This window comes from Camellia sinensis, chromosome 14, assembly GCF_055761805.1.
Source record: "Camellia sinensis isolate YWXY chromosome 14, ASM5576180v1, whole genome shotgun sequence".
In the NCBI taxonomy this organism is placed as follows: domain Eukaryota; kingdom Viridiplantae; phylum Streptophyta; class Magnoliopsida; order Ericales; family Theaceae; genus Camellia; species Camellia sinensis.
Window position 1 is genome coordinate 42,148,339 of NC_138974.1, and position 121,491 is coordinate 42,269,829.

The 121,491-nt window shown below is 37.5% G+C and overlaps 4 protein-coding genes across 6 annotated transcripts; 3 read left to right on the top strand and 1 right to left on the bottom strand.

The window, feature by feature from the left end:
* The first annotated feature begins 36,702 nt into the window (after positions 1-36,702).
* Positions 36,703-45,144, top strand: LOC114319453 (casein kinase 1-like protein 10). 3 transcript variants are annotated; one of them, XM_028266467.2, is made up of 15 exons: positions 36,732-36,998; positions 37,338-37,441; positions 37,569-37,609; positions 38,380-38,449; positions 39,216-39,364; positions 39,452-39,547; positions 40,175-40,245; positions 41,207-41,268; positions 41,362-41,425; positions 41,562-41,646; positions 42,461-42,587; positions 42,754-42,827; positions 42,905-42,968; positions 43,675-43,808; positions 44,529-45,144. In XM_028266467.2, exons 2-15 carry the CDS (start codon positions 37,366-37,368, stop codon positions 44,808-44,810), a joined length of 1,395 nt encoding a protein of 464 aa, XP_028122268.2. In that variant the 5' UTR covers positions 36,732-36,998; positions 37,338-37,365; the 3' UTR covers positions 44,811-45,144. The 3 variants fall into 3 exon arrangements, with proteins under 3 accessions (XP_082763157.1, XP_028122268.2, XP_028122267.2); XM_028266466.2 differs by having other exon boundaries at positions 36,738-37,062; XM_082907031.1 differs by having other exon boundaries at positions 36,703-37,441.
* A 2,181-nt stretch (positions 45,145-47,325) lies between these two features.
* On the bottom strand, positions 47,326-52,246 carry VPS2.3 (vacuolar protein sorting-associated protein 2.3). The gene is made up of 11 exons (XM_028266468.2): positions 51,968-52,246; positions 51,718-51,762; positions 50,362-50,396; positions 50,230-50,280; positions 49,852-49,956; positions 49,689-49,760; positions 49,367-49,438; positions 49,178-49,258; positions 48,517-48,552; positions 48,371-48,426; positions 47,326-47,684 (listed from the first exon to the last, which is right to left on the bottom strand). The coding sequence occupies exons 1-11, from the start codon at positions 51,999-52,001 to the stop codon at positions 47,633-47,635; spliced, it is 639 nt and encodes a 212-aa protein (XP_028122269.2). The 5' UTR covers positions 52,002-52,246; the 3' UTR covers positions 47,326-47,632.
* Positions 52,247-57,786: 5,540 nt separating this feature from the next.
* Positions 57,787-58,624, top strand: LOC145806940 (L10-interacting MYB domain-containing protein-like). The gene is made up of 2 exons (XM_082904803.1): positions 57,787-57,918; positions 58,046-58,624. The coding sequence occupies exons 1-2, from the start codon at positions 57,787-57,789 to the stop codon at positions 58,622-58,624; spliced, it is 711 nt and encodes a 236-aa protein (XP_082760929.1).
* Positions 58,625-66,817: 8,193 nt separating this feature from the next.
* Positions 66,818-92,026, top strand: LOC114319456 (serine/threonine protein phosphatase 2A regulatory subunit B''alpha). Its single transcript, XM_028266469.2, has 13 exons — positions 66,818-67,538; positions 72,109-72,342; positions 72,425-72,530; positions 72,666-72,765; positions 83,404-83,509; positions 83,741-83,831; positions 85,204-85,345; positions 88,402-88,549; positions 88,678-88,787; positions 90,224-90,380; positions 90,471-90,596; positions 90,710-90,854; positions 91,409-92,026. Exons 1-12 carry the CDS (start codon positions 67,389-67,391, stop codon positions 90,842-90,844), a joined length of 1,605 nt encoding a protein of 534 aa, XP_028122270.1. The 5' UTR covers positions 66,818-67,388; the 3' UTR covers positions 90,845-90,854; positions 91,409-92,026.
* Positions 92,027-121,491: the final 29,465 nt, after the last annotated feature.

Consider the following 121,491-nt stretch of genomic DNA (forward strand, 5'->3'; position numbering starts at 1 on the left):
GAATGCAATGAAAATGAGGTGCCTCGAAATGCGTGCACACGGGCACGCAAACCGAGGCAATGAAAAAATGCTATGAAAATGAGGTGCCTCGAAATGCATGCACACGGGCACGCAAACCGAGGCAATGATAAAATGCAATGAAAATGAGGTGCCTCGAAATGCGTGCACATGGGCACGCAAACCGAGGCAATGGAAAAAATGCTATGAAAATGAGGTGCCTCAAAATGCGTGCACACGGGCACGCAAACCGAGGCAATGACAGAATGCAATGAAAATGAGGTGCCTCGAAATGCGTGCACACGGGCACGCAAACCGAGGCAATAATAAAATGTGATGCAATGATATGGAAACATGATGGGGGCTTATACCAACATGAGTGAGCCTCAGCCACACTCACATAGGATGCCGGCGGATAAAAAAAGAGGTGCCTCGAAATGCGTGCACACGGGCACGCAAATCGAGGCAATGACAAAATGCGATGTAATGACATGGAAATGACAAATGGGCTTATACCAACATGAAGCATGGTAGGCTAACTAAACATGGAACGAAAACTGTAAAATGGCCAAAAACAAAAGCATGGTAGGCTAACTAAACATGCAAGAATGGGGAATAAAAAAGGGATATAACATGAAGTGACCTATGGAGGTCTCAAACCATGAAAAGACCTAAATGAAAAATGAAGTATGGACCAAAATAAGCACTTTTTCAGAACTGTAAAATGGCCAAAAACAAAAGCATGGTAGGCTGCCATTGCATGCAAGAATGGGGAAGAAAAGAGGAGTATAAAGGTAGGTACAACATGGAAGTCCCAAATGGTGTTGAGCCCTTCTTCAATGTTGAAGAGGGGCTCAAAATAAGCCTAATATCAGTTTACAACATGCTCGAAAATAAATTTCTCATGGGCCAAAAATAGCATGCAAAACTATGACATACAAGAGGGTCAATGAAGCAAGTGTGCCATGGAGGGCTCAAACAGGGTTGAGCCCTTAATGAAAAGTGAAGATGAGCTCAAAAGAGGGCCCTTTTCAGTTAGGGCCGGAGCTTGAAACAAAAAGCAAGTGGGGCTTAGAAATAGATCAAGAAAAAGGGTCAAAAGGGTAAAAGTATTACTTACCCTTGAAGACTCAAACTTTTGTTGCTTCTAGGATGAATTTACAGCTTCTTTAACCTTTGAGAAACCTTCCTTGTTGCTGGAAATGAGGTGGTGGTGGTAGAGCTTGGTGGTATAGAAGGAATGATGGTTAGGGACTTAGGGTTTTTCAAAGAATTGAGAAGGATGAAGATGGAGTTGAGTATGGAGACTTGAAGAACAATTTTTCTAACCCTTGTAAGTGAAGCCACCAGCTGGTTAAAAGGATTCAAAAGGGGGTGTAAAGGTGGGGGAAAAGGAGAGCAAAATTCCCCCACAAAATATCCCCCGGATAAATATCTTTTCTGGGGGATATTGCCCCACAGCTGTAAAGTGCACAGTGTAAGGAACACGGCCGGCCTATTGCTTTTGCTCCAGGTGGCCGGCCGGCCACACCCCTTAGCCGGCCGGCTAGGGGTCAAAAGGTTCAATCATATTTTCTGGCCGGCCAGCAACTGGTGAGGTACTCCTATGTGTGTACAACACAACCATGTGGTTAAAATTCCAAGAAAGTGGGTCCAAGGGGTTCAACATTGGCCCGGAAAGAGGGGTTCAAAAGGGTCAAGTTGAATTACTGGCCGGCCATGAACTTTTAGGGGCCTCTCATGTGTGTAGATCACAGATATGTGGTTGAAAGTTCAAGAATGTGGGCCCAAGGGGTTCAACATTAGCCCGGAAGAAAGGGGTCAAAAGGGTCAGGTAACCTTAATGGCCGGCCACCAACTTTTAGGGGCCTCTCATGTGTGTAGATCACAGATATGTGGTTGAAAGTTGGCAACATTAACTCCAAGGTGTTCAACATTAGCCCGGAAGTTGGAAAAACGGGTGCCGGGAGGCTCCGGAGGAGATATAACTGGCTGCTGCAACAATTGCTGGCCTCCCACCCTTCAGTGACCTCTCCAGTGATAAAACAGAGGTACCTGCCAAAAATGAACGAAAACCGTTGCAAAACGAAAGCTCGGGGACCAAAACACGCAGTTCGGGGTCCCGAAAATGGGCTGTTAAGCACCGAAAGTGGTATTCGACCACGAAGTGGGTTTCTCAGACCCCAGTGTCCCTCAAAAGGGACTAAATAAGATGTATGCCAAAAACCGGAGCAATAGGAGATGGTTAAGCGGTCCCGAACCGAGGCACACGGCCAACGGTCCCGAAAACCGGGAACCGGACTCCGAAATGGGCAAAATGGCCTACGGCCACCAAATGTAGCCTACAGACATTGAGAGATGGTCTACGGGACCTCTCCCTCCCCTCAGGAAAAGAAACAGAGAAAACCGAGTCTGGTTCGCAAATCGAGACAAGGCGCAGAAGAAGGTTCGGAAGTCCGGAGGCAGGGCTCACGGCCGCGACTCTGAAACTTCTGAACGAGCACATTATGCAACATCACCAAGCACTCAATCGGTGACGTCTGAGTCTTAAGGTCGGTCAAAAATGGGGTGTCTACAGTCTGCTTGATGCCGGCTCTTAACCACCATATCATCAATATAAGCCTCTATTGTCTGACCTAGCAGAAGAGCAAACATCTTGGTCACCATTCTTTGAAAAGTTATCCCGGCGTTCTTCAAACCAAAAGGTATGACTCGGTAGCAGAGGAGTCCCTTTGGTGTTATAAACGAGGTGATCTCTCAGTCGGGCCCATGCATGGCAATCTGATGGTAGCCGCGGTAGGCGTCCAAGAAACTGAGCTTGTTATGTCCAGCCGTTAAGTCCACAAGCTGGTCTATTCTAGGCAGAGGGAAGCTGTCTTTCGGACAAGCGCGGTTGACTGTCTTGTAGTCAACGCAAACTCGCCACTTTCCATTCTTCTTGGGCACCACGACCGTGTTTGAAATCCACCGGGGGTAGTGCACTTCCTGAATTGCTCGTGCCTCAAGCAAGTTCTTCACTTCCTCAGCAACTACCTCGGCGTGATATAGCGCTGATCTCCTTGTTCGCTGAATGACCGGCTTGGCTCCGGGGAAGACATTAAGATGATGGCATATAAAACTCGGATCGAGACCGGGCATGTCGTAAGGTGACCATACGAAGACTTCGACGTTGGCCATCAAAAACTCAACCATGTCGGTCCTCTCTTGGGCTGTAAGGCTTGAGTCGAGCAAGAAGAACTTGTCTAGACGCTCTATATCAATGCGCACTTCCACCAATTCCTCGACAGCTTTGTCCTCGGCCTTGGTGCCCACGTCGTCAAGGACTCTCCAGTCTTCCGGTCCCTCAATCATTTGAACGAATCCTTTGGCGGCTCGGCTCTCGTTGACCGCCATGAAACATTGCTTCGACATGACTTAATCGCCCCAAATCTCCTCGATTGCCCCCATAACCGAGGGGAATCTCACTACCTGATGATAGGTCGACGCTACGGCTTGCATAGCGTGAAGCCATCCCCTTCCAAGGATCAAATTGTAAGTGGATGGCACATGCAACACCCAGAACTCCACTTGTTTGACCACGGGATAATCTTTCCCAAAGCCCACTCCGATTGTCAGTTGAAACCAACCAGTGGCGAAGTTGTCGGGACCAGATCTATATCCCGGAGTTTGAGCTGTTTAAAGGCGTCGTAATACATGATCTCGACCGAGCTTCCCTGATCGATCAAGATCCGTTTGACATCAAACTCTTTGACGCGGAGTGTAACCACTAGGGCATCGTTGTGCGGCGTCTGGATGCGCTCTAGGTCTCTTGAGGAGAAACTGATCACATCTTTCTCTTCGGTCTTCCCCCTCTTGATCCCAGGCTGAACCGACAAAACTTTCCTCATGTGCTCTGCCTTCTTGATCATACCTCGGAGCTCGTATACACGCGCCGGTTCCACTATGTCGTGGATGACATTAATAACCCCTTGGGGAGGCACATCTCGATCATCCGGTCCCCGCGGGACAACCGGAGCTTGATTGGCCTTCACGCCGCCATCAATGTAAAGGTCCAAGTGTCCGGCTGCGACTAGCTCTTCCAAGTGTTGCCTCAAAGGTAAACAATCCTCTGTCTGATGGCCTCGCTCCCGGTGAAACGTGCAACGGTGCCGCGGATTGAAGCCCTTCTGTCCGTCGCCTAACTTAGCAGGAAACCGGACATACTCCTCGTCACGAATTTCACTAAGTATGTGATAGATTGGAATCTTAAAGACCGTGGTGATGCCCGTCCTTGCTTTCAACCTTCTGTTTGCATCGGCTACGTTATCCCAGGGGTAATCATCCCGGTCATTCCAACGTCCCCTATCCCGGTTTTTGCGATTCAAGCCACGATCCGATTCCTCAGCGCGGTCATTTGAACGGCTGGACTCTTGTCCGACCGCGTGCACTTTGCTAGCCGACCGCTTGTCTGTTGCTACCAGAGTTGCCTTCACGGTAAATGCTGACGCATCATCCTCCATTCGGATGTGCTCATTGATGCGTTGCATTAGTTGGCCCATGGATGTCGGCCGGTGCATGGTAAGCGAGTCTCGCAGTCTATGTCTGACCAGGAGACCACGCTTGTATTGTGTGATTGCAAGGTTGACCGGGTAATCCAAGATCTCGTTGAAGGTCTCCCAATATCTGGAGTTGTATGCCTTTAATGTGTCGCTCGGTTCCATCTTGACACTCAGGAGGTGATCAACTTCCTTTGGTGTTTTGGTGTTGGTTTTGAAGCGCGTCACAAAGGCTTCGGCCAACTGCTGCCACCTTTCAATGCTTCCCTCCGACAACCTCTCGAACCATTTCAAACCCATTTTGCCCAAACTCGATGGGAAGATCAAGCACATAAGAGCGTCATTCCGCCTATGTTCGGCCATGACCTGTCGGAAATGACTTACATGCATATACAGGTCGATTTTTCCGTCATAGAGCGTGAACTTTGGCTGGTGGAAGCCGGCCGGAAACGGTGCGGTCTCTATATCCACGGAGAATGGAGTAGCACTCAGCCTCACCAAGTCTGTGTCTACAAGGAGAGGCGCGGCTGGGTGGGGTGGAGGCATTCCGACCTCCTCACTGGCGTGAACCCCATAGGATAGCCGCTGGAACGCCGGCACCCTTTGAGCCTCCCGCTGGCGAGCCCGTTCCTTCAAAACTGCCCACTGTAGACGCGCCCGCGGGGGGCCCCGCTACAGTTCGGACTCGATTTTGTGTCACGGTTCTAATCTGAACCAAAGAGTCCAAATCTGGCAAATCGTTTTGAGAAACAGATTTTTGAAAAGAAGTGCCAAACATGGACTACTTTGCCAGATACAGAGTCGCCACCTAAATATTTTTTATGGGGGAATTTAGGAAACCCTGACTCGGTGCCAAAGGCCACATGTCCGTCATCACCAAAGTTGCCTCGGCTCGGGAACTTGGGTACGATCGGGGAAGGTTAGCTATGAGCACCCCCTCTCGCCCGATCCGAAGATCGGCCTCTACTAACCATGATATCCGTTTTTGAAAACGTTATGTGTTCTTATTTCGGTTATTAGCCTAGAATTACTACGTTATGCGCACAGCAAACAAGTATAGACTAGATTGTCTAATTTGGGAATAAGCATTGCATATCCGTTTGTTTTGGAAAATGTTTTGGAATTGGCTACTCGCAAGTAGGCTAAAACACAGATTTCAAAGAGTGTTTCCAACTCAGACAATCTAACCTTCACCCACAGGCATTCAAACAGTTTACCACATAAGCACCTAGCCACATGGTAAGCATGCTGTCATAATAGCATTCACACGCATGCGGTATGCTAAATCATAAAATACTTACATCGTACTCCGTGAGATGCGCAAAACCGCAAGTAATGAAATTTGAACAAACATGCGGTCTACGCAAGCAAAACATGCGGTCTACGCAAGTAATGAAATTGAACAAACATGCAAAATGCAGTGAGATGCGCAAAACCGCGCGATGCGTTTTAGACAACGCGAGCGCATAAGACAGTGCGAATGATATGCGATACGCATGGGGCAACTTTTGAGTTTTGTAAAAGCCAAAAGGATACGAAAAGGATACACCTTGCACGAATTCGAGTGCCACGCACAGAAGACACGATCTGAGGTCAAAACGGAGGCCGGCTGAGCGTCAAAGATGTACTGTTCTGCACTGTTTTGAGCAATGAAGGCCCTGAACCACGGATATAACCCAAACAAGGATGTAGGAGGATCAAAAACCATTGTAGGAGGCCACCAGATGCCCATCGGCCATCAGAATGCATCACCGGCCGTCCATCGGCCTTCATAAAATTCCATCGGCACAATATATTGCCGACCGGCAAAGAGTGTGGCCGACCGGCAAAAACTCCCTGTTCGGGGCAGTTTTGACATTTCGGCCGCAGGTCTTTAAATATAGGGCCTCTAGCCCTATATTTCTCACATCCTCTTGCTCGAAAATTGCCTCTCTCTCTCTCTAGAGTGTTTTCGTCCTTCGATCTCCTCGTTTTCTTGCGTTCTAGCTCCCATTTCGTTGTTCGATTCGCGATCTCCTTCGCGTTTCGGACATTTTCAACCGAACGAAATTTCGTTTCGGTGTTTGTTTTTTGATTTCTGCCACTCGGGGCTTGTTTCCCTCGAGTTCCTCTCGATCTCTATACCTTTTCCACACTCCGGCTTTTCCGGCCATTTTCAACCCTCTCGGGGTTTGACTTTTTGTTAACTTTTCGCATTCATGCCCGGTTTTCCATCTTCCGGCCATTATCACATTTTCTTCGAGATGGCGGATGACCTTCCACAGGGCGGGATCCCTCCAGAGCACGAGATGGATCCTGAGGCCGAGCCCTTGCCACTCCGCGTCCGGCCGTTCGATCCGGAGACCTACAGGCCCGCGGTTCACGTGATCCTTCCTGACGGACTACGCCAGTTCAGGAGCTTTGATAGGCACATGCCACCCGAGCTACTACTGCGTGAGCCTACCTCCCACTTGTCCTTCGGCGCTTCCGAGGTAACTTTCTTTCTCTGCTTTACTTTATGCAATGTAGGATACAAAACTGCCGTAGCTGGTTGTGCTCTTTAACTGCTTAGTCCGGATGCACCGATATACTGTACACTGTAGTTGATTGCACACAAACTTACAACCGTTATCTGTTTGAAACTTACACGTGCACACACACTGCACTGACCCTGAATCACCCAAACACACGGCGCGCACTGTATTCACTGCATACACACTGGTACCCGGTATCTGCTTGAGTCTGAAAACATGCACGCATGCTACGTTTGCACTGAACCATTCGAACACGCTGACACATCACACGTTGTAGTTCACTGTATGCTTCTTAGAACTGCATTTTGAATGTTGCCTCGCAATTGTTGTTTTTGGTTATAGGGGGATGCCCATACCATCCGCGGATATGGAAACACCGTTGCTCGGGACTAGTACCTAGAGCTGCCAGACGCGGTTCGTGACATCGTCGATGAGGCCGGCTTCGGCATCTTCTGCAGGGGGCTCTCTCGACTGACTACCTACAGGCCCCTGCTTGCTGCTCTAGCGGAGAGGTGGTGGGATACCACCAACTCCTTCTATTTCTCCGTCGCAGGGGACATGACGATGACCCCTTATGACTTCTCGATGCTTACTGGCATTGGGGTAGGGGGTGATCCGATCCCCTTCGACACGGATATGGATGAGTGGGACGCTGCCCAGCTGTACCTTCTCGGCACTCAGCCTCCCCTCGCTCGAGCGGGGTTCGTTAGGTATTCCTGGTTCGAGAGCCACTTTCGGGTCCAGCCGGCCTTGGCGGAGGAGGCGCAGATGACCCCAGAGGAGGTGGACCAGTATGCGTGGGGCTTCATCATGTTCCTCTTCGGGACGACTCTCTTCGCCGACCGGGCGAACACCGTGCCTCTATGCCTGTTGAGCGCACTGGTGGATGTCAGGCGGATCCGCCATTATGACTGGGGTGGCGCAGGCTTGGCCACATTGTATGGTTATATGAGTTCTTCTTCCGGCCTTAGCGGACAGCTTCTTGGCGACTACTGGCGAGCTTGGGAGGTACGTCTTCTTCCCATTTTACATTCCTGCCTTCTGCTTTCTGTATTCTGTACACTGCACATATACTGTACACTGCCCCGCACTGACTGTACACTGCACACCCTGCACACATATACTCTGCTTTACACTGACTGTATACTGCATACACTGTACACTCTGCACAATACACTGCACAACACATGGTTCTGCTATTTTGCTTCATTCTGTATTCTGCCTTATCTGATAGTCATACTGATATCTGTTCTGCAGTTGTGGGTGTATGCCTACTTTCCTAGGCTTGCTCCCGTACCCGATGAGGAGATCCCACTCGGCGTCCCCTTCTCTCATCGCTTTGATGTGCGATGCGTGCGGAGACCACGGGAGTCTCTTATTTTCTTCCGCCGATACTTCGACACCATCACCGCCGCGGAGGTATGTTCAACCTTAGAATTTGCTTAGGCTTCGCTTAGCACTGTATGTTTTCAATAACAGATAGATAATAAACTGCATTTCATTTTCAGATCACCTGGCAGCCCTGGGCTCCGTTGCCGGCCGTGGTGAGGGATCACTATGAGGGCGCAGGGGAGACTGCCCGTTGTCGGATCCTATTGGAGGGCCCGGTCTGTCGGGCTTGGTACCTGGGCGAGCGTTTCTTGCATCAGACCCTAGGTTTACCGGAGCAGATAGTGCCAGGTCCGCCTCTTGCACATATGAGGCATACAGAGAGGTTCGCCGCCCAGGAGATGAGGGACTATACCGTTGGCTGGGGAGCAGAGCATCACAGAGGCGAGGGCGACTACGCAGAGTACGTCCGGACCTACATTATGCGACCCTTGAGCGATGGTCGCCGGGCTGAGGGGGAGAGGCCAGCGAGGCCAGCGGCGCCAGTAGCTGGAGCAGGAGCTGGGGCTGGAGCAGGCACATCGAGGAGGGCTCGAGTGCATGGCAGGAGCGGAGCTCAGGGGGAACGGGGGACTGGCTGGCCCGCCCTGCCTACTGTACTGTCATATAGAGGGCAGGATGGGGCGGCCTACTAGATCCCCTTTGCTCCTCCTCCGGCTGATCATGAGTTAGCCGGTATCCCCGACTTGCCTCCGGTATATATTACTTCATTTTGCATCTTGCATTGGCATTTCATTTCAGTTTATTTGATATTCCGCAGAACACTGATGTATCTTATACTCTTGCAGGCGTCCTCCGAGTACACCCGACAGTCCGTGGAGTTGAATGCCTCCATGATGGGGATGCTACAGCGGACCTTTGACCTCCTGGCCCTCTATAGTATTCCGGTATGTTCTTCTGACAATGGCCTCAAACCATTCATAAGTTGATTCGCGTAATCTGATGCACGACACCACACCTGACACACTGATCTCACAGCATCTGATACACTACATACATTGCATTCTGCACTGACAAACTGCTCACGGCGTTCACACACTGTACTCATATACTGCATTCTGCACTGATAAACTGCTCACAGCGTTCACACTGTACCCATACACTACATTCTGCACTGATACACTGCTCACAGCATTCACACTGTACCCATATACTACATTCTGCACTGATAAACTGCTCACGGCATTATTCTGATGTATTTGCCCTTTGTGATTTTTCAGCCTCCCTTCCAGATCCCTTCGGTGAGTGGTGCTCCGGCTGGGCCCTCTATTCCTGCTCGAGGAGGGCGCGGAGACACTGCACGTCCCCGTACCAGGGGAGGGCGTACTCATGTCGGGAGTAGTTCTCGGGCGCCGACCCCTGATGATGATGACGATGACGATGATGAGTCCGAGGCAGAGGCAGAGGCCGGGTCATCTGAGGAGGCTGGAGATGACTCAGACTCAGGCTCAGACGGCGATGCTGATGACGATGCCCCCGGACCTTCGTCCAGGAAGAGGGCGAGGGCAGATCACCGGGCCCGAGACTACTGATGATGACCCACATTGCTGCTTTTCTTCTTCTTTTTCATTTTTTTTTTTTTGCTGGTAGTTAGATTACCTTGTACTGCCGTGGGCAGATTTTTGTTTTCCTCAAAACTTTGTACTTGGAAAAGATTATGAAATGAAACGAACTTTTTATCTGAAGAAGCGTTACATTTTTTTTATATTCCACTGCATTGCATCATGTTACACCTCAATGTAAATGAAATTGATCTGTGGTCTGAATGTTGAACACTTGCATTGTAATAACAAGATAACCAAACCAAGTAACGGCAAAGCAACCCATACAAACCACTGCTTAACCTGAACACACGGCCTATACTCTGCTGAGGATTAATCTTCATACAGTCAATAACCCAACATTTGGTTTATTTTGCACACGGCAAGCTTTAAACAGAACAGCCCAATCTGACAAGACGACCTTCAAAGGTGAAACCTGCTGGGGCTGAAACATGCTCGGATGCCCCAAATTTTCCCTTCCTTCTTTTGGTTCACCCCAAATGTAGAGAATGGCACGGCATTTCGAGCATAAATGATTAACTTTTGGAAAAGGGGTTTTCTTAACCGGGGTATCGAGCCCACAACTGGATACAGCGGAAAAGGACTCGACAAAGGTACCCGACCTAAACACAACGAGACACGCTCGGGAAAGACTGAAAACAAAAGGTGAGACCGACAAATCAAAAGGACACGACACACGGACGTGTTTATAAACTGAGAGACCTCAAACCTCGAGGAGCCGGTTCCTCCGGGTATACTTCCCGCCCTTTCTGATTTGTGATTCTCACATCACTCGACCCTCAAGCTCGATTTTTCTTTCAAAACCCTTTTCCTCACTTTTCTCTCAACTTACACCTCTCTATTCTTTATTCTCTCATTTTTCATCCCTCCCCAGGGCGATTGATGGATAAATAGGAATGTGTGGGTTCATGCTCAACACCGTTAGCTCACGGCTATTTCTTCTGGTGGATAGAGTGCCCTCCTGGCAAGTACGTCGATGACGGGGGAAAGACAGAACACCTGACTCAACTGTGCCCCTAGTTTATCGCTTTGACCATTTTTTGTTTTTGCTTTCTACTAAAACAACTTTGATCAAAATGAGAGTTAGATTAACACACTTGTTCGATTTTGATTTGAAGACCACGCAAGTCAGGCTGTGGGCACTGAAAATTCTCCTTTTTTTTTGGGTCCAAGAAATGGTTCAGTTTTGGAAAACGAAATAGTTTTCGAGAAAATAGTCAACCTCAGTAAAAATTTTCAAAAACTATTTTTGCAAACGGCTAATGCTCAACGAGCATGGAACCTACTCTTTGAGATACGCAACCTCGGATCGGAGGCAATGGAAAATTGCCCCTGGCTTGAAAGGGATGGATGGCAACGGAAAGTTGCCCCTGGTTTGAATGGCGTCTCGCGACGACTCGTGGCAACGGAAAGTTGCCCCTTGTTTGGATGATGCCGCAGCAGTCCGCAAACAGTCTTCATCGGTGGTGGTCGAATTCTTGGACACAAAGATGACGAAGACGGTCATAACAAATATATGGACATAGTCACCTTGGAAGGTGTTGGCGACTGGACTTTAGAATGAAGTTGAAACCATTGCATGGACCGAGACGCTATGAAAGCGTTGGGGGCTGGACTTCGAAATGAAGTTGCCTACGTATCCCAAACATGGGAATCAAGCCTTACATAGTTCCGGCTAAGGTACACTCGGGTATTTTAACCTTCACTTTCTCAGGCTCTAACTTTTGCCAAGGTGCCCAATGCGGGTTTTCGACCTTGCGAGCTTCTTTTTATTTCCCTTTTTTGTTCATTTCTTTTTCTTTTCTTTTTCGCATTTTTTTTTCTTTTCTTTTCTTTTTTGTATTTTTTGTTTTTTTGTATTTTTCTCTTGCTCTAACTTTTGCCTGGGTCGCCCTTTCGGATTTTTGGCCCAGCGAGCCTCTCAAAGGGTAAAAGTGTAACAAGTCCATGCCAAATGGTTTTTGAAGTTGAAGCCTCTCTATATCTAGGAGAACGGCTATTGCAATGTTTTGTAGGAGAATCCATCATGGCTGCTCCACGAGCTTCTTCTGGTGAGATCTAATCTTTTTGATTCGGCTTTGGTGCCTCTTGTTCGAGGGCTGCTTCTGATCTGGCCATACAGACCTCGCATGACATTTGATCGTTTGAACTTTCTGAACGGGTTCAAGGTTCGAAATGGACGGGTTGAATCTTGAGGCTGAGAGCGATCCTAGGCTGCACAATCTCAAGAGCGGTTCCACACAGGTCTTCACAGGGCCGTGTAAAACATTTATTTTTGAAAGTTTTTAAGAAAGCGACAAATCACTCGCGCTGAAGATAATGTGGAACCAATCTGGATCAAGCCAGGGTCCTTCCTAGTACTCATGCTGACAAGCATGGTTTCATTCATTAAGGGCTTAACATGCTTCTCTTTCTCTCAATTGATCAAATTTTTGCAAAACCGGAGGAATTCCTTCCTCTTTGTTTTTTATCACAATGTTTTGAAAAAAAGTTTTGGAGAACTTAGGTCAATGCGATGATTCTCAAGGCACAAAAGAGCAGGTAGAATGCAGGACCGTTCCATTCAAAACCCCTAGCACAACTAGCCCAAAACAAACAATAAGTACGGAAACATGATAGCCGCAGCTGTTTCATTCAGGTTTCTCAGATGTAACTGGCTCCTCGGCAGAAACAGAATCAAAAACAAAAACGGGTAATTACAAGACAAAACGGTGTTCGAGGCAACAACCCCGGAATCACCTGGTATTCTATACAAAGGGGACTGACTTGCTACAATAAGACAGATCCTTAAGCAAAAAGACTTACTCAAGACAAAGAGACAGACTCAAAACAAAAGGATGACTCGATACCCGAGCCAGAATTTACAAAGCTAACGTTCGCAGATGCTCAAAAATGCGTGCCAGACGCCACATCCAAAATATACTGAATGCCGCCCGCAGGTGGTTCACTTTCTGATCACATACTTGCAGTATCTGCGTCCTCAAAATCCAATAACTGGGTGGTAATGGACTTGGCTGAGGTGGGCGGGAGGATAACCTCGTTGTCAATCAAATCTTGCACCTCATGACGGAGGCGAAAACAATTGTCGGTTGCATGGCCTGTCTGCTGGTGGTACGCGCAGTACTGGGCAGCATCATGCGTGGCAGAGAGATTCTTCGGGAGAGGCCGAGGCTCCAAGGGTTTAAGGTGTCCCCTCTCGGCAAGGATCTGAAGTGCCTTAGACAGAGGCATGTAGAGAGCATGAAAGACCCTGCGCCCTCGGGGCAGGTATTTTGAAGTTTGAGCGTTCTTACTAGACGCACAAGCGAAAGGGTCGGCAGGCGCCACCTTGGCTTTCTGATCTTTCCCGGGTGCAGGGCTGGGAATAGGAGAAACTGTTCTGGCATGACGGGGCCTATCCCGATTTTCTGACTGGCTTGAACTACCCTCAGGTGGAGTGGGGAAAGCATCCTCCACAGTTTTTGCCACAACTGCAGATATCTGTTGCTTGTTCATCCCCGCGGCTTTCAAAGCCTCGACTGCCCACAGCAATTGTTCACTAGGATCGGCATCTGCCTTCACTTTGTCTTTTTCTCTGGCCTCAGCCTGATCGAGGGTTTGGTTTGATGTGGATATGTCATTACCATAGCTGGAGGCCATCTCCGGTTGGCTGAGTTCAATCACAATTCGCCCCAACAACGGGGGCTCCTGAGGTACAAAACTCCCGGCATATGGTGCGGCTGGAGGTGAAGCTGACATTCCGTAGGCGAGATCCGCCACAGACCTCTGGAGATCACCTATCATCCCCATTAGTTCAAATGTAGTAGGCTCGCGAGCTTAGTATAGCTGGGGGGCCCAGACCGGGTGCGCAACAGGCGACCTGGGTGGATGTGGCATATCAATATTGGTCTCACTTTGCAGAGTGATCCCTTGATCTAATGCAGCTGTCATAACCACGATCTCTTCCGAATTCTGCGTCATCATAAGTCCTGCCTCAATCAAAGGGGAACACTAGCTATTCTGTACCAATTCTCTGGATACTCTGAACTGAAAGGAAAAACAAACAGTATTTCAGCCCAAACAGATCAACCATAGGTGTTGCCGAACAACTGCACTCTATTGCCGATCACTGTTCCCCAGAATCACTGTTCCCAAAACTGAACCTGATACCCACAGATAACTGATTCTCATAACTGATACTGATCCCCTCAGGTCTAATACTCAATCTTGCAAACTGATGTGTACGTTCCTGTAGAGATACATTCTAAAAGCACATAGCAGGTAAAGAGAACCAAAACACCCCTATGTTGGGGTAGGGTTTCCCTGTCCTATTTTGTCAGGAGCTAGGGTTCTACTATGCACGCAGCAGTTTTCAAACAACCTAACATCGGATAAGCAACCTGTCCTAGCTTGGAATGGTCACTATGGATTTCGATATGCACTAGGTCGAATGGTCGAAAAGGGTGCCCCGGTAAAACCGGGGTTTGTGTTCCCATACTGTCAGAGCCCATAACCGGTCAGCCTTATGGTCATGCCTTGACAAGACAAGCCTCCAGCAAACCGTTCAGGAATGGCAGATGGCAAACACTGTGTCCTAGGCGCACCAATGCACATGCAATGCAAAGAGACACATAAATGGAATCAAAATAGGATATCACGAGTTCGAGTCAAGATCTCTAAACTCCCCAACAGAGTCCCCAGAAACTGTAGACGCGCCCGCGGGGGGCCCCGCTACAATTCGGACTCGATTTTGTGTCACGGTTCTAATCTGAACCAAAGAGTCCAAATCTGGCAAATCGTTTTGAGAAACAGATTTTTGAAAAGAAGTGCCAAACATGGACTACTTTTCCAGATACATAGTCGCCACCTAAATATTTTTTATAGGGGAATTTAGGAAATCCTGACTCGGTGCCAAAGGCCACGTGTCCGTCATCACCAAAGTTGCCTCGGCTCGGGAACTTGGGTACGATCGGGGAAGGTCAGCTATGAGCACCCCCTCTCACCCGATCCGAAGATCAGCCTCTACTAACCATGATATCCATTTTTGAAAACGTTATGTGTTCTTATTCCGGTTATTAGCCTAGAATTACTACGTTATGCGCACAGCAAACAAGTATAGACTAGATTGCCTAATTTGGAAATAAGCATTGCATATCCGTTTGTTTTGAAAAATGTTTTGGAATTGGCTACTCGCAAGTATGCTAAAACACGGATTTCAACGAGTGTTTCCAACTCAGACAATCCAACCTTCACCCACAAGCATTCAAACAGTTTACCACATAAGCACCTAGCCACATGGTAAGCATGCTGTCATAATAGCATTCACACGCATGCGGTATGCTAAAGCATAAAATACTTACATCGTACTCCGTGCCAAAACAATAAACTAGTTAGCCAACATGCATGGTCCTAGGTCATGTCAAATTGACTAATGCAACACATGCAGGATGCAATTTAGAGTAGGCTCGGCTAACCTAAACATGGGATGTGAAATGCAATCAATTGATGCACGTATTCAATTTGGAATTGAAGTACAAATGCAGTTAGCATGATGTACCGAGCCTGGTGCATGCGAGACAAATGTATGGATGCACGCATGCATAGTATAAGGTATGCTAATTTAAACATGCCCTAATCTACCTTCATAAGCAGGTAAATAAAAGGGAAGAAAGAAGTGGGGGTTAGGAGACATGCACACACTCACCCACACTTATTACAAATTTACCCTCGCTCGGAGGGACCGAAAGAATAATACAGTTCGAATAATGAATTAACTATCCTAGCTAATTAATTATTACAAATCACCTAATTAATTAATAAATTAACTAAGCATAAGAAAAGCAATAAAAGGGGCCTCGGGAAGAGGGTTTGATGCGCACGTGCTCGGGTCTTGCTCGGAAGTGCACTGCCATGCATAGGCTGCCTCTGTTTTCTCTGCACTGTCTCTTGGAAGGCTGCCAAAGTCTCAGAATTGATTCCCTGGACATTGGGAGACACCACCGGCTGAGTAGAATCATCACCGGCTGTGGTGTGTAATCATCGGCTGTTTATGAAGCTATCGGCCTAGGAAGGATTGCCGGTCGGCACTAAACACTGCCGGTCGGCAGAAAATTCCTGCAGAATCTGCAATTGACAGCAACAGAGGGCAAGGCATAGCATGGCAATGCAATTCAAGCAATGTATGCACCATTCCTATCCCTCATCATGTGTGTGACTCAAAGGGACATGGTTCTTAGTTCTCGGACCATCAAGCGCGCATTTCCATGCGTGATGGCCTAAGGGACCAAGTGTGCGTTTTTTATATGGAATGCAATGTACATGAACAAACCAATGGGACTCAACCTCTATCACAAGCATTTCAAGAGGCAAAGCATGCATGCGAATGGAATGCAATCCTAGGCATGTGAGCTAAGGATGTGACATGGGAATGCATGGATGCTACCAACACGCATGCAATGTGTAGTGCCAATGTGCACACATGTGAGGCATACAACAAGTTAGATAACTTGGCAAGGAATGCATGCTAAATGTACTACCACCTAAGAATGTAACAACACACCAAAGGGGCCAAATGTATTACAACATGCAAGGTAAGCATGCTACAACATATAAGAGTGGTCTTAGACTAAGTTAGGCAGCCCTAACTAGGCCCAAAAACAGTGGCCAAAGGTGCTCAAAATGAAGGACTAATGGCATGCAAACATACATGCAAATGATCTCCACCACTTCAAACATTAAAGAGCAATTCTCAAGCACACTTAAGAGGATGCAAACATGGACATATAGCATGCAAATTAAGCCTTGAAAATCATGCTATAGGAGGTGCCAAACCAACTTAAACAAGACAAACATAGCATGCAACAATGGTCTAAAACCCAAGACAAGCCAAGAGGCTTAAACCAAGACTAAGTCAACCAAGCCTCACAAGGCTAAGAGGACTTAAAATAGGTCTAAGGCAGGCCTAGACAACACCCAAGGGACACCTAGATGGCATCTAAGTGGCTCAAATTCAAAAGCATGCGCAATGACCAAAACATGGAGCATGCAAGCCAAGCTTTCAAAGCTTCAAAAAGGCATCCAAGGCAAGCATACAAGCATGTTAAAAGGACTAAAATAACATGGTGGATAGTTCCAAACCACTAAATCAATGCAAGAATGCATGCTATACATTCATACACTTAAGATCAACAAACCAAAAATGCAAAGGGGGCATATAATGCATGTCATGGCCGACCAAAATGACCAAGGACAGACCTCAAACATGGCAAAATAAGCACAAAAGCTTCACAAAGCTAAGCCTAAAACATGCTTGAACAATGGTTTACAACCTAAGGCATATTAAGACCTAAACATGGCATTACAAGGTAGGTATGCTAAGCATGCATGGTGTACCAAAACCAATTAAAAACAAAAGCATATTATGACATAATAAGCACAAAAATCAGCTAAGGCATGGTCAACATGAAGCTTAGCTAGGTGCTCCCTCAAGAGGCCAAAAATGGTCCATTTCAAGGACAACAAGGAGAGGGGGTGGCCCTCTCCTCCCTAGGACCTCAAGGCACCATCCTCACCTCTGAAATCCCTCGAGATTTCAGTGGTGAGGAGGCCCAAACACCAAGGTCCCGGAGCTCACTCAAAATAGCACAAAATGGGGCCTCTCAAGGCCTAAGAGGGGTCAAACAATCTCAAATCACAAAACACTCTAAACAAACTATTTAGAGGGCCTAAAAACAAAACTTTTTTATGTTATATACTAAACACGAAAACAGTTGCAAGGTAGACAAAAATACAATGCAAGAAAGGGGTAAAAAGGAGCAAGCTTCTTACCCTTGAAGATTTTCTTTAACAATGGAGCTCCAGCAGCTTCTTAAGCTCCAAACCAGCTCCAAAACTCTGAAAACAATCCCTTAGCACCTCAATAGCCAAGGGAAGGTGTAATAGTAGGTGTTTGTGTGCAATACTATGAACAAATACACCTAGAACACTCAAGAGAGAGAGATATAGAGATAGAATGTATATAAGTTCTAACCCTAGAACCAGAGCTTCTAACAATGTTTTTTCTCTCTAAAATGTCTAACCCTAAGGCCAAGAGATGAGGGCTCCTCTTATAGAGGAGCCAATCTTGTAAAGCTTACAAGGTAAGCTAGCAAGAAGGCCATCCCTCCATACACGTGTATGGAGGGGAACAAAATGCCATACAGCTGTATTAAAATATCTGCAAAAGCAGATGAACAGTAGTCGGTTGTTCAAAATTGCCATTTTGACAAAATGGACTGCCGACTGGCAACAAAGAATGCCGACCGGCAATATACATTGCCGATGGCAACAAAACACCAGCCGGTGGCTTCTGGCCATGGCCGGTGATGTGTAGGGATGCCTCACAAGGTATTCCCTGCCCCTCCAAGGCAAAACACAATTGTTTGGTGCAAAACCAGACACTAAACAGTCGAGTTCGGAGATCCTGAGGCAAGGCGCGTAGCCGAGACCTCCGGGAACTCCAAACGAACACAAACATGGATGATCACCGAGTGTTCAAACGGTGACGTCCCAGTCTTGAGGATGGTCAAAAATGGGGTGTTTACACCCGCAAATCCTCTGAACGAGCGGAATAGGAGCACCTCGACGTCACCACCGGACGTGAGGGCTAGTAAGTGCTATCTTGCGCGCTGGATTTCTCTACATGCACATCAGAATCTGCAACCTTGTAACTTCTGGTGATAGAAATGGAAGGAGTGTGCCGCTGACTCTGACTGCCTGAACGGCGAGGTTGGGTGCGTTCACTGTGGTCTCCCCCTCCAGCTACACCCTTCCCTTTGACATACCGCTTCAGCTCCTCCATCTCCGCCGCCATTCGCCGGATGACGGCGTCCTGGCCCCTTAGCTTGTGCTCCAGACGTTTGGCGTGCGATTCTCTCTGCCGCCGATGACCGTCTGGACTCCGTGAATGACCATAACTTCTTCCGCGCTTATCCCGCGCATCTCTTGAGTGTCCTCCTGGAGAAGTCTCTAAGTCCGCCATCGGAGGAATGATGGTGGGATGTCCTTCTCTCCGTCTGCCTAACTCCGGGGTTACTCCGTCGACGGCGGACAGCGGAATCTCTTCGTTGTTCGCCATGGATGGTGATCAGACGAGCCTAGAAGACAAGGTTTTGTTTGCAAAGTTTCCACAGACGGCGCCAATTGTACGGGGAGCAAATATTCAGGCAAGCCCGCACTCCTTTCTTCCAAGCTCCTACCAGTCTGATCGACCTGCGAGCACAACGGCGGTGAGCTACCTGACGGTGTGTGGCCGAAAAACCCCTCTGACGATCAAGTTAAACACACGCACAGGGATAGAAAGGGAGAGAGAGGAGGGTGTTGAGTGTTTATCTCACCAAATGTTTTTTTGCCTCCAGCATGGGGGATGCAGACATGCTTATATACCTTCTGCGCCCCAAATCTACCATCAGTGCTCTCTCGACACGTGGTACTCTTATCTCATCCGTCAGTACAAATCTTGCTGTACATCACCTAACCCAACTGCCAGCCCACTCTCGGCAACCGGGGTACAGCATCACGGCCGCCGACATCCAGGCTGCACTTTATGCCCAAGTGTAGCAATAGCCGAGCTCCATCCCTATCGTGCTCGACTACATTCCGGCGAAGTCGAGCTCCAGAAAGGTTACGCCGATTAACCAAAGGCTTTCCGGCCGAGCTTTGGGCACGAGCTTCACTGCCGAGCCAAAGGTGTATGCCTTCTGGCCGAGCAACTCAAGCTGTGCGGTCACCACCGGTGCAAGTAGTTCGGCCATGGGCCGAGCAGCCCCAACTCCGGGCAAATCCTAAGCTATCTCGGCCCAACACGCCCTTGGGCCTTCAACTTGCACGGCTTTTATCGCGGCCCACTTCCGGCTCATAAATCTCCCTCTCAATCGTGGTTAAACCAGCGGATCAGTTAAACCGAAAATGGTTCAACCTAATCGGCTAGGTCAAAAGACCAATCAACTTATACAAAAATCAATTAATTAAAACTTTTAAATGTTATTTTAATTTTAAAATTTGAACTATCTTGACCTGAAACATGCATAATACTATAATATCAAATAGAAATATAAAGTTCATTTTAGATAAGTGAAACAACTCAACTTTTTTATTTTTTTTTCGATGTGGGATATCGAGATAATTTTTTTCAAATATCATAATAATTGAATTATAATTATATATATATATATATATATGAAAAATAAATATTTCTCAAATAGAATCCATATAAAATTGGTTATTATAATTGAAATTGAGTTTGTGTATAAGTTTATATATAAATGAAAAATGCATGCTAATGTGGATTTAAAAAAAAAAAAAAAGTAAGCTTTTAGATTTTGCCACTTGAGTAAGAAAACAACACTACTTTTAATAATATATGAGTAATGTTAAGGACATTACTACTTTTTAATATAATATTTGATAAAACATTTAAGGGTTGTTTGGAATGAACTAAATAAGTGTATTTTTTGTCTTTTTACGAAAAGATGTGCAGAAAAGTAGAGAGGTGATGTGATGAAAAAAAGATAAAAAGATGAAAGATGGATTATTTTGTAGTAGCCAAACTTGACCTTAAGATGTCTAATATTTTTCATCATATATATATATATATATATATGATTAGCAATGGAATTTGTTGACTCATACATCTGGAGTTTAGTAAATCTGAATTTGTTGACTCAAATTTATTATAAAAAAAATAAATAGTTATTCCTAATTATTTAAGTTTTGTTTGGCAATAACTAATTAGAGAGGTGTTTTAAGAAAATGATTAAAAGTTTGCTTTTTAACTTTTTTTTTTTTTACTATTTTATGTAAGGTGATGTGATAAAAAATAAATTAAAAATTAATTTTGAACTTTTAACCCTTGTTTTCAAATGGTCCCAAAAAAAAAGTTAAGAAGTAAATTTATATTGATTTTTTTTAAAAAAAAAGAAATGTCAACTAAAAACAAAACCCCTCCCCCCAAAAAAAAAAAATAAATAAATAATTTAATTTTTTTTTAATTGCTTTTCAAATTGGTCTACCATATCAGAACGAGATTTTTATTGATAAATTTTATTTAGAAGTGTTCTAATTTAAGAAGTTTATGATTGAATTTTTTAACTCACTAGTCCCAGGTATTTATACTTTTATTCCATAAAGTTTTTTTTTCTTGATTTACACTATTTTCTTAGACTCTTATGCCCTTATATTATTTAATGTTGGGGGAGAAGAGAAAAGGGAAATGACTAAGGCATGGGAAATTTTATACCCAAATTAAATAACATTGATTTTATTATTTTATATAATTATATAATATGAATATATTTTTAATTAACAACACGTTAAAAATAATGTGAACATTTTCTCTTATCTGATGTGAATATATTTTTGAATAGTGCTATATGCACTAATTAGTATATTAGTATACCAATTGATGATGTGGTATAATTTAAGAGATTTTTGGTATTTGTAATGTGATTAATGAGTGAAGTCAATAATAATGTCATAACTAATGTTGGTACACTAATTGGTGCATATAGCACCACCGTATATTTTTAATTGACAATACATTAAAAATAATGTTAACATTCTCTCTCTCATCTGATATGAACGTTCACAATACTTTTTCGAAAAATTCTCTCTCATCTAATATAGTGATGTGAACGTTCACAACATGTGAACCTTCTTATTTTTAATTGATAACATTAAAAATAACGTTCATTATATTTTTAATTGACAACACATTCTTATTCACAACATGTGAACATTCTTTCTCATTTAATGTGGTGATGTGAACGTTCACATTCGTATTTTAAGTATGAATATTCACATCATGTAATTAACAACACAATGATAAAAATTCATTTCAAATTAATGTGAATATTCATTTCAATTACGTGATGTGAATATTCACATCATGTAATTGACAACACAATGGCAAAAATTCATTTCAAATTAATATGAATATAATGACAGTCAACATCCTAATGCATGAGAACTACCAAAACATAATGACAATCAATATTAAATATCAACATTAATAGACGGTGTTTTAGTCTTCTTGTCTCAAATGGAATCTAATGGAATAGTTAAAAAGAATATGGGTTAGATGGAATAAAATTCTTAGAAAGAGAATTTATCAAAAAAAACTCCCTATTAGAACCTAAAAGTAAAATGTTTTTTAAAAAAATTTATAAAAAAAATCAATAAAAATAAAAAATAAATCAAAAAATTACTAAAAAAGTAATTATCAAATTTAATCTCTGAATTAAAATCTTATGTGAAAATCTCACACTACTTAATAATTACTCGAAAAATTATAGTCTAATTCACATAAAATTGTTACCTTGGGAAAAGTTATCACATATATATGACACGTCAAAATCAATAGGGTGTTTTGAAAAGATAATTAAAAGTTATTTTTTGACTTTTTTTAGTTTTTTTGTAAGAGAGGGAAGTGGGTTAAAAGTTGAGAAGTGACTTTTAATTCACTTCCCAAAATAACCCAATGTCACATTTCTATATTATTAGATAAACAGTAATGATAGAGACCCCCATAAAACATAACCCCCACAACTTTTAAAATGATCTGGACCATTCATGTCACACTGTCAGAGATAGAAAAAAAAATTCAAATACATCAATAATTAATACATCAGTAGGAATCGTGAGGTGCTCCTTTGTGGGGGGTGTGAGGGCAAATGAAACCAAAAAAATAAAAAAATAAAAAATCAACAGAATACTTTACAACATACATAATAAAATTGAAGAATGCACCACCTAATATTATCTCCTAAAATACTTAATACTTACTTATAATTCACGTTTAATTTTGTCTCAAAAGAAAAATTGATTAGATGTGAGCCACACTATTTTTTTGAGATTTATGTGTGTAGATTTAAAATTGATAAATTATGAATTGCATCATAATTTTAATTGGGAGAATTACAAAAAAAATGATAATAATACAAAATAATTGTAATATTATGGAAGTTGTGTGGGTGAAAATCTGACCACACTGCCCGTTTAGTGATCTGCTGGAGAGCACAGGTAGAATAGATGGCTTTAGCAACCTGTAACAGAAAGGAAAAGCTCCGGCGGTGGTTCTTCCACCCGGGGGCACTCCGACGATCAAGTCAGTATATCTCTCAAAGATAATCAAGTATTAAACTGAATACTCAAAACATAAATTGCATACCTTAGACCCATGAGGGTGCCTCTCTTTTATAATATACTCAATCCAAGTCCCACTAGAAGTATGACTTCTATGAACTTCCAATTTACTGTTTACTCTGGACTCTTTAAGAGATAAAGATAAACTCCCTAAGAGCTTTATCCTTATCTTGGTTAAGTCCCCTCTTTGCCTTAGGACTCTTGCCCCTTATCTCGGATTCCGATATCTTCGGAGATGACCTCGGCTTCTCCGAGATTACCTCGGCTTAACTACCAGGGCACGTGGCACCTCGGCTGACACGTCGGCGTCACCATGCCACGTGCTGGTATTCAGAAAATATATCCCCACAACTGCCCCCTAGGTTCTATTACCTCGGCATTTTGAGGTGATGGAACCTATTCCGATATTTTGTCACCTCTTTTCTGAGTAATGGTTCGAAAACTGATTAGCCAAGATTATCTACTTTCAGCCGACGTGTTCTCTTCGGAGAACAAGCTTTGGTCGTACTCTCCCACGCGCATGAGCTGTCATGCATATCTAACCGTTCCTTTTCACGTGTTTTGTTCTCATTGGAGCGTTTCTGTGACGCGCCTGGAAGCTGTCTGTCCGTTCATCTGCACCGTCTGACGGGTGCGTTGCTCTAGGCGCAATAATTGCCCTATTTTTGACGCCGTTTCAAATTTTTTGACAAAACTCTTTTTTGCCTCTTCTTTTCCTTCACTTTTTCATTCTGTCTTCTTGTTCTTTCTCTCTCTGAAAGCTCTTTCTTCTCCGAATTTACCATCGCTTTAATCTCTCTTCTGGAACTGCTCTTAATCCCTTATTCTTGCGAAGCCTTCTCTGCTATTGCAACCAATTTCTGAGCTCGGCGAATATTGCCCCGGCTTCACTTGTTCCGGTAAGATTCATTCCCTTCAATGTCAATTTCTCTTACTGTGCTTTTGTCTGCCTGTTGCCATTACTGATTTTGTTCGAAGCCTTGGATTTATTTGTATCTTGAATTTGTGGTTATACCTTGAATTTCTATACTTTTTCACCATTCTCTTTGCCACTGTTCTTGATTCTCTTTTTTTTTCCTTTTCTGCCCCAGATCTGTGCCTTTAATCTTGATCTTTATAGTTCTTAGGTTTGGGATTTGTGCTTAGAACCTTCAAATTTAGGGAAAACTGAAATAAGCCTTATCAGCCGTTTCTTAGATCTTTACCGAGGTTTTTGTAACCCTTCCTAAAAACGCCCATCTTCTGAAACATATTTTAATTTGTCATAATGGGTATGTGGAGGCACAGGGTAAATACCCCAACAAAACTTGAATACTTTAGGCAGGAATTCTCTATCCCAGCCGATGTTCATCTTAAACTGGCTGGGGACAGTGATACCATCATGCCCACAGACCATACGATGCCCTTCCCTATAGTAGCTTTCACCGAATGTGGACTCCAACTCCCACTTCATCCCCTTTTCCGTCATGTTCTTTATTTCTATAAGCTGAACCCCATGCAACTTACTATTAACTCCTATAGGGTGATCAATGGTATTATAGCCTTAGCTAGGCAAGAGAACCTTAGAATTACCCTGGCCGACCTTCAATACTGCTATACCATGTGCCCTCTTGACCTGAAGGATAGGGGTTTCGTTTATTACCTTAAACCGAGATCCACTCAGTACAAAATCGTAGCCGACCTCCCAGACTCCAACAAGGGGGCTGGAGATGATTTTCTCATTGCTTCTGGAAATTGGGAATTTGGCCCAGATGAAGATGTCCACCTCTACCCTCTTCCTCGAACAATTACAGAGGGCAAGAGTAAGAGCCCTAAGTCAACACTTAGTTGTTTTTATTTAAGTCCTTAATACTTTTTTGTTTCTGACGTCTGTTTCTTTGTCCTGCAGATCTTCATCAGCCACCGAAAAATTTTCGTCAATCCTTCTTCCCAGGAACAGATCTAAAAACACTCCTCAACCTCCCAATCCACAAATGAAAGGCCCCACTGTTACTAAACTTCATCCCTACATACAAATCCACTTTACCCGACGTCCCAAGAAAAAGAAAGAAGAGTCTTTCTCCACCCACAGCCACGACCCTAACTGTTTCCACATCCCGAACAGATCAAGAGTCCACATCTGACCCAGCCGATCTTCCATCAACCTCGGTCCCCTACTTAATACCAATTCCTGAGCGTAAACGTCGACGAAGGCTTGTAAAGACTGCCGAGATGGTTCGTCCAAGGCCTGTCGTTCAAGACCTTCTCGCCGATCTTCCAACTGACGCCGAAGCCGTACCAACGCAATCAATGCTCCCACCCAAACCAAAGAGAGTTAAAAAGGCTCAACCTAAGGCCAGGGCTACAGATGCCGAGGCTGAGGATGCTCTGCCGATTTCTACACTGGCAGAAAGCAAAAAATCAGCCTCTACTTCAACCAAGAGGTCTGCTGAGGGCCAACCCTCAGGGTCTACACAATCGAAGAAGGCGAGGTCATCGTCCGCGACGACCTCGGCTTCAAAGAAGCCCGATGTCCCCTGGGCCCCTGATCTATCCCTGGAGGATAGGCCCATTATGGCTAGTGAAAGTGCTGACGACATTAACGTTGGTGTCGCCCTCAGCACTGCTCTTCTCCTTCCGAACGACTTGGAGCGAAATGCTAAGCTTAGTGAGTATGAGAATTACGCTCTCATGCTCCAACACTCCGTCCAAGTGAGTATTTCTATTTGTACTTGTGATTTTTTCTTCCGCTCTTTACTGAGAGTACTGTCTCACATTTCTGTTTTTCTGCAGGCCATTCAGCATGCCCACTCATTTTCCATGCAATCCTTTGAAAATCGTCAAAGGTTGGTTGATATGAAAAGGGAAGCATCTTCTATGAAGAGAGAGATCAAGTCTCTTGAAGCAAAAATGAAAAAACTGGAGGATCAAGCCGATGCTGCAACTAAAGTTCAAACTTTAGCTCTTGAGAAGGCCGAAGCTGCTGAGGCCGTTAGAAAAGTTGCTGAGGCCGAGAAAAGAGAGGCCGGGGTTCAGAAGGCCCAAGCGGAGAAAGAACTCCAGCAAGCTCTGGCCACCAAAGAGGCCGAAATCAAAGAGGCCGATGAAAAGGCCTATGCCCAAGGTATGGCCAATGTCGCAGAAGATTATAAGCTTCAAGTCAGGCAGGCATGCAATAGGGGATTTTCCCTAGGTTGGATGTCCCTGATAAAGAAGCTTGATCTCCCTGTTGACTCGCCCCTTCGGAATGCTGATGCCATCCCTTTGCCATTTCCTCCTCCTCCACCTGAGGGTGGATTAGAATCTGATGCTGATGCTGAGGATGAAGATGAAGATGAAGAAGCCTTGGTGAGAAAACCCAAGGATGCCGTCGTAGCCAAGTCCCCTCCTCCTGCTGAGCAGGTTATGGACTTAACCTTGGATGAGGAGGGTGATGAGGCCAAGGAGGCAACTAGGGAAACTGCTACTGGGGAGTTATCGTCCAATCTTCTCCTGATAGAAAGAAGTGTTGAAGAATCATTAGCAGAGATTGATGCCGAGATACAAGCGGAAAAAGTGGCCGACGAGGTTCCTCCAGAATCGTCCGAGGTCCCAGTCCCTGCAGTGGCTAACATTGAAGAAGCTTGACCAAATTGCTTTTTATATTTTTTCCTTCTTTTTCTGTACTTTGCACTTTGTACTTTTTTACTTTCTGGGTAATGAAAAACTCTTTCTTTTGGCCGACGTGGTTTCTTTAATATGTAACTGCAATAGTTCTTCCTCTGGATGTTTTGATCTTGTGATATTCTGTTGACTGCTTCTGCATAGTCTTGTACTTAGAAAAAATCTTTTGTATGTTGCTTCCTTTGTGCAATCTTCTCGGGGTTACATACCTCGGGTATAACCATAAAACTTTTACTTCGGCAAGGTACTGTCCTGCAATCTTTTCATAAATTTCAACAAGTATAGAACATATATTTCGGAATGTAAACTTTTGCAAGCTTCTTCTTAAGTTTCAACAAGTATTAAATGGTAATCTTAGTCTTACCTACTTGTAAATTGCTACAAATTTCAACAAGTAATGAACAATATACTTAGCCTTTATTTTAACCTGTAACTTTCTGTATACCTCAGCGGGTGATCATACGTCGGCTTAACATAAACTTGTAAATTGCTACAAATTTCAACAAGTGTTAAGCATCTTCCCTAGGGTTTAAACAACCCACATATTGCTATGAGAACTTAAGCAATAACCTCGGCCTATCTTCGACTTGTAAATTGCTACAAATTTCAACAAGTGAAGATAAGGAATCAGCTTAATTCCAACTTGTAAATTGCTACAAATTTCAACAAGTGAATTAAGGAATAACATCAGCTTAACTTCAACTTGTAAATTGCTACAAATTTCAACAAGTGAAGATAAGGAATCAGCTTAATTCCAACTTGTAAATTGCTACAAATTTCAACAAGTGAATTAAGGAATAACATCGGCTTAACTTCAACTTGTAAATTGCTACAAATTTCAACAAGTGAAGATAAGGAATCAGCTTAATTCCAACTTGTAAATTGCTACAAATTTCAACAAGTGAATTAAGGAATAACATCGGCTTAACTTCAACTTGTAAATTGCTACAAATTTCAACAAGTGAAGATAAGGAATCAGCTTAATTCTAACTTGTAAATTGCTACAAATTTCAACAAGTGAATTAAGGAATAACATCGGCTTATCTTTGCCTGAGTTTGATATGTCTTCAATAAACATCCATGCATAACTTTATCAATCATATATGTTGAAAGATTCTGAAAAGACTTTATTGATGAAATCGGCCAAACAATGATGTTTATCTAATGATAGAAAAATTTCAAATTACAAGTATTCCAAGGTCTGGGCAATGCTTTGCCCTCATTGTCCTCAAGTCGATATGCTCCATTGCCTAGTACTGAAGTAATTCTGTAGGGTCCTTCCCAGTTTGGGCCAAGCTTGCCCTCCCTGGGATCCTTCTTGTTCCCGACGACTTTTCTTAGGACTAGGTCGCCAACTTGAAAATCTCTTGGATTAACTTTCTTGTTGTAAGCTCTGGCAAGCTGTTGCTGGTATACTGCGAGCTGAATTGCAGCTTTCTCTCTTCGTTCTTCCAATAAATCCAGGTCTCGGGCTAAGAGTATGTCATTGGTGCCATTCTCTACTCCCTAGGTTCTGATCCCTGGGATGCCAATCTCTAATGGGATGACTGCTTCTGTGCCATAGGCCATGGCAAAGGGGGATTCTCCTGTTGATCTTCTCGGCGTAGTCCGATATGCCCAAAGTACGTTGGGCAACTCGTCCACCCACTTTCCTGCCTGGAGTCTCTTCTTTATTCCATCCAAGATTGCTTTGTTGGATGCCTCTGCTTGCCCATTGCTTTGAGGAAAACTTGGTGTTGAGAAATAATTCTTGATCTTGAATTTTGCACAAAAGTTTTTGATAAGTTTGCTGTCGAACTGTGTTCCGTTGTCGGCAACTATTGCTCTTGGAATCCCAAATCTTGTGATAATGTTTTTCCATATAAAATTCTTAACGTCCACATCTCGGATTTTGGCAAGAGGTTCTGCCTCTATCCATTTTGTAAAGTAGTCTGTTGCTACCAGCAAGTATTTTCTTTCCCCTATTGCCTGGGGAAGTTGTCCGACCAGATCCATGCCCCATTGGGCAAACGGCCAAGGGCTGGATACTGGGTTTAGGTCGGCAGCTGGCTGATGTATCAAAGGTGCAAACTTTTGACATTGTTCACACTTCTTTACATAATCTTCGGTATCCTTTTGCATGTAGGGCCACCAATACCCCTGGGTAATGGCCCTGTGGGCTAACGATCTGCCCCCAGCATGGCTTCCACAGATTCTTTCATGAATCTCGTAAAGAAAATCTTCAACCTGCAAAGGGTGTACGCACCTTAAAAGTGGTCCAGTGAACGACCTCCTGTAGAGATGACCTTCCGCTGTTAGACTGAATCTGGCTGATTTCAGCCTTATTTTATGTGCTTCTTTATGGTCTTCTGGCAGCTTCCCCTCTTTTAGGAATGCAATGATTGCATCCATCCAGCTTGGTCCAAAGCCCATGCACATTGCTTCTTGTTCGGTGCTCTGTTTATCTATGCTTGGGGCCGACATGTAGTCGATCATAATTGTCCTTGTTTTTCCAGTTTGAATTGAGCTGGCCAGGTTGGCTAACGCGTCGGCATGGGTATTGTTATCTCGGCTAACTTGGAGTAATCTGCAGTTCTGGAATAGGGCTGCCAGTCGGATGACTTCCTTTGCATATGCCGACATTCTTTCGTCTCTGGCTGCAAATTCTCCTGTTGACTGGTTAACAATCAGTTGTGAATCACAAAAAACAATTACCTCGTCTGCCTCTGCTGCTGCTGCTAGCTTTAGCCCTGCAATTAATGCTTCATATTCTGCTTCATTATTGGAGGCTTTGAACCCCAGACGGATGGATTGTTCTACAATTTCTCCATCTGGAGATATCAGCAGTACTCCTGCTCCTGCTCCCTGGCGGTTTGAACTTCCATCGACGAATAGTCTGAATGAATCGCCGATGTAGATGCTGCATGGTCTGAGCTTTTCTTTCTCTTGCTTTTTTGTCTTTGACTGGGATTCTTTTTGCTTGTCGGGGCAATGCTCATCCTGGCTCGACGGAGCCCGAGGTGTGATGGCTTCAGGTGTGAGTTCTGCGACGAAGTCGGCCAAAACTTGGCCCTTTATTGCTGTTCTTGGCCTAAATTCTAGGTCAAACTGGCCCAGTGTTACTGCCCATTTTGCTATCCTTCCCGTTAAGTCTCCTTGATGTAATAAGGACTTCAGCGGGTGCTCTGTTAGGACCACAATTTTGTGTGCCTGAAAGTAATGGCTTAATTTCTTTGAAGCCATTACCAAGGCTAGCATTAATTTTTCCAGTGGTAGGTATCTTGTTTCTGCGTCAGCCAAAGTCTTACTTACATAATAGACAGCCTTCTGCTCCCCTTTTTCCTCACGGATTAGCACTGCACTGACTGCGTGCTCAGAGACTACTAAGTACAAAAACAATTCCTCCCCTGGAATTGGGTTAGAAAGGACCGGGGTTGTGGTCAAGTATTTTTTTAGGTCGGCTAAGGCAGCTTCACATTCTTCTGTCCATAGGAAGTCTGTGGCTTTTTTCACCAGGTTAAAGAAGGGTCTACACTTGTCCGAGCTTCTACTGATGAATCGGTTTAGGGCTGCGGCCCTTCCAGTGAGCACTTGAACTTGTTTTGCCGATGTCGGACTCTGTAGTTCCAGGATGGCCTTGATTTGGTCTGGGCTGGCCTCAATGCCTTTTCTTGTTACCAGATATCCTAGAAATTTACCTGATCCAACTCCGAAGGCACACTTCGAGGCGTTGAGTCGGAGCCGATATCTTTTGAGTATGTCAAAGACCTCTTTTAGGTCGGCAAGATGACCTTCTGATTTCTTGGTTTTTACGACCATGTCATCGATGTAAACTTCTACCGTTTTGCCAATTAGATGTTTAAACATCTTTGTCACTAACCTCTGATAGGTTGCTCCTGCGTTTTTCAGTCCAAAAGGCATTACCTTGTAACAGTACAGGCCTTTCGGGGTGATGAATGCGGTCTTCTCCTCATCTGGTGGGTACATAGCAATCTGGTGGTACCCTCTATATGCATCTAAAAAACTCATCCTTTCATGTCCCGAAGTGGCGTCTACCAGTTGGTCGATTTTGGGCAGGGGAAAGCTGTCTTTGGGGCAAGCTTTGTTGAGGCTGGTAAAGTCTACACAAACCCTCCACTTGTCATTCTTCTTTTTTACTACTACTGTGTTGGATAGCCATGTTGGGTACTGAACTTCTCGGATGGCCCTGGCTTCAAGGAGTCTGTCTACCTCTTCCTCTACTGCTTCGACGTGCATTAATGTCGGCCTTCTGGCTCGTTGAATCACTGGCTTTGCCGATCTGTCGACATTCAGACTGTGGCAAGTGACCTCGGGGTCAATGCCAGGCATTTCATAGGGTGTCCAAGCGAACGCCTCTATGTTTGCCCTTAAAAAATCTTCTAGTTCTTTTTCTTCTTCTCTAGCTAAGCCTGAGCCGAGAAGAAAAAATCGTTCTTCGTCGCCCTCCTGGACGAGGATTTTCTTTAGCGCCTCTTCGCTCTTCTCGGCTGGTTCTTTCCCGAAGTCTTCTAGGACTTTCATGTTTTCATCTTCAACTTCTGCTTTCTTTGGCTCCCGTATACTACAGGTGGACTTTATTGCTGCCATGGAGCAATTTTTGGCTTGTAGTTGATCCCCTCTGACTCCTTCAATCCCATGCTCTGTTGGGAACCGGAGTAGTTGATGCAACGTCGAGGGAACTGCCCCCATTGCATGCAACCACGGCCTTCCCAAGATGATGTTGTATGGTGAGGGTGTATCAATTACCAGGAATTCTGTCCTGATCTTCTTAGTGCTGGCTTGTACTTCTAAGCTTGTTGCACCCAATGGCCTTGTCGGTGTTCCATTAAAGCCGACCATCGGGCCGCTTGATTGTTCTAGGTCATCGGGGTGAAGGCCTAGCTCTTTGTAACATCTGACATACATGATGTCACATGAGCTGCCTTGATCTATTAGGATGCGTTTTACTTGGCACTCCCCAACCTGGAGGGATACTACCAAGGCATCATTATGCGGATGTTGGACCAGTTCTAGGTCGGCTTCAGTAAAGGCTATCATTGGCCCTTGGCATTATTCTGGCCGATGTCTCTTTTCCCCGACTTGGTAGATATGCTGCAAATGTCTTACCCTCTGGGTTTCTCCTCTGACTTCGTTTTCGTTGACCCTTGAGTGGATCACATTAACCACCCTCGGTTCTCCTGCTTGTGGTAGCTGTGCTGGGGGAGGGGGTGCTGCTGGTGCTTGAGGCAACCTTGCCTGCTCTTCCCTTGTTCTGGCCTCATCGACCAGGTCTCTCAGAAGGCCTTGTCTTACCAGGTCCTCCAAGTGTGCTTTTAAGGCTCTGCAACCTTGAGTTGGATGCCCTTCTTCATTGTGGTAGGCACAACGTCTACCAACGTTCCTTCCCATGAATTCCCCCGGTGCTCTTGCCGGAGCCCTGAAATAAGGTTGATTTCGAATCCGATCTAAGATTTTATGGATTGGGATCCGGAATACCGTGGTTACCGCCTGTTTATTTCTTAATTCTATTTCTTGTTTGGTCGGCCCATTGTTGACTCGGCCTCGCTTTGGCGAGCCGTTTCCCTTTTCTTGTTTCACCTCTTTGTTTCCCGATGTATCTTCTTCGGCCCTGGCGTATTTCTCAATTCTTGCCATGAGTTCTTCCATGCTTTTTGACAATGTTTTTGCCAAAGACTTCCGTAGAGGGCAGTCATCTTTCAGGTCGTTCTTAAAGGACACAACTGCTACTTCCTGGTTGCATTCGGGTATTCGGTTGAACACCTCGTAATACCTCTTTGCATAGGCCCTGAGGCCTTCTTCCTTGGTGATTCGTAGAGCCATCAAAGCATCAACCCTCAGGGGTTGCAGCTTGTTGGTCACGAATCTGGCCACAAACATCTCGGCCAAGCCTTCCCATGTCTTTATGCTTCCTTTTGGTAACTTATGGAACCAATCAGATGCAATTTCCCCAAAGGATGAGGGGAATACTTTACAGAGCAACGGCTCGTTTCCGCTATATAATGCCATTGAATTCAGGTATAGCCCAACATGAAAGTTTGGATCTGACTTACCATCATAGATTTGAAACCTCGGCATACTGAATCTTTTGGGCAGTTCGAATTTGTCCAGTTCCACCGAGAAGGCTGTCTTCGGTTTTACTGGTGAGTTTACCTCGGCTTCTGCATTCTGCTGCCTTCTCTTGAGGTAGTCCCTTAAGTCTTCTTTGCTCCTCCCTGGAGCTCGGCTGTCTTTGGATTTTAGTCTTTTCGGTACACTGCTTTCGGCCTCGTGGTGGGTCCGTTTGGATCTTTCTTCATGGGTTGTGTCAAAATGGAGTACTTGCCCCTGAACATGTCGATGTTCTTTGGGGTCTGGATTCTTCATGTGGTGTGTCCTTCAGGACTCTTCTTGCCTCGGCTTTTCCCGTCCGACTTCCCTGGAAGGCCGGTGAGAATGCCTTCCGCTCTTGGTATACTGAGGGACCTCGGGGATTGTTTTTCTTCCACCCTTCTGAGTGTTGTTCGCCGGCATCAGCGTATCTTGCAGCGGGTATGGTGGCTGCATAACGTTATTCTGCATCATGAAGTTGACGACTGACTGAAGGTCCGCCAACTTGTTTGCTAGTTCTTTCACTTCCTCATCCCTCCGTAAGCACCTGTCCCTCCATACCTGGAGGTTGTCTTCATTGTAGTACTTTCCTTGGTTTGTTCTTTTTGACGTGTCGCCTTCTGGGATGACGTCGTTCTCTCTGTGACCCTGGTCACGGGCTTCTGCACTGTGGTTGTCTCCTTCTATGTCAAGGTCAATTGGTCTGCCACTCCCAGTGGGGGCGTCATCCCCAATATTTTCCTGCTGTCCGTTACTGGCCATCTATTCTTCCTTCGTTCCCACAGACGGCGCCAAATTGTGTGGGTGAAAATCTGACCACACTGCCCATTTAGTGATCTGCTGGAGAGCACAGGTAGAATAAATGGCTTTAGCAACCTGTAACAGAAAGGAAAAGCTCCGGCGGTGGTTCTTCCACCCGGGGGCACTCCGACGATCAAGTCAGTATATCTCTCAAAGATAATCAAGTATTAAACTGAATACTCAAAACATAAATTGCATACCTTAGACCCATGGGGGTGCCTCTCTTTTATAATATACTCAATCCAAGTCCCACTAGAAGTATGACTTCTATGAACTTCCAATTTACTGTTTACTCTGAACTCTTTAAGAGATAAAGATAAACTCCCTAAGAGCTTTATCCTTATCTTGGTTAAGTCCCCTCTTTGCCTTAGGACTCTTGCCCCTTATCTCGGATTCCGATATCTTCGGAGATTCTCCGAGATTACCTCGGCTTAACTACCAGGGCACGTGGCACCTCGGCTGACACGTCGGCGTCACCATGCCACGTGCTGGTATTCAGAAAATATATCCCCACAGAAGTATAAGCCATTTATATATTAGATTATGCAATTAATTCTTATACTTTTTTCTTTTTTTAGATTATGCAATTAATTCTTATACTTTTTTCTTTTTATAATTATTTTAAATTTATACCATTTTATTACATTTATTCCGTGGTAAATTCATGTACAATTTTCTTTTTAAATTACATTTATACCATTTTATTACATTTATTCCGTGGTAAATTCATGTACAATTTTCTTTTTAAATATGTAATATTGTTGGAGAGAGAGAGAGATATATATAGAGAGAGAGAGAGAGAGAGAGGGGGGATATATATATAGAGAGAGAGAGAGAGAGAAGAGAGAGAGAGAGAGAGAGAGAGGCAGGAGAGGGAGACGCGCGTTGGTAAAGTTGTAAACGTGTTCAGGTCGGCAGATACAGATAAGTGCGAAGGCATTGCTTAATCCCTCTCATCATTCACACAAACAAAATTAATTAAAAATAAAATAGTAAAACTTTAATAATAAAATAAACATAGGGGTGTTTTGGAAAGGAAAAAAAAGCTAGCTATTTATCTATTTTAGGTCATATCATATTTTATATTTTTTATTCATAAAAAATAAAATAGATTAAAAAAGTTAAAAAAATTAATTTTTTACTAACTTTTCAAAATAACATATAATATAAAAAAATAAAAATAAAAGGGTGTTTGGGAAGTCAAGTCTAGGCCTTTTTTATAATTAAAATTTATAAAAAAATAAAATAAAATAAAATAATTAATAAGACAAAATATCACATCAAATTTATAATTATTTTATTTTTCTCTCATAAATAATAAATTCAATTATAAAAAAAAATATTATAAATTTCAAATTTTCATAAAAAGTAAATTCAATTATAAAAAAAAAAATATTATAGATTTCAAATTTTCTACCAAGTGTCTTATGATGTGGATCCACAAACACCAATCATTTTGTCATTTATTTAACAAAAAATTTAATATCCTTAACATTATTTTATAAAAAAAAATCTAATCTTCTTTTCAAATATAAATATTTTAATTTATTAAAATAATTAAAAATTAAAATAACCTAATAAAATTAACAACCACCCACACCAGATCAAAAGAAAAATATTATAAATTATAAATATTTTATTAAATAAATAACTAAATGTCTCCCATCATTACGACAATTATGTACACGACGGGTGTGTTTGGTAACGTTTACGTTTTCAGTTTATATTTACAAAAATTTTATAAACTGGTTTTTGTTTATTTTTAGAAAAACATAAACTACAAACGCGTTTGGTAATTGACAAAATGTTTTAAAAAATTTAAAAATATAAAAAAGAGTGAAAAATGGCAAGTGGTGACAAGTGGCGGCAAGTGGCGGCGAAAGACGGTGGTGGAAAGTGGTGACGGTGGGTGGTGGGTAGCTGGTGGTGGGTGACGGTGGCAGGTGGGTGGGTGACGGTGGCAGGTGGTGGGTGGTAGCGAGTAGGTGGTGGCGGTGGCGGGTGGTGGGTAGTGGTGGCAGGTGGGTGGCGGATGGCCGATGGTGGTGGGTGGTGGCGGGTAGGTGGTGGGTGGTGGTAGTGGGTGGGTGGGTGACGGTGGCGGGTGGTGGTGGCAGGTGGGCGGCGGATGGCAGGTGGTGGTTGGTGGTGGGTGGTGACGGTGGTTGGGTGGGTGACGGTGGCGGGTGGTAACGAGTGGGGTAGTGGTAGTGGTGGCGACGGCGGCAGCGGGTGGCGGGTGGTGGTGGCAAGTGGGTGGCGGATGGCCCGTGGTGGCGGGTAGGTGGCGGGTGGTGGTGGTGGTGGGTGGGTGGGTGGGTGACAGTGGCAGGTGGTAGGTGGTAGCGAGTGGGTGGTGGTGAGTAGTGGTGGTAGGTAGGTGGCGGGTGGGTGATGGTGGTAGTGGTGGTGGGTGGCGGGTGGTGGTGATGGCGAGTGGGTGGGTGACAGGTGGCTGGTGGTGGTGGGTGGCTGGTGGTAGCAGGTGGTCGATGGTGGGGGTAGGTGGGTGGTGAGTGGTGATAGCAAGTAGGTGGCGGGTGGTGGCGGCGGGCGGTGGATGGTGGTGGCGGGTGGTGGGTGGTGGATGACAGGTGGGTGGTGGGTGGTGATGGCAAGTAGGTGGCGAGTAGTGGCGGCGGGCGGTGGATGGTAGTGGCGGGAGGTGGGTGGTGGATGGCAGGTAGGTGGTGGGTGGTGGTGGTGGTGGTGGTGGTGGTAGTAGTAGTGGCAAGGGGGGTGGTGGTGGCGAGTGGGTGGTGGTGGCGGGTGGTGGGTGGTGGTGGCAGGTGGGTGGTGGTGGAAAATTGTGGCGGGTGGTGGCTAGTGTTGGGTGGTAAAAAAAAAAAACTGAAAACTCAAAATGAAAACACATTTTTTGTGTTTTCATTTTTTGGCCAAATTTATAAACTGAGACTATTTATAAATCAAAAATTTTACCAAACAAATTTTTATTTGAGTTTTTAAAATTTTTATAAATATAAACAGAAAACTGAAAACGTAAGTGTTACCAAACAGCACCGACCCCTTGTTAAAAAATGACAATTATGGACCCAAACCCATGTTAGAAAATTTGATATCCTGGCATTACCCAGGTCAAAAATCACCACCTGCTCTCGGTTTATCTTTCCCAACATTGTCTTCTTTAATTTTTGTTATTAATTCCAATTCAATCAAACTCATCTCTCTCTCTCTCTCTCTCTCTCATCTGTCTCGGATATTCTCTTTTTTGTCCCCCCAAAATCTTCATAAATTTATTTGATTTTGTTATTTGAACAAATCATACGCAGATTGCTGTTCTTCTGATCAGTGAGGTTCGCCGCCACTTTTCGAATTAGGGTTTCGATTCTCAAGATTTAGGGTTTTCCTATTATCACTGTATGTAGTTAGTTCAAGAAGTTGGTATTTGATTGTGAATAAAACCCTTGTGCTCAAATTCGGAAATACTTTTTGAGTTGATCGATTCGCAATTTCTGTTGTCGGTGCAAGTTTCTTTAATTGAATGAACAGACTTTGATATTTATTGGGTTTGTCCAGTTATGTAATCGAAGTGAATTGGATGTTTTTTTATTTGGTATAGTGTTAATTTATCGAGATTTTGATCGAATTTGGGAGTTGATTGTTTGGTAAAGTTGAAGCTGTTTGGTTGCTAGGAAAGTTTTTTTGAGAGGTTGTTAGATCATGGATCATGTTATTGGTGGAAAGTTCAAGCTTGGGAGGAAAATTGGGAGTGGGTCTTTTGGAGAGCTCTATTTAGGTAAATGCCCAGTTTAGTTTAATTTCATCTTTTGTGTTTCATAGTGATAATATTCTTCAGCATTGTGTCTGTTAGTAAATTTATTTCTGAAAAGTTTGTGTAATGTGATTTTGCTTTGTTCATTTAGGTGTTAATGTACAAACTGGAGAGGAAGTGGCTATCAAGCTGGTATTCTACTCTCTCTTAGTACTTAATGAATAATTGTCTGATGATCTTTTATTGGTTATTTTGTTTTTGTATTGATTGCATTTTAATTTCCGTAGTTAGTAGATTCTGCATTTGACCTGTCTGTGAAGTTTTTTTTTTAGATAATGGAGTCTTCTAGGTTGACCGACAACTGATAGGATACAAAACCTTGCTTTGTGTTTGTTTTTCCCTTTTATATTACTACATGTGTGTATATTTTACTTTGATTTGAAAACCTCTTCAAGAAGAATGAAAATTATTGACATTGCATGATTGGTTTAAATTTTTACTACACTTATGCTCTTCAGTTCCATCAGGAAATTTTATACTTTTTGTTGATGTTGATCTATATAACTTTCTAAATTTTTGCACCTGTGGTTTTGGTTTGACTTAGATCACTCTTACCATTTTGTTGATTGAATTCTTCTTTCTTTTGTGATCCTTTAGTACCTGAACAAATATAATAGAGCACATTTTTTTGAAGTTCTGGATGAAGTAGCAATGGTTCCTTAGGCTTTATGAGTTCCATATGGTATGCAATGAAGCCTTACACACTTGGCACAAACTTTGTAAAATGTGGGATCATTCTCTCTTCACTATGTTTTTTATATGAAATGCTGGGTGCAAACTATGTTACGCTTATTAAGCTTTTTTGCTGTTTTATTTCTATTGAATTGAAGAGGTACAAGTTTCTTTGTGGTACTTCATATTTGTACTTCTCAACCTTATTTGTTTTATAATTACAATTCCAGGAATCCGTCAAGACCAAGCACCCTCAACTTCACTATGAGTCAAAAATCTATATGCTTCTCCAAGGAGGAAGTAACTCTCTCTCTCTCTCTCTCTCTCTCTCTCTGGTTCATATATTACTTGAGGTTTTAAGGTTAGATTGGAAGAAGTTTGTTATTGAGGGACTATTTTGAATTTACAGTAGTTTCTATATTTCCGTGGTCAGCATTAATATGATTTCTAATATACTCTGAAGTGAGAGGAAAGTAGGAAACAACTGTTGGTTTGATGGGTTGTAATAGTTTTCTTTTGTATCTTAGAATTTGAACACATTAAATTAACTTTGTAGCTATCTAGAAATAAGAAGAAAAGTAGGAAACAACTGTTGGTTTGATGGGTTGTAATAGTTTTCTTCTGTATCTTAGAATTTGAACACATTAAATTAACTTTGTACCTATCTAGAAATAAGAAGGAAACTATGGAGCCATATTTTTTTCTTTTCCCTTTTTTACTTTCTGCATTTTCTTTTCCAATTTTAGCTGCTTTGGGAACTTGACTCTCAAACAATCAGTTTTCAACTGCAACTCTTGTAAATGTTCAAGGACCTGACTGTGTGCCTAAAACGTACTTCAGAGAACATTTTTTCGTAGAACTTCCTCCTTTCCTTTACTTGTTTCTTTCTTCACTTCCTGTTATATGATACAATACCCGAGAATTCATTTTTAGGGTGGGAAAGGGGTTGTTGCGCATGGTGCACTTTAACTCCATCATATGTTTTAGCCTGTGCTTTTTTGCGACATAACTATATTTATCTTTTGCACGGCAAATTTTCTGACAGATCTGACTTTCTTTTATGTAGCGGGGATTTCTAGCCTCAAATGGTTTGGAGTTGAGAGCGAGTACAATGTCATGGTTATTGACCTTCTTGGACCAAGCTTGGAAGACCTATTCAACTATTGCAACAGGAAGTTCACATTGAAAACAGTATTAATGCTGGCAGATCAGTTAGTAAGTACATGTAGCCATTCTCAATCAAAAAGGTTGCCTTGAGCTTCCAAGTGACAATCTTATGATCCTTTCATTATTATGTTCTAGATTAACAGAGTGGAACACGTTCATTCAAGAGGTTTCCTTCACCGTGATATAAAGCCTGACAACTTTTTAATGGGCCTGGGGCGCAGAGCAAATCAGGTAAATGTTTGATGGCTCTCATCGGACACCGACACTCTACGGACACTCTTAAAAGTGTGTCACACACTTATACAACTTGTCTTAATTAAAATTTCAAATTCATAATATTGGACACTTTAAAGTTTATAGATACTTCTTGGACTCTTCAGTGACACTCCTTTAAACTCTCTAAAAAAGATCCATGTGATGAATCTATTCATAATAACAATAATGTTTTGCATTTGTTGGAATACAACTTGTGCACTCTAAATATGTTTTGAAATATTTGTAAGATGAATATATCATGCGTAATTTAATGTTCTACAATTGTTTTGCATTCTTTAAACTATAATTGTGAATGATATCTTGACGTTTAAATTATGAATATATGACTTTTTAAATTTTAGTTTGTATTAATATATGTCACTTTTTGGATTACATTTGAATAACAAATTCATGTATTTGACATATAATAAATTTATGTTTTAACTTGTCCCGAGCATGTTTGAATGTCGGCATGTCCATGTCTGTGCTGCATGTGTGTGGTATTCTTGAGGGAGAATATCAACATTGCAATTAGATATTGAGAAACATTTCCCCTTTTTTTTCTCCTTTTTTTTCTGTAACTGTCTTAGTTCTTTATCACAGGTATATGTCATTGACTTCGGCCTTGCAAAAAAGTACAGGGATCTTCAGACTCATAAGCACATACCATACAGGTAAGAGATCTTTATTTGGCTCAAAATTGTTGGCTTGATGCTCTTTCCATCCCTGCAGAGGAATTCCAACTTGTTGAACTTCTTTATGTAGTGTCAATGTTTCTGGATTTGTTTCTTTTATGATTGCCTACACATGCAGCCCCTGCTACACTCTCTTAAAACTCAAATTTTTCGTAGGTTTATAAAAGGGTTGGTTAGTATATGAATGACTGACCATCTTGTTGGGCCAGTGAAATAAAGATGTAGCTATCTTTCTTCACTCATCAAGCAAAAAAACCCATCACTTCCATACCCAGCCAAGTGTCGAATTCTAGTCCTATCTGTTCAATAGCCCAGCACAGCATCTCTTGAGTCCATCAACTCGAGCCGTGGCACTTATTGTCATCTCTCATCCCCTGATGATGGAGCATTCCTCAGTAGTTTAAAATTTATCTAAAATAAATTTACAAAGGAAAGTAGACTATTTGTTTTCTCTGTTTCATATAAGAGTGCCAAAAAGAATCCAAAACCAACATTAAAATATGGGTCAAGGTCATCCACCCTTGCCTGTCACTTGATGATTTTTTATTTATTTATTTGATGAGTATCACCTGGCTAAATACAACCCTAAAGAAAATGCAATCCAACTTAGTGATGGATTCCATCAGTTCTTTGAAAGAGCAGATTCCCCTTTCTTAAATGCATCACATCAAGAACAAAGGGGTGACATTCCAAGACTTCCCATCCTACTACCCATACCACCTCTCCAAGCTAGTAATTAAATTGGCCACCTACCTAGGAATACCCCAGGGCTATGAGAGGCTAATAGTCCTTTTGTTGTGCACTTTTGATTTTTTCCTTCTCTCTTATGGATATGAGTTCTACTTCTTTTGTTTTGTTTTTGAGTTTACTTTTTTATTTTTCTTCTGGTTGTTATACTTTGGTGTATTTACTATGAAATCTCCTCAATCTTTGTTTCCAGAGAAAATAAAAATCTAACAGGCACAGCTCGCTATGCCAGTGTTAACACACACCTTGGAGTTGGTGAGTGATTTACCATTTTGCTATGTGCTGTCATCTAATGACAGGAGATAGATTGTCACATATTTCATCTAATTGTGCTTAATTTGCTGGCAGAACAAAGCAGAAGGGATGATCTTGAATCTCTTGGTTACGTGCTTATGTATTTCCTAAGAGGAAGGTTGATAATATACGAGTGCTATCTTTACTTTGTTAGTTTTTCTTCGGCATTTCCTACTTCTTGTTGAATCTTTAGCACAACATTGTTCCATCTCTTGGCATTCCTTAATCTATTGCATATGATTCTTTTGCATCAGTCTTCCCTGGCAGGGGCTGAAAGCCGGCACTAAAAAACAGAAATATGACAAGATCAGTGAAAAGAAGATGTTAACCCCAATAGAGGTATTACATCCAACCACCAGGATTGCTGCATTCTTAGGAATAGGGAATTCATTATAAAACATAAATAAGTATACGAGGATTGATCAAAATGCTACATATCAAAATTGATGCTCTGACTTAAGGTGGCAGTTTCCTAGCCAAATTATATATTGGTGAGCCCAAGCATGCCGTGTAGACCTATGGGGATGGGTTGGGCTTTAGGGCCATTTAACATCTGGGCTGGTCCTGGACACGTTGAAATTTCAAACTTTGGTGCTGCCTAGCCTTGTGGTTAATGGATTTTAAGGCCTCGTATAGGAACATGCTTTTTTAGTAACTTTTTGACTTTTTGGCTAAAACATGATGTAAAAAAAACTAGTATGTTTTGGATGACTTTTTGGTTTTTTTACGAAAAAATGTGCAAAAGGAGAGGGAAAAGAGAATCTTTGACTTTTTGGTATAGGTTGTTGGTTTTTTAGTTTTTTTAGTGACTTTTTGGCTTTTAGGCTAAAAAGTGATGTTGCCAAACGAGGCCTAAATATAAATACTTAAAACTGTTCTTGACAAATATGATTACACTAAGACATAACAGGTCTGCCTTAGTGGTGCAGTCGTATTCTCTTTTTTCTCAAATTATTTGTTATTTAGCTTGGTTTAGGTTCAAAGATGTCTAATTATTCTTTTGGGCTGATCATGGGTAGTATTCATTGGCCTTTCTTTAGGCCTGTACAACACCCGGATTCAGTAATTGACATGAATCTACTACTAATAATACTGCTCTACCAGTTATATTTGCAGAATACGAATTTATTTGAGATTCAATTGTGTTCGATAGGTGCTTTGTAAATCATATCCATCAGAGTTCATATCATACTTCCACTATTGCCGATCATTACGATTTGAAGATAAACCAGATTATTCATATTTGAAGAGGCTTTTCCGTGACTTGTTTATTCGAGAAGGTGAGTAAGAACTCAAAATATGCCCTATATGATGTATGATTTTTGTGCTACTGTTAAGCCCCAATGCTTATTATTATTATTTTTTCAAACATTCTCTCCATGGGCATCTAAAACTTCTTGTGAGTATTATAGTAGTATCTTCATTTCTGTGTTGTTACTGCTGCAGGTTATCAGTTTGACCATGTGTTCGATTGGACCATATTGAAGTATCCTCAGATTGGTGCCAGTTCTAGAGGACGGGTCAGTGCTTGTAAACTTTGTGTTACAGATTTCTTTTCTTCTGAGAATGTCACTTAATTTTGTTTCCCTGTATTTAGAATCCCAGCGGGAATGTAGGCCTAAATCTTGGACCATCTGCAGAAAGACCAGAAAGGACCTCAGGTATTTTCTCAAAACACAACTAGAGGATGGCAAATTATAATGCCAAAACTCAAATATGTTGCAGCCACGGCACGTTGCTTTTATATATTGAAGGATGAAACTTGAAAGTTGAACTGAAATGAAAACAACAAACCTTCTTGTGGTATTAGTGCCACCCTGTAGGAATGAGGTGGCATGTCTGAGTAGTGACTAAGGGCCTGTTTGGTGTAGCTTCTTGCAATTTGAAAGTTAACAAATAAGAAAGCAAAAGCTAAAAACAGTCATTTCCCTGCTTCCCAGTAATTAGTTTTTTACAACTTATATAAACTATTTTTGCGTCATAAGCCCTAAGCGGAAGCTATACCAAACACTCAAAGCACAAATTTCTAAAATTTAAAAAAAAATTAAAATTAAAATTAAAAAGAAGCAGCAGCTACAAGCATATCCATAAGCTGCACCAAACAGGACCTAAGTTCAGAACATAGTGATTGCTCCCAGTAATGGATTGATCTCGTGCTTCATCTGTGGAATTTTTTTTTGGGTTCTGATCTTGGGTTTATGGGTTGAGCCAAGGTCACGTGCCCTAATTCCAACAAAGACGGATTAATTTGAAGTGGAAGGGCATTTTTTTAGAGCACTTTTTCCCTGGTGACATATTTTTGCAAAGGTGATTCTGCTCCTGATGAATCAGTCATGCTTAACTAGTAGTTTCATCTATTTTATCCAGTGGGGCAAGAGTTTAGAGAGAAATTCTCAGGTGCAGCTGAAGCTTTTTCCAGAAGACTTGCTTCGGGTTCTGGTCGACCTGGTGACCACTCCAAACAGAAGACTTCAGAGGATGTACCTTCATCCAAGGATGTGGTATTGTTTATTTTTCAAGAGAAATTTATGCATTGGTTTCAACGAATTGATTTTTCTTTTGGCTTGTCTTATTTTCTTTGAACTTCAGTGTAGGTGATTTGTCTGATTGTTTTTCCTTTTGGCCGTGTTTGTTTACTGGTGTAGAGGGTTAGGGTTGGATTGGTAATCTGTGCCCCACAAAAGTTATCTTTTGTCCCTTAGAAAGGGATGGGCTTCATAATTCCATGGGACTATGAATCCAACAAACAGCCGGATTAACAGTACCAGTGTTGACATGGGATTGGTAATCCAATCCCCAGGGGGGGATTAGGTGGTGAAAAGATTATTTTATCCCTATCCCTGTTGTATATAAATAACAAAACCACCTCTTATGTAATGGGGTCTTCTACTTAATTTTATTCATTTCCCAACCAACTAGTGCAAAACAAACATGATTGATTGGTATTGATGTAATAATCTTATGGTAAATGAATATGAGCAATTACTATTTTATCTCCAACTTACTACCATAATCCCATCACTTAATATATACCTGTTATCAAACATGGGCTTGAAGAATCACAAGTTCTTACACATGCAAGTTAATTTCACAAAGTACTGTTTTACATGGATAGTTTTTTTCACCACTCGTTGAACTTATTCATGAGAAAAATGAAGCATTAAAGTTTCATTGCTTGCACATTCCAAATTGTATGAAAGTCTCATTTGCCATTTTTACAGGAATTTGATTCTGAAAGGGGCAGAACTTCTCGAAATGGCAGCTCTTCGAGACGAGCCATCTCCACCAGCAGACCAACCTCCTCTGGCGAACCCAGTGAAATACGCTCAAGCAGGATGCCCTCAAGTGGGCTGGCCACGAGCGGTGCGCGCTTGTCAACTGCACAAAGAATCCAACCAGGGGTTGAACCAAAATCATCTTTTTCTCGTACAGCAATCATGAAGGGGAGTACCCGTGATGACCCTCTCCGCAGCTTTGAGTTTCTCTCACTGAGGAAGCAGTAAACGGGGATGGATTTGTCCACTTTAGTAGTAGTACAGTTTGTACTCATGTCGAATGGACAAAAACCCTTCTATATTAGTTGAACTGTTTGCATCATCTCATCTCACTCTTGTATATGAAAAATCATCATTTTACACGACATTTTACACCAACTTATATTAGGTGATTTGTCTGATTATGTTTTTTTTATTTTTATTTTTATTTTTTTTAAATGTGTGACGCTGGCCACTGAGTAATGATTTTATACCAATCCAAAGAGGTTGGAGTGTAGATGGTCGGGAATTTTCAATTATGTATGAGATTTACTAGCTGTAATAAATGTTGCTTGTTTATGCATCTGGTTTAATGTCCTCTTACGTATATACCCAAATCCCAATCTTGGATTGGATCCTAACAGTCAGGATATACAACTATCCAACTAGACCATCCTGTTTAGTCCACTGAGCTCATTTTGGGCTCATCTTAATAATCTAAGTTGTTCAAGTCAATCAGTGACTCGGATGTAGTGACTTTCAATGTTCAATCGGTTAGAATTTTGGTATTTAATAATCTCTTCTAAACGTTTTACAAAATAAATGATTTGATGTTGATTTGAATTATTAAAATGAACTCAAATGAACTTTACAATAGACTGGACTAGACTAGGCCGTGTAATTTGGGTAGAATCCGACTATAAACCAAATATACCGATGTGGCATCTGTCTGATTGAAATTTATTAATTACACTTTGTTTTACTTTCAAGCTATCAGAGTTAATTTTTTGGGCACTTATCAGTAAGTCCTATACATAAAGTTTAAAATTCATTCAATCTCAAAACAAAGCAATTGCACTAATTAATCTTACATATTTTTAATTGCTACTATTTTTTTTTTTATATAAATTTAAAAACGCTGTTACATTCTGCTACTGTCGGATTTTTATCAAATGGTCACCAGATACTCGTTGGAATGTTCAACATCACCGGTAAGCTGCTGGAGAATTCTGAATGTCACTGAAAGTAGCCAAAATGTCCAAAATGTTTGTTGGACGTCAAGAACATCATCAGAGACTCATTGAAATATTTAGAATATTGCCCGGAGAAAAAAAAAATAAATGGAGAAATTATAATACAAAAATATAACAAAATATTCTAAATATTGATAAACTGAAAGAGGAAAAAAAAACACAACAACAACAAACAATAACAATGGAAAAAAAACATATATTATTTTTCAATTTTGTAAGTTTTAAGCCAATTGTTTTCAATATTGATCAAATGGAAAAACAAGCTTTGAAACTGTAAAATATTACATGTTCACAGCATGATTTTATTAAACATTTATCCTTATTAATCAAACTGGAAAACGTCGTATGAAACTACAAAATTTTATAATTTTAAAGAATGATTCATTTCAGTATCAAAAAACTGAAACTGTAAAATTTTACAATTTTCATCATCTATAATCAAAACTCGAAAACAATTTGTTTAGAATTTGAAAATTTTCTTTATTAAAACAGGAAAATACAAATATGTAGCAGAGAAAAAATAAAAAAATTAAAAGATCGAAAGAGAGAAGCAGATATAGAGAGAATATTGTACTCCGACAACTATTTTTAGTTTAGAACTAGTCAGATTTCATGTAATAGATCTACATCAGATCTGAATAAATCTACTCATCTTTTTGGCACAAGGTGTAATCGCGTCAATCACCGAAAATCAAGAAGAGAAAGAAGAAAAAAACAACAAAAAAGAAAAATACATAATGGACTTTTGAGAGTATCCAAAAACTTGTAGAACTAGACCTTGTTTGGAAACAGGTTATTTTAATAACTTTTTGATTTTTTACGAAAAAATACACAGAAAAACAAAGAGAGTGATTTGACAATTTATAGTAATTTTTTAACTTTTTTACTAAAATATATTATTACCAAACAAGGCCTTAGATTTTTTCTCTTTTAAACAAGACTTCCGAATAATTTGTCCATTTTTTTGAGCTGACAGTTGTAGACTCCATAATCAGGCCCCCACCCACAATTGTTTGTGTAAACCATGAGAATCGTGACACAAAATGGCAAAAATTAAAAGATGAAGAAAAGATTTGAAGGGCCTAGTTTGTTTTAAAATCCTAATATTCGCAGTTGCTGGCCATGCTCCTCCATCCTCTAAAATTCGATCTTTGATTATTCCTTCACCAATGGCAAACCATAGCCCCTTTGTAAAAATCCTAAGCTATGCTTGATTGGGAAATTTGAGGAAAAATTTAAAAATAAAAAGAAAAAATGTAAGTGAAATGTGAATAAAATATACTTATATTTCACCTAGTTTCATACACATTTTCTCTTTCCCCTTCCAAATCTTTCCCAAAATTTCCAAACCAAACACAGCATAACAGGAAACAAAACTCAGCCCATGTGTCGAGGACTAGGCAATGTTTTTTGCAGTTCTCCGTTGGATCCTTGGAGTTGTAGAGAACAAAAGAGATGGAAAGCATTTGGTATCAGACGAGAAATATTTGGTCCTCACGGCAAATAAATCATTCAGCAACAACTGACTCATAAGATTAACTAAATTCACCCATATTGGTAGCTTGAACAAATAAAATCATCAGGTAAGCACTGATACAGGAGTAATATCGTCATTATCAAATGCACGAGAGTTGCACTTTTACTGGACAATACACAAATTAATTCCATTTAATATCATGGTTTTGGAGAAACGAAAATGCAAGCACAGACGATGGAAAAACTATGTGCAGTGTGCAACCTTCAACAAATTCACAAATTAAAAGGAGGATCCAATTATCAATTAGGCCATGAAACATGGTCTGCCCTTGAATCTTCAGTTCAAGGATTTCTAAGGGCTGCCAACCTCTTCTCCATCTCATCAATGCTAGAACTGCAAGGAAGAGAGAATAAGCTTCTTTTCTTTTTTTTCTCAAAAAAATAAAAAATAAAAAACAAAAAAAGGAGTAAAAACAGGATGTATGAATCACACAAATAATCCGAAGATGATGCCAATGAGTCCATCGTTTTTTCAGGTCAAATTTGTCTCTCCCATAGTCCCAAAATTAAGCGAATTGCGAAGACTAGCTATGTGAAAACTAATAAGATAAAAGTTAACAATGGAGCATTCCACATGAATCAATAAACAACTCTCACTCTTACATCAAACAGAAAGAAAGAAAAAAAAAAAAAAACTTCCAGATCTTATTTCCTAATTTGTAGGCACACTGAAAAGACGATGTAATTCACCATTACAAGTGTCTACATGGACATGGTACACTTAAAGTCAATTACAAAATAAAGTTATGTTGGAAGAAAACAATTATTTTAGACAACTCTTTTTTTTTTCTTTTTTTGATGACAAGCTAAGAACCCAGAGCATGGAATTTTACCCAATTATATATCTCTACTAAAATATAAAGCATTTATTTTCTAGAATTGCAATGGCTGTTAACATCCTTGACAAATTTTGTAGAATCTTCTACATGGTTGTTAATATAATGGTATGCCAGCTCAATGTGGGGTAAAACAGAGAGAGAGAATAAGGGGAAGTGATACAGCGAAGAAACAGTAAGATACCTGTTAGCATCCTCGGTCGTCTTCCCAGCAATTCTTCCTTTGGGTGCTGCTGATAACTATCAAAAGTGCAAGTTAAATTTAAAACTAATTTAATACATGAAAAATAGCATCAACTAACAACATAAAGTACTCTGACAAATACCGACCTGAGAGGCAACATCAACTCCAATTTCGTCTAGGACCTGTCAAACAAATAAATAAATAAACTACCAAACAAAGAAAAAAAAATTGAGATGACTACATAAATCTTTTAAAGTTCAAAATTCCTTTCAATTCTAACAGTGAAAAAGGAATATTGCGATCAGGTCCTTGTTTCAATCCCAATTGTCAATGACCTCCAAGAGTTCATTCACTAAATTGTGTGTGCTCAATGAAACATCTATGAAGTATGGGTGACGCAAACCAATATAAGAACAAGAAAAATTAAAGATGCGATAAAGTTTGGAAATTGAGTAATTCAAGCAAAACTCACATGGGATCAATTGGAACCATGTAAAATTAAGTTTTAGGCCAATAGACTCAAAGTATAAGATTACTCAAGGTAGGTTTAAATTTGGTCTGTTTTTTAATTGTTTTCTAGTATTTTGTATGTTAGGTATCAATTGGTAATTTCAAAAAAAAAAATTTGAGCATAGACTGTAGAGATCGTCCATGGGTCATGGTACCGGTTTTGGTTATGTAGTAGGATTTTATTTATGGTTCTTATTTGATCTTTCATCTTGGATAAGTAGCCACAATTATTCTCAGCATATATATCGACCAAGGCGATTATCACATGAAACTACAACAGAAATTTAAAAAGTGAACCTGGTTTGTCAGCTCTTCAGTTTCCTCTTCAGCCTCGTCATTATCTAAAGCATCGTCTATGACATCGGACATCATCTCAGTCTGCATTGTCGAGTGCTAACAGATTAGTTTCGGCAACTGTGCAGCTGAAGAACTGAGCTGGATCTTCTTTCTATATAATATACACAGAGAAAAAAAGTACAATCTTACAGCCATATCCATCTGTGCTGATTGCTTCTGAAATTCTTGTATCGCCTTCGCCTGCTTAGCTGGGGACATTTGCTGCAAACAAAGCAGACACATTACAGAAAGAAATAACTAAAGAAAAAATTAACAAACTATAATATTTTACAATTCATTACTATTGTTCATTAACTAAATCACGAGTTAGAAAGATAATCTTAATTGTCAAACAATCAGCTTTTTCCAAATTAAAGCATGTGAATAGAGTTCAATCTTGCAATAGAATGATTAATTTATGTGCACATGAAGAATGAATGTTAGAAGATTTATACAAGTGTTACTGACTAACTTTAGTCATAGATGCCATTGCCTTGCTGGCTCCTTGCATGCCAACAGCCACTGATGATTGGGCAGACATTGCCTGCAAAAGGAGATACTCTTGCTAAGATGAAACAGAGCAATGCAAAACATAATAACTCTAATGAGGAAACAGAATGGTTTTGACAATTCACCTGTGTGTGCGTCGCTATACCTCTCATTTGAGCTCGGCTACCTTGTAATTTTGCTATTTGTTGCCTAAGCCTGATTAGCTGACGTGCTAAAATTTTAGTTGCTGCCTGCAAAATGCAGATACAAATAAAAATAAGAAGACAAATCTTAATAATTCAAAAAGAGTGCATCTTGCATAGTTATTGACATTGAAGTTATCAATGGCTACTTCAATCAGAATATAGACCCAAACCGAATTGCTAATGGGCAAGAAAGATAAATGCAACCCAGTGTTAGTCCCACCAATGTGTAGTGCTAGGAGGGATGCACTGGGCCTTTCCCTCAATGTTCTTATAAGTAAACCCTCAACACTCTTAGGCAAATATAAAAACAGAACATACCTCGTTTCCTGTTTTAGCAGTTCTCTTTATCTCCGCAACAAGCTTCTTTTCCTATATCAACAAATAATTTATATTTAGATCAAACACCAAAAACTTACAACATAGACATTACCTATAAACTTTTCAACATACTTCCAATTGCAAGGTGGTGATTTCCTTCTCAATACCTGAAACAAGATAAAAGTCCAACAAGTGTCATTACTCAATTAAGTTGAAACTTAAAACTGACCTAGGATTTTAACAGAAATATGACACTGACAGCTTAAAGCATAAAGTGAACACAACATCCATCTAATTCTTTCTCCAACCGCACTTTTTTTTTCCTCCAACCACACTTACTGGATGCCATTAAAAAAACTAAACAAAACAAAATTCAAATGGCACAGCATTCATAAATAAATAAATAAACATTTTTTGCGCACCCAAAAAAACAAGAAACCTTACATCCTCCAAGTGTTTAAACTAAAAAAACTAAAAGCCATTATCAGTGACAAAGTTTCCATTCTGGACATAGAAATATGTTTTTCTGAATATGTTACAACAAGGAAAAGAAGCAGCCCTGGTTCTTTTGGACCATAACATTCTACTTGAATAACTCAGGTTGGAATTTAAATCTCTAGCCAAGCAACTCTAATTGCCAATATGTTTTTCTGAATATGTTACAACAAGGAAAAGCAGCACTGGTTCTTTTGGACCATAACATTCTACTTGAATAACTCAGGTTGGAATTTAAATCTCTAGCCAAGCAACTCTAATTGCCAGATCAAAAGATTAGCACAAAATACATTTTCCCATAACCCAAGCCTTGTTTAGGATCAAGCTAAAAAAGCCAGCTTTTTGGCCAAAAAAGTCAAAAAACTTCAACTTTTTCACTCACAAAAAAACAACTAATCATTGCAACTTCCCAAACACATTAGCATTTTTAGCATTCTAAAAGAGCCAAAAGACCACTAAAAAATCCAATCCCAAACAAGGCCTCAGTTCTCCATTGAATTTTCATGCCACAGTCTTTTTAATATATTGGATTTGTATTGTTTTAGTTCTTTTTTATGTATTGGAATTTGGATAACATACATACTAGTCTTTCTTCTCTATCCAACAAATTCTAGCATTCTACATTTTAATTATGACGAAAAACGTTCAAAACAATATAAAAGGTTTAAAGCACCCCAACAACTTTTTTAGTCAATTTTATAACTTCTCGTGTCAACGACCAAACTGGTACTCAGAATATCCGAATCCAAAACTTGTTTGCCATCTCAATAACCACAAAGAAAACAGTGATTAATCAATTGAATAAGCAACTTTTGCGTTTATGTATATAAGTATAGATAGAGCAATGAATCAATAAGCAATAATAAAAAGTTTCCAATTTTATTAAAATGATGAAAAAAAGGCCAAATAGTGATCTCAATCATGATGATAATGAAAACTAACGAGAAAACTCAATTGATCAAAATTAGATGCAACAAAGACAAAGAACGATACCTCTGGTCGCATTGGTCATTTCTCGCTTACTCTCTCGAAGCGCCTCTGTAATCAAAACACATATAAACAGAGCAAATCATTCTATATAAGGTTCAACATAACCAGAACGTGTTGATCGATTTTTCGAACAAGTCAAAGCAAAATACAAAGAATTTTGAATAATTGAAACTAGAAAGTCCTTAATTGAATGAATAGAATCGCGTAATTGATGTGAATTATAAAGCTTGAAGAAGAAAACTAGGGCACAAACCTTTGGCTGTGGGTTTCTTAGCGAAGATGTTCATGATTTCGATTCAGATGCTGGATTTTTCAGCGATGATTATTGTGAAGTTCGGTTAGATTAATAGATACAAGGACTTAGGTGATATAGACACAGAGGCCCCGTTGATGAGATGATTCGAAGGTTTAACGAAAGTACCTGGAATTTGCAACTTTCACCGTACCCCTAAGGTTTTGCTTTTTATCAGTCACCTACCTTCAAAATTGCCCTGTACCCTTATCGTTTTGCATTTATCAGTGACCTCCCTTCAATTTTTTTGAAATAGTCAGATATTTAATAAATAAATAAAAACTTTATTTGGATAAATAAATAAAAGCTTTATTTTGTTATATATATATATATATATATCAAGTTGTTATTTTAAAAATCTTGTGTTTGATAATTTTAAAATATATACTTTTTTGTTATTGGAAAAGTTCAAGTGGATTTTTTTTTTTTCTTGGTGTTTAGTTATTTTTTGAATTTTTTATTTTTTTACTTTTTAAATATTTCTATGAACTTGAAAACTTAAAAATAATTAATTCAAGACAATAAAGCGGAAAATGTTTGGTTTGTGTTTTGAGATAAATTTTTTTTAAAAAAAATTGGGAAAAAAGTTTAGAAATTTTTTTGATTTGTTTTGTTATATATTTTGAAAATAATTTTGGAGTTTGAGAGTTTGAGATGATTTGATATTTTGTTATAGTTGAGTAAATATGTGTGCGAGAAAAAATGATTGAAAATGAGAGAGGAAAGAAAAAAATGATTAATTAATGTGTAGGAGAGAGAAAGGGATTTTGAATTTTTTTTTTTCAAAAAATTTAAACCAAACAAAATTTTGAATTTTTTTTTTTAAATTGTATCTTGAGATACATACCAAACAAGCCTGTAACTTTTTTATCTTTTGTTAAACAATGCGAGTTTTATTAAGATGTGATTTTTTTTTCCCTTTCTCTTTTATCATTTAAATGAAGTAAAAATAAATATTAAAGTGATCGATATTACTACGGTGAGATTCAGGAGTTGTTATGGGTGTCCTAAATAAGTACACTTTTGTCTTTTTGGACTAAAAAGTTGAGAAAAAAAATATGGATGTTTGGGTTAACTTTTTTACTTTTATGAAAAAATGTGTATTAAAAAATTGTATAAAGAAGTGTGTAGGAGAAGATTAGAGAGGTGTGTTGTATAGACGCACAACCTGCTGTGCATAATTGATGGTAAGAAATTATTGGCTAGTTTTCGGGCATTGCACTTGATGGTTTTGTTTGGCCCGTAGAGGCCATCACGGGTCCCATTTTGATAATCTGAACCGTTCAATGTGTAGAATTCGTCGAGTACTATATGCTTATAAAAAATCACGTTGATCGGATATCGATAGCTATCTGATCATATTTGTTTTTTTTCAATCGTTAATTATAACACCATCCATTTTTTATACAAAACTAATTTGATCATCTAGTTATCGATATCCAATCAATGTGATTTTTTACAGACACATAGTACTCGACGAGTTTTACACATTGACAATTTAGATTATCAAAACGGGACTCGTGATGGGCCCCCATGGGCCGAACAACAATGTGTAAAAATTGCACCAAAACTGTGCAATTTTTCTTAAAGAACGCTGCACAATCTGCACAGCTGAGTTGTACTTTATTTATGGGAAATTAATTTTTTAATATTTTTTTTTTATGAATAATGATAACTTTTAAATTTTTTGACTTTTTATCTTTTTTGAGAAATGCCAAACTTGACCTCAATATAATATTTTTTAAGAAAATTAAGATCATGTTTAGATCTTTTCAAACTATACCAACGTTAGAGTACATGAAAACATAATTAAGGTGGTGTTTGGGAAGGAAAAGTCGAGCTAAATTAGCCACGTCGTGACAAAGTAGGCTGTTTCAACCACGTCCCGACAAAATGGATTTCACGGGTATTTTGAAACCCTTAGTGGTGTAAATTTACCAAAATGCCCCGAAGACAACCCTCTTCAATCTGAGGGACAACGCCTCATCCAAACCCAGCACACACCCGTCAGAAAGCTGAAGAGAAGAACAACCGAGCTATCCGAGGACATCTGACCGACCTTCGTAGAGGTAATCGCCACCGGAGTACGCATCCGTGGCGGCGAACAAGAACCAAGCCTCTCAAACTCAAACCGATCTGCAAATAATGCTTTATGGCCTATCTGATTTCTCTTTTTCTTCTTTCGATGTGCATAGTATGGGTTCATAACGGCATCGGTTCATGACCGATCTGTTGCTTTACGGTCGTGATTGGGTTGATTACCCTTACATTACACACATTTGGGGCACCGATCTGTCTCTGTGAGAAATCTGGGTTTTGGATCTGTTCTTATGTTAAAAATCTGTTCGGTCATCACAAATTTGGGGCAGATTTGTATATATACATATATATATATATAATATATATCTGTTCTTATTAAAATATCTGTTCTTATTTATGAAAATCAGATTTGTTGATCACAAACTGAAGGCACCGTTGTTTAAACTGAAGGAAAAGCAGATATTATATATCTGTTGTGATTTACAAATCTGTTATTATCAGATCTTGTTTACAAAATGCTCAATTATCAAATCTTGTAAATCTGTTCTGTTCGGTTATCACAAATTTGGGACAGATTTGTTATATTTTTTGTTTATAGTCAATGCTGAAGCCTGAATTTTTGCTAATAGAAATGCTCAATTCCCATTTGTCAAAAATATATTAATTACATAAAAAATATAATTCAAACTCAATTTGGAAAGGAAGGTATATATATTATCCATATATATTAACAACAAATTACAAAATATATAAAACTTATAGTACAAATATATTACAAAAATTGGGTTTATTAAGCAATATATTAAAAATATATTAGCGAGATATTAAAAAAAGTGTAAAATATATATTACAAATTTAGATTTAAAAAGTAAAGAGTGTAAAAATTTTATTAGACATATATGACAAAATTTAATTATGAAAAACTATATTAAAAATATATTGAAAAATATTTTCAAAATATCATAAAAAAATATATTCAAAATATATTACAAAATAGATTTATTAATTTGAGTATATTTTTTACTCAATACAAAATGCTCAATTCTCATTTCTAAAAAATATATTAATTAGATAAAAAATATATTTGGAACTAAATTTGGGAAGAAAGGTAGATATATTATCTACATATATTAACAACAAATTACAAAATATATAAAAATTATATTACAAATATATTAGAAAATTGGGTTTATTAACAAATATATTAAAAAGATATTAATAATATATTAAAATATATATTACAAATTTAGATTTAAAAAGTAAAGAGTGTAAAAATTTTATTACACATATATGACAAAATTTAATTATTAAAAAATATATAGTACAAATATATTCAAAATATCATAAAAAAATATATTCAAAATATATTACAAAATAGATTTATTAATTTGAGTATATTTTTTACTCAATACGAAATGCTCAATTCTCATTTCTAAAAAATATATTAATTAGATAAAAAATATATTTCGAACTAATTTTAGGAAGGAAGGTAGATATATTACCTACATATATTAACAACAAATTACAAAATATATAAAAATTATATTACAAATATATTAGAAAATTGGGTTTATTAACAAATATATTAAAAATATATTAGAAAGATATTAATAATATATTGAAATATATATTACAAATTTAGATTTAAAAAGTAAAGAGTGTAAACATTTTATTAAACATATATGACAAAATTTAATTATTAAAAAATATAGTACAAATATATTCAAAAATATTTTCAAAATATCATATAAAATATATTCAAAATATATTACAAAATAGATTTATTAATTTCAATATATTTTTTACTCAATACGAATTGCTCAATTCTCATTTTTGAACAATATATTAATTAGATAAAAAATATATTTCAAACTAAATTTGGGAAGGAAGGTAGATATATTATCTATATATATTAACAACAAATTTTATCCGAAATATATAAAAATTATATTACAAATATATTAGAAAATATGGTTTATTAACAAATATATTACAAAGATATTAAAAATATATTAAAATATATATTACAAATTTTGATTTAAAAAGTAAAGAGTGTAAAAATTTTATTAAACATATATGACAAAATTTAATTATTAAAAAATATATTCAAAATATATTCAAAAATATTTTAAAATTATCTTAAACAAAATTTCGTAAAAAATATTTTCAACAATATAACAAAAATTTAGTTTTCAAACACTTATTTGAGTAAAAAATATATTCAAAATATATTACAAAATAGATTTATTAGTTTTAATATATTTTGTACTCAATACTCAATGCTCAATTCTCATTTGTGAATAACGTATTTGACTAAAAAATATATTACAAACTAAATTTGGGAAGGAAGGTAAATATATTAAAAAGTTATTAAAAATATATTAAATGTATTCGATTACAACTATATTAAAAAATTGGGTTTATTAAAAAATATATTAAAAAGATGTTAAAAATATATTAAAATGTATATTAAAAATTTAGATTTAACAAATTATATGTCAATAAAATTTTTATGAAACACATATTAAAAAAATAAATTATTACAAAATATATTAACAATATATTCACAAATCTAATAAAAAATATATTTCAAAATATATTACCAATATACCTAAATTCAATATGCACAATACTTTTACAAACAATCTAGTTCGTTCATGGAATAAAATATAAAATTGCGTTAGTCTTTGTATGTGTTCATGTTGATTCATGTAAATTTAATTGCAATTTAAAGCGTAGCATGACGTCGTTCACCTCTACTGCAACTTCCAGTACATAGGCACGACGAATGTGTGCCTGTGGACATGGCCCCTGTATTGTTAAGATTTCTAGGTCCACCAAAAATCCAAGGAGTCACTACTTTGTCTGTCCCCGCCCTGTGGTGAGTGACCCAATCTTTACCGGTCATAACTGTATGAACATTAACAACCCATGAAACTAATAGTTCCATAATTTCAACTCATCTGCCCTGTGTCAGTTGGATTGGTTGGTGTGAAGAACGAAGGCGAGAGAACCAAGACTATGCGTCACCCGGAGATGAAATTGCCATGCAATTGCGAGCTAATGTCATAGACATTCAACAATCCTTGCGTGTCCTTAAGACCATTGTGTATGTGCTCTGCATTGTCGTTGTCATTTTGTTGTGCCGTATGTAAGCACCGTTACCATGTTGTCAGTATGTACAAACGCATTAGTATGTTGTCAGTATGTAGTTAGTATGTTCGTAGTATGTTGGTAGTATGTTGTTGCATATGGGAGCCGTATTACTAACTATCATATTTTTGTCCACTACTAACTTCCATGGAACCTGTGTACGTACGTTATTAATGTGTAATGGTTATATGCAAATTTAACTTTAGCATCCTATATCTCTGTTTGTTGTTATTAATGTGTCATGGCTTAGTAGTGTGTATATAACAACCGAATTTGTGATGATAATCTTTTGTAACCGTACATTAGTAATGGCTTCTACACGTACTTCGCCGCGTAACTAATCGAAAAGCAAAGGCGTTGTCACTGACAAGTCAAGCAGTCTTAAAGAGACACATAATCAGTTCAGCCACAAGGCCTCATGGGACAGTAACTCAATCCGAGTTTTCCTGCAGTTGATTGCAAATGAGATTAGTAAAGGAAATCGCCCATTCCTAGTCCTCAGCCAAGCAGGGTACAAGTCGTTGGCAAGGAAATTTGAGAAAAAAACAGGAATAAAACATGGACTGAAATAGTTGAAGAATAAGTACATGAGCTTGAAAAAAGAGTGGCAAGCGTGGACAAAGTTGATAGATTCAAGCAAAGGAGTGTCCGGGATAGGCTTTGACTGTGACACCGGTTTGTTTCAGGCACCTGAGGAGTGGTGGGACAAGATGGAATCAGTAAGTACATGTACAAACAAGTTTTATATTTGTCATTTACCAGTACATTTTTTACTTGTTCAGTTAACTTTTAATTAATTATATGAAATATAACGTCTGCCTCTTTCATATATCTCTATTTCTGCAGATCAACAAGGTGTGTGCGAAGTTCAGGAAAAAAACCTTGGAACACCGTGACTTGATGGAGACGATCTTCATGGGGGCATCAGCTACTGGGAAGCACCATTGGGCCCTGGGAGAGAAATTTCCTGAAACTGCTGACGACTCATCTGATTCAGTGCGTAGTTTAGGAGCCCAGCCATTTGCTTATCCGATACCCGCAGGAGTACAGGATGTGGACTTAGATTCTTCACTGGAGCATGTTCTGATTGAAAAGGCAAAAAGGAGAAAGACGCCATCAACAAGTGTTTCAAAGTCGAAAAAGGCAACAAATGGTGCGTCAGTTATTGCGGAAAGCATGAACAATCTAACAGATGTGGTGCGTACGAAGAATCAGCAGGTCACGGTGAGGCACCTCACAGGCAATGAATCGATGTACACTATTTTGGAGTGCATGCATAAACTGAGCAGTATTCCATCCCTGATTGGTACGCCATTATTCCACTTCGCTTGCATACTTATGGATAACGCCGATTACCGGGAGGTGATGATGTGCCAGCCTGATGACGACCACATCATTGGATGGCTTACACAGAAGCAGCTCTAGTATACTGCGTTGGCGCCTTTTGCAAACCTGTTTGGGGGTCGCCGGATGTGATGTAACGGTGTTACCAGTGTTGAAGATGCATGTCATTGTCTTCCTTTTTAAAACTTTGACTTATGGTATTGTTGACACTGTACTAAAACAGTATGGTGGTGTGTGCATGTTTTTATTCTGTCGTTTTTGTTTTTTTCTTGCTAGCTATGGTGACCAAAAGTTTTAGGTAACTTCATGGGTTGACGGAACAGAAGCATGGTTGTGCTTCGTTTTTGGGAAATGAATAGGATGCTTATGTTTTAATATATTGTGTGACTATTTTTAAGACTGGGAATTACGTTTTTCTTGCACGCTTTTGAATGCCTATATGTCGCAAGTTCAATTGTTAGTTTAGTTGGCTAGCTAGTTTTGTGGTTGTTACCACCATGACCCTCCTGTAAAGCAGAAGTTGAACAGCTTCTCTTTTTTGTGCAATTCATATGATTATGCGTTCCAAATGACATTGGTGACGACATTACTTACATTAAAAACAATGTCGGCATTTTTTAATTGCAAACTTCAATATAATTTGAGTCAACGAATCACGTGCCAACTGATTGAAATATTGCCACTCTTGTAGGTTTCGCATCAACGAAGACGCGATGAATCCCTGGGATGGAACCAACAATGATGAAATAACGGAAAATGCTTAATCAAATGGCGGTTCAGGTGCAACAAGAACAGAATTGCACATTTCTACAAGCATGCCAGTATGCAACAGAATGGTACGAAAAACACATGAGTAAAACGCCGTGTCGCACTTCTATACTAACCGGGAATACATGGATATGCGAACTATATGCGGGCCATATGGGTCGATTTGAGGAAAATGTTTGCATGCCGAAGGAAGTTTTTGCCGCATTGTGTGAGACATTAGTAAATGATTTTGGGTTACAAGTCCCGCAACGTCCACATGGCTTAGTTGTTGAAGAAAGCGTTGCAATGTTTATCCATGTGTTGAAAGGGAAGCAAAATCGGGAAATCCAAGAACGGTTCCAACATTCCGGGGAGACCGTGTCGAGGCACGTGCATAACGTATTAACGTCCATAAAAGAGTTCACTGTTGTTCATTGCCGGCCCACATACAGTCAGCATCGTATACATCCATACGTGCGGTCTAGACGGAAATACCTACCGTTCAAGGTACTTCTGAAAAACATTATTGACATATAAATCAAGACAATTAATTATATTTTGTTTTTATTATTAACTGCACGTGACGTATGGAAAAAACCAAACACTTGTTACCCATTTACGCAACAAAACAATTGGGTTGTTTGCAGGACTGCATTGGCGCAATAGACGGAACACATGCCAGTGCATGGGTTACGGGGCCAGATGCGACAACATATTTCGGTAGGAAATACTGTCACACGCAAAATATCATGGCCGCTGTCGATTTTGACATGTGTTTCATATTCATTTCCTGCGGATGGGAAGGAAGTATGCATGATAGTCGCATATTCAACGAGATACTAACAAATGACAATGTCCCCTTCCCACATCCTGACGAAGGTGACACATTGTCTTGTTATTAGATGTAGGGGGCTATAAATTTTTCCTGAAATAGCGTTACTTGAAAATGCCGCACAATGTTCGGTTTTGGTGTCATACATTGTTGTCATGTCTGCAGGCAAATATTATCTTGTCGATTCTGGCTATCCAAACCGGATTGGTTACTTAGCACAATTCAAAAGCCACCGTTACCACCAACAAGAATTCTGACGTATTGCACGGAACACGATGGCAAATACGCCACGGGAATTATTTAACAAAGTGCACTCGTCCTTACGCAGTGTGGTGGAACACACTTTCGGTGCCTGGAAAAATCGATGGGGGTTTATTCGAGACATGCCTCGGTTTGACTTTGCAAATGTGCAAGTTCAGTTAGTAGGTGCGTCAATGGCATTACATAATTATATACGGCAAAACACAGGTAACCCAACAACTGTTCAGCCAATATGTGACGAGGAAGACGCTATGACAATAGTAAATGCCATACCAGAAGTTGAACACGACGAGGATGGTTTAATAGTTGGGGATGAGGACCCCCATATGGTATTGGTGCGCCTTCACATACGCGACAAATTATGTTACATGCGTAATAACGGAATATTAAGAAATATATAATAGTCGAAATAATTTTCGTATGGTTGTCACATAATGACACACGTGGAACAGACTGTATTCAAATATATTATCATGTACAATATGTATGAGTTTCCACGGGAATGTAACCCCTTCCAGTTGGTGACGTGCCTAACTTTGAAAAACAACAATCCATACAAGTTTAGCTTTTCGAAAAACAAAAAAAGGTGAAACAAATAAAAAAAATGAAAAAGAAAACTAATACAGAAATTGTCATGTGCGACATCAATTAAAAACATAAAAACAGAAGTTGAAAACAACAAGAAAACCAAAACAGACTTACGATTTTTTGACATGTGCCACGCCAATATATGATTTTCCACTGTATTTTGAATAAATGACATAAAAAAACATTTTTCCAAACAAAAAAACCAACCGAAATTAGCATTTGCCACATAATTTACAGATAAAATAGGCATGACGAAAACTGATTTGTCAAATATAATAACAAAGTACTGTATACAAATTAAAAAAAATTACGGAAACATAAATTAAAAAAAGAAGAATGACAAACATAGGCTTCATCCAAAAAAAAAGGAAAAAAAAAAAGAAAAAAACAGAAATTACCATTTGCCACGTCGTTTACAAATAAATAAAACGAGAGAAAATCCATTTTCTAAATATAAAAACAAATTAATGTGAGTGAATAAGATAATGACAAAATCGTAAATTTTGAAAAAATAACAACAAAATTACGCCACATTCAATAAATATTTTAGAACAAAAACATGAAAACATAAATTACCATTCGCGACGTAATTTACAAATAAGTGAAACACATAAATATATTAAAAAAAAGTTATTGTATACCAATAAAAATGAAGAACAAGAACTAATTAATGTAAAAAAAAAAAAAACAAAAATAAGACAAAAACATAAATTTCAAAAAAAAAAATCGAAAAATTTAAGCACAATATGCCAAATCCAAACCCAAAAAAAAAAAAAAAGTAACAGAAAAAAAATTAAGCAAAATACGAAAAATCCAAACGCAAAATAAAAAAAATTAAAAGAAAAAAAAATTAAAGCAAAATCCGCCAAATCCAAAGTCAAAAAAAAAAAGAAATAAAAAATAAAAAATTATATTTGCAAAATTCGGCAGATCGAAACCCAACATACAAAAATTGTCAAAAAAAAAAAAAGCAAAAAATGCCAAATCCAAACCCCAAAAAAAAAAAAAAAAAATTAGCAAAATACGCCAAATCGAAACCCAACATAAAAAATTAAAATAAAAAAAAAACAAAATATGGCAAATCCAAACCCAAAATAAAAAAATAAAAAATTTAAGCAAAATTCGGCAGATCGAAACCCAACATACAAAAAAAAAAAAAAAAAAGAGCAAAAAATGCCAAATCCAAACTCCCCCCTAAAAAAAAAAAGCAAAATATGCCAAATCAAAACCCAACATAAAAAAATTAAAATAAAAAAATAACCAAAATATGCCAAATCCAAACCGAAAAAAAAAATTTAAGCAAAAAGCCAAAATTGTAAAAAAAGAAAAGAAAAGGAAAATATGCCAAATCCAAACCCAAAATAAAAAATAAAAAAAAAAAGGCAAAAAGGGCAATTTGGTAATTTAACAAGAAGACGCCTCACCAAAAAGCCAAAAAGTCAAAAAACCATTATCAAACCAGGCTTTTAGCCCCAGGCTAAAATAACCAAAAAAGTCAAAAAGCCAACCCGCTTTCCAAACGGAGGCTAAAGATGATAACTAAATGTAACTTCGTTTAGCATTTCCTTTTCCAAATGTAGAAGTATATCATTAAACAACAATGATTCATCCCACTAATTTGCGAGCACTAATTGACCACTAATAATGAGAAATTCAAAAACAAAAAAGAAAAAAAAAACTTAAAATCAAAACATCACATCAACAAGTGAGACCCACTAATCAGTGCTCTTCTAGTGCACTGTGCTCTTCTAGTGCACTGTGCTCTTCTAGTGCACTTAAATTAGTGGTTTTAAACATTTTTCATCATCCAAAAAAGTGACCACCAACTTTGGCTGACGGGGATCCCCAGTCATTCCAGTCCCTCCACTCCAGCCAACTCTTCACTCTCTTTACTTCCTCTTCACCTTTACAAAGATCAAGAGATGGAGAAAGTGACCCACTCCTCATTCATTCCCCACCTTCAATTAGTTCACTTGTCGCTCCATCTCCGCCGCAAACAACGTTGCTGTCCACTCCATAGCCATCAAGTTTGCTTCAAATCTATTTCAAATCTTCTTCTTTTTTTTTTTAAGGTTTTCGTGGCAGCCAGAGCGGAGATGGAGGGAGATGGAGCATAATATACTAAACAATAAAGCAGTGGCCGCAGTGGCGTAGTTAGGAATTCAGTGAAGAGGGAACACAAATTAATGACAACATTATTTTTTTTTCTTCATAATAAACAGTAATGATATATTACTAAACTTAAATATTAAGAATTCATTTGGATAAATATGAATTTTAAATTAAAGGATTTGAAATTAAATTTTATACAAATATTGAGAAGTAACTATTTTATAGGTGGATTAAAAATTTTAAAAAGTAGATAAATTGAGATAGAAATGATATATTTTAGTAGAGAAATTTTATAAAACATACTGCAATAAAAGTGTCTATCATATGTCGCAATTATAATCTTCGTGGTTTTTAGTTATAACACATTATAGTGTTAGATATAATTTAATTATAACTTTTTTTGGTTGTTATTCTGGTTATAACTATATATCAAGTAATAGTTAGTTATGACTCATTCTGATATTAATTATGACCTATTGTAATTTTATATTATTTTTTATAATTGAAGATGTGTTGCTTGATTATAATTTATATAGTGGTCATTTTAGTTATGAATGGAAAGACCTATTGTAATTTTATATTATTTTTTATAATTGAAGATGTGTTGCTTGATTATAATTTATATAGTGGTCATTTTAGTTATGAATGGAAAGAAACACATGGAGGATAAACATAGAAGATAAACTCTACATGTCAAATATAACTAACAATTCAATAAATTTCATATCTTCATTAAAATTAATTATGTTTGCATGTCAATAGTGATAGACATCACCATTACATTAAAATTTTTATAAATAATAATATGACTTATCATGGTGTTTTTATTTTCAATCAAAATAATCATTATTATTCTCATAATTTTAAAATATCATTGACATTTCACTTTAAATAATATTTTTATAAATTTTTTTATTTAAAATATTTTCTTTAGGTTAAAAAAAAAAAAAAAAATTCTACCAAAACCTAGGGGCACGTGATCTCCCTGGGCTTAAGGTGGCTCCACCGCTGGGTGGCCGTCATTTGTAAAAGGATAAACTTTTTTTGACATTTGTCAAACCGTGCAAGTTATCTTTCTTCGTAGTTGTGAAATATGATTTGGGTAGAGTTTCGGATCTTCATGGCAATGGTGATTGTGCAGTGGGGTTTGCTTAGTGTTAAGGTTTTCAATAATGGTCGTACTTGTAGAATGTGGTTTGGGATTTTGTAAAATTTAAGAGATTATAATTACGTAATGAGGTTTGGGTTGTATTACTATTTTCAGTAGTGGTGTGTGGTTACGGGTTGATGTTTGGGTGGGATTGAGATTTTTGTAGTGGTGGATGCTGTGTAGTATGGTAGTAAGGGAACAACGGAGATACAAAATGAGAGAATGAATAAGTATGGCAGTGGTTGGGACACATGCAATGCAAAGATGGTGATTAATGGAAGTAAAGTTAGCTAAACGGTAGTAACAGTTGTAGATTGTGGCATTGACGGTGGTTACGCGATAACAACGGGTAATGTCTACTGAGATAAGAAAAGGAAAACATATTTTTGTTTTTTATTTTTAGTTTTTATTGAAGATTCCATGTATGTAAATTAGTTTTGAAAATTACAAGTAATTTTTTAGGCAAATTATATTAACGATTCCGATAGTTTGAGTCTTGTGTCACTTTGATCCTTAATTTTTTAATTATGACATTTGATCTTAAATTTTGAATCTTATTCTAAATAAGAATAATTGAAGATATCATTACTCAATTTAAATGGCAAAATTATCAATTTGATAAAAATAAATTAATCTAACAAAAATAAATATCAAAAAAATATTTTTTAATTCCTAAAATTATTTCTATCCACTAAAGATAAAATTATATAAAATTGATAATTTTTTTAAATGTTTATTTGTTTATTTATTGATTTATTTATTTTATCAAATTAATTTTTATTATATGTTTGGATGATGATCATATAATAGGTGGTTGTTTTTATTTTTATTCAATTAGTTTCTATTTGTTCAAAAGTCAAATATGGCAACAATTTTGATATCATTATTAAACTAATCTATTAAATCAAAAAATTCAAAACTAAAAACATTTCATATATTAAATATATCGATTATACATTGACAGCCTAACAACCACTCATTACATGATCATCATCCAAACACATAATAAAAATTAATTTGATAAAAAAATAAATGTTTAAAAGATTTATCAATTTTACATAAATTTGTTTTTGGTGGGTAGAAATTATTTTTAAAAATTTAAAAATATTTTTGACATTTATTTTTGTCTAATTTGTTTATATTTTATCAAATTGACGATGTTGCCATTGAAATTGAGCAATTGTATCTTCAATTGTTCTTATTTGGAATAAAATTCAAACTTTATGATCAAATATGTCACAATTGAAAAGTCAGGGACCAAAATGACACAATTTCCAAACTATAGGGACAGTTAGCGTAATTCGCTCTAATTTTTTTTAGAAAATTTATGATAAAATCATTACTATTATACTTGATTAAGGGTATATTTTACCGATTTACTGAAGAGCTTCTATTTCCACATCACATTTCATCTTTATTCACGTACTTAATAATATCTTACTTTATTTTATTACAATTTTCTCCTAAAATAAAATTATCAAAATGTTCTTATTTTTTCTGCCAAAATCTTAACTTCCTAAATCTAACCCTTGCCACTACCACCATGAACCACCATTGCTGCAACTTTGTTGCTACAAAATCCCACTGTTACAAGCTTTCTACTATTGCAAATTCAGTTTGCAACCTCTCTTTGGCACTCTTGCAACAACCACTCTTTATTCTGTCAAAATCATAGTTGCAACCCTTCTCTCTCTCTCTCTCTCTCTCTCTCTCTCTCTCTCTCTCTCTCTCTCTCTCTCTCTCTCTCTCTCTCTCTCTCTCTCTCTCTCTCTCTCTCTCTCTCTCTCTCTCTCTATATATATATATATATATATATATATGAAACCCTAGCCACCACGATTTATCTCTTTAAAACCTTAGTTGTCGGCAATATCTTTTTATTTCAAAACCCTAGTTGTGTGATCTCTCTTTGTGTAACTTTCTTTATATTGTTGTCGCCAAAGTGTGGAGAGGGTTGGTGTGTTGTAGGTGAGGGAGTTGCAAGCGGCAAAGGTTGCAAAAAAGGTGTCAGAGAGTATTGAGTAGGGGCGGAGGTGTGAAGGTGATGGTAGAAGAACGTTAAAGAAGGCTACCAGAGATGGTAGTAGCAGTGAATGTGAGATGAGAGAGGCCTGTGATAATGATTGGAATTCATAGTGATTTATAACGGCGGTAGTGATGGTAATGGCAGCAAATGATGGCTAGAGTTAGGTTAGGTTTTAAGAAGTTAAAGGTATTTTTGACAAAAAAAAAAAATAATGTGTATTGAGTAAAAATTTATATTTAAAAATCATTATATTGAGAATAAATGGGTATTGAGTAGCCTGTGAAAATAGAATTGCCCAATTTACTGACCACTCATCTATACAGTATACAAGGATGTAAGTCTTGTTTGGTAGAGCTTATTTTTAGCTTAATTTAAGTTATTTTGATGTGTTTGGTTCAACTTAACAACATAATTTATAATTTTTTATAAGTAAAAAATCAACTTATTATTTAAATAAAAAAAAATAAACTTAATTTATAAATTAAAAATTAACTTATATTCACAATTAAAAACTATAAATTATTAAACTATAAATTATAATTACTTTTCCATAATTGTATCAAACTAGGCCATAAATGATTTTTGTCTATGGCTGTGGATAAATTATAAGAACACTCGATTCTTTGCCTCTGACTAGTCCTTTCCAGGGCCACTTTCAGTTAAAAACCTATCTCTCCCTCTCTACTTCGCGATACTCACTGACCCCCCGGTGTCCAAAACCCTATTCTGATCTTCTTATGTGATCCTCACAACCTCCATCATTCATACACTCAATTGATTTCTGCGTTTTTATATACTTCTATCTCCCCCTTTAAATTCGAACTGTATGTTTCTAACGCTTTCACTCTTCGAATTCACAAGCATTTCAAAGCGTTTCCGAGGGCAAAAAGCATCGAGGACGCTGAAATCGTTCGAATTTGAGTTTGAAACCTAGGGTTATTTCAATCTAGAATTCGTTGTTTAGAGAAATCGGTGCGATTAGTAATTGTTGTTGTTATTACTGTTGTTGTTTACGGGTTGATGTGTTGTGATCGGAGATTAATTTGTTGCGAAGCGTTTTTGATTGAATTGAAGTTGGAGATTTTTAGGGTTTCGAAGTGGGGTTTGAGTTATATAGGTTGTAGATACAATGGAAAAGGAAATTGCAGGCGATGCGACGTCTCTAGACCCTGAACTGTTGCAGCTTCCAGAGGTTTCTCCTATGGCGCTTAAGGCCAGCCCTCAAATCGCTGAGGAGTTATATGATCAGTGGTTATCGCTTCCAGACACTGGCCGACTGGTACTTGTTCCCGAAATGATTCTATTACGTGTCTTTTGATAGCTACTACTACTTTGGGCGAATTGTTGTTTTTTAAATTTTTTGAATGCATGGTTTGGTTTGATCGTTTGGCTGGTGCATGGTTTGTTCTAACTTGTCATTGACTACCCAATCAGCATTTGAGATTTAATGTTTATGAAAATATCTGATAGTTGCTTGTAAAACTGTAATGATGTGATTCAATTAATTATGCATCAATGTGATTATACTGTTAAATACATGCAACTGGGTAGTGTTTGGAGTGAAGGGAGAATCATGAAGAATTGTTTAGGTTAGGTAGATAATTAGGAGACAGACATATGATTTATTGTGGGATTAATCTATAAACTGTTTGCTTGTAAACAATCAGATTTTCTTAATCTGGGATTCACACATTTATATATTAGGGCTCTATGCCAGCTAGCTTAGCTGTGAACAAGAGAGAGATGACTTAGTGATGGTTCCTGTGACACAAATAAGTGTGTCGGCAAATAGGAATTATAATTCTGGTTTTGGCCAATGGTAGTATTAAATACCAAATTTTGAAAAGCAAAGGAGGTTAAAAATCGAGAAAATCGAATGTGGGGATGTTGGATGGATTTGGTTGCAGGGGTGGTGTCATTGCTTGTTGGCGATTGTGGTGAAAGTGGGAAGGGGGAGTGACTGATTTTTTTTTTTGGGTTCACAGTGGCATGCAGAGAGAGAGAGAGATTTACATTCAGGTTTTTTGTAGACTACGCAAGTGTCAAGCAAATGGCAATTGGAACTAGGAGGTTGCTCACGTCAACTATTTAAATGGTTAGATAATTTTCATTTAACTGTAAATAAATTTGACCCTTTTGTGGAACAGTGTTTGACAATTGAAATGGATTAAAATGAGGTGGTCAAATATCATTTTTCGTATTCGTTTAGTCTATCAATTGCTTTAATTGCGTGCTCACCATGAAGCGTTGACAACACAAGCTACCAAAAGAAGTTTGATCCGTGCGTGGCAAAAATTCGTACAATGAATGGATCCCATTATTATCTACACATGAAATAAAGTAGCATTCAATCATAAACGTAACTAATAGTATAATGCATTATTCATGCACAATGAAGGCTCCTACCAAAGCTTGGAAGTATGCATATGTTTACGTGGTTGTATAGATCACACTATTAGAATTTAAGGTAATAAAAAATATGTGAGCAATTTTCTTTTAATAATTAGACATTCAATAAAATAAAGTTCATTATGTTTCAAATTAATCACATATAAACATAATTTTAGAAGCATTATGGATTTTCAGTTATTTATTGTTTTTTCATTTATCATTCAAAAACTCCAACCACTCTAGATTTTAGTTCATTATATTTGATTTTTTGCTTCCTCAGGAATTTTTTTGTAGAATGTACATAGATCTTTTAAAATATATTTGTATTGTTAATTTACCATTATTGAATGGAAATATACTATGTTTTAGAGCATGTATTTCAAGATGTGGGTATTAATGTTTCCTGGTAAGCAAGATATTTAGTTTTGCTTGGGTTTGTTTTGATTACCAAAGTTGAAATGTTAGGAAACATGAGATTGGCTTCAAATTTAGATGAACCTTATTACAATAGCTTCTTGTTTGGTAATGTTTTTGTTTGCTTTCTTTTTCCATTTTTTTTTAGAAACTGGAAATAAAAACTTGTTTGGTATGCTGTTTTCATTTACAAAAAAGCAAAATTCATTTCAAATTTTTTGGAAACGAAAAAAGGGTGTTTTCACTTGTTTTCAAACCAAATTTTCACTCTCTCCCCCATCTCTCACCACAACCGGCAACCACCTACTGCCACCACCAGCCATCACCAGCCATCATCGGCCTCCGGACCAATCTTCGGCGAGCTCCAACCACCTTCGGCTTCTGTGTGACTGGGCGGTCACTAGTCATGAATTTCGGCCACCTTTTGACCACCTTGTGACCTCCAACAACTCTCTTGTGGCCACCTCCCACCACCCCCACAACCGGCTATCACTTCTAACAATTCATCAAACATGTTTCTTTATTTTTCGTTTTCAAAAATTTTTTGTTTTAAATTTTTTAAATTGTTTTTATATTAAAAAATAAAAAAATTGAAAATTGGTTTCCTTTTTTTGTGAACAGTACAGGAAATTGACAACGTTATCAAGCGATACATTATTGTTTCAGTGTGCTGGTCAATAACTCTCATGAGTCGTGATATTGAAAGAGACTTAGGTGCAACATTTGAAAACGTTATTGTTTCAGTGTGCTGGTCAATAACACTCAGTGAGTCGTGATATTGAAAGAGACTTAGAACTTTGGTGCAACATTTGAAAACATACATAAGTAATTCCAAACATCTCTGTAATGGCTAAATTTTTGTACCACTAACGGGGCTCTATTAGTGTGCAATATGATTTAAATGTTGTAAGCCTTTGATGTGAATATAAGAATCTTACATATCTAAAAAATGACAAATATCCAGTTAAAGAAGTTTTTGTTTCTTTGTGGAGTTATATGGTCATGCTCTTCAGACCATTTTGTAGATTATAACTTAATTAAACAATGGAAAAATCCTACAACGTCATGATCTTTGGAAACCCAACCTTGATGAAATGGGTTCTATTAGGGCCATCCAATGCTTACTTGACTAACATGTCATTGGTGTGATCTAGACTGTTAATTCTTCTCGAGTGACTCTACATCTAAAATGTATGCCACTAATTAGAAGAGTCAAATATACTAAAGAAGCAAAGGAAGAGCATACTTAAAAAAAAGGGATCATGCTTGAGTCCCTCTTAATCTTTGATTTTCTTCCTCAATGTCGTTAAATTATAGCAGACTACAGCATATAGGTATATTTATTTCTAAATTTAAATATAAGGCTCCCATATAAATGCATTGAAACATTTTGGTCAAAATGATGTTTTGGTTGAGACATAGCATCATGAACTATGTATAGGACATCCATTTTGATTTTTATAGGTTCACTGAATCCTAAAATTTGCCATTAGGAAAGTATGGCAAAGGGCCTTGAAGATGACATGAACCTCCACACTCTTTAGAACGAGATTTTGTCTTGTGCATCTCCCATTTCACCAGGAAGGCATTTTGAAAGTTGAATATCAATCACATTGCACGAATATGATAGTTATCTTGTGTGTTGTGTTATCTTGTGACATTTTAGTTCCAGAACCACAATTTTGTGGTGTTGAGCAATAATCAAGTCAGAACCTTATTCCCGTCGAGTTAGAACCATGTTCCCTTTGAGAGAGAATCACAGTTCCAATTGGGATAGGACCGTTCAAACATATGCATCCCAAAGAAAAAAGATGAACAAATATAAGTATGTGCGGTAGAAAAGGATGAACATATCAATCTATGTTAAAATGAAATAATGGAAAAAAAATAAAGAACACATCGAAATAGCATAGATTATCCAAATCTCTTGCCTTTTGTTCTTCTTTCCATGAAAACTAAGCGGTGTTTTTGTAAAAATATATTTATATATGAAATACCTAAATGTTCCCTCAGGCGCTCCCAATTGTATACTCTTTTGTGTCCTTGCTCTCGTCCTGCTTCATGCAACTAAGGTTTAATCAACTAGGAAAATGAAATGTTGTACATTTTCGATTGAATAGTTTAAATATTTATTAATGGAAATCCAGAATTTCGCTGACTTTCACTTACGGAAAAATTGGAAAGAGCTGTGAACATGTTAACCTACCATTGGATCTCAAGCATCCTAGTTTAACCTCATTTCAGGCCGCCTTTGATTTAATGGATTTTAAGTAGAGCGGGTAATGATTTATTTCCCATTGTATGTAGATGGTTGCATTAGCATGTTTAGACTCTAAATAGCACCAGGGAAAGTTTTAATGATCTATTATGACATTTTCACATTGTCATTAGTTGATGATCCTTTTGATTATGTTTTATTAAATTCTAGTCTGGGGCTCTAAGCCCATGTTTTGATTTTGTGCCATTGCAGTAGCATGCATTTAATAGAAACCGATGCTGCCAGGTCTAATACATTTAAATATGAGGCAAAGTGCCGAGTCAAAATTCATTTGCACAGATTCTTACATGCCACCATAATTAATGTAGGCTATTAATAAAATATCACTTAGCAAAAAAATTTATAATGTAGGCTATGCTATGCTTGTTCTTCATTGCTGTTTGACATTGTACTTTTTTATTACTATAATAATATCAGGAAAAATTGATCAATTGAATGAAACGGAGTTTTATTAGGGTGTTTTTTTTTTTGGCACATAATGATATAAGGAAAATTCTATTCATACATAAAATTCATACAAAAAACTTCACAAGAATGATGTGGCAGTCCTATTGTTGTAAATAAACCCATTTTCAATGGTGTTTTGTTTTGAAGTAAAAGGTCTACAATGAGGCACATCATTATGTATGAATTTTTTGTTTGTATAGAGCATTACTCATGATATAAATATCTACTAGTATTGAAAATTTAGAAGTTGTTTTTGGACTTTCATTACCGGTGTATTTTCTTTACCCAAAAAGTGCCTTCTGCCTTGGGATGACTGCAGGTGAAATCCTTAATAGATGATGCAAAAGCAGGTACATCTATTAGTTCCCCTGGGACTTCAAATGCTGTTGGAAGTAATCCATTGCCTTCCATCTTTCCCGCTGGTAGTGCACCTCCACTTTCACCAAGAAGTGCTTCTGGTTCTCCACGAACTATGAAGCAAAGAAGCAGCCCTTTTTCCCTAGGTTCTCCGCTAAAATTGGTTAGTGAGCCAGTGCGAGAAGTCATACCTCAGGTTTGACTCGGTGAATCACTTCTAATGGTTGTTGTAGTAGTTATTGGGTATAACATGTATGTATGTATTGATGTGCTTGCAGTTTTACTTTCAAAATGGTCGTCCGCAACCAAAGGAACTAAAAGAACAATGTATTTCTAGAATCAATCACCTTTTTAATGGAAGTTCGGATGGATTGCAAGTACATGGTGAGATACAAATCCCCTCTCCGATTCTTTCGTACATTTTCTTTTCAAGGTATATTTATCTTTCTGTTCTCTCTCCTCTCCTACATATGCCACTTTTTTTTTTTTTTTTTTTTTTTTTCCCTTTTGATGATGCAGAATTTAAACAAGTTACAAAGGAAATATGCAAGCTGCCATCATTCTTTTCCTCTGCTCTTTTTGGAAAGATCGACACTGATTGCACAGGGATGGTGACCAGGTATGCAATCATATGATGCCGACATAAATATTGATGAGATCTGAATCATATGGTAGACACATTGTAAACAATCAATGTATAAAGAGAAAAATACAGAGAGAATAAATGTATCTGATGATCTTATTATTGATTGATGTCTTGTTATTTGATAATACTGTCTATTACAAATGGTTCCTTATATAGATGTAGGTGTAGTGGAGTAGGTGGTGGTAGGTGAGGAGTAGGTGAGTGTAGTAGGTGAGTGTGTGGTAGGTGATGGTAAGTGTGTGGTAGGTGATGGTAAATTTTAACAGCCCCCCGCAAACTCAAGGGGGATAGGAACTAACCAACTTGAGTTTGGAGAGAGTAACAAAACAAGAAAATACATAAAAATAAAAGAGGATAGGAGACACTGTATGGTCGTGTCAGACCATTGGTGAAGACACTGGATGGTGGTGTCATAACGTTGTAGAGGACACTGTATGGGGGTGTCATAACGTTGTAGAGGACACTGTATGGTGGTGTCATAACGGTGTAGAGGACACTGGATGGCGGTGTCAGACCGATGTAGAAGACAGTTTATGGGGTCATGTCGGACCGTTGTAGTAGACAATGTTGTGACAGTTGTTGTGACAGTTTACAGAGTCTTGCCAGCAGTTTACAGAGTCTTGTCGGACCCATGAAGGAGCTAACCGGAATCAATGTCGGGACAGTTTACAGAGTCTTGTCGGACCCGTGTAGAAACTAACCGGAATCAATGTCGGGACAGTTTACAGAGTCTTGTCGGACCCTTGAAGGAGCTAACCGGAATCAATGTCGGGACAGTTTACAGAGTCTTGTCGGACCCATGAAGGAGCTAACCGGAATCAATGTCGGGACAGTTTACAGAGTCTTGTCGGACCCTTAAAAAATACACTGTATGATGGTGTATATAGGCTGCCCAAATATATATATATGGATATATATAGTGAGCCCTCAAAAGTCGCGCCCTCAAAAGGCGCGCCCACTTCATCAAAAGGCGTGCCCGACAGAAAGCGTCGAGCCATCAAAAGGTGAGCCGGAGACGCGGCGAGGCACGTGAGCGACAGATAGGGCTGATCGCGGGTCGGTTTTGGCCGGGTGCGGGTCAAAACCGACCCGACCCGCACACATGCGGGTTTAAGAAAACAGACCCGCAACCGCCCGCGGTGCGGTTCGCGGGTTGTGCGGGTCAGTTGGTTGTGCGGGCGGGTGCGGTTCGGTTTGCGGTTTGGGCTTTTTTTAAATTGGACTTAGTTATGATATTAATTTGAACAAATTTGACATGTTGGGCTACTTTTTAAGCATTTTTTTTTATTATTTATGGAAAAGTTATAAATTAAATTTCATGATAACATAAATGCCCATATAATGATATAATAAATTTTACATTCTTCCAAAATACAAAAATAATTGATAAAACTAATTACAAACTAAAACATTAAAATTCACACTAAAATCAATCTCCATCCATCCATAATCCAAAGCTTACCTAAATTTTATATTCATCCAAAATACAAAAATAATAATAATAACTAGTCATCTCCATCCATCCATAATCTAAAGTTTACCTAAATTTTACATTCATCCAAAATGTAAAAATAATAATAATAACAACTAGTTATCTCCATCCATCCATAATCCAAAGCTTACCTATTAATCCAAAATGCAAAAATAATAATAATAACTAGTTAGAAACTAAAATAAATTAGTTTTCATCCATCCATCCATCCAAAATCTAAAGCAAGCTTACCTAAAATTTAGTGCTCCAATTAATTTTACATTCATCCAAAATAAAAAAAATAATAATAAACATTAGTTACAAACTAAAATAACATTGTCTACAAACTCCATCCAAAATAATTTGAAAAGGTGGTATCCATCCAAGGCTTCACTAAACTCTTTAGGTCCATCTTCCAATGTCCAATCTCATCCAACAATCTGCCAAAAAAAATTCCAAGGAGCCAAATTAATAAATATAAATAAATAGATATGAATAAATAAACATTAAGGTGATCTCAACTAATTAGAAAAATCTCACACATGAGCCAAATGAACATTAAAGTTCAATTATAGCATCTACATTAGACTTTGGGGTTGAAGAGGAACATGGCTCCAAAGTACCTAAAAGCATGAGTCAACAAAAGAAGATAAATAAACTTGCATAGTAAAAATAATAATAGAATTAAAAATGAAGAGATATTCACATATTACCCGAGTCGTATTGCTCAAATTCCTCAACATCATCCATTGCTTGTCGAAGAGAAATTGGAAGGTTGCTTTTAAGCCAATTTTGTGTGCATACAAGAGCTTCAACCATGGAAGGGGCAAGTGAACTACGGAATGGATCAAGGATACGTCCCCCGGTACTGAAAGCCGACTCCGAAGCAACGGTAGAAATGGGCATGGCCAACACATCCTTTGCTATTTGAGATAACACTCTATACTTTGTTGCATTATTCTTCCAATATTCCAATATCTCAAATGTCTGATTTTTTGCAAAATGTTCAACCTCGCCCAAGTACTTGTCTAATTCCGATTTGCTTCCACTAGTGAAGCGCCCTTCCAAATATGAATTAAATTGGGACTCCATTTGAGAATCCAAATCATCCTCATCAATCACCATTGTCTCCACTTCAGTCACCCTCGAGACACTCTCATTTGATGAATAAATTGTGGCATAATGGTTGTACAAACGAGTCAAACAAGAAACAATTTTGTTCACCATCTCATCCACCTTCCTCTTTTCTCCATGAAATATATTTGTAAAACAAAACTCCAAGTATGCTATCTTTTTTGTAGGATCAAGAGCAACAGCAACATACAACAACAAATTAATCTTATTTCCATCCCCCCAATATTTGTTGAACTTTTGCTTCATACTCATAGCCATTGTGCACAAAACATCATCATTGTCCAAAATTAATTGATTAATTGTGCTTTCAATTTTAAACATCTCTTTATAAAATGCATTGGAAGTAACAAAAAGGGACCCGGAAAATTTCTTTGTTGCAAGGTAGAATAGTTTCAAAAATCTCACAAACAACCTACATTTTTTCCAATCCTCCTCATTTGGAATCCTCCTAATCCCACCATCAACATCCTTGAAGTAAGTTTCAAAATTGGAGTCTTCATACTTCAAACGGTTAAAAGCCTTCTCAAACTTTTCAGCAGCCTCCAACATTAAATATGTGGAATTCCACCTTGTTGGTACATCTAGGCATACAAGAGCAGTAGTCACAAGTTTTAGATAGGCCGCACACTTCTTAAAAGCATCTTGCCGATTAGGAGAAGACCTCACATACCTAACCGCAAGTCTAATATTTGCAATAGAATCATCCATTTCTTTCAATCCATCACTCACAACAAGGTTTAGAATATGTGCACAACACCGCATATGCAAAAACTCATGCTCCAAAATGGTCCCCTTCCAATCTTTGGTATTCCTTCTCAAGTATTGAATGGTAAGATTGTTGGAACTAGCATTATCAACAGTTACAGTGAAGATACTATCAATGTTCCACTCAAGCAAGCACAACTCAATTTTTCTACCCAAAGTTTCCCCCTTGTGATCTTCAACTTGTTGGAAGTTTATGATTCTTTTTTGTAGTTTCCAATTATCATCAATGAAATGAGCCGTTAGACACATGTAACACAAATTTTGAATAGAAGTCCAAGTGTCCGTAGTGAAGCAAATTCTACGACCCTTCATCAACCTCCTCAATTTATCCCTCTCGTTGTTGAATATGTTTGTCACCTCTCTTGCTATGGTATGACGAGATGGGATTGGTGTGAATTTAGGAACGGCAACATTACAAAATCTTTTAAACCCAACTCCCTCCACAAATCGAAAAGGTAACTCATCAATAATCACCATCTCGGCAAGAGCCCTTTTACAAGCCTCAAAACTAAAACTTGTTGCCACAACCTCAACACCCTCTTCGACATTTTGTTTTGATTTAAAACTCAATGTTTGTTGCCCATCTTTATCATTGTTTGGAAATTGTTTGCAATTAGGGGTATGACTTCTCAAATTACTAGTCCCATGAGTCCTAGAATCGGCCATATACTCTTTAAAACAATACTTACACACTGCTCTACGTTTCCCATCTTCTCCTATAACCTTATCAAAATGGTCCCAAACCGAGGATGGTGCTCTCCCACCACTACTCTCACTCTTTCTTTTGTTCGGGGGTTTAGGAGGCTTAGATTCAGATGGGAAAACATTAGTTTGAGAATTAGATGATTCTGGTGGAACAATAGGGCTTCCGGTAGATTCAAAACTAGCATTGTTATCTTTATCCATTCAAACTGGTAATAAAAAATTTAAAAAGTATGAGATAACAATTAAGTCATGGATGGTATTAATAATTGAATCTAAACCATAACAATTCTAGCAAAAGCATCAGCTATTTTCAACATGAAAATAAAATAAATACAATCTTATAAACTTGAGTCTTATAAAATAATTTAATAATTTATTGTGACTTTTTAACTGATCACTTGTAACCAGCTTATGCTTTCTATTTTTGAGCTCTTGATGATAGAATATTATTTATTTATTTGGTGCATGAGAAAATGAGGAACTAACGAGTCACAATCCAGCTGTGGCTGAATGGTGAAATAGTTGATAAATTGTGAATATATGAATTCAAACATTACATATTAATTCGATAACCATGCCATAAAATAATGTAATAAATCAAACAATTCTATGATGTTTTTGGCAAGAACATTGATTTTTTCATGTGACAGTGAGAATCATGTGCTTGGACATGCAAATTGATTTTACAATTCAGAATTTATAGCATCTACACTTTGTGAGGCTAATATTTTCTCTTCATTTAGATTATGGGCAATAAACTTACAAATTTGTGCAGTTATACTTGGAAATTTGACTTTGAAAAATGGTCAATATGTTGCATAGTTTTTGGATGAATTTTATATTTGAACAACCCTATTGAGAATTTTAATGTTTGTCTTGAGCCATTTGAAAGAAATATTTTGCAACATCAAAAATAAAAAAATTACTCATTTGACCTTTCTTGGTGCATAAGTTTTGATACCTTGTTAAATTTGATCGAGGACCTTGTTTACCTGTTTGTATGCTCTTATGGTCTCTCAGGAAAACAGGTTTGCCTTGCTTGGTAGCCTTGGCATCTAGTTCTCTAAATTTGAAATTTTATTGATTGAATATGCCCTTGAAAAAAGTATCGATGTATGATAAAATTGATCTACACCAACTTCACATTTAGTAAATTTCACCAAGCATTTGAATCAAGCATTTGAATCAAAAAAAAAAAATTTAATTAAAAAGTCACAATAAATTATTAAATTATTTTTTTTACTTTTATATAATTTTTTCTTAAAATATTAAAAAGTGACTAAAAAATCAAACTTCCAAACCAAACCAGATCCACATCTAATTTCAAAAATCTAATCAAACTTCCAAACCAAAGCAGATCCACAATAAATTATTAAAAAATCAAACTTCCAAACCAAACCAAATCCACATCTAAGTTTCAAAAATCTAATCAAACTTCCAAACCAAACCAGATCCACACCCAAGTTTCTGCAGATCCACATCTAATTTCAAAAATCGAATGAAAAAGAGACAGAGAGAAAGAGAGAGAGCGAACCGGGCTGTGTTGCTTGCTGCCGATCGCCGGTTATTTGCTGCTGCCGATCGCCGGTTTCTGTGCTGCTGCCGATCGCCGGCGTCTCGCCTCGCCGCCGCTGCTGCTGCTGTGCTGCAGATCGCCGGCTGCTCCTGCTAGCTAAGAAGGGAAGGGAAGGGAAAATACAAAAGGGGGAGAGATGAGAGAAATAGAGACGGGCTGGGCTGCTCTGCTTTTCACGGGTAGGGCAAATAAGATAAAGGTTTATTTTTTAATATATTATATATATATAATATTATTATATTAATATATAAATATAAAAAAAAAAAAAAATTATAATATAACGCGGGTCGCGGTTTGCGGTTCGGGTAGGGTCAGAACCGCAACCCGACCCGAACCCGATTTTTGGCAGAATTCTTGACCCGCACCCGCCCACCTACCTATATCGAAACCGCCCAAAAGGCTGCGGGTAGGGTAGGGTCGGGCGGTTTGTGCGGGTGGGTGGGTTCTGTGCCCAGCCCTAGCGACAGAGTGGCGTGTCGGCCGCGTCGTCAGTGGCGATATAAACCAATGCGGAGGTTGTGGAAACCAAACCAGGCTGAAACCTCTGAACTTTGTCAGACTGAAACACACTGAAAATACTCTGGATCCAACCCTTCTCTAAAAAACTCTGCGTTTTCGGAACGAGAAACTTTGTAACACTTTATAGCCCAGAAAATGGCCTCTTCTTCCCGGAGTCTGCTCACTCTCTTTCCAGACCTCAATGAGTCAACAAGAGAGAGAACTGGTGTGGTGGCCAGTGAACCTCAACCAAACACCTCTGTGTTTGTTCCGTTGAACTTTCCGATGCGGTCGGTGGAGCAAAAAATGGCGGTGCAAACTGATATTGAGGCCAATCAGTATACTCTGAAGTCATGTGTGGAAACCATGACTGCGGTCACAAACTTGTCGCACCGGCTGCAGAGCAGGACAAATGAGGTGCAATAGTTAAACTCCCAGCTGGCTCTGCTCCAACGCATGTATAAGGATGCGCGAGCAGAGATAAGTGTGCTAAAGGCAGAAAACAAGGAGCTGAAACGGAAGGCCACCGTGATGTTCCGATTCGGAGGTCCGCCATATGCTGCAGTGGAGGAGTATGGGGGAGTGAACGTGCTCGGTGGACAAGGAAACACGGAGGCAACACCGGCAAGGGTCGTCCAGGACGGAGGCAAGAAGAAGAGACCGGCGGCAGAGTAGAGAAGAAAAAATCCCGCCTGTGGATGTGATTGTTGTGGTTTTTTTTTTTTTTTGGTGTAAAATTGTGATCGGGGTTGATCTCCGTCATGAAGAAATGGCAAGGGTGTGAAATGTTGTTGGTGTTATTTGGTGGTGTTGTTTTGTTTAAGAATAAAAATAAAATAAAATAAAACAATGGATAAAGAAAATAGATAAAAATATTTGTGAATGGGCATATGAAAAATATCGGTGTGATTTTGTTTTTGTTTTTTTTGTTTTTTTGTTTTTAGGTGGAATATAAAAAATAATAATAAGATAATGGAAAAAGTAAAATAAAATAAAATAAAAGTAGGGATAGGAGAAATATATTATAAGAAAAATATAGATATATTAAAATAAAAGAAAAGTGGAAAAGAACGTGGGGGAAACCAGCACATGGTATTGGGTTTTATGATGCATTATTTTAATATATATATATATTAAAATAAAAGAAAAGTTGAAAATAACGTGGGTGGTGTTGTGTTTGGTGGTTGCTAAAGTGATGGGCTGACATATGTCGGTATAAGATATGATAATAGCATGGGTGGGGAACATGGATTTGATTAAAGAAATAGCTATGACAAGTAAAGATGCAAAAAATTGATGAGTTTTCAATAAAGGGATCGACATCCCACCACCACATATTCAATCAACTCTTAAAGTCTGAAAGTGACAGCACAGATGATGATAAAAAAAGAGCTCCCACTACTCAAGGGAAGGAGCCTGTTGCTGTCCCGCAAAAAGTGGAGGAAGTGGAGGACACGAGTGAGTCATGCACTGATGACTCGTCAGATGAGGAAGATGATAAGAAGACCTCCCAAGCCAAGAAGTTGCCGTCAACTACTGGTAACAAAGTTTCTGTTCCGTGTGTCAAGAAGAAAGAGGAATCAAGTGATAGTTCAGAAGAATCCTCGGATGATGAAGATGATAACAAGGCAAAGGTAACTTCTCAAGCCAAGAAGTTGCCAACTTCTGGTTCAAAGAACGTTCCAGTGGCAGCTTCCAAGACGGCTACCTTACGCTCCGGAGCCGAGTCCGATGAGTAGAAACGACGTAGGAGATGAGTTGATGAGGCACCTGTTGTGCGTCGTCTCAGAGAGGATTGGATGTGCGTCGGCGAGGTGGTGAAGAAGAGTGAAGGTATGTGGAAAAAAAGAAAAATTCTAGCGGACTAGGTTGAGGTCCGGCGGGCGGCTAAGGTGAGGTTGCCGCCCGCCGGGGAAGCGAAAATATTAGGTTTTAAACCCGCTCTGATACCATGTAAACAATCAATGTATAAAGAGAAAAATACAGAGAGAATAAATGTATCTGATGATCTTATTATTGATTGATGTCTTGTTATTTGATAATACTGTCTATTACAAATGGTTCCTTATATAGATGTAGGTGTAGTGGAATAGGTGGTGGTAGGTGAGGAGTAGGTGAGTGTAGTAGGTGAGTGTGTGGTAGGTGATGGTAAGTGTGTGGTAGGTGATGGTAAATTTTAACACACATAAATATGGACAAAGTCAGTTTTATATACCATGTGATCTTAGCAAGTAAATTTGTTACTCATATATTGTTGACCCCTGTGAGTATGATTTTGCTGTATGTTACATGAGAAATTAGCTTGCAGAGCCTATTCTTTTGTTACTACTATTGCTTGGCAAATTATACCAACTATTCTCTCCCTCTCTCCCTCTCTCTTTCTCATGCCTGTGAACACGTACATGCAGACGTCTCTGTGAGTCACTGTCAATTTGTAACTAAACAACTCTTTTTTTGCTATTTTTTCTTTTTTATTTTTATGTGTTTACTTTTTACACACTGACTCACTTGATTTAAAACTCTCTCTTATTACTATTTCACCTTTGATTATGTAGACTATATATAATGACAAACTTTCGGTTCCACACACAAATTTTAGGATGAGATTTGAGAGTGACAGAAATGAGAGGACGAATGTCTAGTAGTAGTTATGTATCATATAAGATATGTGTGGGAGTGTTGCTTGGCTTAAAATTAGAGGTTATTCTTACATAGGATGTATGTCATTCCAATGTGGATAATATGGATCTGTTGGTATGGTGGGGTTGAGCTCACATGGAAGTGAGTTTCATTATATGCAGTCCAGAGTGAAACCATGACCAGGTGGATACTGCTATACTTCTTCTTTTACTTATGATGTAATGTTTTGTTGTTGATGCACCTTTTTTTGTGTGGCTGTGAATCATATCTTTGTACAACATTTTAAAGTATTGAACTTCAACATTCTAAGATTTCAAAGTAATGATAATCCCTAATCTCTTGAAGACAATTTCTTTTACACTCTATACTTTGTTTTGTTCTCAAAGTTTTAGATACGTTTCTCAAGTGTGGAACTTTTCGTTTTCTTTTTTGGTCATATGGATTGTGAAGCTCAATTTTCCTTTATTTTCATTAAATAATCATCCAAGTACTTGCAGTCGTTGCCAAGAATTTCCTATACAGCCATTTTCAGAAAACTGTTTTCCAGGGCCATTTGAAAGTAGTTATTTTTGTTCTTGCTGATGATAGACTTTAGGGTTTTCGGAACTTTTCGAAATGCTGATGATAGACTTTCTTGTGTCTTGTGAAAATGCTTTCAAAACAGAATTTAGTGTTGCTGGCTCTTTTTAGAAAATATGATTCTTTGTGGATTTTATTGTTAATTGTATTCCTGTTAAAGCCAGTTTAGTTATGCATGGTTACTGTAAGGAACTTTTGATTTGTTAATCTTGCTCTAAATTTTTACTTCCCTTTCTGGAAAAGATTTTATTTCTATAAAATTCCTTTTTTTTTTTTTTTTTTTTTTTTTTTGGGGTATTTAGCTGCTTTATAGGTGATTTTAATGTTTAAAATTCTTTTCTGTGTAGAACTTTTGGCTTGAAATAAACATGACTGATTTCCTTGGGCCCTTTTCTCTTTTTTATGTTATGTAATTATTTATCATTGATGGATTATATATCATTCCGTAATATTTTTCTCGACTGAGTTTTGTTGAGGAGGCAGGGTCTTGACTCTTGACCATTGTGCCACACCATGGTTAGAGGGTAGTTGGTAATGCCCCAACAATCTCTGCTCTGGAACTCATGTCCTAGAACATGGTACACTTCGATCCAAAATGCTAAATTTACTGATTCATACAATATTTTCTGATTTCATCACCGACTTTGTTTGTTACAGGAAATAACACTTGAAAAAAATAAAATAAAAACTGGAATGGAATAAAATAGGGTTTTATAGTAAAAGATTTAAGGCAAGGGACATTGTTGCTGATAAAAAAAAAAAAAAAAATTTAAGGTAAGGGACATATCAGTATATCACATCAAAGCTTAACTTGTATGGATTAATTAACTTATATGTTTTTCATGATTAGATAATAAGAAGTTTTTGGCAGTAGAGACAAACTTATGCATTTAGGCATATTATGCATTCATTAATCACCACTTTTGAACAAACTTTCTCCTGTTAGAAATGCTTCAACCGCCAACTATTTTGATCTATGTAAGCTGACCACTATTGATCTATGTTTTGAGCTCACGAACTAGCACATTGTCTTTCTCATTTCATGTAGTGGAATGATCTACATTCCAGACAACATAGCATTGGACATGTAGCTGCTGTTATGAAAATGAAGGATATTTTTTGATTGCTTAACCATTGCTCTGATCCATGAATTCCTTATCAGATGCTGTTCTGTGAATCCTCTTACCAAACAATTGTTAATAGCTAATATGCTGAGTAATTTTTTTTAATTAAAATTTTGTAGGGATGCATTCATCAAATATTGGGTTGATAGCAACATGATGACAATGGATATGGCCACCCAAATATTCAAAATTCTTAAGCAACAAGACTGTAAATACCTTACCTTGGTTAGTTCTCTGGTTCTTAATTAACTGTGTTACGTGTTATCTGAACTATTTCTTTGTCCATACGACGAACACAAATTGCAATGGGATCAGTGGTAAATTTATGTATTCTTGATGGTCATTTTATGTTGTTTGTATGCCATGATGTGTCCCTAGAAGTTGGTTGTTAGCCATTGGCTTTGTCTCTTGATTTCTTTCTGTTTTATTGTTCACATCTTTTGATCTTCCTTACAGGCTGACTTCAAACCTGTTCTTCAAGAACTTTTGGCTACCCATCCAGGATTGGAGTTTTTGCAGAACACATCGGAATTTCAAGAAAGATATGGTATGCTCTTATCCGTTGATGAATTCCTTTTGGTTTACTGCTTGAACACTGTCCATCCAGTAATCTTCCACCTTTTTTCTCTTGGCTCACCAGCGTAAGAAAGTTGGTTTCACCCACTGATAGAAACCTCAAGGGCCTCGTTTGGCATAACCTATATAATCCATCTTTTTATCTTTTTATCTTTTTTCCATCACATCACCTCTCTACTTTTCTGTACATCTTTTCGTAAAAAGACAAAAAGTACACTTTTTTAGGACACCCCAAACCAACCCTGGATCAGCTAGTTGAATTGGTCAATATCTGACCTGGACATTTCAATGGGTTGGTTTATAGTTAGGTACTGGTTAGAATTATATGCAAAACTGGGATCCCTAAATCCAATTATTTGAGATAAGTTTTGTAGATCATAACTTGGGCAATCAGATATAAGAGTGGTTTGCCCTCACTTTCGACCTCAGGTCAACCCTCCCCGACAGATGTCAGATTCTTACGAGGCTAGTAGGTAGTAAAGGAGTGACCTGCTGTGAACCTTAGTTAATTGAGGACACCCTTCAGTGGGTTTGGAAGACGACTCTATTAGTTTTGCAGTTAAACTTCGTGCAAACAAATAAAGTCCATCGAAATGTTAGTTTGAGACTTTAATGTGTAATTAAAAATAACAATAATAATTGAAGGGTTTGATGCTTATAGTAAAGAGTAGCTTTGCAAGGAACACCACATTGTGGATGATTTTTTTAGATCACCTGGAATGTCCTAGTGAGTGGAATTTGTTGGGAACTTGGGCAATATGGGATTAAGTACTTAAGAAATAAGGAAGAAGTATCTAGGATGCTTCTTCCTATAGTATAGCCTTTCGTGGGCCTGGTCTAGGAAATTCAATATTAGGGCTCTCCAAGAGTTTGTGTGAATGGAAATCTAAAAATTAGTCACTTCGCCCTAGTGGTTGAACGAGAATTTTCCACCACCAGGGTCAAATCTTGGATGGCTTTCTTGACAAGGGAAATAGTTGGCGTGGTGGCAAGAATATGGGCTACCGCTTGTCGTATTCTGTTGTTTCCTTTGATGGATTTTGGCTATCTTGCCAGATGCTTGTTGTAAGATCAATGACGCAGTTCAGGGAACATAGTTGCTTCCACTTCTTTACTTGTTGCAAGATATTAGGCTTATTTGCTATTTTTGCAGTATTTGCTATGTCTATTTTTAACTAAAACTATAAACTGTTGTTATGAAATCACGTTTTATGTTTGGAAACTTGGGAATCAGTGATATTTTGGAGATTTTTATCTAGTTTATTTTCTTTTTATTCAAAACATAGTTAGTGCACATGCACCATTTGTTGACTAATATGCTTTGAACATGACCAATGGTCCAGCTGAAACTGTCATATACAGAATATTTTACTACATGAATAGAACTGGAAATGGTCAACTGACCCTCAGGGAGCTGAAGCGTGGAAACCTGATTGCTGCAATGCAACATGCAGATGAAGAAGAGGACATCAATAAAGTTCTGAGGTAAGGGTGCTTGTGAAATATGTTGCATGATTTGCATTATATACAATTTGACCTTGCATAGAACTGAAAATAAGCCTGCTTGACTTGGCCCAACCCAAGCCCAACCTGACACCAGGCAGGCTGGGGCAAGCTTAGCTGATCTGTACTGAATTTTCATGCATAAAAATAAATTTTTGTACTTATGTATCACATTACGGACATACATATCATATTTTACTTATCACATATTTCACACAGATTTGTATGCATATACTATAGGGCTTAAAGAAGTTGAGGTTGAAAAAAAGAAAGGCATTTTCCATGTTAATCAACTTCGGAACTCATCCTAAGCAAGTTGAACCTCACCTAGTCTAGTGACCCAAGCACGATTTGAACTCATAAAGTTGAGCATGGGCTGGGCCCAGACTTGGCTAGCTCAGGTTGACGGTTGGGCATAAGTAGAGTGTATCAGCTTGGGCTGAATATGGGCAGACCCCTCACCTACACAACACACTGGGATTGTAGCCTAGACTTACAAAGTACTGTAGTAGTGACAATATGAGTTCTAAACTTGTAAATTCACTGAAGGTGCCAAATAAATTGGTGATACGAGACTTAAAGAGCTTGAGAAAAAATAAATATAAAGAGACTGCAAAAATCACAAGGTGGTTTATAATTATAAAAAAGAAAAAGAAAGTGTTTTGTTTTAAGTTGGAGGCAAGGTTTTAAAAATCGGTCGCAACCGTTACGTAACGGTTGTGGTGGTTACCGCCACCCGTTACAGCCACTTTTGCAGTGATTGAGATTCATGAGTGTGTCGGCCGTAGCGGTTGCCATAACGGTCGTAACGGCGCCATAACAGCCGTAATGGCCTGTTACACACCGTTACGTAACGGTTCCGAACTGATTCTTTAAAAAAAAAACATTAAAAAAAAAAAAAAAAAAATTGAAAATGGGGGAAGAGGGATAGTGAGAAGAGGGAAGATAAAGAGAGAAGATGGAGGATTAAGAGATAGAGAGAGAGAAGAGGGAAGATGAAGAACATGTTATTGATTTGTTAGAGCTGTAAGACCTATACTATTCTATTCAGCTGCTATTACTCAACCATTTTGTTTGTGTGTGTCTATCTATATATTATTTGATAATAATAATAATAAGTGTGGTCATTATCTATTTGACTTGGTTAAAATATATATATATATTTAGGCTCTTATTTATTCTCTTACTTTTGTCATTGTTTATCTTATGTATAACAGTTAGTGATTGATTTTTTGTACAATATAAAGTCATTAATTATTAAAATAAAATGTAAAAAACTTAGTTTATAGTGATTTAAAAATATGAAATATATTGGATCATACTTAAAGATTTACAAAAATTGATCAATATTTATTTTAAACTTAATGAATATAATCATGGAAAAAAAATATGCGTATCGGTAAATTTTTTTCAAATTTTGCGAAAAATAAAAAAATTCATGGTTCCGGTTACCGCAACTGTTACGCTACAGTCTTTATACCCCGCAACCGGACCACAGCCACCGTTACGGCAATCGCAACTGCTTTTCAGAACCTTGGTTGGAGCCATTTAGGACCTTTTATAGTTGAGATTTAGTGGTAGTTACTGTTCTTTTTTCTTTTTTTGTAAATATATAGTGTTATGTTATGTTGCTAAGAGTTTTAGTTATGCTTTCAATAAGTTGTACAAGTTAGTGCTATTCAAGTAATTTTGCATTTTCTAGACATGGATTGTAGGGGTTGCCCCATTGTTCTTCGCCTTACCGAGTTGATAACATCTACACCAGCTTGTATATTATGTAATTGGTTTCTAACTTTTGTATTATTTGGGTTTAGATTGATTTAGAAGTCGAAGTTTCTGAAAGTCAAGTAGCTATTTAGGAATACAAGTACTAGCTGGAGCAAGAGTCTCCAAAGTTTACAAATACCAATATATTTCTTTTAATTCAGATTTAGAGAAGTTTCATAACTTATGAAACTTGTTCGGGATTGTGTGATGGAATATGATGATGCCTATAGAATCTCTGTCTGATACCTAGATTTTCGGGATTGATGATACCTCAAACAAACTCCTTTACTCTCTTGAACATTCAATCCTGGCAGTATAACACAATTCAGCAAGGGGTACGCCCACAGAAACTTTAAACAAAGCCATATTTTACCAACTTATATAACTGGTTTAAATCAACTTCTAGAATATACTTTTTCCAATGGTATATATTATGTTTTTGGCTCACTATCTAGTAGGAGGGTGTTCCGCATTCATCCTACATAGTTTTGCCATCTGGATTTGAGAATCCATAACAACTTTAGATTGCATTATTGTACCTAAACTAGAAGCTATACTTGCTAGCAAAGGAGAGTCATCCTACGAAGTAGCAACGTCTCAGCCTATTCCATGTGTCAGCCTCTATTTTTTAAATAAATAAAAAAAAATTTAAACTATCAAGCCAGATGCTGCTGCCTTCTTTTTTCCCCCAAAATGAAGAGATCATTGGTGGAGAGACATCACCTTGCTTTAGAGAGATACAGCGACACGCGGTTGTGTGGCTGCACAAGGAGAGAGGAGGGGGATTGGATTGGGGGATTGCCACATTGGCAATGTTTATAGTAGATATGAAGGTAATTGGAAAAATACAATGGCAAAATTAGTTCTGTTTTTTGTTTCATTGTTCTTTGAAAATATTGATTTCCTTTTGGAGGCACTGTCAGACCAGCTTAAAAGGTAGTCAAACCTGGCGAGTTTGTTTGTACCTCAGCTATTATGTTTAAGTTTTTTAGTTAGATGACCCAAACTCAGGTTATATGATTGAACTCCTGGAATTTTAAGACAAGGGCATCATTAGGCTGCAAGCTCATCCTGGCCAAGGAGATGGTCGTTTCTTTATATGTTGCATAAAATTGACTACATCTAGATTATATCATTTAAAAATAGAGTTAGAAGTTTTTGTTGATAACCACTATTAGTAACATGGGAAATGGATTCATATTTGTTTTTCAATAGTTGGGCCAATTGTTAATGGATATAAATTATGGACCATGTTTTTTCTTTTCATTCAGGTACTTTTCTTATGAACACTTTTATGTTATATACTGCAAGTTTTGGGAACTGGATACAGACCATGATTTCTTAATCGACAAGGAGAACCTTATCAGATATGGTAATCATGCTCTTACTTACAGAATCGTTGATAGGATATTTTCACAGGTTCGTTTTCATTTCTTGATACTAGATGCTTGAAAAATCATAAATTAAACCAACTGGTTTTGGAGCAGAGTGAACATCTGGCACTAAACTCTTATGCAACGTTGTTTTTCTGCTTTTTATCTCTTCAGGTCCCCAGGAAGTTTACTAGCAATATTGAAGGAAAGATGGGTTATGAAGATTTTGTTTACTTCATGCTGGCAGAGGAGGATAAATCATCTGAGCCTAGTCTTGAGTATTGGTATGTTCTCCTTACAATTTTTGGCAAATGTTCATACGAAAATATATTCTTTAATGGAACAATTTTGTTTTACTTCAAACTGCTCTCTTCAGTTTAAAACTAAGGTTTTATTGTGATATAGTTGTATTGTATAATTCTCGGTACGAGTAACAGTTACTTCTTTCTTGCATTCGGCATGGGTTCCATCAATTCTTTATCTCCATCACCCTAAGCCTGTAGAATGGCATTGAAACAATTTTGTAATGGCTTCTGTTCGCCATCCTCGAAAGGCAGTGATTGTGAGAATGTTAGATATTTTGCTTCTAAAGTTTGTTGATGATAGGAGTAAATTTACATTTATTGATTCTCATCTAAGTAATCGATAATCTAGTTGGTTGGGGAAAACTAATTGGGGGAGATTGGAAAGAGAGAGAGGACTCAAACATCACTGAGAAATGCTGTATGTAATATGGCAGGAACTAGTTTCTTTTAAAGAATTAAATTTTGTCATGGCTCACTGAGTAAGCGGAGCTACAGTGGCAACTCTTGCATTGCTGCTGAACCCAGTGGGAATGGGTCATTTTCAGCTTTTATTTTATTTTTATTGATTTCCTTATGATCTATTGGAAGCATGAACCTAAGTATGTGTGGGCCCTGGCAAGTAGGGTTGCAAACAAGTTGAGCCGAGCTGAGCCTAAGTATGTGTGGGCTTGTTTATTAAGATTTTAACGAGCTCGAGCTCAACAAAAATTTAATGAATTTAGCTCGAACCGAGTGGGCTTAGGCTTAAATCGAGCTCGAGCCTGTTCACGAGTCTTAATGAGCCAAAAAAATTATAAATTCATATTTGCGTATGAGGCTAAAGTTACAATTAAAACTTTGTTTATACATTTATATATAAAATATATATAAACATGCTAAAAAAAATTAATATTTTACCAAAATAATAATATCTACCATCACTATTATATAAATGTATTATCTATAGTTAGCTATTATTTACATTTATAGTTTTTAAATATATAATTAACATATTTATCTTATTTTTTTTACATGTTTTTACATTATTTAATATATAAATATTAAATGTTAAACGAGCTAACTAACGAGCCGAACTTTTGTATGTTTGGGCTTGCCTATTAAAATTTTAACGAGCTCGAGCTCAAGGTTGAATGCAAAAAAATTTTAACGAACTAAGTTTGAGCGAGCTCTTACCGAGGCGAGTTTGTGCCTGTTCACGAATGGCTCGGTTCATTTACAGCCTTACTGGCAAGTCATTGGGCCTTGACCTTGGAAGTTATTCATGAACAAGCTTTGTGGCACTTTCCTAGAGTTCTGCACTTGGGCCAGGCATTAGAACAAGCCAAACCTTTTATTTATTTATTTTAATGGATGAGATTTATTTGTTGTGTTGTCAATTTGCTCAACTGATTATATGATCTGTCTGTATATTTTAGGTTCAAGTGCATAGATTTGGACGGAAATGGTGTGATCACAGCAAATGAAATGCAGTTCTTTTATGAGGAACAGTTGCACCGAATGGAATGCATGGCCCAAGAACCTATACTGTTTGAGGACATATTGTGTCAGATAGTTGACATGATTCAACCTGAGGTCACAAGTTATTCTTTAATTGTCAACCTCTTATTTCATATATACTGGTTAGAGATTTCTTGCCTATCATTGACACTATTTTGGTTGCAGAAAGAAGGTTTCGTCACACTACGTGATTTGAAAGGGTGCAAACTTGCAGGAAACGTTTTAAATATTCTTTTCAATCTTAACAAGTTCATGGCTTTTGAAACTCGTGATCCATATCTCATTCGCCAGGTATATTCAGCAAGTTGGTGTTCTTTGATGTTGCATGGCCACACTGGGAAATGCAACGTTGTTTTTTTTCTCTGGCATTATGACCACCTGTTTGGAATTTTTGTGGTAAGCAGGAGCGGGAGGCTCCAACTTTGACAGAATGGGACCGGTTTGCACATAGAGAATATGTCAGGCTTTCAATGGAAGAAGACAATGTCTCGAATGGAAGTGCTGAAGTCTGGGATGAATCACTTGAGGCACCCTTTTGAGTTCAATAAGGTGAGTATGGATGAGGGCTAAGAAACATAGGCACGGACATGTAACACGACACTTGCACGACTGACACACCAACAAGTAAATTTTCAAAAAATATAGGACACGACACGTGGAAAATTTGTAGTTTTATATATTTATTATATGTCACATATAAGGACAAATAATTATTATATGCCACCTATATAAATATTTAAGTCAATGATAATAAATTTTAAAGTCCAGAGGAAGAGAATAGGTACTAATTTAAATTGTTTTTGTTTTAGCGTTGGATTACAATTTATTTTATTTAAACTTGTAATGTGTTTCATAGTGTTAGGAAGTGTCTAATGGGTGTCATGTCGTATCAGACACGACGCATTTCCTTCTTGGAAGTGTCTATGCTTCTTAGGATGAGGGCTTAATAGGAGTCGACTGATGTACTAAATTTTCCCTTGAGTAACAATTAGTTTTGATTGTTTATAATGTTTATTTAGTGATACTACTACACAATCACTATTATTTTATGTAGATTATTGCTCGGAAAACCAAGTTTTCATGAACGTGTTTTGTTTCTGCAGCTTTCTATAGAATGCTCGTGATGCTTCCTTGTGCTTGGGCATCAAAGGAAAACACAAATGTTTTCCCGGAAATACTCTTTGAATGAAATTCATCAGCTGCTGTGGACTGCATCATTGAAAATATGAAACCTGGTCTTGTACCTCTGATGTGCACAATTTTCTGGAATGCTAATATGCTTGCCATGATGGAGTCGAAACTAGCAGCACTTTCGAGTCCTGCTGCAAAAACATGTAATTGGGTATGCCAGTTGTTCCTTCTCAGACGGGTACTTGTTGACAAGCAATTTGGATGCTAGGTTTCTGAATCAGCTCCATGCATGCTTTTCCTTTCTTCTGGTCTCCGTTGAAGATGGTAATGTGCCGTTGGCATGTTTGTGATGTAAGCTTTCGTTGTTATTGTTCTTGTTTGCACAATATGTCTTTTTCTTGTTATTGTTTATATGTTTTTTTTTTTGGGTTATAATGTGAAAGGAATGTTGTGTGGAAATCTTTACAATAGCCTGTTTGATTGAGAGAAAAGGATAGAAGATTTTTAGTTGCATAGCAGTATGCGGTTGGTATAGTTAAAAAAGGATTTCAATTCTTATTTTATGTATGTGCTGTGTTTGACCTTTTCAATTATGGTTCCTTCTTGACGTTTCCTGATAAAGATTTCTCAAAGTTTATTTGATAAATGCTTTCTTGTAAATCAACAATGTACTGTTTCATATGCTACAATAATGGATGCAACGCTGCTCAACTGATATTAGATACGTGTTTTTGAAATTTCTGTTTTTTTTTTGTTTTGTTTTTTTCTTTTGTTTGCGCGGGCGCACGCCAATTTACCCAAACAGCAAGGGTCCATTTTGCCTCAGGAATTAATTTGTTTCTTTTGGAAAATTAGTTTTGGGCTTCAGTAATTGCTTCACTTGTTATCATCGCAAATAGACCAATTTAATGATTTATAAAAAATCAATTTTGTTAAGCTTTTTATTGACGCAATAGGTTACAAATCATGTAAATTTTCATTTTTTAAATTTGTATTAGTCATGTAAATTTTTTAATTATGTATTAATACGTACATTTCTGGCTAAAATAAATTCATTAAACTTGGATAATAGAAAATGTTTGGAATCCCCACAAAGGAGGATTTTCACGATCCCACTAATGTATTGACCATTACTGTATTTGAATTCTTTTTTTTTCTATCTCTAACAGTGACATGAATGATTTAGATTATTTTAAGAGTTATGAAAGTTATGTTTTGTGGTTTTTATCATTACTACTTGAATAATGTATCGAGCCTAAATTCCATCTCATTAAATTGTGTTCCGACTAAGCTTGGGTTGAAATAGCTTGAGCTTTAACTCGAGTTAGGTGGGGCCTGACAAATGATGATAAACTTTAGGGTGGCTTTGGTTAGGGTCTTGTTTGTCATCTTTTAAAAAAGTTAAAAAGTTATTATTTTATTTAAGTCATATCATTTTATTTAAATCACATCACTTCTCTAACACATCACTTCAAATCCAACGCATGCTTTATAAAAAGTCAAAAAATACACTTATTTAGAGCATTCCAAGCAACTCCTAGATCTCCAACCTAATTGAATTTGCTGGAGTTGTGGCCCTAGCTTGCCCCAACAAAATTAATCTTGCATTAGCCACTAGTAGCGTGTTGATAATCAACTATGATCCAAATGTCCTTAAGGGGTAAATGCATGTTTTGTTAGTAATGGTACGCGATTCATTTACGTAATAAATTGTATTAATGTAAAACTAATTTCAATTGTCATTTAATTTTATTTGACGGTTACATAATGTCAAAGTGTAAAAAAAAAAATGCGGCGCAACACTGATATTTAATATACTTGTCTCTTTATGTCAGATAAATTATAAATGTCATTAAAACGGGACAGATTGTATTAATGTAAAACTAATCTCAACTGTTATTTAACTTAATTCAACGGTTATATAATGTTAAATTGTAAGAGAAAATGTAGTGCAAAACTGATATTTAGTATACTTGTATCTTTATATCTCTTTATGTTGGATAAATTATCAATGTCATCAAAATGACGGCGCTACAATAATATTTAGCATACTTGTCTCTTTACGTCGGATACTTTATAAATGTCAACAAAGATTGCAGTGGTACTGCCATTGCTTAACAATCATTGCATCTTCGGCGACATTGTCTACACATTAGGGTTGTCATTAATAGCAATTTTGATACATGTAAAGCATTTGTCCGATAAAATATGGATCTTCTTCTTCTTTTTTTCCCCTTCATTTTCACCCAACTCAATTATTTAATTGACACAAAATGCTTGGTTTTTTGTTCTTCAAATCGGTTTTATGGTGTGAAAATAATTTTCAAATAAATATTTGTAAAAATACATTTTTTTGGGGTATGTTTTGTGGCCATTTTAATTCTAATTTTTTGAATTTTTCAAATTGAAAAATATTTTCAATTTGAATTTCCCCCCATTTTATCCTAGAGTATATCACCTTAGTCATTTTTAGGCGAACAATGTTAGGTATCATGAAAAATATTTTATGAAAATGATCATAAAATATTTTTGACTCTTAAATCAGATATACAATAAATTACAAAGTGTAATATAAGGATAAAAATTTGTTCATGACCATTTTCATGAAGCATCATAAAATATAAGGATAAAAATTTGTTCATGACCATTTTCATGAAGCATTTTTATGATGTCTAACATTTTTCTTTTCAGGCCCGTGACAAGTAAGGATCCTCTTTTCTGGTTTAACTATTGGGTTAGCAATTACTACCCACATTAAGTACTCCTAAGTATCATTTATGTGTGTAGAACCCACCATGATTTGCATTGCTGTTAGCCACCTCGTCATACCCTTGGACACTGTTTGGGATCAATTCAAAAAATATATATTTTTTGAATTGAATAAGTCTAAAAACATAACACTGATTGGGAAGAGCCAAAAAATTAATTCAAAAAAATTTAAATTTTCATCTAACAAAAAAAGAAAAAGCAAAATTTTAAATAATTTTTAAGTATGTCTTTTTTAATTTTCTGAAAAAACACATAAACCACGAAAACAAGTGGAGTTTCAATTTTTTCATATTATTGTTACTAAGTGTGCACATATTTTTTGGTTCAAAAATCAATTTTTGAACCAAAAAATAAGTATTAACTAAGATAACGTGGGGTGTGAAAATAAAAATTCCTTAAAGCAGCCAATGCCAAACCCCCTCAAAGTACCATTACTGCCCTTCCATGCCCACCTATTTGTCTCCATTTCTCCTATATAAAGAGATGTAACTTGCATGCTTGACCCAAAGTCAAGAGAGAAAGAAAATCTCCATCACTCTCTCTCTCTCTCTCGACAAAGTTAGAGAGAAAGAAAATCTCCATCTCCATCTCCATCTCCATCTCCATCTCCACCTCCATCTCTCCCTCAATCTCTCTATCTATCTTAAAAATGAGAAAAGGAGGGTACACATCCTATGACACTAGAGAAGGATATGGCTCTACCTCTGATGGTGAAAATGAGGATAGAAGACACAGAAAAAGGCCAACGAGAGAGATCATTCGCTGCTCCGGTTGCAACAGCTTGTTTCGAAATCAAGAAGAATTTGTGAAGCACCTCAGGATTGAACCATTTTGCTGGAGAGAGAGAAGTCACAAGCCACAGATTGACATGGGAAACAAGAATGCTGGAACGAGTGGAGGTGCAGGACCTTCGGTGCAGCCCAAGCCACTGAATCTTCTCCCCGATCCACTCGCGCTCACGCTCGCTCCCCCTGGTCCACCACCACCACAGCTACCCTCTCTCAACCTCACTCTAGCCACCGAGAATGACTTCCATTACTTCATGCAGGTAAGCCTAAACCTAGTTGCACTTTTTTTTTTTTTCATTTTTTTTTTTATTGATGTACGTTTTAGTGATTTGTTTTTGCATTTTGATTTACATCAAATTTTTTTTTTTGTTGATAAATAAATATAAAAATAAAATAAAATAGGTTGGACGTGGGAATGGAGATGGAGAGAATGAAGGAGGGGGTGATGGAAAGACTGATATGAAGAAGAAGTTCAAGAAGTGACGAGTGATGGCCATCAGAAGAAAAATCATCTGCTTGTAAAAACCTTTCTTAGAGTTTTTGTCATATTACCTTTTATTTTCTAGTCTTATCATTATGTGTTTGTTTATGATTGTGATTTTTTATTTTTTATTTTGATTTTTGATTTTTGATTTGTTATTTGTGTGTATCTAGTTTGAACTATGCATGTAATGTAAGATAAATAGTAATCTCTTAATGGGAAGTTGTTTTGCTTTTAATTATCTTCTTCTTCTTCTTGTTTCTTTTTAAAAAAAAATCTATGTTGAAATGGTTTGTTTGTGGAATTAAAATATGTGAAAGCCAAGATGATATGCAGAAAAAACTGGTGGTAATGCAAAGGTGGATTAAGTTTAATAAAATGATTCAAATGAAATTGGTCACGTATTTTTTTTCCTTCACTCTGGCAAAGTAAATCTAGACATTAAATTTGATAATTTTGTTTTTTAAATATGTTGATGTGTAGTATGTACAAATTAGTTGGGATAGCTTCACATTAAGAAGAGTAAGCTTTGCAAGAATTAAATAAAATCAATTGCAAAAACAAATTTATTTTTTATTTTTTGTAAATTCTATATATTAGTTCTAGTTTTTGTTGCCGACACGAAGAAAGTTGGAGAAATAAATTGGAATTGAGTGAGAACTCTTTGCACATTATTTGCACAACGGAGGCACATGTAATTCCATAATACTGTGTTTGGTTGGGGGATTTGTGGAGGGATTTAAAAAAAAAAATGAAAAAGGTGTGTGAAACTAGGTAAATATAGGTATGTTTTATTCATATTTCACCTACCTTTTCTATTTTTCTTTTCAAATCTCTCCTCAAATCTCCCAACCAAGCACAACATAAGTCTTTTTTTTTGGCATGCCCTAATATCATATTTTGCACTTTTTATACACGTATAGAAGTAGATGAAAAAACACTTGAAATTAATCCTCCCCAAAGAATGGTATTCTTGACTAATATCCAAAATTAATTAATACATGAATTTTATGAAAATGCTATAATTGTTTTAGGCTACGATATAATGAGTAATTGAGAAATAATAAATGAAGACAACTAGGATATGATGTACCATGCTACTTTCCAAGTTAAATATGTCCAGACGTTATTTTTCTAAAATATGATAACTCAAATTCTAGCTCTTAATATTTTGAAGAAAAAATTATATTGTTGGTCACTCTAATTTTAGCGAAATTTTATTTTGATCCCCGTAGTTCCAAATTCATTAATTTAAACTCCATACTTTCAATTACATTTCCACGTGGTCTCTATGTCTATTTCTGTTAAAATTTTGGACTAAAAAAAGTCATGTGCAACTCACGTGAGAATTTCAACCAATCTTGTTGAATAAAAAAATGAATAAATTATACCGGTAGTCCCTATAATTTCTTTCAAATTTCACTTTAGTCTTAATTTCGCACGTGTTGTTTTTTCATCCAAAATGTTAACTGTAACTAATAAAGGGATTACATAAGAACAAAATTGAAAATGTACAATTTAAATTGATAAAATTGAAATTATCATAATCATGGAATTGGTTTAGATAAAAAAAAAATGTGAGATTTTGTTTAATTTCGCATTTAGTTTCACACCTTAAAAAAATTAAATTCACAGAAAACCTCTTAAACTTTTTCGTTAAAAAAAAGTAAATTATTTAACTTTTCAAAAGAGGTGGAGTGGGCCACGAAAGTGGAGCCCAAGGACTCAAGTGCTAAGCCCAACAACCTTTTCGGCTGGCTAACGGGTCGACTATCATGGGCCGGCCTACGTACTTATTATATTGAGGTTGGAAATTTCCATCTAATTTTCTCATATTTTTGAATTTTATAACAATTAAAATACACGTCATTTTTTGATTAGTCTAAAATTTAATTTATATGAATTAAGTTAAATTTTAAAACCTCTTAATCATTACCAATAATATGTTACTATTATTTCCTTGAATTTTGTGATTTCAAAACATGCAATGATATAATTACTATTTTTAGTTTCAATGGTTATGGTATGAAATCTATATCTATATCTATATTTCTATCTATACTATTATATAAAAATATTATTGGGTCAATAAATTTAAAACTTATAATCCAATCTTTTTTTATATTTTTTAAATAATAAAATATAAAAATATATGTATCATAAATTCATTAATTTATTTCACTTTAATTGTAATTATTGATATTTTTAATTATTATGATAATATATTTCAAATGTGCCCTCTTTGATATTGGAAATCTCAATCTAATTTTCTTAATTTTTTTGAATTTTGTAACAATTAAAATACACATGTCATTTTGTGATTAGTCTAAAATCTAATTTATATGAATTAAGTTAAATTTTAAATACTCATTGCCAATAATATATTAGTATTATTTTCTTTAATTTTGTGATTTCAAAACATGCAATGATGTAATTACTATTTTTATTTCAATGGTTATGGTTTGGTAGCTCTAAAACAAGAGCTTGAAGGAGCTCTAATAGGTGGGGCTCATCTATTGATGTGATGTGTGTTTTTGTTTTCATAAATGATTGGGAGTTTTAATAAAGGAGTTCTAATGAGAGTGGGTCCCACTGTAATGTCATGTTTTGGTTTTGTATTTTTTTTATTTTTTAAGTCTGTGTTTGGCAAGTGGGTTTGTAGGTTTTTTTGGCTATTTTAGCCACAAAAAACAAAATAGGCTATTTTAGCTATAACAAACAAAATATCACATCCAACCCATAATCATTACATTCTTCTCTCACAAAAAAACTCAAAAAAGTTAAAAAGCCAAAAAGCCCTTCCCAAACCAAGCTTTTAAGCCCAGGCTAAAATAGCCCAAAAAGTCAAAAAGTCAAAAAGCCAACCCACTTCCCAAATGGAGGCTAAAACTCCAAAATTAGGGGATATAACATTGCTTTTTTGTTTTTTTAATATTTTTTTTCCCTTGCCACGTAAGTAGAGCTCAAATTAGAGCTCTACTTCTAGAGCTCTCTATCACTTTCGAAAAATATTATTGGGTCAATAAAGAAAAATGCTTGAGACTCCCAATTTTTTGAAGACCCTCACAACCCCCTTTGGATCTCCACCATTGATGTATGTATGAGACCCACTCATGTATGTGTGGGGTACACACCATTGCTGTATGTATGAGACCCACTTATGTATGTGTGGGGTCCACACCATTAATGGTGGAGATCCAAAAAGGGTTGTGAGAGTCTTCAAAAAATAGAGGTCTCAATCATTGTTGGTCAATAAATTTAAAACTACTTATTCAATTTTTTTTATATTTTTTAAATAATAAAATACAAAAATATGTGTGTCATAAATTCATTAGTTTATTTCACTTTAATTATAATTATTGATATCTTTAATTATTATGGTAATATGTTTCAAATTTCATACTTATCGTCTTTCAAATTGTTAAATGTATGGCTATTTTATAATATTGATATGAAAAATAAATTAGAATTTTAAACTATAATAACAGTGGAACACTACTTCACCAAATTTAGTTTGTTTATAGTATAATAGTAAACATGAGTTCATGCAATAAATATTAATCATGACCTATCAACGTTAATTTTTAAATTTTATTATGCCGAGTTCTGTTGTGCCCTTTTTGAGATTGGAAATCTCAATCTAATTTTCTTAATTTTTTTGATTATTGTAACAATTAAAATACGCATCTCATTTTTTGATTAGTATAAAATCTAATTTATATGAATTAAGTCAAATTTTAAATCCTCTTCATCATTGCCAATAATATATTAATATTATTTCCTTAAATTTTGTGATTTTAAAACCTGTAATGATGTAATTACTATTTTTAGTTTCAATAGTTATGGTATTAAATCTATATCTATATATACTTCTATCTATGCTATTATATAAAAATATTATTAGGCCAATAAATTTAAAACTTCTAATGCATTTTTTTTAAAATTTTTTAAATAATAAAATGCAGAAATATGTGTCATAAATTCATTAGTTTATTTCACTTTAATTATAATTATTGATATTTTTTAATTATTATGGTAATATATTTCAATGTGCCCTCATTGAGATTGGAAATCTTTTCTCATATTTTTTGAATTTTGTAACAATTAAAGTACACATGTCATTTTGTGATTGGTGTAAAATCTAATTTATATCAATTAAATTAAATTTTAATTCCTCTTAATCATTGCCAATAATATATTAGTATTATTTCTTTTAATTTTGTGATTTCAAAGCATGTAATGATATAATTACTATTTTTAGTTTCAATGGTTATGGTTATGGTATGAAATCTATATCTATATTTATACTATTATATAAAAATATTATTGGGTCAATAAATTTAAAATTTGTAACCATTTTTTTTAAATAATAAAATACAAAAATATATGTGTCATAAATTCATTAGTTTATTTCACTTTAATTATAATTATTGATATTTTTAATTATTATGGTAATATATTTCAAATTTCGTACTTATCATCTTTCAAATTGTTAAATGTATGGTTCTTTTATAATATTGATATGAAAAATAAATCAAAAATTTAACCTATAATAACAATGGAACACTACTTCACCAAATTTAGTTTGTTTATAGTATAGCAGTAAACAAGAATTCATGCAATGCATACCTATCAATATTAATTTTTAATTTTGGTTCAAGTTTTACATTTAAATTTAAAAAAAAATCTTACAAACAATTTTTTTTTTTATTTTTAAAAAAGCTAAGAAATGTATTTGGCATGCAATTATTGACACATCATGCTATATATCTAATTTTAAATATTTTAAATGGAAAGCCCAAAACAAAATTTTATTCATAATTAAATTACATGTTATTTGAAATTTAAAAATTTAGAATATTTCAAATTAAAATATAAAATGTAGTAATATTATGGTAATCATATTTAGTAGTACATGATGTGACGCCATAAAGACAATAATTACGTGTCATGTGATGTCCACCAAATATATGGTGCCAAAATCTGATATCAAAATGGACCGTGCTACGTAACTCGAAACATTGTCCCCCTAATCCCCCGAAACCAAAAACGACGCCGTTTTTGGTTCAATCAGAGAAGAAGAAGCAGACGAAGGGAAGAAGAAGAAGCAGAGGTAGACGGCGGCGGCGGAGGCAGACGGCGGACCGACGATCGGCGGAGCTGCAACGATCGGCGGATCGGTCGGAATGCAGGGGCCTCTGTGTGTGTGTGTGTCTCCATTCCCTCTTCTCTCTTCTCTCTCTCTCTTTCCCTCTCTCCTCTCCGCTCTCCCTCTCTCTCTTTCCCTCTTCCCCCTGCGTTTCAGATCGAAAATGGTCGAAAATGAAAGAAAAAAAAAAGAAAAAAAGAAAAAGCCTAATGCCCAAAACGACGTCGTTTTGGGCATTAGGGGGATTCGGGGGGGCAATGTTTCAAGCTCTCAAACATTATCCTATCAAAATATGGTCATATAATATTATTCCTTTTAAAAATCTACATATGAAGTGTGAAAACTATTCTTAAGGTAAATCACAATAGATTTCATCATCTAATGTTATCCATAGTTGAATAACCTATACAGTCTAAATAATTTGGTCCCAGAAAAAATAAAAAATAAAGCATAGACTTTTTATTAAGGGGGTTTTTTTTAAGGTCCATGGTATTATGATTTTAGAGCATAAAGGACACTCAATACTTTTATAATATCTAAGGTCCCTCAACAATATTTTCATAATGTCTAAGGTCCCTCAACCTTGATCCAGAGAAATTTCAGTCCAGAGAAATTCGGTCCAGAGAAGTTCTGATCGCTGGAGCTTTGGTACACCTAGAATTCAAACGCTCAAACATGAATAATATATATAAATACATACATTGACAAGTTCAATGCTCTGGGTATGAACAAGGGGACATTAGGTCCTAAGCATTACACTTCCCTAGAGTATAAACAAGCAATAAACCTTCATTCTTGTAAGAAAAAGGAATAACCTGTTACAAATGCTTTCTGCAGCTGCCCACTTAACCCTGTTGCCCAAGGTTTGACAGTAATGACCTTGTTGCTTCGAAAGTAAAAAATGCCAAGGACCGAAATAAATATGAATAAAGATCCCACTGTCACTCCAGACCATAGCAAAATTGTATGAGGCTTCGAATTGAAACTCTGTGGTACATTTTGGCTAGAAGTTGAAGTAGGAGAAGGCCAAGGAGCAGGATGGTGCACTGGTGGCTTAGAATCAAGTGGTGGATTTGATGGAGAAAGTGAAGGTGGACTTGTTGGTGGCCTAGGTGATGGTGAAGGGACCAAAGAATCTGGTGGGGAAACATGTGGAGAATCTGGTGGTAATGATATAGATCCTGATGGAGGAAATGGAAAAGATGAGAATGGTGAATTTGAGGGAGAGATTGAAGGTGAAACCGTTGATGGATCTCGTTACCTCCAGACTTCATTTTCTTGAGCTGGATCTCGGACCATGAATCCATGGTGACCGGTAAACCCACAAGCACCACAGTAAACAGCGAGCCCACTTAGAAACAAACAACCCCACAGGACATGCCACAAACCAGCATAGAAACACAACCCAGAACAAAGAGAATTTCTGGGAACAAATGACGGAGGTCTGCGACGGTGGCGGAGTGGAGGGAGGAGCCGGAGGAGAAGGTGTTGAGGAAGAGGTCATAGAGGAGGGTAGAGGAGCAAAGCTTGTTGCCTTGGATCTGGAAGACAGTGGGTGAGAGGAGAAGAGAGAGAGAGAGTAGAGTAGAGTAGTGACAAAGAGTCAAATTTCTCTGATATATGCTTAGGGACCTTAAATATCAAAAAATAATTTTGTGGATCTCTTCCCTTACGAAAAGTGGGAGAGGGACCCTAGACTAATTTTCCCTTTTATTAATAGGCTAGGCCTTAAATACTAAAATGGTTCAATTAAAAAAGCCAAAAAAATAAGTTTGTGAGCTAACTCATTTTTAATAAATTAATTTTAAAAGTGACATATAATTCAAACAACGTGAATTATTTTAGTGGGACAACACCAAGAAAACTTATTTTATGTGATAAGTAGATATTCATAAATAATTGAAGAGATATTGGTATAATTAAGAGATATTCCTAAATAGTTGAAGAGGTGCTGATATTCGTAAACATATATATATATATATATATATATATTAATTTTAAAATTAAGAAAATATTGGTCTTAATGGTAGAGTTAGAGCAAAAGAACGGATTTGGGGTGGGTTAAGTGCTAGACTGGCATAGCTCAAGTTTGAACTTGAATTTTTATTTTTAATGGTTGACTAACAAAGTGAAGATTAATTTGAGGAGTAACTGAGAAAGTGGCTATTCCCTTTGTTCTCTTTGCTATTTTATTCTATAAATTAATTTTAATATTAACTATTTTTATTGATTTTCAAAATTTTATGACATAATTTATTTATGTTTTATCATAAGTGCAATTTTTATAATTTATTCTATTTTTTGCCTTTATGTTTACTACTTATATTATAACACATTTTTGTTTTTAATATGTTGAACACACCATTGATGACAAGACTAAAATAATAATAATTGTAAATACTATGAAAATAATTAAAATTCATTTGATTTAAAATATATTTTATCTCCACATTTTAAAATATTTTTTAAATATTTTTTAATATTAATATTATTATTTTTTAATTATCTGTGTGATACCGTAGAGTGTAATGCTAATTCCAATATATCAAAAATCAGTGTGTTTGATTTCAAATTTCTGAATTCAATTTTCTGAAAATTGAACTTTTTGTTTTTCGTGGTTTTTTTTTGTTTTTAATGAATATTTTAAAAATTTTAAGCAATTTTTTTTACTTTTTTAAATGCACCTTACTTAAATGTATCTAAATAGTAAAAATTTATGAAAAAATATTTTAAAAAATTAACAAAAACACAAAAATATGAAAAATATACTGAATTTTCATTTTTTTTTATATTTTTGGTATTTAGTAAATTTTTTAAATATTTTTTTCACAAATATTATACTTTTTATGTGTAGTTATATTAGATGTATCTAAATTTTTTTTAAAAAAATTGCTTAAAATATTAAAAAAATCATTGAAAACAAAAAAATATAAAAAATAAAAAATAAAATTTTCTAAAAAGTGTTTTCTATAAACCAAAACCAAATAAGTTGAATAGTGGTTTGCCTTCAAACCTAAGGTCAAGGCCCAATATCACTAGGCCCCCTCCATCGGAACTACAAACTTAGGGCAGATAATTTCACTAAGGCTGTGTTTGGGATTACATTTCATTTTCCGTTTCTATTTCTCTCATTAAAACTTCAAATCAAGCCCAATCCAAATAATAATAATAAAAAAGTAAATTAAAAAATTTAAATAATAATAATTCACTATAAATAATAATATAATAAAATAAAGGTGAGAAATTAAAAAATAAAATAAAAATTTAACCATTAATGAAGGTGAGAAATTAATTTTAAGATTTAATTTAATAAAAATAGTTTAAATGAGAAAAATAAAAAATGGAGAAATATATTTTAAGTATCATACAACAAATTAATTGAGTATTTTAGTATCCTAAAATAATTTCTCCATTCAAGTGAAAATTAATTTTAAATTTTAGGGCAAATTACATATACCTCTCTCGAAGTTTAGCTAAATTACAGATACCTCCCTGAGGTTTCAAAATTTACAGATACCCCCCTAAGGTTTATATTTTCATAACAAATTGCCCCTTAAGGTTTATATTTTCATAACTATTTGTCTCCTAATTTGTTATGCAAATAGTACCTTTAGGGGGATATCTGTAATTTCTCAAACCTCAGGGGGGTATCTGTAATTTTGCTAAACCTTGAGGGGGTATATGTAATTTGCCCTTAATTTTAGGTGTAAGAAATGAGAAATTGTTTGAATTGTTTATTATTCTCAAATGATTTCTTGTTTTTTCATTTTCTATTAACTAATTTTAATTTATTGTAAGGCGATTAGATTTTTTTACTTATATATTTATTTTTTAATTTTTTTAATCATGTAAGAATAACTTGAGCTTTTTTTTATTTTTAAATATGCATCGATTAGAAATTTAATGACTCACCGATAAAAAATGAATTTTTTTAACAATATCTTAACGATTTAGGGATAAATAATTTCCTTACATATAAATAAATAGGTAGGACAAATTGCAGGAAAAAAAAAATCCACTTTTCTCAACTTAAAAAAATAATAATAAATGCATTAATTAAAATTAACAAATATTTAGTTGTTTATATACTGTGAAATCATTCTTATAAATATTGTACTAATTATTAGGGTCTTATATTAAACTATTAGAGTTTTAAGTTAAAATATGCATAAATCTTTAATAATATATATGTAAAATTTCAAGAGAGGTGAGTGAAAATTTTCATTTAAATAACTTTTTATCTTTTCCTGCTCAATTTAAATGGGCAATATAGTCTTTTTTTTTATAGAAAGGTAACGACATTTGTGTTAAATTAATAGATTGGGAGAATATTGATAATAGTTTCAAAAGTAATGGAGGTTAATGTAATTATTAAATTTATAATAGAGATTTCTTTAATTGTCTGAAATTTCAAGAAAAGTAAGTATAATTTATTTTAAAAAAATCCAAATATTCAAAAGGTGCAACTGAAGAAAAAGGCAAACCAACTGCTAAGGAACATAAACCGATTAAAAAATAACAAAATTTGTATATATATATAGATATGTACTAGAAATGTGAATATAAATTTTAACCTTGAATTTATAATATATTTTTTATGTTATTTAAGTGATGAAAGTATTATTTACTAAGTTAAGTGAATGGTCTAATGTTCAAGTCTTGTACCCCTCTTTTAACTAATATTTTTTAATTTTTTTTCTTTTTGATGGATTAGATGGGGAAATTAACAAATGGCGCAAGTAGAGAAGGCCACTTGGTAAATATTTTTTATTTTTTATTTTTTTCTTTTGAATGGATTGGATGGAGAAATTGACATTGACCCATGTAGACAAGGCCACTTGGTAAAAAAAGAGAATGAAGTTCATGAATACCAAGTGAGGTATTCATTTTTAATAATACAATAGTGTTGGCTACATATTTTGTACAAATCAGTTACAATTCAACGCGTGACAAAGTAAGGGTATCATGGGAAGACTATTCAAGTCTTCGATCCTGATCGTACACATGGCAGTTAGTATTGGTTGTTACGAGATCTGAGTAGCAGTGGATCAAACAAAAAGATACAAGGTGATGTGGCATCAGCGGTTACTCACATTCAAAATTCAAATTTGGGAGGGAAGCATAACTGCAAATAATGGCGTAATGGAGCTAATCTTGAGGCAACATGATCAGCGATTATGGAGGAGCAGTTCGACGGTTGGAAATACAATTCGATGGTCATCTTTGAGCAGTATAAATAGCAGAGAAGGCCCCAGAAAAACCCCCCAGACTCAGATCCAAAAAATCAGTCTTATTCTACTTTACTTAGTTTTACATTTTCTGTTCTTTACATTCCTATTCTTTACATTCCAATACTTTAAATTCTGCACTGCACTTCATTCATAGGAGTAGTTTCAAGTAGATTGTCACTATAAACCTCTACGAGGCTGAGTTTGAATCATTGTAAGTTTTTCATTCTAATGAAACGTTTCAGTTGTTCTTTATTTGATTGATATTTTGCTTAATTTCCTAAATTAAGCCACCAGTAAAAGTCCTCTTCATTGAGGCTGAGAGAACTAAAACATAATTGTCTGATAATTGGTTAGCAATTAAATTTCTGTAAGGACTGATTGAACCTTTCTGGCACACTCGCAATTACAATAATAACCTTCGAAAGCCAAAAAGCCAACATATATTTTTGGCACGCCCGGTGAGACTATATTTAAATGGCTAGACGTAGAAGACAATGAGAAAATGAACGCTTGGAAGAAGGCGTGGAAGGAGAGGTAGAGATACCTAATCCGGAGGATAATGTGATAACACATCCTGTGGAAACTCCTATTTTATCAGAACCCATGGTCGAACAGACCAGCACTTCAGAACAATTACCACATGTTCATAATATTGGACGAAGCCAAGGAATTGGACCATCCACTGTTCCATCTACTCTGCCAACGAACCCATGGGGTGGCCTAGTAGATGTTATGGGACAACAATTAATGAACACAATGGAAAGGTGGGCAACATCCTTTTTGGATCAAATGAATAACCATCAACTAACAAATGTAAGACACCTAGAGGAAGTTTCGAATGTCCCTCAGCAAAGATTGGCTAGAGATAAACAGCCTATGCAAGTTAATGGATATTCTAATGGTCAAACTAGTAATCAGAACTATGAAAGACTATCACTTCAGTCTTGGTACGAACCTATTCTGAGACCTGTAGTAGGTCAAAATGCCTCAGTACTTAATAGTGAAGCCATGCAATTTGGTGGATCTGGCCCAGTACAAGAAGATGGCATAAGAATGGTTCCAAATCCCATATTCGAAGCCATACCTGGCACAAAGGGGTTCACTAATCCCTTATTCGAATTTATACCCGGGGGGTTGGAAGGTTTTCCTACAAATGGAAGAGACACAACACCAATTCCAGCACCTTTCGCAGGTCCTTTCGCAGGACAGGCTCAAAGGGGTTACCCACACCCCCAACAGCAACCTGCACCACAGGGATAACCAGTCCCAAATATACCACCTTATGGACCAAGAGGACCACAGGCACAAGTTTGCCCACCAAATCTTGTCTTTGCCCCTCCAGTAGTGGTTCAGCAAGCACAAAACATGGTCCCTAGGGACCAAATTGCTGACATTGTTAGGGAGATGTGTGGACCAATGGCTCGGGGGTCCAGACTCCTGTGTACAGAAAGCCATACCCAGAATAGGTAGATAGGGTACATGAATACCAAAGAGGTTTCAGGATACCAGATTTTGCCCTTTTTTATGGGAATGGAAACCAATCAACAGTGGAGCATGTTGCTAGGTTTGCTGCTCAATGCGGTGAATTTACTAATAATGACTATATGAAGTTAAGGTTATTCCCAAATTCCCTAATTGAGGGAGCATTTGTATGGTATATTAACCTTACACCTGGCTCTATCCAAACTTGGCAACAAATGGAAGAGGCATTTCATGTCCAATTCTTCCAATCGGAGCCAGAGGTTTCCATGGCAGACTTGGCAAGATTGAGTCAAAGGCTTGAAGAGAAGGCTACTCAGTTTATTGCTAGATTTAAAAGGGCTTGAAATAAATGTAAAGTCATCTTGCCAGAGCCAGAATTCGTAAGTTTGGCTCAAAATGGCTTAGAGTTTAGGTTTCGAAAGAAGTTTGACTCAACAGAGTTCAGGGACTTAGTGGAACTGACTTATAAGGTATCTAGGTATGAAGCATTACTAGAAGAGGAACAAGATCGAAATAATGCATCATACAAGACATACTACAAAGATCCTAACTATGAGATTGATGCTGCAGAGATTGTGGGGAAAGAACTTGTGATCTGTGAAGCATTAATTTATAAGGATGCAACAATTGACCAGCAGTTTAAAAAGAAAGACCTTCACAGGAAATACTATTTCGATTTAACTAAAGCAGATGACATTTTTGATCATTTGCTTGTAGCTAACTTCCTTAAGTTACCAAAAGAAGTTAAAATTCCATCTCTTGATGAACTTAAAGGAAAAGTATATTGTAAATGGCATAATTCTTGGTCTCACTTGACTAAAACTGTATTGTTTTTCAAGATAGGATCCAAGAACAAATTCGAAAAGGAAGTTTGAAATTCCCATCCAAAGCTGAAAAGGCCATGGGGATCAACAGTAATCCATTTCCAGAAATTGGAGAGGTGGCTGCCAATGTCATTATACCGGATTTTCAGAACCTGTCTTTGAAAGAATTGGAAGAAGTCAATGTGCAGATGCATGTGGCTAACCAGACAACTATCAAGAAGACATTGGAAATCTACCAGCTATTGGACAAGGTTTCTCACACCAGAGGGAAGACTCTGAGGAAGAAGCACTGGATGACGATTCCTTAGAAACAGCTGTAATGCAGAGGATGTGATTCAGAATAAACCTAAGGAAGTGTTTACCCAAAGAGATGTAATTGGAAACCAAGGCAGGATGGTTAAGCCTCCTTTGGTGGCTCCAAACAATTGGGTGTTGCTTAAGCACCCAAAAACAAAGGAACCAGATATGGTCCTTGTAATTTCTAGATCACAAAGGAGAAAAATTCAGCGTAGGTACACTCAGTACCAGCGAGACCTGAAAGAGAATGGAGGGAGTTCTTCATTGATACAGACAGAAGGAAAGAAGAATCCAAAGTCCGACCATACTCCAAAACTAACTCTACAAGGCAAAATGGGTTGCAGCAGAGAACAAGTGGGGAGAGTTCACTCTGAACTAAAAGCCAGAGAGAAGTCCAGTTTAGCGGGATTGGAGAAGGCATTGATGGAGAGTGACAATGAGGCAGAGACAGAAATTGGCTTAGGCCAAAAGAAAGAAATGGTTAAGGAAGAAATGTTCGAAGCCTTCATGGTTGAACAAACATTTCTGGTTGAAAAACTAGTCGTGACAGAACATTCGAAGGATGAAGTACCAGAGAGTAGCATGGAGGATGCTTCTGGAGTAACTGAACAAGGTGGCCAAAAGGAGAAACAGACATAGCCAGCCATCCAATTTGGCTCAGTGTCAGTGAACATAGTACACATACTACCGCATGAATTCCAAGCTGGAGATGAGAATCAAGAGGGGTAAGAAATTGACCCAATTCCAATCTCTAGCGAAGACTCACAAGTGAGTATGGTGCAAGATAATTCCGGAATGGTTACCCCGATGGAAACCGAATATGAGAGTGAAGAAGTGGTGAGTATTAACCTCTCATATCCTTTTGAATATCCCTCAAATTCTATGACACAACATGTCAAGCCTTTGTATATTAAGGCCTTCTTCAATGGGATACAATTGAATTGAGTCTTAGTGGATAATGGGGCAGCAGTGAACTTACTACCGAAATCTTCCTTGAAGAAATTAGGGAAGAGGAATCCCAGGTTAATCCCAACCAATACAACCACTGTTGGTTTCGCTGGAGACAAACAGATGGCTCAGGGAATTCTACCCATTAACCTGAGTGTGGGAACCGGGGACTGCATGACGGCATTCTTCGTGATCGACAGTAATGCTAAGTACAATGCTTTACTTGGTAGAGATTGGATCCACACTAACAAATGTGTGCTTTCCTCTTTGCATTAGAAAATAATGATAGCCTTGGGCAATGGAGAGACAGAGGAAATTGATGCAGATCCTCAACCTTTCATAGCCTGGGCAGACTTCGCAGAGGCCAAGTTGTATATTGAAGGGGTGACACCACTCAATATACTGAGAAAATCTGATGGCTCAGTTGAAGTGACGGCTGATGAGAAAGTGACACACCTGAAGCACTTAGTCCAGGAGAGTACTGATGAAGAGGTTGTCGTTAAAGATGACAATGATGTATGGTTGTAGGCAAAGAGATGAGGCACCAGAAGCGAAGTCTTTGGCTCTAATTAAGTTTTCAATATTGGATGTAAAGTCAATAATCCAGAAAGTGCAGGAGCAAGAGAAAGAAGCCATGATAATTGGCTGCAAGCAGGAGCAGTAACAAGCCAGAGTTTTGGCCCTTGATAAATACTATGCATTGGGCATTGAAACAAAAGTCTAGGAAATACAGGAAGAAGAAGCCTTGTGGACAGACTTTGTCTATGAGGAGGAGGGTAAAGAGGTTGAATCAAAGAACCTGGGAACAGAACACAGCAAGGAGATTGCTTCGAAGCCAGAAGGAATCAAAGAAGGAGCTTAAGTAAGTTCTCAAATACAAGACCCCTTAGAAGAAATAAATTTAGGGAAAGGTTCTGTACAACAACCCATTTATATAAGTGTTTGGTTGAATGCTCTTAACAAGAACCAGTTGTTGGTTATTCTGAGGAGATATAAAGATTGTTTCGCATGGTCTTATAATGAACTGCCAGGATTGGATAGGTCATTAGTAGAACATAGGCTCCCTATGAAGCCTAACTTCAAGCCATATAAAAAAAAACCAAGAAGAATGGGTCCAGAAGTGATTTAGAAAGTTAAGGAAGAAATTTTAGACTACTCAAGGCAGGCTTTATTAGGACAGCCAGGTATGTTGAATGGCTATCTAATATTGTGCCTGTAGTTAAGAAGAATGGTAAAATGAGGGTATGCATTGATTTTAGAAACTTAAATCTAGCAACTCCAAAAGATGAATATCCTATGCCTATAGTAGATTTGCTGGTAGACAGTTCAGTAGGGCATCAAATTTTATCAATGATAGATGGGCACTCTGGTTATAACCAAATCTACATTGCAGAGGAGGATGTTCACAAAACAGCATTTAGATGTCCTGGAAATATTGGCACCTTCGAATGGGTTAAAATGCCATTTGGTCTGAAGAATGCTGGGGCAACATATTAGAGGGCTATGAACACTATCTTTCACGACCTCATTGGAGCGTATTTAGAGTGTTATATTGATGATATTGTAGTTAAATCCCAATCCATGGAGGAGCATCTGTTTCACTTAGAAGCAGCTTTCGAAAGAATGAGAAAGTTCAAGTTGAAACTCAATCATCTTAAGTGTGCTTTTGGCGTATCATATGGAAATTTCTTGGGCTATGTAGTACACAAGAAAGGAATACAGATTGACCAGAATAAAGCCAAAGCCATCATTGAAGCCAGACCCCCATCAAGTAAGACGGAATTACAAAAGTTCCTTGGACAGGTTAATTTTCTTCGAAGATTCATTTCTAACAATGCAGGGAAAACTAAAGTATTTTCTTCCTTGCTAAGGTTAAGAGATGAAGAGGAATTTGTATGGACAACAGAGCATCAAATTGCTTTCGAAGAAATCAAAGCCTACTTGGCCAACCCTCCAGTGCTGATGCCACCAAAGGGCGATAAGCCTTTGTAGTTGTACATAGCTACAACAGAAGATTCATTGGGAGCTTTCTTAGCCCAAGACAATGAAGAAGGCAAGGAGCAAGCTGTTTTTTACCTTAGTAGGTTTTTAAATTCTTGTGAATGTAAATATTCAGCTGTAGAAAAGTTGTGCCTTGCATTGTATTTTGCTGCAATAAAATTAAGATATTATCTTTTGCTTAGAACTGTCTTGGTAATTGCAACCACAGATTTGGTTAAGTATATGTCAGCTAGACCTATGTTGAGGGGAAGAATTGGCAAATGGGTATTAGCCTCGTCAGAATTTCATTTAGAATATGTTCCCCAAAAGGCAGTGAAAGGACAAGTTTTAGCCAATTTTTTGGCAGACCATCCATCTCAAACAGAAAGCCAAGAGATAATGAAACTTGGCATGGCTAGTGTTGAGTTGTGGCAAATGTGGTTCGATGGATCAAAAGCCAATGGCCTAACTGGAATTGGTATAGTGATTAAGTCACCACAAGGAATAGAAACCACACATGATTTCAGAGTAGATGAAATTACTTGTTCTAATAATCAAGCTGAATATGAAGCCTTGATAGTGGGATTGGAAATTCTTATTGGATTACAAGTTCATGCAGTTGACATATTTGGAGATTCTCAATTGGTGGTTAACCAAGTGAAAGGGATTATCAAATGTCAAAGTATAAGCATGTTGTCATCCTATGTTGTTGCATTACATCTACTTTCTCAATTTCAAATAGCAAATGTAACTCATGTCCCAAGATTCTTGAATAATAGAGCTAATGATGTGGCTCAGAAAGTTTCGAATTTTAAGAGGAAGGATAATACTCAAAGGGACATAAGCCAAACAACATACCAGAAATCTATACCACCCTTAAATAAAAGGAATGTGGTCCTGGAAGTCAATCATAATGACTTACAGGAACAAGATTGAAGGCATCCAATAATGCAGTACTTGGCAGGCCCATCCTCAAAGGCCAGCAGAAAAATTAAATTGCAATCTATGCAATACATTATATATAACAATGCTTTTTACAAAAGGGAGGGGGGAGATGGTTTATTGCTGGAATGTTTAGGCCCAAAAGAAGCATTAACAGCTATGGCTGAGGTTTATGAAGGCATCTGTGGTGCTCATCAGCCTGGTGTGAAAATAAGGTGGCTACTTCAAAGGCATTTCTACTATTGGCCAACTATCCTTAAAGACTGCATACAATATGTAAAGGGTTGCCAAGCATGTCAAAAACATGGCACAATAAGGCATGTGCCCATAACTGACCTGCATGCAGTAGTAAAGCCTTGGCCATTCAGAGGATGGGCCTTGGATATGATGGGGAAAATACACCCACTCTCTTCGAAGCATCATTGTTTCATTTTAGTGGCTACTGATTACTTCACCAAGTGGGTCAAAGCTAAGCCATACAAGGCTGTAGACCAGACTAAGGTCATTGGATTCATCAAGGATTTAATCCATAGGTTTGGCATCCCACAAACTATAACTGTTGATAATGAGACTGTGTTTGATGGGAAAATGGTGAAGTCTGTTACGGCAGAATTTAGAATTAGCCTTGTTAATTCCACCCCTATTATGCACAAGCCAATGACCAGGCTGAATCATCTAATAAGTCCTTGAAGAAAGGAATACAAAAGGTTATGGAAGACAATCCTAGGGATTGGTATAACTTATTGTTGGATGTATTGTAGGCTTATAGAACTTTCCCAAAGTCAAGCACATGAGTTACTCCTTATGCCTTGGTATATGGGTATGATGCTGTGTTGCCTGTGAAAATTAATATTAAGTCTTTGAGGGTAAAATGCCAAGACCAGCTAGATCCTGAGCAATACCATCAGAGTATGTGCTTGGAATTAGAAGGAATAGATGACGCCAGAATTCTGGCATTAAATAGCATTCTCTTTCAAAAAAAGAAAGCAGCCAAAAATTACAATAAGAAAGTCAAACACATCGGCTTCGATAAAGGTGATTTGGTATGGAAGACAATACTCTCAATAAGAATTAAAAGCCATAAGTTTGGTAAATGGTCACCTAACTGGGAATGACCATATCAAATTCATAGAGTCCTACCTTTTGGAGCATACCATTTGAGATATTTGAATGGATACATGCATCCCAAAAAGATTAATGGCAGATATTTGAAGCCTTATTTTCTAACTATTTGGGAAACACAAGGAATAGAATAAATGTTAAGCAAAAGAACACAAGAGTACTCAAATGATAAATCAGAATTTGTTTTTCATAAAGAGTTGAGTACATTTTGCCATAAATTGGCCCAAAAATCATTACAATGTCTTAATTGTTCTTTTACAACAGATTTTCTATTGTTAAATAATGAAAACAACTGAATAGCTGCAGTCATTTCTTCTTTTCGATCGGCCATTCCCTAGTTGGTGATTTGCAGTTTGGTGTCAGTTCGGATTAAGGCCTGGTTCACTGCAGATAGCTCCTCCTCAAGTTGAGCTTTTCTCTCCAGTAGTTGAGTTCGAAAATGGGAGACAGAGGAATGTTGTTCCTTTAGCCCTGAGACTTCAGCATGTACTGTGGAAACAAAGCCCTGGTCTCTCACTAATTTATCCTCTGTAGCCTGGCAACATGGCAAGTGTTGATGTAGAAGTCGATGGTAGCCGCTGCCTGAGAGAGATGATTCGAGACATTCATGCCGGACTGCTCAGCAACTTTGCAGCACTGAAGGAACCCATTTCTTATTATAGGCCTTTGTAAAGCCTCAAAAGGGATCCTCGAAAAAGAGACTAATAGTTCCAAGCAAGTGTCTAAGTCCATTAGAGGTTCAGAAGGCTTGCTACTGGAGGAAGAAGAGCTTTCAAGAATTTCTAGCAAAGAGTTAGCCAAGACTAATGGCTCAGCTTCATCATTGGCTATTGGAGAGGTATAGTGTATGTCGAATAGACTGGCTAGTCTTACCTCGAAGATATCTATCTCCTCCGTAGACATGAGGGGCGTAGAGAGAGCTGTGGTGGAAGGCACAGAGGACTGCATAGGGATAGGAGAAATGGGTAGAGCATCTTCAGCAATCTCTATCGTCCTAGCCACCAATAGGTTAAGGGATGAGGGACTGGAACAAGGCAGAGGTAATAAACCAGGAGTTGGGGAACTGCCAGTACTCTTTATAGGAGAATCAATTACCATCAGAGATGGGGTAGCAGTTGGAATTTCCTTGGAAGAAGGAGAAAGAGCAAGGTTCGAAAGAGAATCGAATTGAGGTGGGTCAAAGGTCAGATGAGGAAGATATGGAGTCAAACCAAAAGAAAGAAATTTAGGATTGCTTGGCCTCAAGGAGGATACATTGAATGTAGGCTTAGGAAGTGGGAGCATTATCTGAAGAATCCTCACATTTTGCATCTGTTCAACTTCAACTGAAACTGAAAGAGTCCTCATTGGAAGAATAGGCTCAGTGGTTGTTGCTGCAAAAGAAGAGAAGCACCAAGAATAGGCTCAGTAATGTCAAGTTCAACACCAAAATTTGATAAGAGGGAAACAGTAGAGGCTTGAAAGAAGTTACTTGTTTCAAAAGTGATAGCAGCAATGGGAGAGCTTCGAAGAAAGTAGTGCTCAGCAATGTGTTGCCTTCTTGCAGCCTCCCTCTGGATTGCATCAGCAGTAACAGCTTCATCTCTTAAGAATTGCTGTTGCCATCCCTTCTCAGCTCTCTCAAAGACAATTATAGCCCTCGAATGTTCTTGTTCCACTACCTTAGCAGCAGCCACATGAATAGGGTCTTCGACAAATTCAGAAGGAGAGACAGTCGTTTTCCTTCTTTTCCTTATTGGTGCTGGCATTTCCTGTTTTTTCTCAACCTCTCTCTCTTCGAGATGGGATTCAAACTCTTCAGGGGCAAGTTCTTTTTCTGCTGCTTTGGTAGCTGTCCCAGGAGTAGGGTTTTTGACTGAATCAGCAGAAGAGGCAGTCATCTGCTTCCTTTTTTTCCTCTACAATGGTACGTCCTGTTCTTTCTCAATCTCCCTCTTTTCGGTGTGGGATTCAGATTCTTCAGGAGTAAGTACCAGTTTCCTTTTCTTTTTCTGCTAGTGTTTGTACTTAAGAGCTGCTAGAATTTCAGTCCTCTTAGGAGATTCTTCTTGTGGAGACCCTGCACCAAAATGTATGAGTGTAAAGGAAGCAAACAAAAGAGTCGAAAAAAAAAGTGACTTGAAATTACTTACCCCTTTTTGAAGCAGCTCTAGTGACTCTAGCTGGAGGGGGTGAGGCTGCAGGAACAGTTTGGGCAACTGTGGAAAGAGAATGCATGTTTTCAGCTGTTGTTGATTTAGCCCTAGAAGGCACTCCTAACCCTATCAGTAAATCGCAAGGATGCGCTGATAGGCGCACTTCCATGTTGACTGATCACCAGTTTTGGAATCTTTTCAAAACCAAGCCATAGGGAAGAAATGGGACAAATGTGAACTCATATAATTCTTTCAGCAGTCTGAATGTAGCTATCTCTAGCTTTGATCTGGGTATTCTCAGGTCTCTGGCCGTAAGATGGACATTCAAGAGACTGCAAAGTGGAACAGGAATCCCCTGAGTGAACCCAAATTGCCTGGCAAACTGAGAAGAGCAGTACACCTCAGCTATACATTTATAAGCTCAAGGGTTTAAAGTGCCAATAAACAACTCCCTTGGTAGCAAAATAGAAGCCCACATATCTTTGTGAGGTGAGGTGGAACACTCTTTATCAGCCAAAAAAGTTTGCAGCCAAGCAAGTCCTTTGCTGGCATCAAATGGACAAAAGAAGGTGGGAGATGGAGAGATAGGGAGTTGGTGAAAAAATGTGAGATAATAAGCAAAGGAAGCAGGATAAAGAACAATCCTAGCATACTTCTCCCCATAAGTGCTAGGGTCTTGAACAAGGAATCTTAAGCATTTGGGATGCAAATCAGTGAAATAGGCGAAGAGCCAAAGTTGGAGCACCCAAAGGGGACCCCCTTGGTTCACATCGAGAGGTTTCTCACAAAATTAGGAACAAACTCTATAAACATGGCCTAAGAGATAAGGAGCCAGGGCTATACGTTTTTTCAAAACAAGTACCTTCGCAAGTGGAGCAAACTCAGGCATAATTCTCTGAGATGATGTACAAAAAAAGAATTTACACAACCAGTACAAAATGAAGGAAAAAAGTTCTCTATCCCTTTTATTTTTGAGCTTTACGAAATCACTGTAGAAGGAGTTTAACGGTGGAAGAGAGAACTTAACAGAGAGGTCTGGATAACTGAGAGTGAAAGGAGAGCCAAGGGGTGAAAGCCCTAAAAGATGGCAAATATCAAGAACGGTGGGAGCCATCATGCCACACCGAAATTGGAAAAAATTGAAGGCCATGTTCCAAAAACAAAGAGCAGCAGGAATCAAGAAAGGGTCTTCAGGAATGATAAACCTGGAAAGACGGAGGGCATCGAGAATACAGAGCTCTTGCAGGTCGTCTTCTCGCGCAGGTATAACTCTGTCATACCATTCTTCCCATTCAGCTCTCAATGTTGGCCAGTAGCGATGAGGTCGGGTCACCCTCCAATTTCCCTAACCGAGCCCTCCTTCGTAGAGAAGAAAATGGTCCTCCAACCGAGGGTATAAAGCTGGAAGTTGAGCAGGAGCCTCTCGAAAGATGGGGCCCAAGACGTATTCTTGTTTATTGCTGTAGCGAGGGATGAAGAGACGGCCGTCTATGGCGCTTGACTCACTAGTTGTTAACTTGGCGATCTCTTCATCGATGCATTTTTTCAAAGCCATGGTTGGGCTTATACGATCACCAGCAAGCACTTTGAGAGAAGAAGAAGCCATTGGTAACAAGCAACAAGAAAGAGGCAAGGAAGAGAAAGTTAACAGAGGAGAAGGGTTTGTGTTTTGAACGAGCGAGTGATTTTAGAGCACGAAATAAAAGGGTTTTAAAATCCTTTGTGTCTGGAAAATATATCGCGTAATTTGTTAAGTACTAAATGTACGAATACAAAGAGTTTCCTTCAATATTGATACTTTTGGAGGGAAAAACACAGCCCAGATGATAATACCAGCATTCGAAATAAAATATTTGGCTTCGAAACCAGATTTTGGCGCCAAAAGTCAAATAACAACGGCTTCGAAACTATGAAGCCGGTTTCGAAGCACATTCCATACCTAATGGATGCAAGAATGCTCAAGTATTCATTTACTTCAAAGGGATTAAAGACCTGTTTTAGGTTTCTCAATAAAAGTAATGTTCTTCGAAGCAAGACTTGGGATCCCTTAAGGGTGGGAATTGCTGTTCGAAACAACAAAACCAATAATTGGTTTGTATTCAAGAAATATGCTCTTTCTAGATTAAAACAGTGCAGCCCTAAAAAGGAGCTTTCATATTTTTTAAAGTATGGACTGTTATTCTAAGGAAAAATGGTCAATTTAAAACTGATTGATCATACTGACCATGACCATATGTTGGTTATGATCGAAACAAGCTTTAAGGGGTAAGATTGTTAAATTCGAAGCACCAATTTTAAATAAAAATGAACAAAAATTATTAACTATATTCCATAAATTAGACAGGTTCATTGTTGGTTCTTTTAGTGTTTCATTTAAAACAATCGAGTCCAAGTTCGAAGGATAAGCTTGTTCAGTTCAAAGCTCTGAATTTGCTTTTAAAAGACAAATGGAGATAAGATCAAACCACACCAAACAAAGAAAAAGTCTTAGTGGTATTAAAAACCAAAGCAATTACATCGAATGACCCTATTTGGGTACAAACTCAAGCTCATAAAAATAGAGAATGGAATAAATAACAAGATCATAAAATTTAGTCCAACAATGATCAATGAATTTCTATTATTTCTTTATTCTATCATCTATTTCTGCTAACATTGGCTGCATGAGTTGATGTGCTCTCACTTCGTAAAAGAGCTCTTCAGCCTTTATTTCGAATGTTGTTTCTCTCAATCCTTGTTCTAATTCGTCTATCTCTAAGTCATCCCAGTACGCAGAATCTTTATTCTTGAAATCATCGAATTCTTTAATGAAGTTATCTGCTTCGTACTGGGCATGAATTTGAAGGGACGAAAGTTGGTCTGAAGATTGTGTGGTGGCCATAGAGGTCCGATGCCAGTGGAGAAGCAATGGAAGTTGGTCCAAAAACATGTGAAGCTCTGCTTGGGCAAGAGGATTGAGGACATGACCCTGAGTCAGAATATCATAAGCCCATCGAAGGTTCTTGAAAGGGACTTCGTCCTTAAGAACATTGAATGGCAAGTGAGAAAAAACCGTGAGCAGAAGTTGAGCTTGCTTCCGCTCAGCTTGAGTAGGAGAAGGTGGAGTCTTGTAAGGTGGAAAGATCTTATCTGCGGAAAGGGCAAGCCTCAATCTATTTGTCTAGCAAGGATTTAGCGGAGGGGAAGGTATGGATGCTTCTATTTCAGGAGATGGAACAAGGGTAGAAAGAACAAGGGCATTAATATAATCGAGCCAGTCAGAAGAACAAATCTTTGCCTTCTGGGCTAAGAATGATGGATTTTACCCTTGTGCCTCTTATAGGCTTCGGGCGGCGTGCACTATCTTTGTAGGTATGGAGGATGTATACCATGCCACAAGCAGATTCTCCTCCAAACTGCGTCGATGGTCAATGGGCACGTAGGGATAGACCACCGAGCTTCGCGCATGAGAAGGGAACTCTAAAGGGTCAGTAAATTCGACAAAGTGATGGTTGATTCGTTCCCTCAAATCACAGGCCTCAAGTTTTGACCAGCTTGTCCAATCGGAAGCCCCAGAAGAGGAAGAAGTCGCAGCCTTGTCCCATGTAGAGGGTTGTGAAGAAGAACTTCCCATGTCCATATTTACAACTTTCTAAATCAAAGGATTGAGAGCAGTTTGTTCGTAGTCCAAGGGTGAGTCAGAAGAAGAACTTCCCATGTCCATATTTGTGAGTTTCTGAATCGAAGGATTAAGGGCAATATGTTCGAAGTCTAAGGGTTGATAATTTGCAAAGGCATCCATGACCTGAATATAGAAATGTGGGTAAAGGTGGCTAATTAATGCATGAGGGTTCTTTCAAGGAAGAACAACATCATCATATGACTCTTCGCGTGCTTGATCAATGGAGGGAAAAATTGATTCGGCCATAAAAAATGTATCAGTCTGTTCGAATACTAAGGTGGTGGGGGTGTTCAAAAGATTGAAGGAGAGTTTAATGCAGATGATGAATGGCAGTTGCATTTCTGGAAGAATGCAAAACCTATGCACGTTCTAAGACGTGGGAAAGAGACCCTGATCCACTAATATCACCAAGTATTGGATATATTAGTGCGGGGGGTAATGTTGTGTCACGACCCAAACCCGGCCCTATGGGTTTAGCACCGTAACCGGCCAGTAATCCGAGATTACTGAAGGCCTGCTTAACAGTAGTACAGTAAAACAGAGTTCAGGGCCCGGCGGAAGCCAATACAGCAAATAAATAATGTCCATTGAGCAGTGACAGTCTGTATGCCAAAAAGATTTTTCATGCATTCATATATACAAACAGTACAGTCTATACAAAATTTACAGTCACACAGTACAGGGACCTAATCCCTTGATAACAGTACAGTACAATGGATAACAGTCTATACAGTAATACAAAACAGTAACAGGGACAAGCGGGGGAAAAAGACACCCCAAGCCATAGCATGGCGAACTCGGAACCTCGCAGTGAGGCACGGTGGTTGGCTTGACAAAACTGGAATAACCTTGACGCCTCTAGCTTTGATCCGGTGCCTGTACACCTACGTATATATATGAGCAGTGAGCTAAAGCCCAGTGAATAACATAAAGCGTAAAGGGGTTTAGAATGAATGTCCTTACAGTAATGAAAACAGTTCATTTCTATCAGTATTTCAGTTGCTCAGTACAGTAAACAGTCATATGTGGTACATCCATTAGCATATCAGTAACAGTAGGTCTTAAAAGACCGAACAGTAATGATGGCCATCAGTCAGTAAACAGTAGTGGCTCCACGAGGGAACCGACAGAGATCTCTGTAACAGTAACAGTAAACAGTAGGTGCTAAGGATGCCACAGTACAGTTCAGAAATAAAGGACATACATTCATTCAGTAAATAATACCCGTTCAGTAAACAGTTCAGTTCAGTATTCAAAAGATAATCAGTTGAACATATCTTTACACAATTGTTACTCACAGAGTTCTGGGCTACAGTAGGCTAGAGCGTCTCCTCGAAATGCCAACCCTATACAGTTAACAGATTGAACACACTCTAAGTTTCACAGTTGGGAAAGGTAATAATTAAATCCCTAAATTTGCCTCGGTGTGTTCTACATCTATATCCTCATTAAGATGTCTAAAACTAGGCCTAAGAATGCCTAGGATGAAATGAGGATGCAAAGATGCACTTAGAAAATATTTTCAGAAATTTCAATGAAATAGGGTCCAGCTCGAGCGCAGGTTTCCCCCGCTCGAGCGTACAAGCAAACAAAGGTCCCCGCTCGAGCGTCCATTATACCGTTCGAACGGACCAAAAAGTACTGGATAGGGGAAATCCCCGCTCGACGCCTGCTCGAGCGTGTCACCCAGTCCTCCGCTCGAGCGCCCAATACTCTGCTCGAGCGGACTGTTCTACAGTGCAAGATGCTGGAAGCTCGATTTTCCCGCTCGAGCGGTACTTTCCCCGCTCGAGCGGACGACTGAAATCTGGAAATCCCAGATTCAAGCTCCAGGTTCAAAACCAAGCTTAGATGCATAAAATTCGATCCTCTTGGGCCAATTTTCTAGAAAACTCTTTTAAACACATAGAATAACATGTTTCAAAACTCAATTTAGGAAATCAAAGCCCAAGGGTGTTTAATTCAAACCCAATTTCCAACCATTCTTCAAGAACAACACTCCAACATGTCATGCATGAGTTTTAAACCAAATTAAAGCTCCAAAGCTTGTTCAGATGAGCTCATTTCTTTTTAAAACCAGATGAAAACATGGTCTATAACAACAATATGAGCATGCATGTACTAATGTCCATGTAATCAACCTCAAAATGCAACAATACTAACATGCATGCATGAATTATGCTCTATTTCAACATGCTAGAACTAATTCATGGCTCAACTTTCAATTTTGACATAAACCATGCAAG

What these genes read in the sequence shown, in the direction of transcription:
- LOC114319453 (XM_082907031.1), top strand. Translation starts at nt 37,366, where the DNA reads ATGGATCATGTTATTGGTGGAAAGTTCAAGCTTGGGAGGAAAATTGGG. An exon ending in TTTTGGAGAGCTCTATTTAG is followed by an intron (nt 37,442 to 37,568) that starts GTAAATGCCCAG and finishes TTGTTCATTTAG; the next exon opens with GTGTTAATGTACAAACTGGA. An exon ending in TAACACACACCTTGGAGTTG is followed by an intron (nt 41,269 to 41,361) that starts GTGAGTGATTTA and finishes ATTTGCTGGCAG; the next exon opens with AACAAAGCAGAAGGGATGAT.
- LOC114319456 (XM_028266469.2), top strand. Translation starts at nt 67,389, where the DNA reads ATGGAAAAGGAAATTGCAGGCGATGCGACGTCTCTAGACCCTGAACTG. An exon ending in TGCGAGAAGTCATACCTCAG is followed by an intron (nt 72,343 to 72,424) that starts GTTTGACTCGGT and finishes ATGTGCTTGCAG; the next exon opens with TTTTACTTTCAAAATGGTCG. An exon ending in TGCACAGGGATGGTGACCAG is followed by an intron (nt 72,766 to 83,403) that starts GTATGCAATCAT and finishes AAAATTTTGTAG; the next exon opens with GGATGCATTCATCAAATATT.
- VPS2.3 (XM_028266468.2), bottom strand. Translation starts at nt 52,001, where the DNA reads ATGAACATCTTCGCTAAGAAACCCACAGCCAAAG. An exon ending in CAATGGCATCTATGACTAAA is followed by an intron (nt 49,439 to 49,688) that starts GTTAGTCAGTAA and finishes CTTTGTTTGCAG; the next exon opens with CAAATGTCCCCAGCTAAGCA. An exon ending in ACGACCGAGGATGCTAACAG is followed by an intron (nt 47,685 to 48,370) that starts GTATCTTACTGT and finishes TCTTCCTTGCAG; the next exon opens with TTCTAGCATTGATGAGATGG.
- LOC145806940 (XM_082904803.1), top strand. Translation starts at nt 57,787, where the DNA reads ATGAGCTTGAAAAAAGAGTGGCAAGCGTGGACAAAGTTGATAGATTCA. An exon ending in GGTGGGACAAGATGGAATCA is followed by an intron (nt 57,919 to 58,045) that starts GTAAGTACATGT and finishes CTATTTCTGCAG; the next exon opens with ATCAACAAGGTGTGTGCGAA.